The sequence below is a fragment of the Lolium perenne genome, chromosome 2 (genome assembly GCF_019359855.2).
Source record: "Lolium perenne isolate Kyuss_39 chromosome 2, Kyuss_2.0, whole genome shotgun sequence".
Classification (NCBI taxonomy): domain Eukaryota; kingdom Viridiplantae; phylum Streptophyta; class Magnoliopsida; order Poales; family Poaceae; genus Lolium; species Lolium perenne.
In genome coordinates this window covers 39,748,013-39,892,191 of record NC_067245.2, presented here as the reverse complement: position 1 = coordinate 39,892,191, position 144,179 = coordinate 39,748,013, and the positions used below count along the sequence as shown (strand labels likewise).

Below are 144,179 nucleotides of genomic sequence, written 5' to 3'. Positions count from 1 at the left end.
GTCTCATATTTTTGTATTACTTAGTACTTGGACTGTGGCCAAATTCGAAATCTCATTCCAGCGGCAAAACTTCCCGCCCGAAAAATACAAATATTTCACACGCTTCTAACTTCCCATTCTACCCTCGTAAAGATGACAACAATGTCCATGTATAAGTCGGTTGGTGGGGGGTCTACCCGTCATTTTTTCGATCACCACCTCCCTAGCTCCGGAAACCCCCCGAAAAAAAATTCATTTCCCTCACTCTCTCCTCTGAGACCACCCACCGGAACTTCCCAAGTCCCTCTCTCTCCCACCTCCATGGCCACCGCATCGGAACATCCCCGCCGGACTTCCCTGGCCTACCCGAGGCCTCGCGATCCTCGTCATCCGGCTGTCTGCCGGAGCCGCTTCATCGACGCCGTCATCAACCGGACCGGATCATCCCCGCCGAACCTCGAAACCATATACTCATCCGGCAGTCTACCATGATCGTTTCAGCTGCGGTATCGTCCACCCCACCGGAGCCGCTTCGCCGGATCCGTCGTCCACCGCATCGGATCTAGCTCACCGACACCACTGTGCATTAACCGGATCTGCTTCACCGGCGCCGTGCATGATCTAAACTCTTCTACTGTCGCTTTTCTATTGCTTGCCTGCAAGTTCTTGTTTAATCTTGGGGGAACTTTGTTTGTGCTAACGACGCGCCGTTACGTTTTTGCGGATGAGATGAGTAACCATGAAGTGTAATGGCCGTCTCTCCAACCCCAAGTAGCACATGTAGCGTACTTCATCACCGGATCTATCAACCCCGTGAAGATCTGCTGTGACTCCCACGAGTGCTTCTCCTAATGTACGTCCCTTGTATTAGCGCCATGTTCTGGGTTCAGAGGCTTGTTTGGCTGAAGCTCTTTTAGTGCATTCCTAGCGATGACCGTAACACCGTGCTATTTTCTACTTCATTGCTAACTTTAAGCGATTGAACATTTTGGTTTGCATTCCCTGCTCGTAGATGTAGCCATCATAACTTCTATCTTGCTCGATCGTTGTTACAAAAATTATAGGTATTATAGTAACATCCTGCTATTATTTAGTTCATGGCCAATTTTAAGTAATTGCACATGTTGGTTCGCATTCCCTGCTCTATAGCTTTTGGCATCGTAACTTCTATATTTGGTTTACATTCCCTGCTCGTAGATCTAGCCATCATAACTTTATCTTGCTCAGTAGTTGTTACAAAAATTATGGCCTGCTACTATGTTGTTTGTGCCAATTTTTTACTCCATGAACATGTTGGCTTGCATTCCCTGTACTACGGGTGATGCCATTGTTTTGTATCTAGTTCATTGTAAGCTAACAAAGTAAGGACTTAGTTTGGCATGCTATCACTCTGCTATCTAGCCTCGTAGTACAAATATACTTGTCATACTACTAGATAATAATTTTGCGTGCCATCTTGTTCTTCAAAAGCTGCATTATTGACTTGTTTCTCTCGACTTGGCATGACGCTCACATATGGAAAGCTGAACATATTGGTTTGCATTCCCTCTTATACAAGTTCACAGGTGATCCCACTATATTCGTATCCTGGTCCATCCTAAGCTCCAGCATTAACTATCCTCTATGTGTTGCTCATTACAAGTTTATATCCCGAAACATCTTGATTTGCATCCCCTTCACTATAAGTTCAGAGTATTATTTAGTTCACGGCCAAAATGAAGTAATTGCACTTGGCACATGTTGGTTCACATTCCCTCCTCTTTAGCTTTTGCCATCGTAACTTCTATTTTTGGTTTACATTCCTGCTTCGTAGATGTAGCCATCATAACTTCATCTTGCTCGATCGTTGTTACAAAATTTATAGCCTGCTACTATGTTGTTCATGCCAATTTTGTACTCCCGAACATGTTGGTTTGCATGGGACTCGACGGTAGTAAGTCTATTTGTTTCATTCTAACATGCTCATTATATTGGTACATTGGTATGTGGCATGCACTCTTTGTTTGCTTATTGTGCGCATTACAATGATCTTGTTATAACAACAAAATGATGAGTTCCAAATTCTTTGGCAAACAATATTGTAGTGTCTTTGCCTTTCCATTGTTCTTTGTCTTAACTTGTAATGTCTTTGTTTCAGATATAGGTCTTTGCATGGACAACTTAAAAGATTTTAGGATCCCTTCATTGTATTGCTAGGTTTAATTACCATTCAATTTCTCTGGGTTCTGTAATATTTTTTCAATGCCTTGCACTGATGTAATATTTAGTTAGTTTTTATAGTTCTTTCACGCATTTTTCTTTGGTGCTTGTGGTAAGTGAGGCTATCCGACAAATCAATGTTGCGTAAATATTCTCGGTAGCTAAATCACGAATTCCCATCCCTTAAACGGCCCAATTAAGCGAAATCACATATGTGCCGCCCGCAAAATCCTAAAGCGCCTATTACGCCGCATATAAACATCAACTAAATGGGCTGGCCCACTTACTTATTGGGCCAGCCCACTTGATTCTTGTGGACCCCACACTTTTATTGGGCCGGCCCACTTGCTTTAAGGTGGACCCCACCCACTACCGGGCCGGCCCACTAACTAGTTGGGCCAGCCCAATTGCTTTTGTGGTGGCCCCCACATACTAAATGGGCCTAGGCCCTTTAAGACGAAAGTGGGACCCACTGTGTTTTTGGCCGACCCACTATCTTGTTGGGCCGCCCACTTGCTATATGGTGGACCCCACATACTAAATGGGCGGACCCTTAACAGAAAGTGGGACCCACCTGTGTTTTTGGCCCGCCCACTAGCATGTTGGGCCGGCCCACTTGCTATATGGTGGACCCCACATACTAAATGGGCCGCCTTTAACAGAAATTGGGACCCACCGGTGTTTTGGCCCGCCCACTATCTTGGTGGGCCGGCCCACTTGCTATATGGTGGACCCCACATACTAAACGGGCCGGCCCTTTAACAGAAAGTGGGACCCACTCGTGTTTTTGGCCCGGCCCACTATCTTGTTGGGCCGCCCACTTGCTATATGGTGGACCCCACATACTAAATGGGTGGCCCTTTAACAGAAAGTGGGACCCACCGATGCTTTTGGCCCGGCCCACGGCTTGTTGGGCCGGCCCATTTGATCAAATGTGGACCCCACGTACTAAATGGGCCGGCCCGATAGCAGGAAAGTGGGACCCACATGCTAATTGGGCCGGCCCAATAACTTCTTGGGCCGGCCCAGTTGCCTTAATGTGGACCCCACTTTGTAAATGGGCCGGCCCGATACCAGGAAAGTGGGTCCCACATGTCTTGTGGGCCGGCCCTTTTGCCTGTTGACCGGTCAATCGAGTGCATTCGGCCCGGCCCACATGCTTAGTGGGCCGGCCCATTAAAGTTTTGACCAGTCAACCTTAGAGGTTAGGCCCGGCCCACGTAACTAATGGTCCAGCCCAGCTATATAGTTGACCGGTCAAACTAAGTCAGCTGGCCCGACCCGCAAACTTAATGGGCCGGCCCGCTTAAGACGTGGCAGGCCTCGTGTGGGCCTACCATCTACCACGGGGTTTCGGCCAGGTTAACGCCGTTAATCGCCGATTAACGGCGTCGCCACGTGTCGGTTGCATGACGTCGGCGATCAACGGGCTCCCGGAAACACTTGGGCAACGGTCCGATTTTCCGTGGCGGAAGGGCGCCCAAGCGCGACGGACCGAAAAAATCGTCGTAGGACTTTGCCTGACGCAGTTTCCACAACAGAACCCATATCGTCGGGTTAGGCCCATAGGCGATGAAAATACCCCTTAGCGGACGATTTTGAGACGTTGTCTATCAGAACTTTTCTTGTAGTGGGTGTCCACTAGTGAAAGTATAATCCCTAGGCCTTGTTCCTAAATACTGCTATCGCTGCTTGTTTACTGTTTTACTGCATCTGTACTGCCTGCAATATTACCACCATCAACCACACGCGAGTTGTAGCATCAAGCTATTTTCTGGTGCCGTTACTACTGCTCATATATATTCATACCACCTGTATTTCACTATCTCTTCGCCGAACTAGTGCACCTATACATCTGACAAGTGTATTAGGTGTGTTGGGGACACAAGAGACTTCTTGCTTTGTGGTTGCAGGGTTGCATGAGAGGGATATCTTTGACCTCTTCCTCCCTGAGTTCGATAAACCTTGGGTGATCCACTTAAGGGAAACTTGCTGCTGTTCTACAAACCTCTGCTCTTGGAGGCCCAACACTGTCTACAAGAATAGAAGCACCCGTAGACATCAATAGTCAAATCAAGTTGTAATGAAGGCTCAGTGAGGGGCATGGGATTACTCCCCCTATGTGAAAGCGCAAATGTCATGAGACCTCGAAGAGACATGCTTGGGTCCATATAATGACATAGGGTCTATTTATGTTGCACACATAGGTATGCATCATACCAAGACATGGTAGGATGGCTATCCCCATATGTGCTATGCCTCTAAGCTAGATAGCAAGATAAATGCAAGAATATAGTGCAAGAAGTTAATCAATCCAAGTTTTTAGGATCAAGAATACCAAGTTCTCCTCTCAAGTTAACAAAACGGGCTTCATCCAAAGGCTTAGTGAAAATATCCGCCAATTGGTAGGTTGTCCCCACATGAGTGAGATCAATATCCTTACTGGCAACATGATCACGTAGGAAGTGATGGCGAATGTCAATATGTTTGGTGCGACAATGTTGAACCGGGTTGTTGGCGATCTTAATTGCACTTTCATTGTCACAAAGAAGAGGCACCGTACCAAGAGACACACCATAGTCTTTCAAGGTTTGCTTCATCCATAACAATTGAGTGCAACAAGATGCCGCGGATATGTATTCGGCTTCGGCGGTGGATAGAGCGGTGGAGTTTTGTTTCTTGGATGACCAACTCACCAATGACCGGCCAATAAATTGGCAAGCCCCGAAGGTAGACTTCCGGTCAACCTTATCACCGGCCCAATCGGAATCCGAATAGCCAATGAGTTCAAAGGTTGACCCCTTTGGATACCATAGCCCGAGAGTAGGAGTGAGAACAAGGTATCTTAGAATCCGTTTGACCGCCATTAAATGGCTCTCCTTAGGAGCGGATTGAAAACGAGCACACATCCCTACACTTAGCATGATATCCGGCCTAGAGGCACAAAGGTAGAGCAAGGATCCTATCTTGGAGCGGTATACCTTTATGTCCACATCCTTCTCACCGTCACATGAGCCAAGTTGCCCCTTTACGGGCATGGGTGTCTTCATTGGGCTTGCATTGGTCATGTTGAATTTCTTGAGCATGTCCTTCACATACTTTTCTTGAGAGATGAAGGTGCCTTTTGCAAGTTGCCTCACTTGGAATCCTAGGAATAACTTCAACTCTCCCATCATGGACATCTCAAATTTCCTAGTCATCAATAGCTCAAAAGCTTTGTTATGATTGGGGTTAGTTCCACCAAAGATAATATCATCAACATATATTTGACATATAAATAGGCCACCCCCTTTAACCCGCTTGGTGAAAAGGGTGGAGTCGACCGTACCCATGCAAAACCCATCATGTAGTAAGAAATCCCTAAGGAACTCATACCAAGCACGTGGAGCTTGCTTGAGACCGTAGAGTGCCTTATGGAGTAAATACACGTGGTTGGGTCGGCATGGGTCTTCGAAACCCGGGGGTTGAGCCACATATGCGGTTTCTTTTAGGGGACCATTCAAAAGTGCACTTTTCACATCCATTTGATATAGTTTGAAATTGTGGAAAGATGCAAATGCAAGCAAAAGACGAATAGCTTCAAGACGGGCTACCGGCGCAAAGGTATCCTCAAAATCCATACCTTCTATTTGGGCAAACCCTTGCGCCACTAACCTTACTTTGTTTCGTATGACAATGCCATTCTCATCTTGCTTGTTCTTGAATACCCATTTGGTCCCAATAACATTGATGCGATGATCCTTGGGTCTCTCAACTAGAGACCATACTTCCTTACGAGTGAAACACTCCAATTCTTCTTGCATGGCAATTACCCAATCCGGATCAACCAAGGCTTCATGTACCTTGAATGGTTCAAAACTAGACACAAAAGCATGATGTTGACAATAAGTGATAAGTAATGCATGGTGTCTACGAGTTACCACTCCTCTTGAGATGCTACCAAGGACTTGATCCACTTTCATGTCACTTGCCCTTGTAGCGGCCTTGATCTTCCGAACGGTTCCTTCATGATCAATGAATTCATCTCTTGCTAGTGCTTGATCATGAGGGATCACTTGAGCTTGATCATGAGTTGAGGATGTTTCTTGATCATCATCATGGTCTTGCTCCGTGGAATGAGGGTTTTCTTCTTGTTCTTCGGAACGTGACTCATCTTGAGTAGAGGATGGTTATTGAGTTGCACTTGATGGTTCGGCTTGAGTTGAGCTAGGATCCACTTGGGCCGTGCTTGATACATCTACTCCATCATCTTGATCATCATTATGAACTTCCATGGGCCGGATGTGTCCAATGCCCATATGCTTGATGGCACTAGATGGATCATTATTATTACCTGCAACACATGGAACAACTTGCTCCACTTGGGAGCCATTATCCTCCAAGAACACCACATCACAAGATACTTCAATAGTCCCAGTGGACCGGTTGTAGTATCTATAGGCGTGAGAGTTCTCCGCATATCCAACAAATATACCCTCTATGGTTCTAGTTTCAAATTTACCGAGCTTTCCTTTGTTGTTCTTAACAAGACATTTGCATCCAAAGACACGAATGTACATGACATTAGGCTTGTTACCGGTAAGAAGCTCGTATGGAGTTTTGTTGTGGAGGGGACGGAGGAAGAGCCGATTGGAGTAGTGGACGACCGTAGAGATGGCTACTCCCCAAAAGTTGTGGGGTGAGTTGAATTCACTCAACATGGTTCTTGCCATCTCAATGATAGTCCGGTTCTTCCTTTCAACAACACCATTTTGTTGAGGGGTGTATGGCGCCGAAAACTCTTGCTTGATGCCCTCATCATCAACAAACTCTTGCATAGTGTAGTTCTTGAACTCGGTGCCATTGTCGGTCCTAATTGCATTGATCTCGGATTCACACATACGTTGAGCTTCCTTGGCGAAGGTGATGAACTCTCTGTGGGTCTCGTCCTTAGACTTATGGAGAAAGACCCAAGAGTATCTTGAGTAATCATCAACAATGACAAGTCCATACTTGCTCCCACCAAGAGTATCATAATGTGATGGCCCAAAGAGATCCAAATGAAGGAGCTCCAAGGGCCTAGATGTGGTAACGATACTCTTGATAGGATGTTTCTTCTTGAGTTGCTTTCCGGCTACACATGCACTGCAAACACAATCTTTCTCAAAAGAAATGTCGGTTAGTCCCACAATGTGCTCACCCTTTAGGAGTTGTTTAAGATTTCTCATGTTAACATGACCAAGGCGGCGATGCCACAACCAACCTTCGTCATGCTTGGCCGCCATTAGACATGTGGAGGGAGAGGAGCTCTCTTTCGAGAGGTCAACCGCGTAAAGGCTGTTCTCCACATATCCAACAAGGACCAATTTGAGATTGTCACTCCTAAAGACTTTCACACAATAATTAGTGAAATATGAATTGTAACCGGCATCGGCAAGATGATATATAGAAAGTAAGTTATAGCCAAGGGATTCAACAAGCATAACCGTCTCAAGGCACAAGTCCTTAGAGATTGCTACCTTGCCATACCCAAGTACCTTTCCCTTTGAGTTGTCACGAAAGGTGATGCTTGACTTCTTGTTGATATCTTCAATGAATTGATCAAGCACACCTCTTCCTCCGGTCATATGATTGGTGCATCCACTATCAAACACCCATTTTGGACCACCGGAGGAATACCCCTACAAAATCAAGTAGAGGATTCAGGAACCCATCGATTAATGGGTTCCTTTGCAATGGCAACAATATCTTTTGGTACCCAAATTGAGTACTCTCTATAAGCATAGCCATTAGGAGGGCCAACATAGTTAGCATAGACATCACCATAATAATCAACAAATAATGCATAGTGATCGTTTGGCCCCGTGCGGTCACCACTAGTGGCTTTGCCCTTTGAGGCTTTGCCAACATTAGTGACCTTCTTGTTCTTATCTTGAGCGGGTTTCTCCTTCTTGTAGTTGTTCTTCTTGTGAGACTTGGAAACATATCCAAGTCCAAACTTTTGATTGTTTGACCTTTGCTTACTCAAGAGGTCATCCAATCCCATCTTGTTCTTGGTGGTGGTGAACTTTGCAAGTTCCTTTGTTAACCTAACATTTTCCTCAAGAATAGATGCTTGCTCACAAAAAGATTCATTAGGATGATAGTCGAGACCATATTTGGTCACCAAGGATTCAAGATATGCATTGGTCTCAACATGCAAAGAGAGTTCCTCTTGTAAACGAACATGTTCCTCAACAAGTTTAGCATGCTCACTAGTAAAGGAAGTGGAGGAACAAGCAAGCTTTTCAAAAACAATGGGATCCTTCATTAATCCAAGAGCCTTTTTGTAGGTTTCTTAGAGCAGGTCATGGTTCTCTCCAAGTTTCTTGAGCTCAGCCTTAACAAGCTTGTTAGCTTTTTCAAGGTGGTAAAGATCCCTAGTGAGAGAAGCATGAGCAACTTCAAGCTCCTCCTTTGAGGCATTGAGCTCTTGAGTCAATGATTGAGCCCTAACAATAGTTTCTAGGTCCTTAACTTTATCAAGTTCATAAGTTTCAATTTGTTGCTTAAGGCCTTGAGATATGCACCTTTCGGTTTTTAGCTCTTGTCTTAGGAGATTGAATCTCCGTTCCTTCTCATTCAAATGATATTCTAACTCCTCAATGGACTCATCCTTTTCCTTGAGTGAGTCCATCAAGAAATCAAACTTGACAAGAGCTTCACCACGAAGGGTGCATCTAACATCATAGAGTTCCTTAAGCACAATTAATTCTTCTTGATTTTCGTTTTCATCATCAAGAACACTAGATAGGGAAGGTGGAGGTTCCATTACCTTGGTTTCCCTTGCCATAAGACAAGAGCCAACGATTGTAGAGGAGGGAGAGTCATCGGAGTCATCATCTTGAGTTGTTCTTGCCATGAAGGAAGAGCCAACATCATTCTCCGTGGAGTAATCCTCGGAGTAGTCATATGTGAAGAGTGACCCGGGCTTAGAGAAAGCCAAACCGGCCACTCCGGCCTCCTTCTCTTCATCTTCCTCTTCTTCATCGGACAAGTACTCGGCCCCAACAAAAGCTCTTCCCTTGTTCTTCTTGTATCGATCGTTGATTGGGTTTGGCTTCAATCTTGGCTTGATCCCTTTGATGAACTTTGGCTTGTCTACCCTTTTCTCATAAGGGCACTCATTTGCAAAGTGGCTATCTTCATCACAATTGTAGCAAGTTCTCTTCTTCTTCTTGTCATTGAGGAGCATTGGGAACTTTGCCTTGTACTTCTTAGCAAAGAAGGAAAAGTCGGTAGCAATGTCACTACTTGAAGTCATGTCTTCATCTTCTTCAATTTCATAGTCTTCTTTGCTTCCATGATCGGCCCTAGCTTTGAGAGCAAGGTTGTGTGACGCTTCATGGTTGTGTGAGGCTTCATCAACACGGTTCATTGCCATGAGCCTCTTTCCCGCTTTGGCCATGTTTTCATTGGCGGCCACATAGGAGACTAGATCATCGGAGTTGAGATCGGCACTCTTGGTCATGATTTGCAAGTTGAGTGCAAGGTTGGTGTCTTCTTGATTGATGGCAATCATAGCAATGACCTTGGACTTTATGAATGCTTCATTCATCTCGAAGCCGTCATTGTACTTCTCAACTCCAAGTCCCTTGACCCTTACTCTAAGAGCACCAAGCCTTGCATAAGCATCGGGCACGGATTCTCCTTCTCGAATCATGAATTGATGGGCCTCTTGTTTTGCGGTCTCATAAAGAGCTGATTGGATCAAATCGGTTCCCTCTTGGAGTACTATGATTCGATCCCACAACTCTTTAGCGGAGTCTATGTCATTGACTTGATCGAGGAGCTTGCGGTTGATGCCACTCCTAATCTTGTCACGTGCGGAGGCATTGAGTTGACGGTTGTAGAATTCGGTGGAGGTCAACCGAATGGGGTCTTGTGGCTCCCGGTATCCATGAACAATGATTTCCCATAACTCCACACCGCAGCTGCGAATATGAGATTCCGTAGAAGATTTCCAAAAAGGAAAGTGAGTTCCATCAAAATGGGGAACATTCCCACTATGGTTTATATGAGGCATGGGTGAAGTGTTTTTGGGATAGTCATGGTTGATTGTATGATAGCTCCCTAGGGAGGCCGAAGCCGTACTAGGAGGCCCACTAGTCAAGTTCTTAAGCATGGCAGACATCTCTGCCATTTGGCTTTGTAGTTCATCCTCCTTTTTCTTCTTCTCGGCATCATATGCCAAGAATCTAGATTTCATCTCTTTAACCGAAAGGTTAGAGTCTTCATCTAGACCCTCGAATAGTTTATCCATCTCACTCTTAAGGCGGTGAAGCCCTTAATAAGAGTCCAGGCTCTGATACCAATTGAAAGTATAGAGATGGTAAACCTAGAGGGGGGGTGAATAGGTTTCTACAGATTTTAATTCTTTCTTTGCAATATTAGGCTTTGCGGAATATAAAGGTGAGCCTAATGCAAACTAGGTGAAGCAACCTATATGAGTATACAACTAACTCGAGCACGAAGGCTCTCACAGGCAGTTAAATCACAAGTAAGGAGTTCGGTTAGAGATAACCGATAGCACGCGGAGACGAGGATGTATTCCCGTGTTCCCTTCCTTTGCAAGAAGGTACGTCACGTTTGGAGGGGTGGAGGTCCCACGAAGGATTCCCCACGCCACGAAGGCTCACCCTATTCTCCGGAGCCTATCTCACAAAGGAATAGCTCACTCACTTGTGGTAGACTTTGAGGTAGCCTCCAAACCTTCACAATCTTGCCCGGAGCAAATCCACAGCCCGGATGCTTCCGGACTCCTCTTGCCCACCTAGGGTTTCCAAGGAACCCTAGGAAGCAAGCTTCTCGATGAATACAAGGGGGAATGAGATTTGGCTTGGTAGAACAGTAGATCGGGTCCTCCTCTAACGTTTCCCCGGAGGGATTTGAGTTTGGGTGGAGGAGGAGGGAGATCTGAGGCTTTTGGTGTTTCTAGCAATGGAGTAAGAGAGAGAGCTCAAGAACAGCTTGTAGTGTAGTGCCTAACTATTCAGAGGTAGGAGAAGGACTATTTATAGTGTTCTTCGAAATATGGCCGTTGGTCACTTGCCACCTCATCTTTTCTCCCGACAAACCCGGTCAACCGGACCACTGACCGGATTGTCCGGTGCAGAGGCCGGTCGGACTGGGCCAGGGACCGGACCAGCCGGTCCAGACCGGATGGTAGACCGGACCCCGACCGGGGTCACTTTGCGACGTCCAGAAGCTCCTCCGGTTGGCGCCCGGTCGACCGGACCGCACGCCGGGCCCGCCGGTCTGGAGGCCGGCAGACCGGGCAGCAGACCGGATCACTTAGGCGCTCATTTGACGCCCGGTTGGCGCCCGGTTGACCGGGCCGCACGCCGGACTGGCCGGTTGGGGGGCCGGCTGACCGGGCGGCAAACCAGATTTCTGCTGTAGACCCCTTTTTTATTGTTGTTGAAGTGGGGGGTCTCCTTTAGCCTTCTTGTTCCTTTGATACACCATTTATGCCTCTTTTCCTAATACCTGAGATTATCCTTATAAACGTATTAGACCAAATACTCTAGCACGGTGTCATTGTTGCCAAAATAATGGATAAGGGTAAAATACCCTTACAAACGGCGACAGAGGCGCTGATGAAACACATCCACGAACTTCAGAATACCCGTGGCAAAGAGCTGTCGGGGATTCACATTACTGCGTACTTCCTCAGGATTAGGGTGCAGCCTCTTCAGGCTCGCAAAAACCCTCTCTGGATGTATGCTAGCGACAAAGACGTGGACCGCTTCTGCAAGGATTTGTCAGTAAAAGACCTGGAGAAGCTTGTTCGGATAATTTCTTCGCTAAGCAAGAAGGACACCATTCCATCCTCGTGTCGGGTGGAACCGTATAGCGGCACCAACGCCCTCCCCAAGGTAAGCTAGTTTTGTTCCCGATGAATTTTTAGCTTTGTCGGCTACTATATTGCGAGATTCAGTGGTGTAACTTGCCGTCGACATATCTTTTCCTTGTGCAGAAACATCAAGTTACATCCCTTCTACCTCCCCTTCCTTATAATGCAGGTAATCACGAGGCGCATTGATCGAGACTAATGCAGATCTACTTGTACCGTGGTCAATGCTAATAGTGACCCAACACACACGATGTTGATCAGCGTGAGTGCCTGCAAAAGGCAATCAGTGTGCACAGTATAGAGGGCAAGGCCTTCCTCTTCATGGTTCGACTTCTAGCGTGTTTGCATTACAGAGCCACACGTTCAACAAGCCAACACTCATAATCCCATTGGTGAAGTTGAAGGTACACACACCACCCAATCAGGACCGTTTCAGTGCAAGAGTCGTGTGTTAGAGTCTGTCCCAAGGTAGAACTACAAGACATGTTCTTTATGTATAGAGCAGACTCAGAGGCCCTGTACATGCACAACAAATGCTGAAGGTTAATTCTTAGCAACGCAAGAAGCCAAGAATGAGCAAAAAGATCAAATTATGACCAAAACTGGAATTCCACGTTAGAATTTGTTTTACCATGTCGGCTCCCTACAAAAGTGCGGTGACCCAGCATACCACTGCATGTTGTAGTATACAAGTCGTTGATATGATCTTTGTGAAGGGACTTCTTCACAATTTGCCATATCCCTCAGAGTGGTACAACAGAAACATTGCAGGTCATAACACTCCATATATTATTACAAACATGGTCTTAACAAGTTGGTATTCTCACAAGTCCTATGAGAACACCCTAAGATACTACTTAAGTACGATTACAACTCATAACCAAATATAAAGAGAGCTCAACAACTTATTTAGGTAAGTTCTACGTTGTTCGGCTCTATGATGCTAGGGTATATCACTACTCCTCTACCTCGGTGTCATCGGGTCCGTAGACTATCCCATAATCTACTCCTTCCACTCCGCCGGTAAGATCAGGTTCCTCGTAGACCAGCTCGTAGCTTCCTTCTGGTGCTCCATCGTTGATGGCCTCCACTTCCGGATCACAGTCTAGCAAGGGTGTCGAAAGAAAGTGAGTACAGAGGTACTCAGCAAGTTCTAAAAGAGTAAAAGGTGTTTGATGCACTAGCTACGACCATTGATCAGGAAATCGCATGTCAATGCATGTTTTGAAATCATTTCTTCAAAAGGTTGCTTTTATTATGAAAACTATGCCCGTCAGTCTTCACAGGTTGACTAGAACTTCGTGGAGTTCCTTTCCTACCGCGTTCGCAGTTCCCTTCCCGGAACAAGGAGTGACAGCCACAATTTGATACACTCTGCAGAGGTGCGTTACTTTTCCCACAAGAGATCCCATCCTTTTTGCCATCCGCAGGGACTTGCCCCCGTTCACACTTCCTTTGGTGTGAGGCCAGGTATAAAGATCCAAGCCCACACCGCCTTCTCCGCGACTGCAAACCCACCCTTTTGTCCGACCCTACACCCCCAGTAGACTTCTTCCGATAATACGGCTTTACTCACGGTGTACTCCGGACAATCCATCATAGACCGTAGAGCTATCATCACTAATGGATGGGGATTTAAAAGGCTATCCCAACCTACGGAAGTGCCTCCAACACCCCGCAGCTCTACCAGTCCGTTGGCGTGCAGAAGGGAAAAGATACGGCTGGCTTCCCCAGAGCCATTATAGATCTCATGGTTAACGCGATTTGTACGGCGCTAGAATCACTGGACGGCATTGGTAATTAATCCTAGGGTGATATAACCCATGCAATGGAACCTCCACCATATCAACACATACCATGGTTCCATTGCCAGCCACATAGTCATATTCATAGTTGGAAAGTAACATTTTATTTGCGATGCAGGAATGATAAGTATATAGCTTTGCAAAGTAGTAGAAAATAATCAAGTTGACATGAGCAAGGGTGAACTTGCCTGTGGACTGCGAGATAGTGCAGTTCAATGCAGTTGATGGAACCTGGACCTCGGGTTCTGTAAGAAGCATCATTGTCCGGTAAGGACAATGTTTTAAAAATCCAAATAATGCAATCATGGATGTATTATTTTATGTTGAATCCCTTTACCCCAATGATTTATTACAATTTAGGGTTGAGTTAAGATTTATGCCTTTGGCGGTAACTTGCAATTGATTTAAGGCATAAATCATTTTAATTCACATAAAGTAATATAATTCAAAGTAAAACTACTTTACTTGGTGTTTCATTATTCATTCCAAAAATGATTTGAAATAATAAAGTTGTCTCTATATTTTTGGCATAAAAAGAGAATAGAGTATTTTTCTTTGAAAAATACCTTTCTCAATAGAATTGACTTGGAATAATAGAATTTCCTTTTGAAATTTTTGAAAATAAGTATTTGAACTTATTTGAGATTTTTCCTTGAATTTTAAATACAAGGAAATAGTAGTTTGAAATTCCAAGTTATTATTTTAAATTCATCAAATTCATAATTTTGAATTTGTTTCTTAAATTCTATTTCATATTTTATTCTGGTTAAGATTTATTTTTATTTACTAATCCAATTTTTAATGGATTTTTAGAGTTGTATTTTATTTACTAAAAATTGGTGAAATTTTAGCCCTTTTCTAAATTGAGAAAAGACCAAAATACCCCTGGCCCCTATTGGGCCAGCCCACTAACTAAGGCCCATGGGACAGCCCACTAAGGCATGTCCCATAACGGGTCGGTGGCGCCGAAGCGGCCCACCTCGCTCACTCACTCGCCTCTCTCACTCGCTCGCCCTAACCCTAACCTCTCGCGACTCCCGTGGCGATGGCGTCGCCGCCATGGCCGCCGCCGCGCTCCGACCACCTCCTGGCCTCCCTATCGCCGCCACCACCCTGATCTGGACCGCCGCGAGACGATCTATCGATCTATCCGCGTGGTTTCTCCATTCTCTTCCTCTCCTGGCGAATCGCCTCCTCTCTGGATCCACTGGAGAATCGCCTCGGGCGATTTGGTGGTCTCCGGTGACCTCTCGTCCTCGCCGTCGACGTGCTCCCCCCTGAGACCGACCTGGTGCGGTGCTGCTTGCAGTACCAGTGTCGTTGTCTCCATGCCGTGCTGCTGTGGTGGTGTTCGCGCTCGTCGGCGTAACGGCGACGCCTACCCTGGGCTTTGCAGCTGCTATGGCCGCGCGAGCACTGCCTCGCCATGCCATAGCCTCTGCCACCAGGCGCATGTAAGTTTCTTCTCCTCCTCCTTCTCTTCTCCATGCCTGTGCGCCTCCCAAGCTACTGTGCTTCTTCTTCCTTCTATTCTACTGCTCTCTGGTGATCCTGTGATCACATAGAGCTTTGCCATGGCTGCCCAATTTGCTTGTGCTTCCATTTTCTGCAAACTATGGACAAATTACCAATTTCTGGTACTGGCCAGTGCTGCCTTGCTTGCTGTACATGCCATGTGTTGCTTATCTATTGATCCTAGCATGCTCTGATCTTCCTATGCTATGCTGTGCTTGCTTATGGGCTTGATATACCATGCTGTTCATGATTATGGGCTGGCTATGCTTATTGGCAATCTACACTTGCTTGTCTAGGTGTACTGCTGTGCATTTGTGACACTTGTGAATGTCAGTGATGTGTGTGAGGTGCTCTGTGCCTTCTATGTAAGCCATTGATCCATTGGATCAACCATTTCTTGCTAGCTGGCTTAACTGTGTGGCTTGACTTGATTCAATTGATCCACTTGATCAATTAAATGTCAGTGATTGGTTGCTGATTAATTCTGTGACTAAGTAAAGCATTTTCCTTGTTGATGCTGATGCTCAAGCATCACTATGCTACTGCATACATGTGCTGTTGCTTATTCTAGCTCACTGGACTTGATCCAGTGGCTATGATGCTGTGATTGTACTGTGTTGCCTTATAGTATGCTACTGTCAGTACATAGTATGGATCTGTGATAAATTCATGCTTGAATAAATTGATTTATGATGAACTGCTTATGCAGTGATGATTTAAATTATTTGCTTGTAAATGAATTTGTTGTTCATGATGATTTAACAAGCAAATGAATCTGAGTCCAATTCTGGATGATGATGTTCTATAGTTGGCTTTACTTTAACTGGTGCTAAGTGTGATGTGACCTCAGTAGCCTTGCTACTGATTGGTTGCTCACCTATTTGGTTGGATCTTGTGGCTACTCAACTTTGCTTGCATATTTGGGGATCATATTAACTATGAATGCAAATATGCTTTCCTGTGATGAAATCTAGGGTTTTACTGATGGTTATGTGCCTAGGATTTTCTGTGTAGTCTATATTAGCTGCTAATCATTGCAATACCTCTACTGGTGCTATCCGTGCATCAGATCTTGCTTCTGTGCATAAGATCTGTATCTGGATGGTTTCTATTTTGGTGGCTTTTTAGACTAGCAGTGATCCTTGGTGAAAACCAAGTGATGATTCACCCTGTTGAGCATCTGCTCAACCCCATGACTATGTCATGCATGCTTTATGGATCAGATCCATTGGATCTCTCCAGGAACTTGGTATACCTTGTTCCAGCTCCTAGAATGAAATGTTTTGTTGTTGCAGACTTGTGGTTTGTGCACAGCCCTTCACCTCTAGATCCTAGTTGATCTTCTAGGTCACCATGATTTCTGGTGGATGAGTGGTTGTGTGGTTTGGTTCTGTTCTTGAGCAAGAACTGGATGAACTCTGTGTTCTAGCTTCACTCTTACCTGGTGAATTATCCTATCTGGTCGACTGTCATGGTTCTAGGGTTTGTGTTCCTTTTATATGATCCCTACTTCTATTCTGGCCATGACACACATGCCTGGCTTGCTTTGTGACTCAGCTCTTGCATTGCCTTGCTGTGGCTTGCCCAGCACAAGCTCTCATATGCTGAAACTTGAGCCCACTGTGGCTGCTCAGTTTTGGTCCGCCTGATCCTATCTTGTGCTGTCCAGGTTTTGGACAAGCACAAGTGTGCAGTGACAGTGTTCACTGTCCAAACCGAATTTCTGTGATGTTTTTCACTCTGTCCAAACTGAATTTCTAACACTTAGTATCCTGGCTAGCACTTGTGATTTGTTTTGCAGGTTTTGAAGTTGAATATGACCAATAGATGTCCTTCAAGCATTTAGTCTAGGTTTTAGTTTAGGAAATCTTGTAATTTTCCTTTTTCATTTCTGTTTATTATTATACATCAATTCTTGTATCAAGAATATTGTAAAGACTATGTATTCTGTGTTGATGATCAATAAAGCTCAAGTTTTTGTTTATGAGCTTTTGATTTATGTAATATTTATATCCTTAATTTAATATTGTATTTGATATTCAATGTGTAATTCAAAGTCATTTGATTTCATAAGTTGTGTTTGAATTGTGAATTCATATTTATATTGTGTGATGCTTATTGTTAAATGTATTAACACTTGTCAAATGCAATCATTCCCCAAATCAATAAGATACAAAAGAGATCATGTCAAAATTTCCCTAACTCACATTGCCTAACCCTAATTGCAAAATGAGAGAGAACCTCGATCCCTCTTAGGTTTAGTTGCAATAAGGCGCGAAAATTCCCCCCGTTTTGTGATGAAATGCACATCCCATTTCTAAATCTACCCTTCGTTGTTCCTATGTTCTGGGTTATTACAGCCTCTCCCCCTTAACAGAAACTTTGTCCCGAAGTTAAGATTGGTACCTGAACATCTCGGGGTAAGACTTCCGGAGTTCTTCTTCCGTCTCCCAAGTTGCTTCTCGCTCAGGATGATGTTGCCATTGAAATTTGCAGTATTTGATTGCTCTGTTCCTTAACTTCTTCCATTGTACTTCTAGGATCTTTTCCGGTCTTTCCACATAAATTAGGTCAGATTGCAATTCTATTTCTTCATATGTGATAGGATCATCCGGTGCCTTCAAACACTTTCTGAGTTGGCATACATGAAATACATTGTGAACTTGACTTAGCTGCGCCGGTAATTCCAACTCAAAAGCTGTTCCTCGATTCTGACTGAGTATCTTAAATGGTCCTATATATCGAGGACTTAACTTTCCTTTCACTCCGAACCTTTTAAGTCCTTTCATTGGGCTAACCTTTAAATATACCATGTCACCCACTTTCGGTTCCCAATCTCTTCTTTTTAGGTCGGCATAACTCTTTTGACGGCTCTGAGCTATTTTGAGTCTATCCCGGATCACCTCGATGACTTCTTGTCTTTCCTTGATGTAGTCCGGTGTAAATTCCTTGTTCTCTCCGGTTTCAAACCAACAAATTGGTGATCGACACTTCCTTCCGTACAATGCTTCGTACGGTGCCATCTGGATGCTACTCTGATAACTATTGTTGTATGAGAATTCCGCCAAAGGTAAGTGGTCCTCCCATGAGCCTCCAAAGTTCAGAGCACAAGCTCTAAGCATGTCTTCAAGTATCTGATTGGTTCTCTCGGTTTGTCCTACGGTTTGTGGATGATATGCTATACTGAAATCCAACTTGGATCCCAAAGCTTCTTGGAGTTGTTTCCAAAACGCTGATGTGAAAATTGAACCTCTATCTGAGACTATTTTCTTTGGTACTCCATGCTTGCTAACAATCTCCTTCACATATATATCCACAAGCTTCTCTGCAGTATCCTTTGTATTTACGGCTATGAAATAAGCACTCTTGGTAAGTCTATCCACTATTACCCATATCATATCCTTCTTCTTACTAGTCATTGGTAGACCAGTAACAAAATCCATTCCGATTTCATCCCATTTCCACTCCGGTATCTCGAGTGGTTTGAGTAATCCCGCAGGACTCTGATGTTCAGCCTTCACTCGCTGACATGTATGGCATTCAGAGACATATTATGCTATCTCTCTTTTCATGTTGTTCCACCAGAACATCTCTTTCAAATCCATATACATCTTAGTACTTCCCGGATGTATTGAATAAGGGGTTTCATGTGCTTCTTTTAATATGATTGACTTCACTTCTGAATTATCTGGTACACATATCCTTTTCTGGAAGTATAGTGAATCAAACTCCCCTAGATGGAATTCCGATGGTCTTCCCTCTCCAATCCTTTTGATTTCTTCTTGGATGAACAAATCATCCGCTTGTTTCCGGATAATCTCATACTTCAAATCTGAGTACATCTCATCCATAATCCTCATGGTTTCTACACTTCCCTTAACATCACCTTGGATAAACAAAATCTGAGCATCCTCTAGCTCTTTTCGAAGTTCCTTTGGAATCTCCCATTCCGTAGGTTGATTTTCCGTACTCTTCCTGCTTAAGGCATCTGCTACTACATTAGCCTTGCCTGGTGTATAGTTGATTGTAAGGTCATAATCCTTAATCAACTCTAACCATCTCTTCTGTCTCGTGTTTAATTCCTTCTGAGTGAAGAAATATTTCAAACTTTTATGATCAGTGTATAACTCACACTTGGATCCATATAAAAATTGTCTCCAACTCTTCAAAGCATACACAACTGCCGCTAATTCTAGATCATGTACTGGGTAGTTGTGTTCATGTGGTTTCAACTGTCTTGATCCATAAGCTATTACCTTCCGATCTTGCATAAGAATGATGTCTACAGGAGCTTCTATTCTTGTAGACAGTGTTGGGCCTCCAAGAGCAGAGGTTTGTAGAACACCAGCAAGTTTCCCTTAAGTGGATCACCCAAGGTTTATCGAACTCAGGGAGGAAGAGGTCAAAGATATCCCTCTCATGCAACCCTGCAACCACAAAGCAAGAAGTCTCTTGTGTCCCCAACACACCTAATAGGTGCACTAGTTTGGCGAAGAGATAGTGAAATACAGGTGGTATGAATAAGTAGTAGTAGTAGCAACGGCGCCAGAAAAGTGCTTGCTGGCGTGTAGTTAATGGTGGTAATATTGCGGGCAGTAGAAACGCAGTAAAACAGTAAATAAGCAGCGATAGCAGTATTGGAAACAAGGCCTAGGGATCCTGCTTTCACTAGTGGACACTCTCAACAATGATCACATAATAGGACTACTCTACACCCTCTTGTTGGATGATGAACACCATTGTGTAGGATTACACGAACCCTCAATGCCAGAGTTAACAAGCTCCACAATATTCAATGTTCATATTTAAATAACCTTAGAGTGCAAGATAGATCAACACAAACCAAGTACTAACATAGCATGCACACTTCTACCATCACACTATGAAAGGAGGAATAGATCGCATCAATACCATCATAGTAATAGTTAACTTCATAATCTACAAGAGATCACAATCATAGCATATACCAAGTACTTCATGATGCACACACTGCCAACATTACATTATGGAGGAGGAATAGACTACTTTAATAACATCACTAGAGTAGCACATAGATGAATTGTGATACAAAACTCATATGAATCTCAATCATGTAAGGCAGCTCATGAGATCATTGTATTGAAGTACATAGGAGAGAGATGAACCACATAGCTACCGGTACAGCCCTTAGCCTCGATGGAGAACTACTCCCTCCTCATGGGAGACAGCAGCGGTGATGAAGATGGCGGTGGTGTCGATGGAGGAGCCTTCCGGGGGCACTTCCCCGTCCCGGCGGTGTGCCGGAACAGAGACTCCTGTCCCCCAGATCTTGGCTTCGCGATGGCGACGGCTCTGGAAGGTTTCTCGTACCGTGGCTTCTTTCGTCTCGAAGTTTTAGGTCTGGGACCTTTATATAGGCGAAGAGGCGGAGTCGGAGGGGCGACGAGGCGGTGAGGGGGTATGGCGGCGCGGCGCGGCCAGGGCTTGGGCCGCGCCAGCCACCCTCCTGGGGCCCCTGTGGCCCACCTCTGGTCCTTCCCGGGTGTTCTGGAAGCTTCGTGTATTTCTAAGATGCTGGGCGTTGATTTCGTTCGATTCCGAGAATATTTCCTTACTAGGATTTCTGAAACCAAAAACAGCAGAAAACAGCAACTGGCCCTTCGGCATCTCGTCAATAGGTTAGTTCCGGAAAACGCATAAATATGACATAAAGTGTGCATAAAACATGTAGATATCATCAATAATGTGGCATGGAACATAAGAAATTATCGATACGTCGGAGACGTATCAGCATCCCCAAGCTTAGTTTCTGCTCGTCCCGAGCAGGTAAACGATAACAAAGATAATTTCTGGAGTGACATGCCATCATAACCTTGATCATACTATTGTAAGCATATGTAATGAATGCAGCGATCAAAGCAATGGTAAATGACATGAGTAAACAACTGAATCATATAGCAAAGACTTTTCATGAATAGTACTTTCAAGACAAGCATCAACAAGTCTTGCATAAGAGTTAACTCATAAAGCAATAATTCAAAGTAAAGGCATTGAAGCAACACAAAGGAAGATTAAGTTTCAGCGGTTGCTTTCAACTTGTAACATGTATATCTCATGGATAGTTGTTAATGTAAAGTAATATAACAAGTGCAATATGCAAGTATGTAGGAATCAATGCACAGTTCACACAAGTGTTTGCTTCTAAGATGGAGAGAAATAGGTGAACTGACTCAACATAAAAGTAGAAGAAAGGCCCTTCGACGAGGGAAGCATTGATTGCTATATTTGTGCTAGAGCTTTGGTTTTGAAAACATATATAGAGAGCATTAAAAGTAAAGTTTTGAGAGGTGTTTGTTGTTGTCAACGAATGGTAGTGGGCACTCTAACCCCCTTGCCAGACAAACCTTCAAAGAGCGGCTCCCATTTTATTTTATTTTTGTGTGGCACTCCTTCCAACCTTTCTTTCACAAACCATGGCTAACCGAATCCTTCGGGTGCCTGCCAACAATCTCATACCATGAAGGAGTGCCTTTTTATTTTAGTTTTATTATGATGACACTCCTCCCCACCTTTGCTTTCTCAAGCCATGGCTAACCGAATCCTTCGGGTGCCGTCCAACAATCACATACCATGGAGGAGTGTCTATTTTTTTGTTAATTAATTTGGGACTGGGAATCCCATTGCCAGCTCTTTTTGCAAAATTATTGGATAAGCGGATGAAGCCACTAGTCCATTGGTGAAAGTTGCCCAACAAGATTGAAAGATAAACACCACATACTTCCTCATGAGCTATAAAACATTGACACAAATCAGAGGTAATAATTTTTGAATTGTTTAAAGGTAGCACTCAAGCAATTTACTTTGGAATGGCGGAGAAATACCATGTAGTAGGTAGGTATGGTGGACACAAATGGCATAGTGGTTGGCTCAAGTATTTTGGATGCATGAGAAGTATTCCCTCTCGATACAAGGTTTAGGCTAGCAAGGCTATTTGAAACAAACACAAGGATGAAGCGGTGCAGCAAAACTCACATAAAAGACATATTGTAAACATTATAAGACTCTACACCGTCTTCCTTGTTGTTCAAACTCAATACTAGAAATTATCTAGACCTTAGAGAGACCAATTATGCAAACCAACTTTTAGCATGCTCTATGTATTTCTTCATTAATAGGTGCAAAGTATATGATGCAAGAGCTTAAACATGAGCACAACAATTGCCAAGTATCACATTATCCAAGACATTATAGCAATTACTACATGTAGCATTTTCCGTATCCAACCATATAACAATTAACGAAGCAGTTTCAACCTTCGCCATGAAAATTAAAAGCTAAGAACACATGTGTTCCTATGAACCAGCGGAGCGTGTCTCTCTCCCACACAAGCATTTATTCAAACAAAAACAAAAACAAGAAACATACAAACAGACGCTCCAAGTAAAGTACATAAGATGTGACCGAATAAAAATATAGTTTCAGGAGAAGGAACCTGATAATTTTGTCGATGAAGAAGGGGATGCCTTGGGCATCCCCAATATTAGATGCTTGAGTCTTCTTGAAATATGCAGGGGTGAACCACCGGGGCATCCCCAAGCTTAGAGCTTTCACTCTTCTTGATCATATTGTATCATCCTCCTCTCTTGACCCTTGAAAACTTCCTCCACACCAAACTCAAAACAACTCATTAGAGGGTTAGTGCATAATCAAAAATTCACATGTTAAGAGGTGACACAATCATTTTTAACACTTCTGGACATTGCCCAAAGCTACTGGAAGTTAATGGAACAAAGAAATCCATCCCACATAGCAAAAGAAGCAATGCGAAATAAAAGGCAGAATCTGTCAAAACAGAACAGTCCGTAAAGACGAATTTTATTGAGGCACCATACTTGCTCAAATGAAAATTCTCAAATTGAATGAAAGTTGCGTACATATCTGAGGATCACTCACGTAAATTGGCATAATTTTCTGAGTTACCTACAGAGAATTTTGCCCAGATTCGTGACAGCAAAGAAATCTGTTTCTGCGCAGTAATCCAAATCTAGTATGAACCTTACTATTAACGACTTTACTTGGCACAAAAAAACACAAAACTAAGATAAGGAGAGGTTGCTACAGTAGTAAACAACTTCCAAGACACAAATATAAAACAAAGTACTGTAGCAAAATAACACATGGGTTATCTCCCAAGAAGTTCTTTCTTTATAGCCATTAAGATGGGCTCAGCAGTTTTAATGATGCACTCGCAAGAAATAGTATTTGAAGCAAAAGAGAGCATCAAGAGGCAAATTCAAAACAATTTTAAGCCTAACATGCTTCCTATGAAAAGGAATCTTGTAAATAAACAAGTTCAAGAAGCATAATGGAACAAGCATAGAAAGATAAAACAAGTGCAGCTTCAAGATTTTCAGCAAAAAGAGAGGTATTTTAGTAACATGAAAATTTCTACCATCATATTTTCCTCTCTCATAAAGATTTTCAGTAGCATCATGAGCAAACTCAACAATATAACTATCACATAAAGCATTCTTATCATGAGTCTCATGCATAAAATTATTACTCTCCACATAAGCATAATCAATTTTATTAGTTGTAGTGGGAGCAAATTCAACAAAGTAGCTATCATTATTATTCTCATCATCAAATGTAGGAGGCATATTGTATTCATAATCAAATTTACCCTCCATAACAGGTGGCACCAAAAGACTACTATCATTATAATCATCATAAATAGGAGGCAAAGTATCATCAAAGTAAATTTTATCCTCAATGCTCGGGGGACTAAAAAGATCATGCTCATCAAAACCAGCTTCCCCAAGCTTAGAATTTTCCATAGCATTAGCAACAATAGTGTTCAAAGCATTCATATTAATAACATTCCCATTAGCATGCATATAAAGTTCCATGGGTTTTTTTAATTCTCTCTTCAAACACATCATGTCCTAATTCAAGATAAAGTTCATAAAGATCTCTCATATTTTTGTTGTTTTCCATTATGCCTAACTAGTGTAAAACAAGAAACAAAAAGATGCAATTGCAGGATCTAAATGAAATAGCTTCGAGCACAAACACAATGGCGCCAGAAAAGTACTGTTACCTGGAACCGGAGTATGAGTGCCTTTTACCTTTCCTCCCCGGCAACGGCGCCAGAAAAGTGCTTGATGTCTACGGGAGCTTCTATTCTTGTAGACATTGTTGGGCCTCCAAGAGCAGAGGTTTGTAGATGTTGCGGTCAAAACCCACCGGCGGGCAGCGACGGGCAACACAGTAGAGCCGGGAACAACTTAGGGCTGCGGCTGGCCCTGGTCCCTCCGAGCGACGGCCCGCAAAGCCTCTGGTACACACGTCCGATGCTGATGCAAGGGCGTGCCACCTGACCTATACCTGGTCAGGAAGGTGATGGAGATGCCTCGCTTAGTTTCCTGCATGGCATACACGTAAACATTAAATACGCGCCGCGATCGGCGCTCTGGTTCTCCGGTGAATCGGCTCAAGGAGCCGATCCACCCATGATTCGTACGAGGTGCACGAATATATGGTGGTCCTGCTTGATCAAGATAAAGCTAATGCGATCTACGACGATTTAGGGTTTTCACCGCATAATCGGATCATCCTACTCACGATTGGGCCTCGCGGCCACGCACGGTGATCGTAAGCCGATCCTAGACAAGGCCTAAAAACCAACACGAGGTTGATCCCCGGAACATCCTGTCTAGGACTAGCAAACGTCACCCTACGTGCCGCTGGATCCTCCAACCCTTTGTAAGGCCTAACTATTGCAGATATTAAACTAATCCTTGAAGAACAAGGAGCAACCGTAACGGATCGGATCTACTAAATAATGATCAAGCGGGGTGCCGCCCCCACACCTAAGATAGGTGTGAGGGCGGCTAGATATGCAAGGGTTGCACTACGATAGCATATAATACGAAGAACAATGCTAACCCTAACATATCTAAGATAACTACGTTGCTCGCCATCAAAAAGGCTTCAGTACGAGCAACGCATGAACAACATGAAGCTTCTGCTGCCTAGATCGCAAGATGCGATCTAGGCAGCATGATGCTTACCGGTAGAAACCCTCGAGACGAAGGAGTTGGCGATGCGCCGAGATTGATTTGTTGGTTGAACGTTGGTTGTTGTTTATTCCATAAACCCTAGATACATATTTATAGTCCAGGGGACTTTCTAATTTAGGCGTGCACCTAACCGTGCACGGGTAAAACTCTATCTAAGATGCGATCTACTATATTACAGATACATGGGCAATCTAGCCCAACTTTGCATATAAGGCCGATTTACATATTTCTTCAGTATATAATCTTTAAACCCATCTTGATCGCGGCCCACCTCTGACTTGGTCAAATTCTGGTGATAACACATGCCCCCCTGGTTTTGGAATTGATAATTCCAAAATCACTCTGTTTTTTCTTCGTCGGGTCATGTCATGGCAGAGCGGAACCGTCGCAGCATTCTTCATCATGATGCCCTGTCTTCTCAACTATTCCGCATGATTTGACCGTTGTCTTTGGGCACCGCCTCCTCGGAAACTGCTGTGGCATTGAATTTCTACTATAGCCCCTTTATTTAACCGCTCTGAGCAGTTTGCCACTTCATCACCTTGCTCTGTTCTGGCCATCGGCACCCAAAAAACCCCCAATCTCCCATAGCCATGTCTTCCTCTTCTTCCTCTTCCACTTCGTCGGTCTTCTCTGACTCCTCCTCATCCCGCGAGCCGACGCCGGAGTGGGGCTCGTTGGCGGCGCACGACATTCTCGCCCCAACGACGTGGGACAAGGAGGAACACGATTCCTCCATCTGGTCTGAGGATGACAAATCCCTGACCGATGGAGAGGGCGACCTTCAATTCCTCGTCGAAGGGGAAGAGGAGGCGGAGAGCGAGGACGACCGCTTCTCCTGGGACGATTACACCTCCTCCGAGGAAGAGGCGGAGGAGGACGACGACGACGACTCCCTCGAAGGTTACCCACCAGCGAAGCGCCTCCGCACCTGGTGGGACGACGACAGCGATGACGACGATGAGGAAGATGAGGCTCCCGTAGAAGGCTACGGAAGCTCTGATGAGGAGCCTCTCGAGCCAGCCTGCGCCGGAGGCAGCGACGACGAGGGCAGCAACGGCCCCTAGATTAGGGATCAGTAGTAGTAGTTGGCTTTTGCCCTCCTCTTCCCTGAGCAATCGGCTCTTTCTTTGTAAGAAATCCCTCTATCAATGAAGAAAATATCCCTCCATTAATTTTGCTTCCTTGTCAACTTTGCCGATCGTCGAATGGAGCTGTCGTACAGAGAGCCGATAGCAGAACATCGGCTCGCATTGCGATCGGAGGCCAAGCTGTTGCTTAAACACGCAGTCCAACAGGCCTCAATAGGCCTAATTCTCGTCCAAACCATCGGATTGAACTCCTCAGTAACCCACTGGGAGATTCGTCTCACACATCATGATTTCTGGCCTGAACCGATTCCGTTAGCTTGCTAATTTGAGCTTATTCCTCTAGAGTCGATATCAGCGTATCGACTTTGTTATTCTGAAGTCGATGCCCGTGCATCGGCTGTTTCGCATACTGTTATCTCCGTATGTTTTCTCAAGTCGATGTCTGCGCGTCGGCTGTGATTTTTTATGTTTTTTTTTACTGGCCGATTAAAATCGGCCCCCATATCTTACTGCCCATCATCCCACATGCTTGGGAAATACTTCTTGAGGTGTTGACCATTGACAGCTACTGGGAACTTCTCGCCGTCCAACTCTTCCAACATGTATGCATTACCCTTCAAGACCTGGACAACTTTGTACGGACCGTGCCAATTAGGAGACCATTTGCCATATGCCTTGTCCCTGGTTCCTAACGGCAACACAGCTTCCCATACTAGATCACCAACTTGAAACTCCTTTGGTCTAACCTTCTTATTGTAAGCACGAGCCACCCTGGCTTTGTTCTCCTTAATCTTCTCCAATGACCAAAGCCTAAGTTCTGTTGCGTCCTCAATAGTGTCACTCATCAAGGCTGCATATTCTTCAGCTGTCAGATCATTCTGAAACGTGACACGTCTTGATCCAGCCGTAATTTCCCAAGGTAATACGGCTTCCTGTCCATAGACAAGCTGATACGGCGAAGTCTTTATAGCTCCATGGCACGACATGCGGTAGGCCCATAACGCTTCTGATAACTTCTCATGCCAATCCCTAGGGTTCTCGTCAATTTTCCTCTTGATCAGCTTGATTAGGCTCTGATTGGACGCTTCAGCTTGCCCATTAGCTTGAGCATAGTACGGAGATGATCGGATTAGTTTAATCCCCATGTCATCGCAGAACTTCCTGAATTCTTTAGAAACAAAGACCGAACCTCCATCGGTCGTGATAGTTTGGGGAATCCCGAACCTATGAATGACGTGTTCTTTCACAAACTTGATCACATCTTCTGATTTCACCTTCTTCATAGGGACGGCTTCCACCCACTTGGTGAAGTAATCTGTGATAACCAAAATCCATTCATGTTTTTTGCTCGATGCCGGATGGATTTTGCCGATCATATCCATGCCCCACCCCCGAAACGGCCAAGGCTTGATGATAGGGTTCATCGCTGATGCTGGCACCATCTGAATCTTCCCGAACATCTGGCACGCTTGGCACCCCTTGTAATAATTGAAGCAATCTTCAAGCATGGTGGGCCAATAAAACCCTGATCGCCTGATTAGCCACTTCATCTTATGAGCCGATTGATGAGTTCCACAGGCGCCTTCATGCACCTCATGTAAGAGCCGATTAGACTCAGTTGGTCCCAGGCACTTGAGTAGCAACCCTTCCAACGTCCTGTAGAACATGTCATCTCCTATGAGGACATACTTCATGGCTTTGTATCTTATCCGTTTAGGTGCCCCCCGAGCCAAATCTTTTAAGTAATTGAGGATTTCGGCTCTCCAATCATCCTGTTCCAGGAATTGTACCTGAACTTCCGACCCGTCAGCTATATCTATGAAGCCTGACGCCATTTGTGCGAGATTGTTGGCCTCGGTGTTTTGGGATCTTGGGACCCAATTAAAGTTGATGTACCGAAACTATGTCATCAACTCACGGCATTCCATCCAATATGGGAAAAGCGATTCACTCTCGCACTTATATTCATCCGTGAGCTGGTTAATCACCAACTTAGAGTCTCCAAAAAGCTCTACTGCTTCCGCCCCGGCTTCCAGTAGCAACTCCATTCCCTTACGTATTGCCTCATATTCTGCTACATTGTTGGTGCAAGGGGTAGATAATCTGATGGAGAAGGAGTATTCTGCCCCCCGAGGCGACACGAGCAGAATGCCGATGCCACAACCATCGTCGCAAGCCGATCCATCGAAGAACATAGCCCATGCACGTATAGATAGTGCTGCTATATTGGTACTGATCCGTTCAGCGATAAGATCGGCCAACGCTTGTCCCTTGACCGCTTTCGCAGGCTGATACCGGAGATCGAACTCTGACAACGCAAACATCCACTTACCAAGTCGGCCTTTCAAAACAGGGGCCGACAACATGTGCTTGACAACATCTGACTTGCATATGACGATGATCTCTGCCGTCAAAAGGATGTGATGAAGCTTGGTGCAGGTAAAGAATAGGCAGAGGCAAAGTTTCTCGACCTCAGGATATCTTGTCTCCGCGTCCAAAGATCCTTCTGGCTCGAGGTAGAAAACGACCTTTTCAACGCCCTCGTAGAGTTGCACCACTACCGAAGCGATGGATGTGTCGCCCATCGACAAGTAGATGTAGAACGGCTTTGTCTTCTTGGGGGCGGAACTAGCACGAGCGGTGTCGTCGGATACCGCTTAATCTCATCAAACGCTCGTTGTTCGTTCCGCCCCCTGAAACTCGTCGTCGTATTTAGTTTTCACCGGCGCCATGAACGGCTCGATTCGCCCGACAGATTAGAGATGAATCGTCGGACGAAATTGATCTTGCCGATGAGACGTTGGAGCTCCTTCTTCGTGGTTGGCGGCTGCATGGTACGCACCGCCTCCCGACTTTCGTGCCGATCTCAATTCCCCGTTCATGAACCAGAAAACCTAGGAATTGACCAGCCGTCACGCCAAAGGCACACTTCTTCGGATTCATTCTCAGTCCGAATTTCCGAGTTCGGTCTAGGACGCGCCGTAAATCATCCAAGTGTCCCGCCATGGAGACAGATTTGACTACCACGTCGTCGATATAGATCTCCACCAACTTACCGATCAGATCATGAAATATATAATTCATGGCTCGTTGGTACGTTGCACCAGCATTCTTCAACCCAAAGGTCATGACCACATATTCAAACAAGCCTACTGCCCCTGGCACTCTGAATGCGGTCTTGTGTATATCTTCCGGAGCCATGAAGATCTGGTTATAGCCGGCGTTGCCATCCATGAAGCTCAACACCTTGTGGCCAGCAGCGGCATTTATCAACGTTTACGCCACAGCATCGGATACTCGTCCTTTGGAGTGGCTCTATTGAGATCTCGGAAATCGATGGCCACACGCCATCGGCCGTCCTTCTTCTCTACAGAACAATACTCGGAGATCCACTCAAAGATACCTGCATGGCCTGATGAACCCGGCGGCCAACATTTTCTCGATCTCTTTCTTGACTTCTTCCAGAATTTCGGCCCTCATCTGACGTGCTCGTTGTTGGAACGGCCGAAATCCTTTCTTAAGGGGGAGCCGATGTTCAATGATGCTCCTATCCAACCCAGGCATCTCCGTGTAATCCCATGCAAAGCAATCTGGGTATTCCTTTAACAGAGCTATCATCTGTCCCCTGAGCTGTGGATCTAACTTCTTGCTGATAAAAGTCGGTCGCGGCTTATCCCCAGGACCAATGTCGACTTCCTCTAGCTCATCAGCCGATGAAACCCATACCCTAGCTTTCCGTCCCCTGTGAGGTCGACGCCACATACTGGGAGAGCAGGTGGTACGGATAATACGGGCCGATCGCTAGAATCGGCTTCCATCTTGATCATCACCAGGATCTTTTGGCAGTGTCGGGGCCGATCGCGTGGAGCAGCTTCTTCCTTATCTTCGCTATGAGAGCAGCTGCCCTCATCTCTACCCTCATCAGGGCGGTGCCCCAGTTCTACCATATTGATGTTGAACGAGTATCTTGGCTGGCACCTCCCAGGGTACGTGTCATTAACCCTGTCAACGGCGCATGACGGTGAATTAGGCACTTCTGGTGCCGCCAATGCGAATGACGACGGTGGACGGGACTGAAGTGGCACTTTTCCTTGGTAGGTCCCGAGAGCTGGTTCTAATAGAGAGTGCTGATACTTCATGACCTCCTTGATCATCCGAACGGCGACATGCTCCAAAGTATTCACCAGGCTCTCAGAATTGCGATGCAACGAGTGAGTCACCATGCCGCTAATCTCCTGGCGCAGGGCCCTGGTACGTTCTTCTGACGGGACGGATAGGTCCACTCCATCGAGCGCGCCTTCCGGTGAGAACCCCTTCCACCTGATGCCATGTGAACGGGTTCTGTGAAATGAGCCGATGAGATCGGCTTCGAGGATTGCTTTGGCCTCGTCATACTTTTTCTTGAGCTCGTCGGTCAGATCCTCGTACGTGACTGGAGTGCCGTCCGCCATCTCAGATGTAGATGGCGATGTGGTTGATGAAGAAGCTTGTCCCACCGGGCGTGCCAGAATGTGTTGCGGTCAAAACCCACCGGCGGGCAGCGACGGGCAACACAGTAGAGCCGGGAACAACTTAGGGATGCGGCTGGCCCTGGTCCCTCCGAGCGACGGCCCGCAAAGCCTCTGGTACACACGTCCGATGCTGATGCAAGGGCGTGCCACCGACCTATACCCGGTCGTGAAGGTGATGGAGATGCCTCGCTTAGTTTCCTCGCATGGCATACACGTAAACATTAAATACGAGCCTCGATCGGCTCTCGGGTTATCTGTGAATCGGCTCAAGGAGCCGATCCACCCATGATTCGTACGAGGTGCACGAATATATGGTGGTCCTGCTTGATCAAGATAAAGCTAATGCGATCTACGACGATTTAGGGTTTTCACCGCATAATCGGATCATCCTACTCACGATTGGGCCTCGCGGCCACGCACGGTGATCGTAAGCCGATCCTAGACAAGGCCTAAAAACCAACACGAGGTTGATCCCCGGAACATCCTATCTAGGACTAGCAAACGTCACCCTACGTGCCGCTGGATCCTCCAACCCTTTGTAAGGCCTAACTATTGCAGATATTAAACTAATCCTTGAAGAACAAGGAGCAACCGTAACGGATCGGATCTACTAAATAATGATCAAGCGGGGTGTCGCCCCCACACCTAAGATAGGTGTGAGGGCGGCTAGATATGCAAGGGTTGCACTACGATAGCATATAATACGAAGAACAATGCTAACCCTAACATATCTAAGATAACTACGTTGCTCGCCATCAAAAAGGCTTCAGTACGAGCAACGCATGAACAACATGAAGCTTCTGCTGCCTAGATCGCAAGATGCGATCTAGGCAGCATGATGCTTACCGGTAGAAACCCTCGAGACGAAGGAGTTGGCGATGCGCCGAGATTGATTTGTTGGTTGAACGTTGGTTGTTGTTTATTCCATAAACCCTAGATACATATTTATAGTCCAGGGGACTTTCTAATTTAGGCGTGCACCTAACCGTGCACGGGTAAAACTCTATCTAAGATGCGATCTACTATATTACAGATACATGGGCAATCTAGCCCAACTTTGCATATAAGGCCGATTTACGTATTTCTTCAGTATATAATCTTTAAACCCATCTTGATCGCGGCCCACCTCTGACTTGGTCAAATTCTGGTGATAACAGTAGAACAGCAGCAAGTTTCCCTTAAGTGGATCACCCAAGGTTTATCGAACTCAGGGAGGAAGAGGTCAAAGATATCCCTCTCATGCAACCCTGCAACCACAAAGCAAGAAGTCTCTTGTGTCCCCAACACACCTAATAGGTGCACTAGTTCGGCGAAGAGATAGTGAAATACAGGTGGTATGAATAAGTAGTAGTAGTAGCAACGGCGCCAGAAAAGTGCTTGCTGGCGTGTAGTTAATGGTGGTAATATTGCGGGCAGTAGAAACGCAGTAAAACAGTAAACAAGCAGCGATAGCAGTATTGGAAACAAGGCCTAGGGATCCTGCTTTCACTAGTGGACACTCTCAACAATGATCACATAATAGGACTACTCTACACCCTCTTGTTGGATGATGAACACCATTGTGTAGGATTACACGAACCCTCAATGCCGGAGTTAACAAGCTCCACAATGTTCAATGTTCATATTTAAATAACCTTAGAGTGCAAGATAGATCAACACAACCAAACCAAAGTACTAACATAGCATGCACACTTCTACCATCACACTATGAAAGGAGGAATAGATCACATCAATACCATCATAGTAATAGTTAACTTCATAATCTAAAAGAGATCACAATCATAGCATATACCAAGTACTTCATGATGCACACACTGCCAACATTACATCATGGAGGAGGAATAGACTACTTTAATAACATCACTAGAGTAGCACATAGATGAATTGTGATACAAAACTCATATGAATCTCAATCATTTAAGGCAGCTCATGAGATCATTGTATTGAAGTACATAGGAGAGAGATGAACCACATAGCTACCGGTACAGCCCTTAGCCTCGATGGAGAACCACTCCCTCCTCATGGGAGACAGCAGCGGTGATGAAGATGGCGGTGGTGTCGATGGAGGAGCCTTCCGGGGGCACTTCCCCGTCCCGGCGGCGTGCCGGAACAGAGACTCCTGTCCCCCAGATCTTGGCTTCGCGATGGCGACGGCTCTGGAAGGTTTCTCGTACTGTGGCTTTTTTCGTCTCGAAGTTTTAGGTCTGGGACCTTTATATAGGCGAAGAGGCGGAGTCGGAGGGGCGATGAGGCGGTGAGGGGGTATGGCGGCGCGGCCAGGGCTTGGGCCGCGCCAGCCACCCTCCTGGGGCCCCTGTGGCCCACCTCTGGTCCTTCCCGGGTGTTCTGGAAGCTTCGTGTATTTCTAAGATGCTGGGCGTTGATTTCGTCCGATTCCGAGAATATTTCCTTACTAGGATTTCTGAAACCAAAAACAGCAGAAAACAACAACTGGCCCTTCGGCATCTCGTCAATAGGTTAGTTCCGGAAAACGCATAAATATGACATAAAGTGTGCATAAAACATGTAGATATCATCAATAATGTGGCATGGAACATAAGAAATTATCGATACGTCGAAGACGTATCAAAGAACACATCCAAGTCCATTCTTGGAAGCATCACAATACACCGTATAATCCTTTCCAGGTCCAGGAACTGCTAATACCGGTGCTGTGGTTAACTTGTCTTTGAGTGTTTAGAAGCTAGCTTCACACTCATCCGTCCACTCAAATGGAGTATTTTTCTTGAGTAACTTGGTCATTGGTCCTGCAATCTTCGAAAATCCCTCTATGAATCTCCGATAATAGCCTGCCATACCAAGGAATCCTCGTATCTCCTTAGCATTTTTGGGTGATTTCCATTCCAATACTGACTGAACCTTGCTTGGATTCACCGCTATGCCTTCTTTGGTTATGGCATGTCCAAGAAACTCAACACTATCTAACCAAAATTTGTACTTGCTGAACTTTGCATATAGCTGATGTTCTCTCAAAATTTGCAGAACTATCTTTAAATGCTTGGCATGTTCTTCTTTATCTTTGGAATAGATTAGAATATCATCTATGAACACTATCACAAACTTGTCCAAGTACTTCATGAATATCGTGTTCATCAAATTCATGAAAATTGCTGGTGCATTTGTTAGTCCAAATGGTACAACCAAGTATTCATGGTGTCCATACCTTGATACGAACGCTGTTTTTGGCACATCCTCCTTCTTGATCTTGATTTGATGATATCCTGACCTTAGATCTATCTTCGAGAAGACTCCAGCTCCTTGAACTTGATCAAAAAGGTCTTGTATTCTAGGTAAAGGATACTTGTTCTTGATAGTTACATTGTTCAGATTTCTGTAATCTCCACACATTCTCTTTCCTCCATCTCCTTTATCCACAAAAATAACTGGTGTACCCCATGGTGACACACTTTATTGAATGAATCCTTTCTGTTCTAACTCATCTATCTGAGCTTTCAGTTCCACTAATTCCTTTGGTCCCATCTTATATGGTGGTTGAGCTATTGGTGCTGTGCCTGAAATCAGATCGATTGTGAACTCTATCTCCCTATCGGGTGGCATGCCCGGTAATTCCTTAGGGAATACATCTTGAAACTCATTTACTACCGGTATATCCTCAATCCTTACCTCCTTCAGACTATTGAGTTCCAATCCTACCTCCAACTCACTGTATCTGTCTCCTTGGAAAACTATTCGGCCTCCAATGGAGTTGCGAAGTGATACTGTTTTGTCTCCACAGTTAATCACCGCTCCATTCTCTGTTAACCAGTCCATCCCTAGGATGACAGATATGTCCTTCATGGGAATAATGAATAGGTCCGCGAAATACATACAGTCACATATGGTTATGACTTGTGCTTCTTTCACGTGGGTTACTAAGATCGCCCCCCCCCCCCCCCCCGCGGATAGAACAATTATAGGGGTTTCTAACTCAGAACATCTAAGCCCGAATTTTTCCACGAACTCCAATGCAAGAAATGATGCGGTTGCTCCAGTATCAAATAATACTTTGCCAGGATGAGTAAGAATGCTTAGCGTACCTAAGACTGTTTGATCCGACTCTTCCGCTTGCTCCAAAGATGTGCAATTCAGCTTTCCATAAGGCTTTCCCCTCTTGTTGTTGTTGTTGTTGTTGTTGTTGTTGTTGCGGTTGTTGCGGTTGTTGTTGTTGTTGTTGTTGTTGTTGTTGTTGTTGTTGTTTCTACCTCGTCCTCCTGAGCTCTGTCCGCTCCAAGACGCCTTGTTTGGACAATCCGGCTTGATGTGTCCATCCTTCCCACAACCATAGCAAATGATTCTGGGTTTCTGACAATCCTTTTGCATATGACCTCTCAGGCCACAATTGTTGCAGATGATCTGATTGATTGGGTTCGGACTCTGACCTCCCCGGTTGTATTGACTACCAGTAGTAGGTCGAAATCGGGGTTTGAAACTCCGATCAGGTGTTGGTTTACTAATTGGGTACTTTCTTGGCTCGATACGAGCCCTCTTCCTCCTATCCTCCTGGACTTGCCGGTAATCATCCTCGAAAGTGATTGCCGAGTCAATCAGTTCCTGGAATTCGGCAGTCCGTGCCAACCTCAGTTGCATATTCATGTATGGATTCATGCCTTTCATGAACCGCATCTTTCTCTTCTCCTCCGTATCAACATCCTCAGGTGCATACCTGGATAGCCTGTTGAAATCCCGAACATACTGCATAATGGGTGCAGTGTTCTGACGCAGTTCGTCAAACTCCCTCTTCTTCAGCTCCACCACGCTCTCCGGAACATGGGCATCCCAGAACTTCTTCTTGAACTCCTCCCAGGTGAACACCTTATCTGGAGGGTGTACTGCTACAAGATTCTCCCACCATGATGTTGCTGGTCCTGACAACAGATAAGTAGTATATCTAATCTTCTCCTCATCGTTGCAACCAACGGTCTTCAACTTCCGTTCCGTATCCATGAGCCAATCTTCAGCGTCCATTGGTTCTGGAGCTGACGTAAAAGGTATTGGTCTTGCATTTTGGAAGTCTGATAGAGTTACTCCCTTTCCTTCATTACCCTTATCATTAATGACGTGGGTAAAGAAATCTTGCATGTTCTTGCTTTGACTTTCCTGGTAACGCCTCCTGTCTTCCTCCATTGCTCTCATATACTGTTGGAAGTCTGGGTGCATCATTGGGTGTGGTGGTGGTGCATTCTCTGCTCTAGCTGCTGCATCTGCCTCCTCCTTTTCTCTCGCCTCCCGCTCTCTGCGAGCCTCTTCGGTTTCTACTAACGCCATGTTCCCCCTAGTCCTGTAACAAAGAGCGATTACTCATAATTACACCATGCAAATGTTTTCTGAGCTCAACTCATTGCCCAGAACTAGTCACACAATGAAATCAAGAAGCAAATACAAAACAAACATTTATTATGCATATACTTTGTATAATACATAACACACACACACATTTATATTACATGTGGTATATATAAACCACTTATTTGGCTCAAAGCCCAAGCCAACGGAAATTTTAAAATACGTTCTATTACAATACCACCTAGATTACTTATTCTTCCTTGGAGCTCTACTCCTCGTCATCATAACTCGCCTCCGCATACATCCCTGGGGTCCATCCGGTACAGCGGTTTGTCTTCCGAACACCGTCCGGAATGAAGGTCCTTCCAGTAGGTATGTAGTCTGAATCGGACGAAGTGCCGAGACAGAGATCTGTCATGCCAAAGTAACTGGATAAAGACTCATATGTATCCCAAGTGGGATACAGCTCACCTTCTTCTGCCATCCATGGAGGATTCCTACTCACTTGACCTCTCATCTTCTTCTTCTTCTTCTTCTTCTTCTTCTTCTTCTTCTTCTTCTTCTTCTTTTTCTTGGTTCCAGAACTCTCACCTACAACGTACTGGGATGTTTTGGGTAATCCCATCTCCAAATCTAAAGAAATGGAGTTGGTGTCTTTCTCTTCCTGTCCAAAGCTTTGGTTAACGTTCTGGTTAACCGCGCCTCCTTCATCCTCTGTATCACAAGTGATGGGTTCTCCTTCATCCCCATATGGTTCCCCGAAACGCCAACCAGTCGAATTCTCGATTGGTGACTCCGAGCAGTTTAGGTTCCTGGAATCATCTCCCCCATATCCAGACTCATACGATGCTGACACATGCAGATAGTGTGGGACAAAGTTGGGTGTGAGTGGATCTTTATGGGACAACTGGTCGCTCAAATCTACATAGCTATCTAAGCTAAAGAAAGGTGTAGTGTGTTGTGGTTGTGCCCTCAGATCATGCATCCGAGTTTGGACTTTATCAGGGTCCGTGAACTCAGTTAGCATGTGCTCAATCTCACCCCTCATCTTCATGTGTAAAAGGTACATCGTGGTCAATAAAGACTTACAGCTATCCATGTGATGTGTTGCAGCTTCAGGGCTTCTGTGTGCTAATACCAGATGATTCAGAGTGGGATCCTCATCTTCCTCGGCATGAGGTATATGAGAATACTCTGAACATAGCAGCTCTAGTGACTTGTGTTGCCTTATCTCAAGGATTGCCTTGAATAGGGCCATGTGATATGCTGTGGTGATGGTTTTGGCTTCTCCGTATGGCATTATACGACTAATCAGCAGTTGTGTCGGTAGTTGGACCGATACTCTGCACTTGGCTAGGATTTCCCCATCGTAATAGGTATACTTGATAACAGGTATCCGTGGGTCACAATGGAGTTCCTTCAGCATCCCACGCAGGAGATCTGTGATTTGTCCATCATAATCACCGAGCCATCCTTCAACTTTCCTCAAAGTCCTCTTAGGAAAAGTATTCGCCATTATGGCTGTATACAAAAGCAGAATATTAGTAGTGATAATGCATCATAATAGCTATAATAAAGAATTATCGCACTAAAATATATGGTTTTGCTATTCTCATGTGAATAATCACCATATTTCTAGAGAATCCTTTACTATTTCTACTAGACTCCTACAGGTTTCTTCCCTATACTAGGTTTTTCCAACCTAAGGCCGCAACATTTGCTCTGATACTAGCTGCGGTGACCCAGCATACCACTGCATGTTGTAGTATACAAGTCGTTGATATGATCTTTGTGAAGGGACTTCTTCACAATTTTCCATATCCCTCAGAGTGGTACAACAGAAACATTGCAGGTCATAACACTCCATATATTATTACAAACATGGTCTTAACAAGTTGGTATTCTCACATGTCCTATGAGAACACCCTAAGATACTACTTAAGTACGATTACAACTCATAACCAAATATAAAGAGAGCTCAACAACTTATTTAGGTAAGTTCTACGTTGCTCCGCTCTATGATGCTAGGGTATATCACTACTCCTCTACCTCGGTGTCATCGGGTCCGTAGACTATCCCATAATCTACTCCTTCCACTCCGCCGGTAAGATCATGTTCCTCGTAGACCAGCTCATAGCTTCCTTCTGGTGCTCCATCGTTGATGGCCTCCACTTCCGGATCATAGTCTAGCAAGGGTGTCGAAAGAAAGTGAGTACAGAGGTACTCAGCAAGTTCTAAAAGAGTAAAAGGTGTTTGATGCACTAGCTACGACCATTGATCAGGAAATCGCAGGTCAATGCATGTTTTGAAATCATTTCTTCAAAAGGTTGCTTTTATTATGAAAACTATGCCCGTCAGTCTTCACAGGTTGACTAGAACTTCGTGGAGTTCCTTTCCTGCCGCGTTCGCAGTTCCCTTCCCGGAACAAGGAGTGATAGCCACAATTTGATACACTCTGCAGAGGTGCGTTACTTTTCCCACAAGAGATCCCATCCTTTTTGCCATCCGCAGGGACTTGCCCCCGTTCACACTTCCTTTGGTGTGAGGCCAGGTATAAAGATCCAAGCCCACACCGCCTTCTCCGCGACTGCAAACCCACCCTTTTGTCCGACCCTACACCCCCAGTAGACTTCTTCCGATAATACGGATTTACTCACGGTGTACTCCGGACAATCCATCATAGACCGTAGAGCTATCATCACTAATGGATGGGGATTTAAAAGGCTATCCCAACCTACGGAAGTGCCTCCAACACCCCGCAGCTCTACCAGTCCGTTGGCGTGCAGAAGGGAAAAGATACGGCTGGCTTCCCCAGAGCCATTATAGATCTCATGGTTAACGCGATTTGTACGGCGCTAGAATCACTGGACGGCATTGGTAATTAATCCTAGGGTGATATAACCCATGCAATGGAACCTCCACCATATCAACACATACCATGGTTCCATTGCCAGCCACATAGTCATATTCATAGTTGGAAAGTAACATTTTATTTGCGATGCAGGAATGATAAGTATATAGCTTTGCAAAGTAGTAGAAAATAATCAAGTTGACATGAGCAAGGGTGAACTTGCCTGTGGACTGCGAGATAGTGCAGTTCAATGCAGTTGATGGAACCTGGACCTCGGGTTCTGTAAGAAGCATCATTGTCCGGTAAGGACAATGTTTTAAAAATCCAAATAATGCAATCATGGATGTATTATTTTATGTTGAATCCCTTTACCCCAATGAGTTATTACAATTTAGGGTTGAGTTAAGATTTATGCCTTTGGCAGTAACTTGCAATTGATTTAAGGTATAAACCATTTTAATTCACATAAAGTAATATAATTCAAAGTAAAACTACTTTACTTGGTGTTTCATTATTCATTCCAAAAATGATTTGAAATAATAAAGTTGTCTCTATATTTTTGGAATAAAAAGAGAATAGAGTATTTTTCTTTGAAAAATACCTTTCTCAATAGAATTGACTTGGAATAATAGAATTTCCTTTTGAAATTTTTGAAAATAAGTATTTGAACTTATTTGAGATTTTTCCTTGAATTTTAAATACAAGGAAATAGTAGTTTGAAATTCCAAGTTATTATTTTAAATTCATCAAATTCATAATTTTGAATTTGTTTCTTAAATTCTATTTCATATTTTATTCTGGTTAAGATTTATTTTTCATTTACTAATCCAATTTTTAATGGATTTTTAGAGTTGTATTTTATTTACTAAAAAATGGTGAAATTCTGGCCATGTTCTAAATTGTGAAAAGACCAAAATACCCCCCTGGCCCCTATTGGGCCAGCCCACTAACTAAGTCCCATGGGACAGCCCACTAAGGCATGTCCCATAACGGGTCGGTGGCGCCGAAGCGGCCCACCTCGCTCACTCACTCGTCTCTCTCACTCGCTCGCCCTAACCCTAACCTCTCGCGACTCCCGTGGCGATGGCGTCGCCGCCATGGCCGCCGTCGCGCTCCGGCCACCTCCTGGCCTCCCTATCGCCGCCACCTACCTGATCTGGACCGCCGTGAGACGATCTATCAATCTGTCCGCGTGGTTTCTCCAATCTCTTCCTCTCCTGGCGAATCGCCTCCTCTCTGGATCCACTGGAGAATCGCCTCGGGCGATTTGGTGGTCTCCGGCGACCTCTCGTCCTCGTCGTCGACGTGCGCCCCCCTGAGACCGACCTGGTGCGGTGCTGCTTGCAGTACCAGTGTTGTTGTCTCCATGACGTGCTGCTGTGGTGGTGTTCGCGCTCGTCGGCGTAACGCCGACGCCTACCCTGGGCTTTGCAGCTGCTATGGCCGTGCGAGCACTGCCTCGCCATGCCATAGCCTCTGCCACCAGGCGCATGTAAGTTTCTTCTCCTCCTCCTTCTCTTCTCCATGCCTGTGCGCCTCCCAAGCTACTGTGCTTCTTCTTCCTTCTATTCTACTGCTCTCTGGTGATCCTGTGATCACACAGAGCTTTGCCATGGCTGCCCAATTTGCTTGTGCTTCCATTTTCTGCAAACTATGGTCAAATTACCAATTTCTGGTACTTGCCAGTGCTGCCTTGCTTGCTGTACATGCCATGTGTTGCTTATCTATTGATCCTAGCATGCTCTGATCTTCCTATGCTATGCTGTGCTTGCTTATGGGCTTGATATACCATGCTGTTCATGCTTATGGGCTGGCTATGCTTACTGGCAATCTACACTTGCTTATCTAGGTGTACTGTTGTGCATTTGTGACACTTGTGAATGTCAGTGATGTGTGTGAGGTGCTCTGTGCCTTCTGTGTAAGCCATTGATCCATTGGATCAACCATTTCTTGCTGGCTGGCTTAACTGTGTGGCTTGACTTGATTCAATTGATCCACTTGATCAATTAAATGTCAGTGATTGGTTGCTGATTAATTCTGTGACTAAGTAAAGCATTTTCCTTGTTGATGCTGATGCTCAAGCATCACTATGCTACTGCATACATGTGCTGTTGCTTATTCTAGCTCACTGGACTTGATCCAGTGGCTATGATGCAGTGATTGTACTGTGTTGCCTTATAGTATGCTACTGTCAGTACATAGTATGGATCTGTGATAAATTCATGCTTGAATAAATTGATTTATGATGAACTGCTTATGCAGTGATGATTTAAATTATTTGCTTGTAAATGAATTTGTTGTTCATGATGATTTAACAAGCAAATGAATCTGAGTCCAATTCTGGATGATGATGTTCTATAGTTGGCTTTACTTTAACTGGTGCTAAGTGTGATGTGACCTCAGTAGCCTTGCTACTGATTGGTTGCTCACCTATTTGGTTGGATCTTGTGGCTACTCAACTTTGCTTGCATATTTGGGGATCATACTAACTATGAATGCCAATATGCTTGCCTGTGATAAAATCTAGGGTTTTACTGATGGTTATGTGCCTAGGATTTTCTGTGTAGTTTATATTAGCTGCTAATCATTGCAATACCTCTACTGGTGCTATCTGTGCATCAGATCTTACTTCTGTGCATAAGATCTGTATCTGGATGGTTTCTATTTTGGTGGCTTTTTAGACTAGCAGTGATCCTTGGTGAAAACCAAGTGATGATTCACCCTGTTGAGCATCTGCTCAACCCCATGACTATGTCATGCATGCTTTATGGATCAGATCCATTGGATCTCTCCAGGAACTTGGTATACCTTGTTCCAGCTCCTAGAATGAAATGTTTTGTTGTTGCAGACTTGTGGTTTGTGCACAGCCCTTCACCTTAAGATCCTGGTTGATCTTCTAGGTCACCATGATTTCTGGTGGATGAGTGGTTGTGTGGTTTGGTTCTGTTCTTGAGCAAGAACTGGATGAACTCTGTGTTCTAGCTTCACTCTTACCTGGTGAATTATCCTATCTGGTCGACTGTCATGGTTCTGTGTTCCTTTTATATGATCCCTACTTCTATTCTGGCCATGACACACATGCCTGGCTTGCTTTGTGACTCAGCTCTTGCATTGCCTTGCTGTGGCTTGCCCAGCACAAGCTCTCATATGCTGAAACTTGAGCCCACTGTGGCTGCTCGCCTTTGGTTCCTTTCGATCCTATCTTGTGCTGTCCAGGTTTTGGACAAGCACAAGTGTGCAGTGACAGTGTTCACTGTCCAAACTGAATTTCTGTGATGTTTTTCACTCTGTCCAAACCGAATTTCTAACACTTAGTATCCTGGCTAGCACTTGTGATTTGTTTTGCAGGTTTTGAAGTTGAATATGACCAGAAGATGTCCTTCAAGCATTTAGTCTAGGTTTTAGTTTAGGAAAATCTTGTAATTTTCCTTTTTCATTTCTGTTTATTATTATACATCAATTCTTGTATCAAGAATATTGTAAAGACTATGTATTCTGTGTTGATGATCAATAAAGCTCAAGTTTTTGTTTATGAGCTTTTGATTTATGTAATATTTATATCCTGAACTAAATATTGTATTTGATATTCAATGTGTAATTCAAAGTCATTTGATTTCATAAGTTGTGTTTGAATTGTGAATTCATATTTATATTGTGTGATGCTTATTGTTAAATGTATTAACACTTGTCAAATGCAATCATTCCCCAAATCAATAAGATACAAAAGAGATCATGTCGAAATTTCCCTAACTCACATTGCCTAACCCTAATTGCAAAATGAGAGAGAACCTCGATCCCTCTTAGGTTTAGTTGCAATAAGGCGCGAAAATTCCACCCGTTTTGTGATGAAATGCACATCCCATTTCTAAATCTACCCTTCGTTGTTCCTATGTTCTGGGTTATTACAAAAAGTCTGAAGAATAGCAGTGTTCAAGAGTTCAGGTAATTCAGAGTTAGGGGACTTGGTCGGTTGGGTATTGTGGGCAAAGAAATCCGTGATTTGATCCTCGTCGATGTTCTTCCAGTTGCGGCCAAACCTAAAATCTCCGAGAATCAATCAGGTAGTTTAGTGACTGCAGATTATTCAGGGGCAGAGTAGAATACATCACATCTCAGTGGCATGTCATTGCAGTGACCCGAGGAGGGCGTCAAGGAAGCGCGCTCGTTCTCCAATGGGCAGTACGTCTCGCTCAGCCTTTGGAGCGTGGGAGCGGGCGGGCATCTCCTCCCTGCGCTCCTGCCGGTGTCGCTGAGGAACGCACCGTCGTCGGAGGCTCAGAACGCAGGTGGAGGGTGACCATGCCGCGTCGGGGGCCCGCGAAGTCTTTGGGCGTCAAACGCATCGCCGAGGAGGAGGTTGAAGGCGGCATCGGACGGACCAACAAAGCCTAGGACGAAAGCCGTGTCGTCCCTCGCGCCGCACGAGGTCGACCTTCGCGTGGAGATGGCCGTGGAGCGTGTTCTTGCGGCCACTGCACCATGCCGATCTGAAAAACCAACATGGCAATAAAAATGTCAGATCGCGATGTGTGTACTGTGGAAAAACGGGAGAAGAATCTGAGACGGCTCCTCCTCGCCATGGATGGATTGGTGTGCTACGGCTGGACTAGGCCGGAGTGGGGACTGATGGCGGTGTCGCGGACGGCGCGGACGCGGGGGAATAGGGGCCGTCATCGTTGCCCTGGAGGAATCGATGGTGCATCCGCCGATCCCCCCCTCGTCGATCTCCGCGACAGAATTAGAGAAGGAACTGGCGCGGTAACGAGAGCTCCAGTGGCGTTGGAGGATGAGGTGGCATTGTGGCATCGAACGCCACACCGGAGTTCGGCGGTCGCGCAGTTGGACGTTCCTCCGCACGAGCCCAGCGGCGCCTCGGCGGCGTGCTCCAGATTTTGAGAGAGGGGAGCGAAGACAGAGGCGTGGTGTACGGGGATAAGGATGCGAGGGGCTAAAATGCAAAAAGCAAATGACGAAGGCGGACGAAAGGGAGTGATACGACGAAACGTATTGTCGTAGTACGAAGCCTAGTCAGAATAAGGAACATGTTCCTCTTTTTTAAGTAGTGTAGATTAATATACTCTTAATACCGTAGACAAGTTTGCTAGGCATGAGGCGACTCCAGTTGAGTACCTGTCAACATGTCGAAGTCACTCAATTGTGGGGTTAAACCTAGAAGATTTTACCAGGTTTACTAAAATTTCCTGTATCAAGTTACTAGAGGATTGATTCAAGTAGATGACAAATGCCTCATCCATTGCATTTCGAGAGAAAGAACAAGAATCCAGAGGTGTAAACGATGCCCCCTCACGGAGCCTTCCTAGCCTATCCACGATAGGAAACCTGGCGCGCGATGCTTGGGCGTTTCCCTAGCTACCTCTCCTCAGCTGTTGGTCCACCTGGCGTCACATGGTTGGCTCAAGAGGAGGGAAAAAATGCGGGTCTCCCGTCGTCTCCCCCATTGGTTCCTCTCCCCAATCCCCTCCTCGTTCCTCTGTCTCCCCCAAATCCTCTGTATCCTCGTCCAAATCCCGTCGGCCGCCACAGGGTCTCACACTCCGTCGTCGTCCTCCACACCAACGGTCGCCTCGCCGGGCGAGCAGCAACAAGACGCCATGGGGCGAGCTGTTGACGCGCGGGGGAGAAGCCCATGAGAGGGTACTCGAGGTAGTCCACCTCCTCCAGGGTGTAGCACGCGGTGGCCTCCACGAATCACACTCCCTCGCCGGTACAGTCCACCACGAGCTCGCCGACGTCGGACAGCACGAGAAGGACGGCGATGGGATAGTAGCTCACCAGCTTGGCAGCCAGATCCCGCTCAATGTCCTCGACCGGGGATTCGGCGGCGTCGTCTCCTGCAGCGCGGCCCTTGAAGACGTGGAGGGACTCTATGAGGGCGCGCTGCATCGGGATAGCGCCGTAGCGGTCGAGCCAGGAGAGCGGGAGCTCGCCGCTGGGCGTGTACGTTGAAGGGGCCTGCCGCGCCCGCTCCAGCAGTCCTTATGGTGGTGTTTGTGGTGGGCGGATATCTGGTTATTGTGTTGGGGTACTCGCTGGCTAGCTCACCTGGGGAAAGGAAGGTGTGACCCTTGTTGGTTTTTTATACAAAGTCCTGTGAATTGCAGTGTGATAAGTCTTTACAAGTTGTTGCTGATGACATGGAATTGCAGAGAATCAGCTGAGTGGCTATAGGGTGGGCAGGCCGGAGCTGGTTTGTTGAAGAAGAGCCGACATGGAATTTAAGAAGAGAGCAGCTATTACATCATTTTTCTAATCTTCAGCCCAAGGTCAAGATTCATCTCTCCATCTTTTCCGACTACAATCAACTTAAGATCTTGGTGATGGCTTGTCAATCCATGGCTGCCTTGTCCTAGGCAAGAAGCATGCACCGTTCCTGTCATGACCTTCCTTCGTGCAGAGTCCTCTTCATGGTTCTTGCATCCCATGCAGGTACAAGTACAACTCGCCCTCCCATCTTACCTTCTACTTTCTTTACACAGATTGGTGGCGGTTCTTAATTTTGATTGGTCTTGTTTGGATTTATACAGATGATAGGACCTGCCGTGAGGGCGTAGCTAGGGTTCAAGTGAGTTGGTGGCCTGCACGACACCACCACCCTCGAAGTTGCAGTTGCTTGGTTTTGCTGTTGTGCCGAATCAAGTGGCAGATGGGCACCATCATCCTCTTTCAGGCAAAGATCAACATGCTCTTTCCTTTTGGTTTGTTCTCCCAGTTTAGATATATGTTGTCCGCATACATATGTTGTTCCAATGGCTTGAAGAGGCGTGTATGGCTAACCAGCGAGATGTCTGTCCATGCATGATGTCATTTTGCTCTGATGAAGCTGCTCTTCCCCTAAGGTGAGTGAGATCAGTATAAAGTACCAACAATAAAAATGCGCAATTTGAGTGCCTTTCAATAATGCCATGTTGTCTGTAAATTTTGGTAAAATCAGAACATACGCACAATTATATCATGTATAAAGCCGCTTGACCAAATTTAAGGCAGCCACTTAGAGTTCCAGCTATTTATTTATCTAATTAGATGAACAAGATCTGTCGTGACCTATGGTTACACATTTGTCATTGTTTTAAATAGTTTCAGTTGTAACAATTCCCTTGGTGATGTATTTCAATCTTTCTAAATTTTTTGTTTGGTCTTCTCTGAAATTTCCCATGCAGAGTGTCAGTAATGATGGGCTTGGGGAAGCTACAGAAGCCATAAACAGAACACTTACTGATTCGGAGATCACTATCGTCGGAGACAGTGGAACAAATAGAATCACCTCCTCTTCCGATGCTGGTAAAACCATTTTGACAATCAAATTCATAATCGGCGTTTCTGCTGATCAAGTTAATCATATTTCCTCTATGGTTGATTGTATTATGCAGATGCTAAAAAAAGGTGACCAGAGAACCATGTCTACAGGAATATGGAAGAGAAATTAACATATGAGGTACTATCATATCTTGACCCCAATATATATATGTATACCAGGTTGTGCTAGAATGACTTCTTTGAACTGAGTACTCAAACTGCCTTTTTTTTCTGCAACCATGTAATGTGGTTTCAACTGAACAAAATAGACTCTTCCTTGGCTTCACTTACACCGCCTTCACATGCCTTGAAAATTTCTGAAATACAGAGTCCACCAGTCATCTTAGTTAGTAGTGAAGTACCATATAAATAAGCACTGATCAGATGTATATACCTATCCACTCTACACTACATATTTAATTGGCTATGGCCAGTTAAGGCTTTCCCTATCTTTTAGTTAAGTATGTAAGATTTATTGTTTGTCCAATTCATTTGTCTTTGAAAACACATGATCTGCCATTTTCAACTACAAAATGATCATCAGAGTGAGCTCATCTGGAAGGTGGGTTCGCTACATTTCTGTTCTTATCTTGGATTAGCTTTAAAATATAGAAGATTATCCTGCATACTAAGAAATATTCCTATATGGTTACCCTAAAGCCAGTATTTACTTCGTATCTGGTAATTCATTACGATTTTGATGTTTTTTCTTGGGTCATGATCTAAATTAAGTTTTGGTTTAGTTCTCCATTTTACCATTATGTTGAGATCAACAAGCTATTGGTACGGTTAGGCTCTCAGTGCTTCTTTTTTTGCCTTGACTTCTGTTTCTTTGGATTCGGATGAACGCTGTAGAATACCACAAAAGACATCTGCAGTAAAATCTTCTGTTGATGATTTTTCAGGTTAAGTTTTCTATTAAAATCAATTGGTTTCTACCTTATAATTACTGCATATTGATCTATTACCTTTTATTCCTTTTTACATCAGAATATACTCCATCTGAGTCTGATTCTATGGCGTTGGATAATGTTCCTATGCGCTCAAAGGATTATGTATTATCAGGGCAACACCATCTTACAGAAAACGAGAGTTGACGATCTTTAAATTTTGTTTTTTTGTCCTCAAAGAAGAAAGTAGAAACATATCAACGCTCTCTTGAAGGTAGGAAGACATGAATGAGGCTTTTGTTGTTATTTCGTATTTGGTTTTGTATAAAATAAATTGCTAAGCTCCATAATCCGTGAGGTATGCTTCCTATTTTACTTACTCTGTTTGGCGTTCCTTGCAGATGGCTCCATTCTGGTGCTTTCTTCTTCAAATGTGAGTTCCATGTCATAGCTTCACTTTATCACACTTACCTTATATCCTTGTTTTAACAGTAATACCAATGTACACTGCTGCAGTTTTGTGAAACAAATCAAGCGACTGTGAATGATTTTTTTAGCTTGATTTCTCGCATTCTATAATGTGACATGATGGTATTGAAGATGCAGAAGAGGAGGACTTAGTTTCACATGGTGTTATGAGTTATGACACTAATCGAGCCAGCGAGCAGCACTCTTAAGAATTATATTTGTGTTCATCGCTTTTCAGAAAAGCTACATGTTTATTGATGTCATGCCTGCAAAATATTCACTTGACAAACAAATGCTGATTTTTAGGCTCTGAACTGACATTGACATGCGGGAACTAGGATTTGAGCTCATACATGGTTAAGAACTCAGTAAATAATTAGATGCCCTTATAGATTTTTTTGACTAATATTTCTTCACCTTAGTTACAGTTTTTTTGTTTCTATTGTGGTTGTTCCAGCTGTTTTATGTAGCTTTGACATATTGATGGTCACTTGCAGAACATCTACACTCTGGTAGTTGTTAAGTAATGTTTGTCTCTCATTTACTATAGATCCCACAACTTAGTTTAAGGGAATGATGGGTGAAGGTGGAGGAGTTGATGAAGACAATACTAAATCCTATAGGGCAAGGATTATTTTTTCACTGGCCAAGGACAAGCTAAGATGGCTCCAAGGTCATATGAGAAGCGCAGTTTGTTTCTGTAGATTGTGTGATTTCTCTTTTACTTTCGTTGATGTCTAACTTGATGAGCTGGTGAAACAAATTCGTTGCTAATTTACGAATTTCTCTTTGATTTACCAAAAACCTAATTTGATTTTCGTTGCTCTTACTATATGAGCTATTGAGCTGGAGAAAATCACACAGAGGTGCTTAAGAAATATATGCCATCTAACTTTATGTCTTTGATTTTCATTGTTTCAGGTTGAGGGCTGCTACGGGCCGTTGCGACTCTTTGTCTTATACATAGTTGTCTTTCTTAGATTTGTTCGCTTTACACCACCCTGTATCTATCCATCCTCTATGCATTATGTTCATTCACACATTTATATGCTCTATTTTGAATCAACTAGACATATGCACATTTTCACCGATTCGATCTTGACGTGTTAGTTATGAAGAGTTACTTTGTTCAATCTAAATATCCTCTTGCATTTTGTGTAGCGATGACAAGACTGTTATCGTCTGATCTGTCAAGAGAGACTTGCTCCAGGAATCACCACCTTGGATTGCGTCTAAAGGTGTGCTTGGGGTGCTACCTCCGGTTGAGTTTGAAGAGGTGATTCTTTTTTGCACATTAAACACGCGCGTGATAGAATATAATTTCAGTGCAATACAATGTTCATGGTCAAATGATATTCGGTATGAAACAAGATGGTAAGAAAAATTTAGAAGCTTTTGTATAATGTAAAAATATCACATGACAGGAAATGAGAAGCTTTTGTATAATCTACAAATATCACTTGGCAGGTCAGATAAATATCACTTTGCAAATTTGATTCCCAATGGAGAAACCAAATATGCATGAAGCAAAGATTAAGGAGAAATGTCAGATAAATATCACTTTGCAAATTTGATTCCCAATGGAGAAACCAAATATGTATGAAGCAAAGATTAAGGAGAAATCGAGGACAACATAAGCCACTTCTGTATAACAACTGAATAGCTGGTTATATATAAGTTGTCGTACTCAAACGATGATTTAGTATTGGTTTCTACCTCACTCTATAAGCTTAATAGAAAGTGTTTGACATAATATTCGTCGGTGCTAAAGAAGGGCCACGTGCCAAGGTGTGACCCTAAATGTAATAGAGCCCGCTATCATAGTAGAAAAGCATAAGACACGATGATTCTATCCATGTATCTGTCTATGGTATTGCTCACCTATTTAGTACACTTGCTTTGCTGCTATGTTTATAGTTTCGTTTGATTTATCCTGATTAACCTACTAGCATCGTTTTGTGAAACCTAAAAAATTTAGTTTCATATTGGTAGTTAATTTTTATCGCTGTTAGACAAAATATACATTGGCACGAGCTCCACGGGACCGTGCGCCAAGGCGCACATCTAAATCTAGTGCAATTGTAATTTACCTCGGCTAAACTAAGCCATGGATGCATATGCAAAACCATACCAATGTGGCCTCGTAGAATTGTGTTAATATTGATGTTATATGAAATATGTGGATTCTATCGTTACTACTTATGCTGTTAGGCCATAGTTTTCATCTCTGGTGAAATGTTGCCTGCCAGTTTTGAAAATATCATTTTCATACGAGTAGGAGCAGCAATGAAATTCTAGGTTCTTATCGGAAAACTATCTAGGTCCGCTTGCGGCTTGCACATCTAAGAACCTCATCAGGCAAGGATCCTGTAGGTCAACATAGCATGAAGTGAACATCCAAACACAAGCAAAAGAGAAGGGACGAAAGCAACATGTGCCACTCAAGCGTGTTAGCTGTTAGGTACGTGGTACAGAAAGCAACACAACCTTTGATAGGCTATAAACGTCGGTAGAATTTAAGGCGGTTTGGACTTTGAGTGGATATCTAGTCCTCTCCGCGGTCGGTCGGGAGGTATTCTGGTAGGAGTAAGATCAGATACCATGGAAGTTCTAGCAAGTTCGAGTGGAGATTATCATATTAAGATCCATATTCGGAACATAGCTGACAATTTTCATTGGAGTCTAGTTTCTATTTATGGGGCTGCTCAGGATGAATTTAAGGCTGACTTTCTGCGTGAGCTGGTAAACCTAGCAAAAGATAATCCACATCCAATTTTAATTGGGGGAGACTTCAATTTGCTTAGGTTTCGCCACGAGAAAAGTAAAGGCCGGTTCGACGATCATTGGCCCTTCATTTTCAACGCTGTTATTGACAGCCTTGATCCGAAGGAAGTCGAGATGATTGGGAGACAATTCACTTGGGCAAATAGTCTCCCTAACCCCACGTTTGAAAAACTTGATAGAGCTCTTATGGATGTTGAATGGGAATCTAAATTCCCTATGGTATCTGTAAGGGCTCTTGAGCGATTCGAACGTCTTTCTGATCATGCACCCATACTTTTAACCACTGGAGCATCCAGACCGCCAATTAACCACCATTTCAAATTAGAATTGGGTTGGTTACAGCGGGAAGGCTTCCATGAGATGGTCAAAAATGTATGGAGTAGACCTGTACGAGCGTCCTCTCCGATAATAAGGTGGAACAAAAAGATGCGTTTGTTACGCAGTCACCTTACTGGATGGGCACGTCAGATAACGGGCATTCTTAAAAAAGAAAAGCTAAGGTTGTCAACCATTATTGATGGTTTAGAAGCTTTGGCTGAGATGAGGCCTCTTTCTACGCAAGATATTGAACTCAAAAATCAATCAAATGCTGAGATTGCGAGATTACTCCGCGAGGAGGAAATCAAATGGTACCAAAGGTCTAAAAGCCAGTTTATCCTTGAAGGAGATTCGAATACAAGGTACTTTCATAGCATTGCCAATGGCAGGCATAGGAAGAAACGTATCCATACTCTCATTCAGGATGAAGGTATCATTGAAGGTCAGGAACATCTTAAGGCTTATATTACCGGTTATTATAAAGATCTGTTTGGAGCTCCAGAGGAAGGATCCTTCTCTTTGGATGAATCCCGAACAAATGATATACCCCATGTGTCTATGGAGGAGAATAACCTTCTTACTACTCAATACTCTGAAGAGGAGGTAAGAAGGGCCGTTTTCCAAATGGAACACAACAAAGCTCCAGGTCCGGATGGTTTCCCAGCTGAATTCTATCAAATCTTTTGGGACACTATTAAATCGGACCTTCTTGCTTTATTCAGCTGTCTTCACGACGGACAACTAGAGTTATTTCGTCTAAATTTTGGAGAGATAATTTTGTTACCGAAAGTTAATGAGGCGGAAAGGATACAACAATACAGACCCATATGCCTTCTTAATGTCAGTTTCAAAATCTTCACGAAAGTGGCCACTATTAGACTAAACTCAGTTGCGGATCATGTAGTTCGACCTTCTCAGACTGCTTTTATGCAAGGGAGAAACATCCTGGATGGGGTGGTCACCTTGCACGAAACGGTCCATGAATTACATACCAAAAAGTTGAATGGGGTTATTTTAAAGCTTGATTTTGAGAAAGCATATGATAAAGTGAAATGGTCTTTTCTCGACCAGACACTCCGTATGAAAGGCTTCTCTGTTGAATGGCGTGCTTTGATTAATTCCTTTGTGTCTGGGGGTAGTGTAGCCATCAAAGTCAATGACGATGTTGGAAAATACTTTCAAACACTAAAAGGTCTTAGACAGGGTGATCCCTTATCACCAATGCTATTTAATATAGTAGCTGATATGTTTGCCATTATGATTGAACGTGCTAAGATGGATGGCCTGATTGAAGGGGTAGTCCCACATCTTGTGGATGGGGGACTTTCTATTCTTCAATACGCCGACGATACAATTCTTTTCATGGAACACGACCTTGTGAAAGCCACAAACCTGAAATTGATTATTTCGGCGTTTGAGAAATTATCAGGTCTAAAAATTAACTTCCATAAAAGTGAATTGTTTTGTTTCGGTGAGGCACAGGATGAAGTCCACGCTTACACCGAGTTGTTCGGTTGTGGGCAGGGCCAGTTTCCAATGAGGTATTTGGGTATTCCGGTTCATTTTCGGAGACTGACGATTGCCGAATGGAAATTAGTCGAGGAAAGACTTCAGAAACGTCTTAGCAGTTGGAAAGGCAAGCTATTATCCATTGGAGGAAGATTGATTCTAATTAATTCGGTACTAACGAATTTGGTACTGCATATGGTTTCATTCTTCCTCTTGCCGAAAGGAGTCTTACAAAAACTGGACTACTACCGGTCAAGATTCTTTTGGCAAGGAGATAACGAGAAGAAGAAATATCGATTGACAAAATGGAGTGTTGTTTGCTGTCCTAAAGACCAAGGAGGGCTAGGTATTCACGACCTAGAGGTCAAGAATACTGCTCTCCTAGGTAAGTGGTTGTTCAGGCTGCTTACGGAGGAAGGGACCTGGCAAACAATGCTTAAAAGGAAATATATTGGCACAAAAGCATTATCACAGGTTACTTGGAAACCAGGTGATTCTCATTTTTGGGCTGGGCTAATGGCAACGAAGAATCATTTCTTCCGTCATGGTACATTTTCCATTAAGGATGGTTCGGAAATTCGTTTCTGGGAGGATAGGTGGCTTGATGGCACACCCCTCCAAGAACAATATCCCGCTTTGTATTCTATAATGCGTTACAAAAGTGAGACCATCGCTAAGGTGATGGACAATTCTCCTCCAAATGTAACGTTCCGTAGGGATTTGTCAGGACAGAGGTTGTTGGACTGGAACGCCTTACTTCAACGTTTGGCGAATGTTCATCTACAACCTGGTCATGACGAATTTCGTTGGAATCTACATGAGAATGGTAAATTTTCGGTAGCTTCCATGTACAATGCACTTATTCATCCGGATTTACCAATCGATACACCTAATAACAATAAACTTTGGAAGTTGAAAATCCCTTTGCGGATAAAGGTATTTGGATGGTACCTCCGAAAAGGCGTTATTCTCACCAAAGATAATCTAGCTAAGCGGAATTGGCAAGAGAGTAAACAATGTGCTTTCTGTCACCAGGAGGAGACAATAAAGCACTTGTTTTTCCATTGCAGGTTCGCTAGGTCTATATGGTCAGTCATCCAGTTAGCTTCGAGCTTGTATCAGCCACGTAGTGTTACCAATATCTTCGGGAATTGGCTAAATGGCATTGATCCTAGGTTCAAGAAGCATATTAGGGTGGGAGCGATTGCCATTATTTGGTCGCTTTGACTATGTAGAAATGATAAATTGTTTAATGGTACTAATTCTTCTCTGTTGCAGGTTATATACCGGTGTACCAACACCCTCCGCTTATGGTCGTCGCTCCAGCGTGTGGAACATCGAGACCTGTTTACGGAGGTCTGTTTACGGTTGGAAGCTACGGCGAGGGATACTTTTTCCCTACATGGATGGCAGCATAATCTAAGGATCGAAGCTCCTCCAGTTTAGGCGTATTTACAATTTCTCAATATGATATGTAATCTCGCCTTTTTTTGGTGTCAAGACTAAACAACGGCTGTGTGCATCTTAGATATGCAGAGGTCGGGTGTAATGGCTTAAAACTCTTAAGTAATAAAGCGCCCCTTATCGAAAAAAATAAACGTCGGTAGAGAAATCTAGGAAGAAGAAGAAGGTTCGAACTGAAAAGCAACAACAATAGTGGCAGTAGTGCATTAGTCACCTACCTTTCAGAAGATATGCTAATTTTCTGTCAAATATCAGCAGTTGTGCCTCCTCTTTGTTGTGCACAGACTAATATGTATTGAGATGGTTTTTGGTGCATGAGAGAACAATGATAGTTCTTCCTTATTGTCTTGTTAGTTCTTTCCACGATATTGATCAGGTTTTTAGCCTTTCTGAATGCATCCAAGCTGGTCTTATTCGACTCAAAAGCCAAACAGGAATTTCTTCTTTTTGAAGAATTTAGTTTCTTCATCTAGAGAAAATGCATTTGAATGGATTTAATTTAAGTACTTGAATCATCAAGTTTAACACACAACACCAGCTGGGATGCATTTAGAAAGGTTAAAACCTTAACCAATATATATTCCGTCGCAACGCACGAGCATTTAACTAGTTATTCGTAACATGGCCATCACATCACTCCATCAGCTCGGACGGTCGGTTACTTAAGAAAAAGATGGACACCAAAGGCGATCCTTTATTTTACCTGCATGGTCGAGCAGTTTTTTTCGAAAAAGCTGGTTCTGGATTCCAATAAGTACCGTAATTCATGTCAGGGCCACTCAAGCCTGTGAAATTTCCTTGAAGATAGCCAGAACTCGCTTGCTTGTCATATATCCTTTCTACAATCTTCACTTGCTAGACGATTCACCTGTCATCATACAGCACAAAATATACTCAAACAGCATACGTACTCGTCACGATCTCTCGGTCTGAACTCTAAGCTAGGGAGGTTACCATCTAACAGTAACATGTGTACAAATTTTCAAGCACAAATGCAGCTTTCGGGACTGAATAATATGGCTCATTTCCTGTAAAAAAAACCATGGCCCGAATCAGTCATTGCCTTCTGCCACCACAACACTATGAGCTTGGGCTACACGATACACCTGTCATATAAAGTATACTCAAACAGCATACACATCACGAAGGATGACCATTTCTCTCCCTTCCGTACAAGGAACTCCCGAGATCATTAGTCTGCATCGGCTCGGATAATGCAATATAAAAGAGTAGGTTGTAGACTTGAACAAGCAAAAGGAAACCCTATTTCATGAAAGCTAACCATGAGATTACTCACTTTCGAAGTCACGATGCATTGCTATCCACAAAGCAGTACATTTTAGGCACCGATCTTGACCTGAAGTTTTTTTCCATCTTTTTTTTTTGAGGCCAAAGAATTATAAAAATTCGGATGTATCTAAATACTTACATTCTACACCTGGGCATTCCTCAGGTTGGGCCGGTCAGGCCTGAAAAAGCCCGACCTAAAATTCCTAGGCCCGACCCGACCGACCTTCGGGCTTAGAAATTAGGCCCGAATCTGGCTCGAACTGCCAAAATCCCATCCCGGACTGACAAGCCCGACCCGAACTAGGCTTAAATTGTGTTTCCTGCAAGCTCGGCCCGGCCCGATGTTGGGGCTTCAAAATCAGGCCCAAACCTAGCCCAACGTGCAAGCCCGACCCAGCCCATGCCCAGTTGTACTTACATCTAAATTTAGATAAAATCTCTGACATATTTCATGAGACCTAGGGAGTATATTAAGATCGGCCCTTACAAAACCATTCTTAAATAAAAATAAAATTACACATAAATGCCTAGGGGGAAACACCATCTTCCTCTACACTCACGGATTGTGCGCCATGAGCAAAGCTCTATGGTGCCTCCGGAATTCTGAACCACGTCGGAGCAAGGAAAACATTGTTGGTGCGACAACGAGAAGTCGTCGATCAGGCTGTAGCCAGAAGACGCCGGCAAAATTAATCTAATCTAAGAAACAAATCGTCATCCTAGAGAAGAATGCGACGAAGAGGAATAGAGGACCACCCAAGATCTGGCCAGATAGATCCATGGAGACCGTACCGGATCTCATTAACACTGCGATAAAGCCGAAGCTGACTGAACCTCGCCAGTCCGAGAAGAAACCGATGAACCGAAATGAGTAGACTACTTGCAAAACACGAAAATCACAATTAGATCCACCACTCCAAAGGAGCAACGGCCCCTCCTCAACACTGCCAACGAGAGCGTCGCCGACGAGGATGAGGTGGACGAAGAGTTGGGGAAACCTTATTTTTGTTACACAAAGTGTCACCATCACCACCATAGTGGCGATGATAGTTGACCAAACCCTAACTTCAAAGACCTAACTATAGCACAAACCGAAGGTTCAGGGTCCCCACCCCCTCCCATGGCAGGTTCCTCATGTAGAGGGGGTGGCACATGTCGATTTGCCGGACGGGGACATGGAAGATGGAGATCATATGCGGTCTAGGTGGCGGCTCGACTTAACTCGAAGTTGAGGTGCCAATGTTAAAGTTATTGTATATGTTTGCATGCTACGACAACGACTTTTGACAAAGTTTCCATAATAGACGAAGTAGCGGAAACATCCGCCGGAACGTCGGCTTGTGCTTCCATAAACCCCAAAATCTCAAAACAATGTAAACCCCCCAAAGAGGTAGCCTAACAATACTCTTCCTCTCTCTCTCCCCCCTTCCTCTCCCCCTCCCCATCTCCCTCCCTCCCTCATATGATGTGTCCTGGGCCCATTGTGCCTTTGTGGCACCGACAAGGCCCATGACTACAACAAACGACCAAACTCCTTCTCATATTAGAACCACTCGATGTGTCTCATCTTCACCGTCTCCTCCAATGGTGCGATGAACCATAAATTCGAATGCATTTAATCTTCATGATACCAAGTTGTTTGACTTGCATGTATGTCGAGATTTTTTATGATATTGAAGTTCAAGTTACACTTTTCACCAAACAGAACTTCCTTTTGTTTTTCCGAAATCAAATTGCACAAAAGATGCAACATGGGAATATTGGATAAGAAAGTCCATAGAAATAATTATCCATGGGACGGACGACTAGGAATAACAAATGCGAAGAAATCCTGTCCTTCTAACGTGGTTTCACGTAAGGCACGTATAGATCATTGTGTTCACGGTCACACCACAATTAATTTCCAATATGCACAAGTTATTGTTTCTCGCTTATCAAGCAACCTCTTTTCTATATATTTACTTCTCGAAACACGGTTTTTATCCTGCTATATTAATATAGCAATTACACGATATAATTACGAGTCACGAAACAAAAGAAAATGCTAGGGCAGCAGCAAACACACGTCCAAAATAAAAAAGAAAAAAATGGAGATAGATACGGATTGACTAAACGGCGGTGACAGCCACCCTTGGGCCCTCCGTAGAAGTACCACCATGCTCCTAGCACCGGATCATCACACACCAAGTATCACCTTCAAGAAGGAAAGAAACCGTTACTGCCTGGATCAGAAGGTCCTATGGTTCCCCTTGGTACACAAAGGGAAGTGGATGAAGGGTAGCCATGATGCCCTCTAGGAAGGAACGATGCCACCCGCGGGTGGCACCGTGTCGGTGTCGGGCGAGCCAACAAGGATTTCTCCCGAAAAAACCCCAATCCACAACCCATGGGAGATCCGTCACACCGAAGCCCCATGAGGACTCAGCCTTGACACCACCGAACTCGCCGCCCGCAAACATGCACTACTACGGTCACAAAGCCACCATTATCGTTCCACCGCGGTTAACGTCACGAGGCATGTAAGGTAGATGCGAGAAGTAGCTTGAAATGGGGCTAGTGGTATGTAGCACGGCCGTGCGGGAGGGAACTACCTCCACTGCCATGGCGGTAATCGATCGGACGTAGCCACCGTCACACCAGTCTCAATTAGGTCCAGTCGAGCCCAACAAGCCCGTAAAGCCCCATGTGGAGGCAAATCACTCCCAAGAGAGTCCGACCAGGCCAGGACGGGCTAGTACAGACCGCCGCCACGCTGCAACAGACCGGCTGCCGGCGCCGCAAACCCCAACACAAGCCATCACGCCTCCACCTATAGATCAAGCGGAGAAAGGGGAGACCCGCCCCAACCTAGATTGGGACCATAAGGGCCTATATCTGGGCCGAACGGGCTTAGTCGGCGCCACCCGTGCGCCGCCCTGCGCCGCTCTGCAACACCCTGGCCGACCGCTCGGCCGTTACCGAACCTCCGCCGCCTTGGGTACACCCCCGCCAGCATGGGGACATGGGCCTCGCTCCTCGTGGGCGGGTCGAAGCCGGTCCGCCGCCGCTTGTACCGCACACGCTTTGCCCGAAGGGAGTCGACGGTGGGGGGAGAGGAGGGAAGGAGGTCCTGCGCGCGAGTTTTTTTTTTTAGATTCACATGGAGACAACCTCCCCAGTTTCATTTATAGCATAAACAAAACCAATGTTCAGGGAACCGAATTCAAACCATAACACTGGGACGCTCGAACAAAGCCACAACTTTGAACCAGAGCGACAAGTTCCCATCCACGGAACCAAAACAGCTCAGCTCAGCTCAGCGCCAGCAAAGCACCCCAACTTCCTAGTCATCAACTATGTAAAAACCACCACCTACATTACACCATCATCCTCACCACAAGCACAAAAAAAACTAGCAAAACTATTTCTTTCTTTTGGAACCGATCATCACAGCAGACGTGGACCGACGCGTGTTCCTCTGCGCGCGAGGGTTGGCCGTTGCCCGCTGCCGCCCGTGGGGAATGGAGCGAGCGAATCGTTCTTTTCCTGTAGCAATCCAATTTCTCCAAAACTCTTGGATATCTAAATATCTTTACGCCTGATTATATCCTATAAATACACGTTCAGCTTTTGACTTTGGGGAGGGGTAGCTAGCTGGCTTCATAGAGGATCGAGTATATCAGCTAATGGAAGAAGGAGCACCAGCGTCCACAAGCCAGACGACAGAGGCAGCACCGGCGAGCACCCCGGCTACAGCGGGCAGCATGGCGAACACGGCGTTTAAGAGCCTTGGCGACGTGCTCATGGTGCTGCCGACGTCCACGGTTATCGTGTACGAGGTGCTGAACCCGATCGTGACCAACACCGGCGTGTGCAGCGTGGCGAACAAGGTTGTCACGGCGGTGCTCCTCTCGCTCTGCGCCTTCTCGTGCGCCTTCTCGGCCTTCACCGACAGCTACATCGGCGCCGACGGCAAGGTCAGGTATGGCATCGCGACGGTCAGGGGTCTCGTGCCGATCAGCGGCGGCGACGACACTGACGGCGAGGGGAGGGACTTCTCCAAGTACAGGCTGCGGCTTGCAGACTTCGCGCACGCCCTCTTCTCGGTGATAGTGTTCGCGGCCGTGGCGCTGCTGGCCGACGCCAACACAGTGGCGTGCTTCTACCCACGGCTCATGGCGCAGCAGAAGGCGCTGGTCACGGCGCTGCCCGTCGTCATCGGCGCCCTCGCCAGCGGGTTCTTCGTCGTCTTCCCCTCCACGCGCCACGGGATCGGGTACCCGCCGATGAAGCCTGCCGCAACCGCGCTGGCGTCGCAGTAGCTAGGCCGGTGGTGACCTCGATGGCGATGCGCTGCCGTGCCGTGTGGTATGTTTGTCTGTGTTTTGTACAGCGCGTGCACCTGTGCGTGTAAATGTGCCGTTCGATCTGCTTGCATCTGTTATGGATTTGTTGTCAATATTTTCTGGATGAATAGTTGATCTTTGTTGACTTTGTTTGATTGGTATCGTGATGTTCAATTCTTCATGTCAAAGCTACTGTGCACCGTTAAACTTGCTTGCGCGTCTAGTTTTAGTCCCATGTTTGAATTTCCCATGTCTCTTATTCGAGAAGGGAAAGGATCTCACAGTCTCTGCATTCTCAGATAGACACAACCATAGTTTTTATTAGAAAATTACTAGCTCAGCGTTCAAGTGTATGCTGCTCATCATTTTTCAAAGGGCTGTACGTATTCTTTTTTGGACAAAAGATCCTCATTTATGACATTAGAAACAATCTCAGAAAACGGCTGCATAAATTGATCAAACCAACACAAAAACCAAATCTATCATAGACATATTCCAGAGATACAGTTTTTTCATATAAAATCTTGGGATCCGGAGATGTTGTCTCGAGACTTGTCAAATCACCTCCATGGAGTTTAAAATACCATGGGATTAAGCGTATGCCTTGCACGCACCCGTTGCATGTTAATATATAGCGACAGGTTTGATCTTCTGGAGATATTCCTTGACCGTAAGATAGTTATACAAGGTACAGACCAAACCCTATCAGGTTACAACAACTCACGTACGCACGACTACATCGTTTAAAATGGAGAAGGATGACAATGATCTGGAAGGATTGAGTCCTAACTCTTGATTTTTTTTTAGATAAAGGGAATATATCAATATTAAAAGATACCAATTACATCTAGCCTCTGCAACAATGCCCCACCCTAATGGCAGTACGGATGCACACAGCCAAAAAAGAGTAAAAAAACTAAGAAATAAAAGTCCCGATACAGCATTCTAGACCTAGCAACAGCAATACAACCACCACCGTGACAACACATGAAGTACAGACTCTCCAAAAGCGACACATCCAAGAAGGAAACAGTGCACCAGCGTCGTCGTCGCCCGATAAAAGGTCTTAGGTTTTTACCCTGAAGATAGTCCTCACTCTCAAAACAATGCCTCCAACAAGAACATTGCTAGGCACAACCAGGTAAGGCCAGACCTTGGATTTTCACCCTGAGAGGTAAGACTCTGAACTTCTCCTGTGCTGCCGCCCCCACATGCATACCACTGCTGCAGAGCCCGGAAAGCCAAGCAGACTCCTCAGCATCACGGAGACTCGAACCTCCTTTAGCCAGTCCACCAATCCGGCCTTCATGATGTTCCTTCTTCTGACTTCACCATGGACCAAAAAGTCACCTGATATCAACACAGAATAGAGCTTCGGTCGGAATAAAAATATGGGCGCGCGCGATCGAATACCACCCGATCCAGCAAACTGCAGGCAAAAGATGCACTGGACATCCGGAAGATCTTCATCCTCGCATGCGAGAAACCCGAGGACCACCACCAAAAACAAAGCAAGATCAGCAGCCCCCACGCCGCCAATCCCTCCTGCCAGATCACCAAGGAAGAGGACAGCGACGCAGATCATGCGTACCGCCGCCGAACCGTTACCGAGGGCGGAGGCCGCCACCGCTCCACCGAATCCTCCATGGCTACCGACGGAGAGCCTCAGGCCCCGGCCAAGTAGTCCTAAATCTTGATGTAGGAGGAGAAGGGTCTTCGCAATTAGATCTCCAAGGATGAAGAAGATACTCCTAGCATAGATGGTCCGAGGGAGAAGATATCACGGTTGGGTTGAAGGAAGAACCTAGCAAGAAAAAATAAAGGGCACATGCACATCTACTTTACAGAAGAAAAAAGCCTCATGGAGGCAAGCCATCGCCAACCCATGCGCATTTGGTAAAACAAGTCTGTTGCTTCACTGCATGAGGTGCTTGAATGCAGAAATCATGGGAAAGTTCAATGACTTGGGTTCTCAAATTTGATGCATGTTCGGAGAATTGAGTGAGCCACAACATTATCAAGATGTTGGTAGCTGGATTAAGTAAAGAAGCTCTCCTCCCTGCCCTATCCTCAGCGAGTCTCCGGTGGCCTTGTGGTCTTGGAGATGTGGTGAACCATGGCTTCCCGCCGGCGAGAGGGTTCATGTTCTTTGTTTAGCTTGTTTTTAAGTGTCTTTTTTGCGATGGTGAGGCAGTTTCTTCAACCTAAAGTTAAAATAAAGTCACCTACCCTCGCTCCGGTGGTGCGTCTATGCCTAGGTGTGGGGGAGGGGTGGAGTCATTTGCCCGAGGATCTCCTAGTATTTGGCCGGTTTTCGTGTTCGTTGTTGTGCTTTCAGGTCAGTCACTTCTCTAGTTGTCATCATTGGCGATGAATGCTATTGTGGTGCGTTGGTTCTTTGGAAACTTTGCGCGATGATTTTCCATTTGTCTACTACAACAAGCTCTACTACGACCAGCATTGCTCGACTCTGGTGATGGAAGGGCAAGAACAACGATACATATTCAACTTGCTCTAGTATTTGTAGTCGTCGCTAGGCTATACAAGTAACTATTTGTAATTTATATTGTTTTAAATAGTGATTTTACTATTTTTGATAAATATTATTACATTGATAATATTTTCGCCAACCCCCCCCCCCCCCCCCCCCCGCCTCGATAAATATTCCTCGTCAACATCAGCACCGAAAGAAGAACCTTAAAGCATGGTTCGTGGAACCTACGAAGCTTGTTCAAAGCTTGGGGAGGTTTACCAAGTATGTCATTTGTTTTTCCTTTTTATTACACTTCAAAAGTTATTTTTAGCACCATGTTTGCTTTCTTTATTTTTTCTGACAATCAATACCATACATATTTATAATCGCAAATAGTACATGGTAGAGATACATAAGTTGTCTTCAGCGATTACAGAATAAAATATAAAAGAAACAAGCAAATCATCGAGGTCTTCGAACTATTTCTTCTTTCATGACACAATCTTCTAATTTTCTAAAGGTACCTTAATATAGACACCAAACCGCAAACATGTAAATACCAACAAAGGTTTTCTCATAATTTTAATTTGAGTTGTAGTGCGAAGGCTATGTGCACACGTGCATTCATTAAATTAGTCAATCAACATCGGGAAGAGTACCAACACCAATATGACATGGAAAAGCAACCAACCATCTTGGTTGATGTCGCTACGGAGTCGAGAGTACGAATCGCCATTGTCGGGGACATAGCAGCTGAGACAAATATTGTGAGGAGAATCCTCCTTGCAGAAACCATGAAAAATGATACAAAAACTATCTGGCAAAGCAAGATCTTAAGGACCATTAGATAAAAAATTAATCTCCCAGTACCACCATTGACGTCAGGAATGAGATTTCTTCGCCTAACGAAGGATCGAAGATGACTTATTATAGATGTTGCAATCTCCATTGTCATGGAGGTGACAAAGAAGATGCTACCAAAATCCTAACACAATCAATTGGAAACATTACTTGTATTAAAAAATCCACATATAGATTGGGTTGCTGACAGCTCCTGACATCGGCAATGCCGGCCAAAGGAGGAAAACCGATCTAAGGAGGCGTAGGTGGAGGGGCAGCTAGGTTAGGAAGATGGGTGGCTGTCTTTCGTTCTTGCCTTTGTTAAGTTTTCTTTCTTTACTTGGTATCACTTATGGCGAAAATGTACAATGTAATATGATTTAGGACGATCTATGTTATTTATTTTTAGAGTAGTAATTATTTATAGCTTATTTATCTCTAATAGGTGTTGTACTCGTCTTATTTAGTGCTACACAATTTGAGTATTTTCAGTTCGAGTAGAATGTTACCATGAAGGCTTGACAAAATCTTACACTTCGATATTGATGGACGAGGCACCCGGTCCAGACTTTAAATATGTAGGAGATAAATGATCAAGCAAGGGAGAAATAGATGGTTTAATGTCCGTTGCCGCGAAAGAGCAAAAAATGTTGACTTCAAAAATAGAAAACATAAATTGTTCACTACTTGGTGAGCCCTAATTAAGCGATCATTAAAATTGCAGAGGCAAAAAACTTTGCTTGCATCATGGTCATAGGGTAAATTTAGATAAAAATGGTAGATGTATCCTAAATAATAGCGGTTAATTCACCCACACTCAAAGATGATTCACACGCACATACTCCCAGATCATGAGTTAAATTCATGCACTTTGGAGTAGATGATATTATTTGAAATGACAACTATTATCACTGTGGTCATGGATTAAATTCAGAGCAAAGCATGGTAGCAACATCATATATACTCATAAGACCTTGATGGAGATGGAGGAGATCATCCGCGCTTTCCTATGGAAGGGGAGGAAAGATGTGCATGGAGGTCACAGTCTAGTGGTGTGGCGCAAAGTTTTCATGCCCAAGGAGCTAGGAGGGCTTGGCATCCCTAGCCCACGTTTGATGAATATGGCACTACACGCGGGCCGATGGTTGTGGCTCAGTCGAGTAGGTGATTCCAAGCCGCGGAAGGAGCTCGACATTCAGGTCCCTCTAATGGCTAGGCATCTTTTTGGTGCCACGACATTGTCGACCCTGGTGGATGGAGCGACCACTTTATTTTGGACAGACAAGTGGTGATGGTTGGAAGGCCTCTCTCCCAACCTAAATGCGCTTGCAGTCAGGGAGCTTCTGGATGTGGCCGGCCATTTTATGGGGAACCACATTGACGGTTGGAGTGGACTATGTTCTTAGGTGGAACTGGGAGGAAAACAGTGCCTATTTCACACAGTCCTGCTATGCGACTATGTTCCAAGGTAGAGTCGCGATGATAGGAGCCCTTTAGATTTGGCACTCCCGAGCTCTGCCGAACTGTAAGGTCTTCCTATGGCTAACAGTGAGGAACATATGTTGGGCAAACAACAGAGTGAGTTGGTATGGATACCACATCTCGTCGCATGTCCCTTTTGCGACCAGGGCGACGAGACATTGGATCACTAGCCGATGGGGTGCGTGCTCTCTCGCGAGGTCTAGGCAACCTACGTGTGATGGTTGAACAAGATACACTGGATATTGGCGCAGGATATGATTTTCTAGATTGGTTACATGACATGAGAGGGGGATCTGGATGAGACCGGGACCTCTAGACATGAGTGACACTAATTTGTTGGAGCTTGTAGCCGCACCGAAACGATGTAGTGTTTGAGGGAGCTAAACACTCGTCGGATGAGATCATTCGGAGAATCTCCACGGAGGCTGCTTTGTGGCTCTTAACAGGGTTGTTTAGGGTGCCCTATCTGAGATGTACATGTGGAGTATTAGGGAGTAGTTGGCTAGAGTGTGTGCGCTGCCCTAGTGGTAGCGGGGACTCGCTAATGGCGTCTGTGCCATAAACATGTTGTAATTTAGCCTCTTTGCCCTTCTTATCTGAAAATGATACGTCTCTCCATGTTTGAAAAAGAGACGTTGAGAAAGCTTAGAAATCTATACATGTTAGTAAATCAAAACTTCTCTAAGTGCGGTCTATCTCAACATGCAAGCTATCCACATCGTTTAATACTTTAGTCACTCAATTTTCCATATCATTCGACCAACATTTATTACTTATTATCTGTTTCTACATGCAAGACATTCAGATCATTTATTTTAGCCAACAAATTGTCCACGTCATCTTATTTTGTGCGTTTGATTAATGAGGTAAGATCGCACCATACCGCTATGTAATTACACATAAAAAAACATGTGCGAGTTTGACCAAGTGAAAATTTTGCAATTATTCTCAGTGATAAAACCATATAGCTGTTATTTCAAATCATGTCTTTTGCTATGCGTAACCGCTCAGGAAGTTTAAAACTGACAATGCGCATGACATCTTCACGCAAGCCACACATATCATCCATTTTTTCAGCCCACCCATTTCACCTTATCTACACCAATCAGGTACACCAATGAACCAAAACGAACTTTAGATAAATTTTCAAATACACATATTGTCCACGTCTATATTTTTCCATCTCAACTACTAGGACCAACAAACTGTTGCATTTTTTTGTAAATAACTTAAAGTTTCATGCATTTCATTAGATTTCTTAAAGAGATATCATTCTAGCACATCACAATAATACCCCCTCCGATTTTTTCATGAAGGTTGCAACTTTTATGGGAGAGAGAGAGTACATCACATTCTCCGAGCCAAATCTTCTACTACCTGTGTGATACAAGTGGTCCGCTATCATCAAGTTAGTTTACATTTTGGACTAAAGAGCGTAGAGGGTATCCTAACCGTGGACCACTTGCATTTATACTAACTTTTTCATAAAATTATTCCGAAATTTTATCCAAATTTAGATGTATCTTTTCTTTGCGAAACAAATTTAGATGTATCCAGATACTATTCAATATATAAATTTAGATAAATCTTCGACATTCTTTTATAGACGGAGGAAGTACATTCGTTTATCTTTTGTTTTACAAGCAGATTCTAATATTTACGTTCGTAGTCACACATATTTCGTCCGTCCCTCCAAAAGTGTCTCAACTTTGCCAAAATTTCGATGTATATAGAGTAGAAGAAAATCTAAAAAAGAAAGTTTTATTTTTCTAAAAAAGAAAGTTTAAGAAGGGCCATCCCATTCCCAGAAGTGCCAACGGCCCAGATGGCCCTGGAAGCTCCGCCCCACACCACTCGCATCGCATTCGTTGTTTAGCTCAAAGAATAAGTTTTGCATTTCACTTTACCACGCGAGCCACGAGCAGAGCAGGTGGAGAGAGAGAGATAAACCGCTCCAATAAATCTCCACTCCACTTCTGCTTCCGATCTGAACCCTCGCCTCCCTCCTCGCTCGCCGCCGGCCGCCGCTACCGGAGGAGCAGCTGCACACGGCCGCGATGCGCGGGCTAGGGCTGCTGCCGCTGCTGCTGCTGGCGCTGGCGGCGGCGGAGGTGGACGCGCGGTTCGTGGTGGAGAAGAACAGCCTGATGGTCACCTCCCCCACGGCGCTGAGGGGGCGGCGCGACAGCGCCATAGGGAACTTCGGCATCCCGCAGTACGGCGGGAGCATGGCCGGCGCCGTCGTCTACCCCAGGGGCAACTCGGACGCCTGCGACGCCTTCGGCGGCGGCGGCAGCAAGGAGCAGCTCTTCCGCACCAAGCCCGGCGCGCTCCCCAGCTTCCTCCTGATAGACCGCGGACGTGAGTGCTGGTGCCTTCTCCCGATTTTAATCTCTCGAAACCTTGCTCAGCGGATTTGCCCTCTTGTGTAGTTCGCCCGCGGGTTTGGGGGATTTTTCGCTTATTTATTTGCTGTGATAGCTATTGCAGTGTATACAAGCTTGTGGGGCGTTGATTAGAGCTGATTTTTCACTTAGTTAATTTTGTGGGGCTGTACTGGCTGCTTCTGTCTGTCGCATATCTATTATCTAGTAAGTAGTAGTCGGCGAGGTTAAGACTAGACAAAAGTGTATACTACTGCCGCCATGTTTAATGGAAAGACGGGGAGACAAATTAAGCTCAGAGAGAGATGGTTCAAGTCAGCATCATGCATATGAAATTAACTGCAGGAGAAAAAAAAATATAGCAATGATGGGGGTATCTGTTTTGTTTTGTAGCTTGAGTGCTTGATATGTAATAAGATAAAATAGAGAGGCTTTGGATCCAATTGCTACATGGCGATTATTCTGACAATGGAGGTTAAATTTATCATCAATAGCACGTAATTGAAATATGGGCAGCCTGAAGGTACACAATATTTCACAGATAAGATAGAATTTATAGTTGTTTCCAGATGCAGAGGAAAGTAATATGGAATAAAATCAGGACAGATCTAGCCGCTGGTTACTGATGGCAGCAGCTGATTCATGTGCATTGCCCTGTTCCTGCACAACCTTTTATCAATCTCGATAAAAGAGCAAACAATTAGTAATTCACCCAAATGGAGATAAAAATGGCATGCCTGTTTTATTTTGGTTTGAGTGCTAGTGTTACCTTCTGATTCAGGTAGATCAGTTCTGAATACCAAATTTCTCCTCTTGGGCATTCCATCGAATAGGTATGGTGCGACAGTCGGATGTATTAAAGGAATCCTTAAATCAGTGGCTATACTATACAATAATATAAACAGTGTAAAAGGACCAATTAGGTAGCAGCGAGACATCGGTGATCGATCACCTCTCCAATGTAAGCCAATATCTTGATGTTGGCCCAAATATGCCTAGAGCTGACAACACATGAAGAGATTGATGTCAAATCAATAGAAAATGTACTGGTTCAACACATAGAGAACATTTAGAGTTGAGGTGAACACTGAATTAGCAATTTACTGTGAGAAAATGTTCCAGCCGCTAACTATGAGGAAAAACCGCACACGGCATGGCCATCTTTCATCTTAGGAATTGTTCACTTTTCTGATAACCAAAGATGAAAACCTAACGAATCAGAAACCTGTCTCCGGGGTTGACCAGGAGCACCGCCACGGCAGCAGTGTCGCCCAGGTAGTTGGTAGTGAAGGGTTGTAGACAGGCAGGAGCTGCCAATATCCAGTCCAGGGGCAGTGCAACCACATGCTGATGTGGATGTTCAATGCAATGGGAGGTTAATGGCTTGACCTCTGAGCTTGGAGAAGTTAGAGTGGAAGTTGATACGCTGGGCAACGTGACCCTCGGTATGCAGAATGGGAAGGCGGAGGGAGGGTGATGGAGGAGGAGAGATGGGAGGTAGAGCTAAGGCGTTTGGGGACATGGAGGTCCCTGGCCCTCTAAACTGCCTCGCCATTACATCTTACCTGCACGGATGAGTTGGAGTGCGGAACGACTACTGGTACTGGTGGATTGGTCGGGAAGTTGAGGGTAATCATGCCTAGTGCAGGAAAGGAGAAGTGGAAGGGACAGGGAAAGGGAGGTACCGGGGGAACGCGACAGTGGATGGTATAAGGTGTGACTAAATCAATGACTTGGCTTGCTGTGTAGTGAGGAAAATAAGTTTAGTGGGGACCAATCTCTTAGCTATATAGGATAACAAACCCTTTTGTCGGGGTTTCAATATTCGTTACTGAGAGAATAGGCTGATATACACATTTGGTTGTGAATAAGGGCCTGTTGTGTATTGCTTGTAAATTTGCAAGGAAAATTTGTTGTCAGGTAAGATAATCAAATCGATGTGGTAAACTGTAAATGTTGACTTGGCTATTTTTTTAATTAATTTTGTCAACAGAGGGTTATGTACCTGTGTGTGTTTATTGCTTGTTATAATTGATAAGATCTTGGTATACTTCAATTCTTTACATGTGACAATTATCCATCTTTAGAGTATAGACATTTTAAATGAAAAAAAATTCTTTGTACCACACAAAGGCGTCTAGTTCTGGAAAGTACCACTGGATTCATTTGCTTCATTTTGGTACCATTGAAATTCTCACTTATGCGCAAGAGCCGTAAGATGTGGTACTTTTTTTTTTCCTACATCAGAGTTTCACTTATTTCATTTGAATGCTTGACCTATTTTCTGTTTCTAACAACCAAATATGCCAAGATTGGATATCTTTAGAGTACGTTGTAATGTTCATCAAGTTTGGCTACTCAAGTAACTTTAAAAAGACTAATATTGTTTTCTCCATGCAATGTTATCTAGATTGCCTGTTTGCCAAGAAGGTCTGGAATGCACAAAATGCTGGTGCTTCGGCAGTGCTTGTAGTTGATGACAAGGATGAACCACTAATAACTATGGATTTACCTCGGGAAGATGATGAGGCTGCAAAATATATACAGAACATAACTATTCCTTCTGCTTTAATTGATAAAAAGTTCGGTGAACAATTGAAGAAGGCTGTTAAAGATGGTGAAATGGTAAATGTGAATCTTGACTGGAGGGAGGCTGTCCCACATCCTGATGACCGGGTTGAGTATGAGTTGTGGACAAATAGCAATGATGAATGTGGGCCCAAGTGTGATATGCTCATGCATTTTCTGAAGGAATTTAAAGGAGCTGCACAACTACTTGAAAAAGGTGGTTATAGTCAGTTCACACCCCATTATATTACTTGGTACTGCCCTCAAGCATTTGTGGTCAGCAAACAATGCAATTCCCAATGTATAAACCATGGAAGGTACTGCGCACCTGATCCAGAACAAGATTTTAGTACTGGCTATGAAGGAAAAGATGTTGTTGTAGAGAATTTGCGACAGCTTTGTGTGTTCAATGTTGCAAAAGAGATTAAAAAACCATGGATCTGGTGGGATTATGTGACTGATTTTCACATAAGGTGCCCAATGAAGGACAAGAAGTACAATAAGAAGTGTGCAGAGACAGTCATAAAATCACTAGGTTGGTTCCTCTTTTCCTTCTGAGACTTACCTTCACCTAAGCATGTTTATTTGTAATAGGTATACTTTTTTAATTATAATTAATTAACATACTACATTTTTAAGGAACACGTATAAGTTCTTATGCATTTGAATTAAAAAAAAGTATGCACATAACTTTTTAGCAATGTAGCATTGTATGCCACTAAAATGGCATCACCAATTCAGCATAAATGTAACAACTATAATGATTTTACACTTAAACAGGTTTAGATGTGAAGAAGGTTGATAAGTGCATGGGAGATCCAAATGCTGATTCTGACCACTTCTTGCTTAAAATGGAGCAGGATGCCCAGGTGAACTGAGCTTATGATGAATTGGTTATGTGAAATTTGTAAATAAAACTGATGCTCTGCAGACTATTAACAATAAAAAAAATCACCTTTAATGCTATTTTCGTATTTTGGTGTTTAATATGATATATGATGTTATATAGATTGGGAAAGGATCAAGAGGAGATGTTACCATATTACCTACTCTTGTTGTGAACAATCGACAATATCGAGGTAATGTTCCACAAGGTCCCATGTGAGTCTGTAACCAAATTGCATCTGCTCTAATTTATTTAAACCTCTTGATTAACAGGAAAACTAGAAAGGAAAGCTGTCCTCAAAGCTCTTTGTGCTGGCTTTGAGGAAACTACTGAGCCAAATGTTTGTCTTAGTGATGGTAAAAGAACAATAAGTTACAGTCTTTCCTACGCTGTACTTGTTTTTTTAAATATAAACTGCTAATTCTTGAGTTGTTTTAACACAGACATGGAAACTAACGAGTGTCTGAGTGACAATGGAGGTTGCTGGCAAGACAAAGCTGCTAATGTAACAGCTTGTAGGGTATGTATGAATATGTTGATGATTTTCACTGGACATCATGTTCTTAACACTTCTCTGTGTTTTCTTACTTTGCTGTTGTCAACACTTGTTCAGGACACTTTTCGTGGGAGAGTTTGTGAATGCCCAACATTCAATGGTGTGCAATTCAAAGGAGATGGCTACAGCAACTGTGAACGTAATTTCCTTTGGTCTTCATGCTTTTGTTGTGACTTCTATAAGCTTAGCAGTATTACTTCGTGGCTATGTTTACAGCTTCCTTGCATGGATGGATGCTGAAACAATTTGCATCTGGTCTGTAATTTACAAGTCGTTGTTGACACTACTTGCGTCAGTTAGGGGCTAATAGTGAAACCATGATTGATCATCATTTTACTGGTTAGTAAGTCCCACTTGCTTATACTGATTTAAGAGAAACATGTTCAGTACTTTTTATTTATATGTAGGCTAGTGTGTCTCTTAAAGCATTATGAAGCAGGTAAACCATTGCAGATGTGAAACTGCGCTGCTATGTTATCATGCTCCATTTTTTTGTTTGTTTCTGTATGTTGTGGGGTCGCATTGGGGGCATGTCACGGGTTGGGGGAGGATTGGATCGTAGGTTGTAGTTGTGATCGGTGGGAGGCTTAGGGCGATAATCCCGTCGGCCTATGGTTGGAGAAGGAGGTGAGGATAGGCGCCTAGGCGCAGGGAGCAAGAGGTGAGAGATTGGATTAATTTTGCTTGTTCCTTGAAACGCATAGGGATGGCTTTATATATTAGCCAATTACAGAATTTGCATCTAACTCAACTCTAGTTTAGGTAATTGGCAGGGTAACCTTCTTCGGGACTAAACCTTTCCAATTATACCTAAACTCTACTAACTTAAACTAGGAGGACTCTAAGAGGCCGCAGGGCCCTTGCCCTTGCGACGGCTGTAGGCTTGACCCCACATGACATCTCCCCCTCCATTCGAAACAAACTTGTCCTCAAGTCGAATTACGAATAGCGCTCCCTAAATGTGGTGACATCCTCCCAAGACGCCGCAGACGCAGCCGGCCTTCCCATTGAATGAGCACCTGCTGCTGGACTCCACGAGCAATCCGCGCACGCAATGCTTGTACTGGAGTCGGATGAACGCGTCCCTGAAATAGCGGAGGAAGCTGTGGAGGACCTGTCGGAGGCGGACCATGGTACTTCTTGAGGACCCCAACATGAAACACGTTATGAATGCGGGCACGAGGCGGTAACTCCAGACGATATGCCACCGAATCAATCTGAGCGAGGATCTTGAAAGGCCCAAAATACTTGGGTGCCAATTTGCCTTTTGCTCCCGCTCCCAAGAACGCCGCTGGCCGGTGCTGCAGACGAAGCCAAACCCACTCGCCCACATCAAAGGCAATAGCCCTATGCTTGACATCATGAAAGTGTTTGTACTGCTGAGCTGCTTGAAGGAGACGGTCACGGACATCCAGCAAGAACTGGTCGCGGTCCAGAATTTGTCGCTCCACCGCCTGATACGAATCTCGCCTGGAGTATAATCACGAAGAGACGGAGGGTCACGGCCATACACAATCCTAAAAGGTGTATCCTTCAGCGCCGAATGATAGGAAGTGTTGTAGCAAGACTCAGCCCATGGTAACCACCGAAGCCATCGAAGCGAGGCCTATCCCCGCAATGCATCTAAGGTACATAGTGATGACCTTATTCACCGCCTCAGATCGGCCGTCCGATCGTGGATGGAATGCGGAACTCATGTGTAAGCGTGTACCCGCAGCCGCAAATAAAGCTTTCCAAAATCCCGAAGTGAATACCACATCTCTATCCGAAACAATTGATGTAGGAAAACCGTGAAGACGAACAATATGGGAGAAAAACTCCTTAGCAACCGTCTCAGCAGTATATGGATGTGCCAAAGGAATAAAATGGGCATACTTGGAGAAACGATCCACCACTATAAGGATGACACTCTTACCGTCCACCTTAGGTAATGCCTCAATAAAATCCATGGAGATGTCTTCCCAGGCACGAGATGCTACTGTCAATGGCTGTAAGAGTCCAGCGGGATGAAGCTGCTCTGTCTTATTGCGTTGACAAACTGTACAAGCACGAATATACTGCTGCAGGGCGGACCGTGCTTGTGGCAAATGAAAATCCCGGCGAAGGCGATGCAAAGACTTCTGGATACCTTCATGACCATCATCGTGAGCTGCCGCCAAGACCTCCCCGACAAGCGGCGACGAGGGAGGCACATAAGCCCGTTGCTAGAACGTAACAATGCCGTCGACCAATGCCCAAGGCTGTCCCAACTCGCCTGACTCAAGCTGTTCCCGAAAGGCGACCAATGCCGGGTCTGTGTGCGTGGTCTGACGGAGAGCCTCAAATAGATCAAAAGAAGTCCCTGTGATAGCGCATGTATGGCTGGTAGCAACCTCACGGCGAGAAAGAGCGTCAGCGACAATGTTCTGTCGTCCTGGTTTATACTCTACTTAAAGTCAAAGCCCAAAAGCTTGCCAACCCAATTATGTCATGAATTGTGGCCGTGCACTGTCCAAAGAAAATTTGAGGTCAGAATGATCGGTTTTGACAATGAAAGCACGACCCCGCAGATAAGAGCGCCAATGACGGACGGCTTGTACAAGCCCTATGAGTTCCCTCTCATATGCAGCTAAAGTAACATGTCGTGGAGCGATGGGTTTGTCAAGTAGGCAATTGGCCCTTCTCCTTGATGCATCACGGCACCAAAACCAGATCCAGCAGGCATCACATTCCACAATGAACGGAGCTGTAAAATCGGCAACCGAAGAACCGGTGCAAGAGTGAGTGCAACCTTAAGGGCCTCAAATGCGGTCGCCGCTGGTCGATCCGAGAGAAATCCATCCTTCTTCGCAGAGCGGTGAGGGCGCCGCAATGGTGCCGAACCCCTTAATGAACTTGCGGTAGTATCCCGCCAAACCCAAGAATCCCCTCACGGCTCGAATCGTACGGGGTGCCGGCCTGATCGACCACGGCGAGGACCTTATCGCTGTCCATGGCCACTCCTTCCGCAGAGATGACGTGTCCCAGATAGGCCATAGATTGCTCCCCAAAAGAGCACTTGGAGCGCTTGAGATACAACTGATGTGTGCGCATAGCCTCCCAAGACGAGCTTGACATGGCGAAGGTGGTCCGACCACGAGGAACTGTATATCAAAATGTCGTCAAAGAAAACCAGAACAAATCGACGAAGGAAAGGTCCAAGTACATCGTTCATCAGTGCTTGGAAGGTCGCCGGCGCATTGGTTAACCCAAATGCCATCACCACGAACTCAAAAAGGCCCTCATGAGTGCGGAACGCCGTTTTGTGGATGTCTTCCGGGGCCATTCGAACTTGATGGTAGCCTGATCGTAGGTCCAGCTTCGTGAAAAATCGGGCGCCTTTCAGCTCATCTAGCAGCTCATCCACAACTGGAATAGGGAACTTGTCCTTGATGGTGACCATGTTGAGACCACGAAAATCGATACAAAAACGCCATGTACCATCATGCTTGCGTACCAGGAGCACAGGTGACGAGAACGCCGACGAGCTTTGGCGGATAAGGCCCCGAGCAAGCATCTCTGCACATTGACGTTCCAGTTCATCCTTCTGAATAGCCGGGTAGCGGTAGGGCCGGATGGTGACGGGCTGCGTCCCAGGAATAAGGTGAATATGATGGTCATGAGCGCGTGGCGGCGGTAGACCCTGGGGCTCGGCGAAGACGTCCGAGAACGCGGCCAGGAGGCTGTCGAGAAGAGCTCTGCCCTCGCAGACATGTAGGTGTGCGAGCCGGCTCGAAGAACCCTGCACTGCCCACTCCACCCGATGGTCCGTGTGCCAAAACGACATCCACTGAGTGGTGAAATCCCACACAATGGGTCCGAGCGTCTTGAGAAAACGTGTACCAAGCACAACGTCAAACCCGCCCAATGGAATGGCGTGCAAGTCGACCAAAAAATTCTCCGTGTCAATCGTGATCGCTGCCTGCTTGAGTAGTCCACGGCAAGTAACCCGGTCCCCATTAGCGGCGATCAGAGGAGAAGGGCAACCCCACAACAGTGGCCAACTCCTCGTGAATGAAGTTATGCATACTACCAGAATCCAGCAGGGCAACCATGTCACGATCCCCGATACGGATAGCAACCTGCATGGTATCGCTGGTGGGAATTCCAGTGACAGCGAGAAGTGAAATTTTGGCCTCCTCATGTGCATCTGCTAAGGGCTCCTCCTCGTCATCAGCGGACTGTATGTAGAACAGCCGTTTGCAGCGATGTCCCCGCACAAACTTCTCGTCGAATTGAAACACAGGTTCTTGGCACGGCGGTCATCCATCTCAAACAGGGTGAGCTTTTTGAAAACGAGTGCTGGTGCTGACCCGGCTGAATCTTGGGCTGCTGGAGTGGGGCTGGCTGCGGTCCTGGACGGGCGGATTGGCCGAGTCGCAGTTGTGGCGGCTCCAGTAACAATGTTCAGGTGCTCGAAGGATATGGCCAAGTCCATCGCGGCGTCGAGCGTAGCAGGTTTCAGCATCTCCACTTGCGTCTTAATGGGCTCCCCCAAATTATTGGTGAATATATCCCGCTCCTCGGCGTCGGCGGTCGGCGATTGGCTGGATCCGTGAGAGATTTTCGAGGAAGCGCTTGGAGTAATCCGCGATAGTGCTAGTACGGCGTGTCGAGATCAGCCCACCGAAGGGGTTGGCGCGCGTCGGTGGTCCGAAGTGGTTGGATGGTCTGAAACTCGCCCCAAGACGGTCGCTGACCCAGTTTTGCCTCGAGGTGGCCGTACCATAAGGCGGCGACGTCGGTGAGGTGGTACGAAGCCAACCAGGTCTTATCGGATTCCTGCGTTCGCTGACTGAGGAAGAAGAGGTTGCAGCGCGTCAACCATGGTCGTGGGTCGCTTGCCCCATCAAAGAGGGGAAAGTCAATTTTGTAGAGGCGGGGGGCGCGATCAGATGCGTCCGCCATGGCCGGCGGTACACCAACCCTGGCCGTAGACGTTGGCGCCTGCATGAGCCCTAGGCCGCCAAGTTGGGGCGCGCCCTTCCCTTCAAGGCGAAGGAGAGCGAGATTGTGGGCACGTTGCTGCTGAACTGTATCCGCGATATCGCCCTGGAACTTTTGGAGCATCTTGGCGATGGACTTGAGGGTGGCGCGGTCCTCCGCACGTTCAACCCTTGCTTGGTGATTTTCATCGGCGAGGCTGGTGAGGGTGGCGAGCACAGATTGGTGATCCTCCTGCTGTTTGGCGATGATCTCGGCTAGGGTTTGCGGAGGTGGCGGCGGAGGCTCCATGGCAGCCGCCGGGATCGAAGATGAATCTGATACCAAGTTGTCACGGGTTGGGGGAGGATTGGATCGTAGGTTGTAGTTGTGATCGGTGGGAGGCTTAGGGCGATAATCCCGTCGGCCTATGGTTGGAGAAGGAGGTGAGGATAGGCGCCTAGGCGCAGGGAGCAAGAGGTGAGAGATTGGATTAATTCTGCTTGTTCCTTGAAACACATAGGGATGGCTTTATATATTAGCCAATTACAGAATTTGCATCTAACTCTAACTCTAGTTTAGGTAATTGGCAGGGTAACCTTCTTCGGGACTAAACCTTTCCAATTATACCTAAACTCTACTAACTTAAACTAGGAGGACTCTAAGAGGCCGCAGGGCCCTTGCCCTTGCGACGGCTGTAGGCTTGGCCCCACATGACAGGGCATCACAAAATACTAGAGGAGGTGCGATGGAGAACTTGGATAGTGACAGGGAGTTGGTGCAGCCCCATAGGACTTTTTTGTTGTGGCAACTCAAGAGAGTGCCAATGGTTTGCAGTGACAGTAGACCTCCATAGGCTGCTGTTAGGAAGTACGAAAGAGGTTTAGGAAATCAAGAGTGTGGTCCACATGACCACATGGCAATATGAGTTACATAGTTTAATTACGTTCAGCTGGCCAACATTTTGTGTTAGAATAGAAGAGGCGTGATGGAGAACTTGGATAGTGACAGGGAGTTGGTGCAGCTCCATAGGACTCTTTTGTAGTGGCAAAACAAGAGAGTGCCAATGGTTTGCCGAGACAGTAGATCTCTGTAGGCTGCAGTTAGGAAGTATGAAAGAGGTCTAGGAAATCAAGAGTATGGTCCACATGGTAATATGAATTCCATAGTTTAATTAAGTTCAGCTGGCCAGCATTTTGTGTTAGAATAGAAGGTTAGTATAATAGTCCGTACTCTAGAATATATTGAGCAGCTGGGTATTACAACATTTTTATATATACTTCTTCACAGTTGCTTCCCTTACCCAATCTAGCTTCTCTACTATCTCGCCCTTGGTGATACTGGTAGCTCTGGGCTATGATGATCTTACAAGAAAACATGGGGAGAAAATGTAGAAATCAATCTTGTCTGCTTCGTACAAGCAAACAAGTGCCATTAAAAAAGTAAAGGAAGAATTGGAAAATCTCTTGCCATCTGTAACATAAGTATTGTACGAACAAGATAAAACAATAACCACTACAACTTGTGAAGCAAATAAGGACACATCAGATCAGTATTATCGATGCATGTATAATGTGGAGGAAAGAGTCCCATGTAATTAAATAAGATGAAACAGCAAAGAGGTGAAAGGAAGAAGGGTGCATTTTACATTACTAAGGATGTGATTGACTGATTGCAACCATTGAGTCCACTTGCTAGCTTCATTTTCTTCAAGTTTAAAGCATATAAATTTGCATGGTGATGCCATGCTAAAAAAAGTGATATAAATAGCCCTATTAAGACTATTTTTTAAAATAAAAACAAGAGCGGCTGGGCTGGTGCTGTAGCTTTTTCTTAATCAAGTAGAGACCTAATGCAGCACCACCATTCTTGATGGGCTAGGTGCAACTTGTCGACGCCTGGTTCTCTAAGACCCCAAAACATCATTTACTATTATTTAATGGACATACTGTATGTTTGTATGTTTTACAGTGTTGTACTAGTTATCTTCTAATTATCAGGGTAGTAAGCAATAAATGATTAAGCAGTTAAACGTTCATGATTGTTGTTTTAGGGTCAATCTTTCAGAATTAGCTGTAGCCTGTACAGTAATGTTGACTAACGCTACACACCTTAGAATTGCACTGTTTGTTTTGATTTGCATGATTATTTGACTGACTAAAAACTGCAGAAGTCTTTCTTTGCAATCAATGATCTCAATGAGAGAAGTGGATACTGAATAACTATTTTATATACAGCTGCTGGACCAGGAAAATGCTTGATAAACCATGGTGGGTGTTGGCATGAAACTCGCAATGGAAAAACATTCTCTGCTTGTCAGGTATGTTTAGGCATCTAACAGAGTACATGTAAAAACATGTATTTAATCTGATAGGTTATCGCATACTCAGTTTTTTTTTATATATTCCAGCAATCAGGAAATGGAGAGTGCAAGTGTCCAGCTGGTTTCCGTGGGGATGGTGTTAAAAAATGTCATGGTACTGTTAGCCTCAGCCCACCTTTCCCACCTGCATCTCAGAATAAGTGGTGCTCTACCAATGGGCCCATAAATGGATGAGAAGTACAAATTTACGTTGCACTACTTGTCTTCTCTATGAATTTGTTGTCACAATAATCTCTCCTTTTCCTCGCAGAAATAACCAATTTTTTTATTCTCTGACAAAAACAAGTCTTTCTTGCAGTTCACTGTCCTACCAGCCTAATACATAAAACTAGGTCACACATACTCGGAAGATGGATGTTTGGCATGACTATTTATTTGATTATTAATGTTCTGCTAAAACATATATTTTGTGACATAGGCAGGAAAAAATTAGTGCAATCAGCCGATACAGCAGTTCTTAAACAGTAGCTTACTTTTCATGTACCTCTGCAGACATTGATGAGTGCAAGGAGAAAAAAGCTTGCCAGTGTCCTGATTGCAGCTGCAGAGATACATGGGGTAGCTATGAATGTACTTGCAGTGGAGACCTTCTGTACATCAAGGAGCATGACACTTGCATAAGTATTTTTTTACACTTCGATTACATATGTTATGTCTATTTTCTTTTATGTATATATCACTTAATCGCTTTGTATGGTTAATATGTAGGTAAGACAGCAGTTCAGGCTAAAGCAGCATGGGCTGCCGTGTGGGGCATCTTGGTAGCGTTGGCTGTTTTGGCAGCAGGAAGCTATGTGGTATACAAATACAGATTAAGGGTAAGCTAACTGATGTAGAATATTATCTTCAATCATGTAGTTTTCATTCATGCACCTAGTTAATGGATGAAATGTTCTGCTATCTCGAATGGTTTGTTTGGGATGTCTATTTTTTTTTCGCGAAAACGCAAAAGACTTGCGTTTTGATGCATTGATAGAAAAGAAGGTTTATATGTACATGCCCCCCGTGGGGGGCCAGCACTCCGCACTACAACTCAACCCAAGAAAAAGAGACCCTATTCTAGGGGAGAAGAAGGCGAACACCCCGGGCTCCTGCGTCCGCCCATTGCCGCGCCTCAGTCCTGATGTCGTCGAATAAGGATGGCACCGAGGGCTGTGCATTGTCGAAGATCACAGCGTTCCGATGCTTCCAGATTCACCACGCCGTGAGCATGATGATCGACGAGGTACCTTTGCGCAGCTGGCGAGGGGTAGTACGCACAGCCAGCGACCACCACTCGCAAAGTCGCCCTCCGAAGGAGGTCCCGAGGTGGATCGAATCCACGAGAGGACCTCAAACCAGATCGTCTTGGAGAATGAGCACCCTGTGAGAAGGTGCGTCATGGTCTCCTCAGCATGGTCGCAGAGTGGGCATCTGGGCGCATGCGGAAGGCCCCGACGCGCCAGCTTCTCACCCGTCCAGCACCTGTCCAGACAGGCCAGCCAAATGAAGAACTTCACCCTCGGAGGCGCCCAGGACTTCCAGTTTAGCTCCCAAGATGCTGAGGTGATGGCTCCCTGAAAGAGGGCCTCATAGCAGGAATGGGAGGTATACTGGCTATCAGCCGTCCATCGCCAGGTCATCCTATCATCTCCCGCTGAAAGCTGGAATTCCCGAAGCCTGCCCCATAGCTGCACGTACTGCCACATTGCGAGGGCATTTGGTGCCCCTGCAATGTCGGGGATCCAAGCATTTGGGATGTCTATTTATTAGTTCAATGTAGAATTCTTGCGTGCTGTAAATGGTTGCTATGCTATCCCTTGTTCTATCAGTCTCGTGGTCTTCTGGACCTCCGCTGTTACATGTTAAGACATTCAGTGCCTCGTGGAACAGTATCTGCTACGTAGCACATGAACAGCAGCGACAAGCCACTAGGGTCATTGAAAGCTCATTCAGAGATTTATGTCAATTAGCAATCATGTAATGCTTGTTAAATCTAAAAGATGGAAACGTGTCATGTTCTGTCAGCTACAAAGTTCTTCCAGGGAAAAGAGCTGTAAAAGAAATGATAGCCAACCATACTTACTTTGTAAATCATATTATATAGTTTATGATTAGCATGCTCTCTGTTTTATAAAATTTATTCAGCCAGTCGATTGGATATAGTTGATTCACTATGTCTATCAGTGAATTAAATAGATGCTTCACTTGTCCCACCTAAAGTAATTCCTTATTGATTATGTAACTAGTTTGGCCATGCTTGTTCCTTCTTGATTATGTAACTAGTTTGGCCATGCTTGTGACGAACAGCTAGATTGGGAATTCAAGTTCTATCTTAATTTCTGTTGCCACAAATACACGGTTTCTTCTCCTTATCCACACATATCTATTAATTCTTCATGTTGTTTTTCTTTTTCTTTCAGTCATACATGGACTCCGAGATCAGAGCTATCATGGCACAGTACATGCCACTGGACAGTCAAGGAGAGGTCACAAATCATTCACAAGAAGATCATCCATAGAAGCGTGATCTGCTTGCGCACATCGTTGAACCTGTACGACTGACAGGCAGAAACGCGAAGCTCGAGCTGCGAGATACTATATAGAGATGTATTCGGAGGTGAATGGCAGCTAGATTTCAGAGTTGGCATGAATTGTGTGCCTACTCATTTATCTGGAGCACTTTCACCATATGTTTCGCGGTAAGCTCCGTTTATATAGGTGCACCTCTGTAGGACTGTAGGCTATGGATGTTTTGGTGCGGTCTGTGCGATTGTAACATACGATTAGCTAATGTAATTACCTTAAAGGAACCATTTGACAGTGCCTGTGGAATGTGGCATCTGCTCTATGTATGACGTGGGTGCTTAGGTCCCTTGGAACTCCTGGAATAAATAACCGAAGGTGGTCATGCATCCGTTGCACTGTGAACCCTGATTGTTTCTGTTGGCGTTCTGGTGAACTTGATGACGCCCCCATCTATGGTTAAGACATGTCCTTGGCAGGGGCAGCTAATTCACTGTCAGACGAGCGTTGATTCTGATCACCTGTTTTGTGTTTGCACTTTTGGGTTGTCCGAAATATTGATGCTGGCCCGGGCCAGATTGCGTCCCCTGGCCCTCTGCTTTAGTATTTGAGAAAGATAATTCTTGGACTTGCATTTTCTTCCAGTTTGTGTTGGCGCTGTTATTACTTGTGGGTGCGAGTGCTTAGAAGTATATTTTGATTGAGGAGGGACCGAAAGAAAAAAAAAATGCTCCATGAGCCTGCATATTTCTTTGTAATGTTAAGCAATGATTTTGTCCTGATTGTACTACAAAAAAAAAAGATTTTGTCCTGATCTATCAAGAATCCAACTTAAGTTGCCGAGATCATGTCAACATCCTGGGACCAACGGTTGCATCTAATTATCCAGCATCATCTCATTTCGTCCGCATTTCTTTTTTTCATACAGGTGATCTGCACCCTTCAGATGCAAGGGCCACAATGCCCGGCCATGCACGTTTGTGATCTGCAGTTGGGAAGTTTTCATGGTGGTTAAGATATCATCATATAATCATACGGTCTGGACCGTGTGTCCATGCATGGTACTGCTGGGAATAGCCCTGTATACATCGGCCGGTACGGTGGACCGTATCAATCCAGTAGTTGTGAGCCATCAGCATCAGACATAATACTCCGTACCTCGCAACAGTGGAGCATATCTGTTGGGTTTTCTCTTTGTCATCTTAACGAAAGAACATAATGGGTCCATTGGTTCTATCCAGAAAAATGTCTGGTCAAGCTAATTGATGATGATGGTGACAGCGCTCTTACAGGAAACAGAGCAGGCTGGTCGTGTTCCCTCAAAACAAGGGTGAGATGCAGGTACTCTGTAGTACTGAAGCTGCAACCATTTGTTTAGCTTCAGATCTTTCAGGCTCATGTATATTTTGTTGGACGATCCTTATTTAATCCACTTCATCATTTCTATAATGTTCCACACAGAGCATTAGTTACAGGAGCTGCCTGTCCATATCACTTCTCTTTTACGGCAGTCTGTTTCAGTTAACAATTTGGGCAACAGCGACCGGCCACCTGAAGCCATCCTGAAGGTAATAAAGGCCCAAGGCAATAACCAGCAGAATGCAAGGAAGCCATACCAAAACTACATTGCTTCCACATCTTGGTTACTTATACATCACATTCTTCAGTCCCACTTCAACCACTAGCCGTATACACAATTGAAAGCAACCCGCATGGCCTCTAAAAAGAACGAAAAAAGAGAGAGAATCACAGAAAAGGACTCCTAACTGAAACACAAAATATCATTTTGCTGTCCCTATTCCTTTTCTTGAGCCCTTCTTGCTCATCTTGATTACCCTCTGTTTCCGACTCCCGGCTAGCTCTTCGGCTTCTTTGGTGTCCGATATTGCAACGTCAACCTTAACGACGTGGTGATCCGAGATCTCTTTGGAGGAGACGACCGTGTAGGATCTCGGCTGGCACAAACTTGCACGTCCCTTCCACATGTGGAGTTTCAGTCCCCTAAAAAAAGTGGAGTTTCAGTGTAAGGTTCAGTGCCAAAGTAGTAAACGGCAGACAGAACATTACGTGAGAAATGTGACTTGTCTCTGACCTTGCCCTTTGGCCACGACCACTACGAGTCTACGGCCAGCATTCCACCGCGAAATCTTTGGCGTCGACGTACTCCTTGTCCTGAGGTACTTCATCACCTATACCTTCAGTGTCGGTTTGCCGATCTCCTCGTAGTACTGCAGTCTGCAGAGAAATCAGCGTTAGAATTGCGCACAAATTTCTTATGGATTCAGCCTTACAGAAGAAAAATATACTGTAGTACAGGTACCTTGACGATGTCTGCCCATCTTTCGGCGGAGTAGTCGGTGCCGTCGAGGGCGTTGAGTCCGCCGGCGACGATGTGCGGCCGTGCGGGCCATCATCCTCCAGCTCCTGTCCAGGTCCTCCAAGTGAGTGCAGTGGAAGTTCACCTCCCCCGTCCTCGTGGCTCTGATCCCTGCACCGCAATGCAGTCTCACGATCACCGATACAGCCACATCAGGGCCATAATTTTGTTTCTTCGTCACGGCAATCATGGAGACAGTGATCGGAATTGTACACGTTCTGCTATCAGAACCGACCGGTATATGTCATCTTGGAGATTTTGCGACCACGATGTCGCCAAAACGGAATGGAACGCCTTGCAATAAAGGCATCTCCAACGGACCCATGTATTTCGGACGCTCAAAAGTGGTCGCGAGAGTCCGTTTACGCGCGCCGCGGACATATTTTGTCCGCGCGTCATCTGCGTCTGGATGTGTTCCCACCGGGCGACCCATTTTTAGATTTGCAACATATTTGAAAGCATAAAAAGTAGTACATTTAAAGGCATAAAAACTATACAAAGTAGTTCTAGAAGTCTAGACTACTTGTTGCCTAACGGGCCGACCCCGTTGTTGCTATGCTCCCTCGCCTGCTTCTCCGCCGCCTCCCGTGCGGCTGCTAGGGCTCGGTGCACCGCCGCGTCCTCTAGCAAGCACTGCCGCAGCCTCGCGGTGGCAGCGTCGTCCTTGAGCGTCTCGAAGGACTCGACTATAGCCCTCTGCTCTGCCGTCCTCTCCTCCTGGGTAGGCGCATCTGGGTCATCGGAAGACCATGATATGTCGGAGTCGGAGCCTCTGCGGCTGCGGTGGCCGCCACCCTGCGTTGTTCCAGCTCGGCGTCGACCACCGCATGGGCCGCCCGCTCCTCCTCTGCTTCCTCCTCCGCGAGAGCCAGGGCCTCGGCGTCCCTCACAGGGTCGAGGAGGTCGTCGGTGCTGTCGTCGTTGTCGAACTCCTGGTCGGAGCTCGAGGCCGGGAGGAGGTGGAGAGCGAGGTGGAGGTGGAGGCGCGGCAGCCTGGCCGCGGCCGGCGCTGCTCATGGTGGCTCCGGTGGAGGCTGAGCGGCAGCGGCGCTACGATGGAGGTTATGCGGCGGCTAGGGATTAGTGGGGAGGAGATGAGATGCTCACGCCCCTGTTTATATAGGTCGGAGGCAAGGCGACGGCCGCGCCACGCGTGGCATCACCATTACTACGTGCGCAGAGGTAGGCGGGGCCACACGCCACGCGATGCATCACCATTTACGCGGCCGCAGACTGCCGAAGCGACGCCTCGGCGCCAGTACTGGCGGAGAAGACGCATCGACGCTGGGTCACTGCCAGGCGGGCCAGACGAAACGTCCGCAAGACGCGAGCGGACACTTTGCGCGTCCGCGCAGATGCATCCGAGGCGCATATTTGGGCCAGGTTTGCGTCGCCGCGGCCGGCCCGATCACTTTGCGTGCCCCGCTGGAGGTGGTACTAAACGCAATTTTCGGCTCGACGGACGCTTAGCATCCGTTTGCGTCGCGCCGTTGAAGATGTCCTAGCTCTCTTCCGGTTCTGGTTCACATGCATGGCCGGGCTAGGAGCTACTGTCCATTTGACCGCATTATATTTATGTAGCTCGCAGTTATTGTTAAATCTTTCTCCAGCAAAATTGTCCACAAAGTTCTTATAGTATTGAGAGACTTCACATATAAATTTATCGATATAATACTTTTTGAAAGACCATTAGAAGGAACAACACTTCATATAATATGGCTTCTTAAGATTACCAATCAAATCTGTTGGTATGCTAGATACCAATTTTAGCTTCACCCTTTAAGATATACATAAAATAATTTCTCTTTGACTTCATCATGAGAAATACCGTAGAATTTAAATAAAGTACACCTTGATGTAGGCCTCTCACTTCAATCACCTGAAAGCAGATCTTTCATAATATCTTCTACGACACTAGGAGGAACGGAAAACGAATCATCTAACTCAGGTGGTTTTTTGGGTCCTTTACCAAATACATATAGCTTAAAAGTGAGGAACTAATGACTTGAGCAGAGCCATAGCAACTAAAACAAATAAAACAAAACTGAAAAAGAGTAAAAATAGCTTTAATGTAACCTTATCAAACTAGCTTACCGAAAGCACTACGCTTTACACTAACATCATCAAAATAGTTTTTGATAACCCATAAGTTCAGAGGATCAATTATAGTACCTTTAGAATTTAGATAAGTAATGAGTGCCAAACCAACGAAGAGCTGAAATAATTAGTTTAGAATTTTAGCAAAAGAAAACAATAAAAAAATGCAAATGATTTCGTATTTTGGTGTATAATTAAGGTGCAAAAAAGTAAAACACCAGAAAGTTTACAAAGTAACTAACTCTTTTCAGAGAAAATCCAACCCTCTATGTAGCAAGAGGATTAGTTTTGTGTGCACTTATGGGAGACAAACGTTTCTAAGAACTGCATGAATTTATGTAGCACATAGATTTCTAGATAAACATTGTGAATATCTTGTCAAATTTTATTCCTAATGAATGGAGGCTGAGATAGATGCAGACATACATACGAGAAAAATGGGGAGTTAATCACAACATTGAAACATGGAAATTATCAGTGGCTTATGGATTACACAATCTGAAAAAATAATGTCACCACAAAACAATCTCGATAAGCCAACTATAATCATGCACAAGACACAACAAGTATGTTCTAGGGTTCCGATCTGCGCAAACTACAAGGGGGGGTATGTCGATCTCAAAGATGGTTATGGTGTTGACGATGCCGATAGTGAACGTGCCGATGGAGATGCTCCCCTTATGCCTAGGAGGAGTTGGTGTTGATGATGGCTTTGATTCCTCCTTGGCGGGGGCTGTGGGACAGCAGGATCTGCCCTCTTCCATGGAAGAAGATGACTTTCACCTCCTTCTCCGGCTTAGAAAAATCATGTAAATTATGTCACAAGTTTTTCTTCGTGATGGAGAGGTACTCAAAAGGAGGAGGCGATGCGATGCTCGAGGAGGCTAGGGACCACCATGGTGAGCTTGGCCTTGTGGTCTCCCTACTCCTCGTAGCTTGTGTCGTGGGCCTCCAACGCTGCTTATCTTAATCTTGATAATAAAGAACTGTTGCGGTCAGAAACCCACCGGCGAGCAGCGACGGGCAACACAGGAGAGCCGGGAGCAACTTAGGGCTGCGGCTGGCCCTGGTCCCTCCGAGCGACGGCCCGCAAAGACTCCGGCACGCACGTCCGATGCTGATGCAAGGGCGTGCCACCTGACCTATACCTGGTCAGGAAGGTGATGGAGATGCCTCGCTTAGTTTCCTGCATGGCATACACGTAAACATTAAATACGAGCCTCGATCGGCTCTCAGGTTGTCCTGTGAATCGGCTCAAAGAGCCGATCCACCCATGATTCGCACGAGGTGTACGAATATATGGTGGTCCTACTTGATCAAGATAAAGCTAAAGCAATCTACTACGATTTAGGGTTTTCACCGCATAATCGGAACATCCTACTCACGATTGGGCCTCGCGGCCACGCACGGTGATCGTAAGCCGATCCTAGACAGGGCCTAAAAACCAACATGAGGTTGATCCCCGGAACATCCTGTCTAGGGCTAGCAAACTACACCCTACGCGCCGCTGGATCCTCCAACCCTTTGTAAGGCCTAACTATTGCAGATATTAAACTAATCCTTGAAGAACAAGGAGCAACCGTAACGGATCGGATCTACTAAATGATAATCAAGCGGGGTGCCGCCCCTACACCTAGGATAGGTGTAAGGGCGGCTAGATGTATAAGGGTTGCACTACGACAACATATGATACAAAGAACAATGCTAACCCTAACACATCTAAGATAACTACGTTGCTCGCCATCAAAAAGGCTTCAGTACGAGCAACGCATGGCAACGAATAAACTTGTACTGCCTAGATCGCAAGATGCGATCTAGGCAGCATGATGCTTACCCGGAAGAAACCCTCGAGACGAAGGAGTTGGCGATGCGCCTAGATTGATTTGTGGTGAACGATGGTTGTTGTTTATTTCATAAACCCTAGATACATATTTATAGTCCAGGGGACTTTCTAATTTAGGCGTGCACCTAACCGTGCACGGGTTAAACTCTATCTTTTAATCTAAGATGCGATCTACTATATTACAGATACACGGGCAATCTAGCCCAAACTTTGCATATAAGGCCGATTCACGTATATTCTTCCATGTATATTCTTCAAGCCCATCTTGATCGCGGCCCACCTCTGACTCGGTCAAATTCTGGTGATAACACATGCCCCCCTGGTTTTGGAATTGATAATTCCAAAATCACTCTGCTTTTTCTTCGTCGGGTCATGTCGTGGCAGAACCGTCGCAGTATCCTTCATCATGATGCCTTGCCTTCTCAACTTCTCCGCGTGACCTGGCAGTTTTTTTTTTAGGCACCACTTCCTCGGAAACTGCTGTGGCATTGAATTTCCACTATATCCCCTTTTATTTAACCGCTCCAAACAGTTTACTTCCGCATCCCCTTCGCATTAGCACTCCAAAAGCCCTCCTGCGCCACCATGTCTTCTTCCTCCTCTGCTTCATCGGACCTTTCCAGCCAATCCTCCTCTTCTCGCGAGCCGACGCGGCGCATAACCCGGAGGAGGTCCATGCGGCGAACACCCGCCGCGCCATCGAGGCCGGGGAGGAATCCAGCCATGATTTCTCCGTCTGGTCTGAGGACGACAAGTCCTTGACCGACGGGGAGAGTGACCTCCGCTTCCTCGCCGACGGGGAAACGGAGGAGGAGAGCGATGACGATCGCTTCTCCTGTGACGACTTCACCTCTCCCGAGGAGGAGGAGGAGGAGGAGAAGGAGGAGGAGGAGGAGGAGGAGGATGACACCTCCTCCGACGAGCCACCGGCCAAACGCTTTTGTCCCTGGCCGGGGAACCTCAGCGACTTCGACAGCGAAGACGACGACGCTGACGAAGAGGATGAGGACAATGAAGGCCCGGTTGGCGGCCGCTGGAGCAGCGACGACGAGCCCGCCGGGAGTAGCGCCGATAGCGGCGACGACGGCGACGACGAGGGCAGCGACGGCCCATAGATAGGACCATTAGCATAGGATCAGTAGTAGTAGACGGGGCAATGTATCCCCTAGTACTTCCTTTTGAGAGCAATCAGCTCTTTATGTAAGAAATCTTGCTTATCAATGAAGAATTTCCCCAATTTGATTTTGCCGATTTCCCTTAGCCGATTTCCCCTCATACTGATTTTGTCGATTTGTCCCCTTAGCCAATGCTTAATGAGCCGATAGCAACGCATCGGTCCTTTCACGATAATCTGCGAGACAGGCCAATTCAATCATCCCTCCAAGTTAGCCAGCTCCGCCGATGACGATAGCACTTGGTACAGCCGATCGCAGCAGGCCGGCGATTTGGTCTTGAGCATGCGTCTTTAAGAGAGAGCCCTGGAACTATTGCTGAATCATCTTGGATGCTGAAACTGATAACTCCGTAACAAGAGCACCACTCTTCAGAACAGTTGCGATGTAGAGCCAGCCGATTCCAACAAAATCGGCTCCCCAGAGCAAAGAACCTTTCGGGCGAGTTGCCCCCCGAGCCTCATCCAAGGCGAGAACAGTAACGAATCAGCCAAATGTGTCACCATCGGCCTCCAAGTTATAATGCAGAACCAGCCGATTCCAACAAAATCGGCTCTCCAGAGCAAAGATATTTCAGGGTGAGCTGCCCCCCCGAGCCTCTTTAGCTCCCATCAAAACGTGGCAGGAAAGCTTACGCCCAAAGAACCGACGCACTGAAAGGGTTCGGAAAGATCAGCAAATCCGTTCCTTGAACTAAGAAGCCTCAAATATAATGGCCTTCCGACTCCTCCTAGTTCAATCCTTCGCGCCTTGCTGATCAGATCGGCTCATCATCTTTGGCAGACTGATGCAACTTCCGGTGAGGATGTTTTGAATTTCTGATGCCCTCCAAGACTCTGGACGTAACAACCTCTGAAAGTGACATCGACCAAGCCGCCACCTTGGTCCACGCCAGGCAAAAAACGCCATAGCCGCTTGATTCGTCATCGGCTGTGCTCATGCTCCTAGGATAGGTATGCTCCCTTTGTTGGACTCACCCTTAACCTGATCTGCATGCTTACACTGGCACTGCTGAACTTGAAGACTTGCAGAAGGAGTTGGAGGTCTTGAGAAGGAATTCATCCAGTAGAGCCTCTCCTTGTAACTCAACAACTGCTCCATCGGACTTCTGCTTATATCAGCTGTACCTCTTGAGTCGATGGCCATGCATCGGCTTTCTATTCTAAAGTCGATGTCTGTGCATCGGCTGTATACCCACTATGAGTATATTTTTTTTTACTGGCCGATTTTTTCTATCGGCCCCCAATATTTCACTGCACACATGTCCATCTGCACATGTTCATCTGATTATATGCCCCCCCCGAGCCGAATCTGTCAGGGAACTGCAGATATCGGCTCTGTAGTTAACCAAGGCACATGTATTTGCACGTCGGCTCCGGTAGGACTAATGTTGATTTTTCCTAACTCATCAGTCGACGTAAAACCACTGCCCAGTAGATCGATGTTGAACACAAGCAGAACATGTGGTGAGGATAATTTTGGCCGATTGCTGGAATCGGCCTCCATATTGATCGAAGCGCTCAATGAAGGTTTTGTAATGTTCCTTCATAGATCTTTGGGGCCGATCCCCAGGATCGGCCTCGCCACGTTTGCTCATCGGTTTGTTCTTGCTACATAGTCAGGCCAGTGGATAAGACCAGCCTAACCCTGCCCTTCGTCACGTCGATGCGCTCGCAGTCGTCCAAATTGATACCTGAGAGTGGCTCTTGGCCTGCTGTTTCCCAAGCGTTCATGCCAGCCGTTGAAATCTCGGCTGAGTCATCGGCCTGGACGACCTCTACCTCATCTCCATCCCACTGTATTACGCATTGGTGCATCGTGGAGGGAATGCAACAGTTGGCGTGGATCCAATCTCTTCCTAGCAGAACAGCATAGGTGCTCTTGCTATCGACGATGAAGAACGTTGTAGGGATAGTTTTCCTTCCTACGGTCAGATCCACGTTCAGAACACCTTGTGCGTCAGACGCTTGGCCGTTGAAATCGCTCAATGTCACGTTGGTCTTGATCAGATCCGAGCTAGAGCGTCCCAACCGACGTAACATAGAGTATGGCATAATGTTGACTGCCGCTCCGGTGTCCACCAGCATCTTGTTGACAGGCCTCCCATCGATATAACCTCGCAAGTACAGGGCCTTCAGATGTCTGTAGCTTCTTTCTCGTGGCTTCTCAAAGATAACCGGCCGTGGGCCGCAGTCAAGTTGTGCCTCAGGTGCCTCGTCTAATCCTGGAGCACTGAACTCCGAAGGGAGGATGAACACCATGTTTGTGCCAGCCGATGTTTCATCATCGGCTTTCCTTTGCTTGGGGCGCCACTCCATTTTTTGTGGTCGACCCTCTTCATCCAGGGTTCGCTGGATCTTCGCGGCCAGATCAGGCCGCGCCTTCCTTAGTGTGTGCAGGTATAACCTTTCGGCTTCCTCCAAGCCGCGCAGTCGCTGAACCCTACGCTTTTGGGAACGGCTGAGTCCATCAGGGCACCACCTTGGCCGGTGGTACCTGATACGTCTCCAACGTATCGATAATTTCTTATGTTCTATGCCACATTATTGATGTTATCTACATGTTTTATGCACTGTTGGGGGGATAACCCCCGGTATGCCAAAGGCATGCCAAACCGGATGGTTTGAGCCATCGAGATACCGGTTTAAAGTTCTTGCCGGAAGCCTAGTAGGAATCCGGAAGAGCAAGGCTAAGCCGGTATCCCCAAAGGGGTATGCCGGGACCCGGTATAAAAGATACCGGAAAGGAGAGCCTGTCGGCAGGACTGGTCAAAGATTCTCTTCAGAGCAAGAAGACAAGGATGAGCTAAGCCAAGTAACTTTATTCAGAGCCCTGGCGCCAAAGAGAGAGGTGACGGAGAAAGAAGCCGGGGGACGTCAGCTTCTATGATAGAAGAAGGCCCCGGTGTCATCTATGATTAAAGTAGCTTTGTACGAGAGCGCTAAAGTAGCTTTGTACAAGAACTCAGAAAGTAGTTTGTCCAGTCAAAGATGCCATTAGGGTTTCTTGCAGTGTAAGCCACCCTTTCCCCTATATAAGGAGAGGGGGCAGCCCATCTTCACGGGCAAGTATGTACGCGTGTATGCAGGAAGGCAGAGCCTGTAACTTGTGTGAATCTATGAACATGGTGATCTAGAGGGAGTTCTTCCTTGTGTCTTTCTTCTTCAACCTCTGGCCTTGGCCAAGTTCTTGAGGAAACCATCCGGAATCTCTTCCCACCTGATCGCAAACCCTCCCCCGAATCCTCTTGCGTCCATTCGGCCCCAATCTAAGCCATCCTATGGCATCTGCTCGTTCACCACGACGACAGTTGGCGCCCACCGTGGGGCATGAAGTGGCGCTTGATGGAGTTCACATTCGGGCGGGCGTTCTCGAGATCTCCGGCGAGCGTACGGTGTCCGCGTTGGTGCAGAGCATCTACGCCATGGACTTCATCAACGACAACGCGGGCTGCTTCGCCAACGGCGGCGTCTTCCCCAAGAACGGCCGCATCATCGAGTTCGGCAGCCATCGCGTCTACTTCGGCACCGTCCCGTGCGCCAGCGCCTCTCGCCGGTGCTGGTGGCATCGGACCCGCCAAGATGGCTCTGTGCTGGCCGCGCCGCCGGCAGCGTCGAGGTAATGATGACCGGTGTGGCTGGTGCAGAAAGGAGGTTGCGGCTGAAGGTGCCGGTCGCGCGGTTTCGACCCGTGCGGCTAAGCCACCGCTGGAGCGCGGCGCAGGCGCAGCGGGAGCATCATCCGCGCCACCGGAGACACCGCTCCAGGCGGCGATGAACGTCCTCGCCACCCCCATCTCTCATTTAATCGATCGGGCAGCGTATCAGGCGGAGCTGGAGGCGCTGCTCCAGATGATGCTGGAGAGCGGCAAGGACATCGTCAGGGCGCAGCGCGAGCTGAACCTAACCGTACGTGAGTATAACGCTGCCCATGGCTTTGCTTCGTTAGCGCGCATGCTGCTAGGATGCCGGAAAACCGGCTAAAAGCTCGCAACCTAGATCAAGATTTGCGCAAAGAGATTCTTACCGGCAAGAGCGCCTCTGCATCTGTTAGCATCGTGGAAAAGCCTAAGTATAGCAGCCCGGATAAAACTATAAAAGCTGCTAAGGCCGCTGTAGAGCTGTGCGAGTCGCTTTCGGAGAGGCTTTGGTAAAGCAACAGGAGCGTGTTAGAGAGCTGCTGGAAACCATTGAGCAGCAAAATGCTGAGCAGCTGGCTAAGCCGAACAAGGCAGCGGCCTCAAAATCCGCGCGTTCAACAAAGAATGCCGGTAGCGAATCCCATGGGCAGGCTTCGTCCCCCATCCGGATAGAAGGAGAGAAAAAGAAGTGAATGCGCAGCAGATGATCGTGTACGATCCGGTTCTTGCCGGAAAGCAACAAGCCGGGCAACACGATGCCGGTAGAAAAAGCCAAGGGGCAGAGCGAGGCTACGCCGTAGGCTATGCCGGAAACAATCATACCGGTAGATATGAGACCGGGCAAAACTATCGAGCTGCAAGGGCAGCGTACGAGGAGGAGGAAATAGATCCCCCAAGGTATCGGCAGGCAAGGGCCGCGGTACCGGAATGTCACGATGAAGCCGATTCCACGAGACCGGCAGCATACCGAACCCATTGGGAGAACGCCTGGAGAGAGATACTTACCGGAACGGGATGCGAGGCACCGTCTGGATAGAGTATACTTGTCGAAATGATCGAGGAGGAAGGTCCTCCAGGTCCAAAGTGTTTTGGCCCAAGGATCATGAAAGAAAAACCACCAGTTCGCAACTTTATGTTGCCCCGTGACACAAAGACGTATGACGGCACCACGAAGCCGGAAGATTGGCTCGCGGATTACGTGACCGCGGTATACGTTGCGGCGGTGGAGGAACCGTAGCAGGAGGAGGAAACCGGCGTTGGGCCGTGAGGATCATACCATCGTTTTGGTTGGACCGGCAAGAATCAAGCTAAACAACTTGCCGGCCTGAATAATAAAAGTCTGGCTGGATTTTGAGGAGGCCTTTGTGAGCAATTTCAGCAGAACCTATCATAGGCCAAACAGGCCGCAGCAACTTGCTCTGTGCGTGCAGCGCCCGAATGAAACAGACCGGGATTATCTAGCCCGGTGGAACACCACTTGGACCTCCTGTGAGGGGGGGATCGAGGCACTCTCCATGGCGGGGTTTAGCCGTGGATGCCGCAGAGGTTCCCCGTAGTGGCAAATGTTGCAGCGCAACATGCCGACAACGTTGGCGGAGATGATACGTGTGGCGGATAGCTATGCGTTGGGAGACCCAACGCAACCGGCCGTGCAACCGAGCCGGAACAGCTGCGCCACGAACAACACCGGACAACCGGAATAACAAAAGAAGGGAAGATTTTCTCGGATCGAAGGTACGGTCCGCAGCAAGTTGCCGCGTGCAGAAAACTTTGAGGCCAGCGACAAATGAGAGGCAAAAACCGGATCGCAGCCATGGGCAGGTCCTAAGAAACAATGGGTGGAAAAGAAACCCTGGGTCCGTAAGAAGAACTGCAAGAACCCGCGAAATACACCATGGAAGCTGCCATGGATCAACCTTGCCGGTGGCACACGCCGAATCCGGCACATCCGTCAAACCATCGACGAAGGATTGTACCTGGACCAAGTACTTGATGCAAAAAGGAACAAGAAAGATGCGCGGCCACCGCAAGACATGCCGCGGCAGCAACAACAGCTACCGCCACCACCACCACTTACCGGCAAACGCCTTACCGGTGCAGCCAAACCGGCAGCGAAGACCAGCAAGTTAACCGGTGGAGCAAAATGATAACCAGCCACCTCCACCGGCACCTTTAGGCCGGAATGTTTACGAAGATCCGCATCTGTGCTGTGTTGTCTTTGTCACCGAGCCAACAGACCGGCAAAGTGTACACCGGCGCTCCATGGAGGTCAATGCTTTGTGATGCCGGCAGTTCCCAAGTACATGATGTGGTCCAATCGGAAATTACCTGGTCATCCAAGGATCACCCAAAGATCATGCCGAACTGGTGGATATGCTCTTTTTGTGGACCCGATCATGAAAGGGCCGCAAACTCGAGTGAAGTTCAGCAAGGTGCTGATAGACAATGGCAGTAGCATCAACATCATGTACAAGCACACCATGCAAACGCTGGGCATAACAGAAAACATGCTTCAGCCAACGCGCACAACGTTCCATGGGATCGTCCCTGGCTTGTCCTGTGCCCCGATAGGAAAAGTTCGGGTGGACGTGGCATTTGGAGGACGTGACAATTGCCGGGTGGAAAATCTGGAGTTTGAGGTGGTGGATCCGGACAGTCCCTACCATGCATTCTTTGGGAGACCGGCGTTGGCTGCTTTCATGGCCACCACTCATACGGCTTACCTCAAGATGAAGATGCCGGCACCTCGTGGGCCATTGATCGTGGTGGGAAACTATAAGATCTCACTGAAATCGCATCTGCCGGATCAAACCTAGCAGAATCGCTGGTGATCGCGGAGGAAAAGAAAAGAATGCGTACAGCTGTTGCGCTGGCTCAATCCTCACAAATGAGTTTGGCGGCAATGAGTGAAAACATGGGCACACCGGCATTCAAGCCAACCAATGAAACAAAGAACATTGTGCTGGATCCGGCTTACCCGGAGCGCACCGTTCGTATCGGCGCCGCCTTGATCAAGCATAGGAAAGCGCGCTCGTCAGCTTCCTCCGTGAGAAGCGGAATATCGTTGCCTGGTCAATCGATGATTTGGTAGGTGTTCCGAGGGAGCTGGCTGAGCACTCTCTAAACGTCCGGAAAGATGCCAAGCCGGTGCGGCAACCATCGCGTCGGTTCGCCGAAGACAGAAGAAAGATCATAGGAGAAGAAGTAACCAAGCTGCTTGTTGCCGGATTCATTGTGGAGGTCACGCACACGCAGTGGCTGGCCAATCCGGTAATGGTTGAAAAGAAGAAAGATGAGAACCTGGAGGCAAAAGCTCCGAAGGTGTGGCGCATGTGCATCGACTACACCAACCTGAACAAGGCTTGCCCAAGAGATCCTTTTCCTTTGCCACGAATCGATCAAGTGATTGATTCAACTGATGGGTGTGAGTTGTTGTCCTTCCTGGATGCCTATTCCGGTTTCCACCAAATTCCCTTAAAAAGGAAGATCAAATAAAAGCTGCGTTCATTACCCCGCACGGGGCTTATTGCTATGTCACTATGCCTTTTGGGTTGCGCAACGCTGGTGCAACGTACCCACTGTATGCAAAAATGCTTGTTTGATCAAATTGGAAAAAATGTGCAAGTCTATGTGGATGACATCGTGATAAAAACTAAGGTAAAAAACACTTTAATCGATGACATCCGGCAAACATTCGATAACCTAAGGCGGTTCCGGATGAAACTCAATCCGGCAAAATGTACCGGTGGTGTCCCCGCCGCAAGCTGCTCGGTTTCCTGGTTTCAAGCCGGGGCATAGAGGTTAATCCGGTAAAGATCCGGGCGATAGAAAGAATGGCTATCCCTCGAGAGTTAAAAGATGTGCAAAAGTTTACCGGAAGCTTGGCATCGCTGAGCCGGTTTGTAAGCAGGTTGGGAGAAAAAGCTCTGCCACTCTATGCTCTCATGAAGAAATCTGACACGTTCGTCTGGACCCCTCAGTGCACGCAGCGTTTAAGGAGCTAAAAACGATGCTAGCCACAGCACTCCATACCGGCTTCACCTCTAGAAAGGGAGCCTATGCTGTTATACATAGCAGCAACAAACCGGGTTGTGAGTGTAGTGGTTGTGGTTGAAAGAGAAGAGGAAGAAAAAACCGTCCAGAGGCCGGTATACTACTTGAGCGAGGTGCTCTCCCTCTCAAAACAAAACTACCCTCACTTCCAGAAAATGACTTATGGCGTGTACATGGCCGCCACAAAACTCAAGCACTACTTTGAGGAGCACCCCATGAAGGTGGTGAGTGAAGCACCAATTTCCGACATCATGTGCAACAAAGATGCCAGCGTCGGATTGCAAAATGGGCGATCCAGATATCACCGTACGTGCCGGTATATGAAAGAAGAGATGCCATAAAATCACAGGCTTTGGCTGATTTCCTTGTTGATTGGGCGGAGATACAATACAAACCGCCAGATCAGAGGATAGAATACTGGAAGATGCACTTTGATGGATCTAAGCTCAAGGAAGGTCTAGGTGCTGGTGTGGTGCTTACTTCACCAAAAGGAGACCACCTCCGGTATGTTTTGCAAGTACATTTCAGGGCATCGAACAATGTCGCTGAATATGAAGCTTTGATCCATGGGCTTAAGGTCGCAAAAGAGATCGGTGCACACCGGATCATTTGCTATGGCGATTCAGACCTTGTGGTACAGCAGTGCTCAGGAGATTGGGATGCAAAAGACGCCAACATGGCCTCGTACCGGTTTCACGTGCAAAAGATTGCCGGATTCTTTGAAGGATGTGAGTTTCACCATGTGCCGCGAGCAGAAAATGAAGCCGCGGATGCTTTGTCCAAGTTGGGCTCATCTAGGCAAGAAATTCCTCCTGGAATAGCTTTGGCTCACCTAAGAGTGCCATCGATCAAGCCGAGCCCGGAATCAGAATCAATTTTTGTACCAGAGTCACACGTAGTACCCATGGATATCGATGAAGGGAACCCGGGGACTGCTCCGGCAAGCTCGGGGACTGCTCCGGTAGGCTCGGGGACTGCTGTACCCATACCGGAAGAAACGATGCTGGTAGATAGCATGGAGATAGATGCACCGGTGTTTTTGGTTCGAGAAATACCATCATGGGTTAAACCTATTAAGGAATTCCTGATCAGCGGCACCTTGCCGGCTGACGAAAATGAATCAAGGAGGATACAAAGAAGGTCCAAAGCTTACACATTCATCAATGGTGAGGTGTACAAAAGAAGCGTTACCGGTGTCCTTCAAAGGTGTGTGGAACCGGAGGAAGGAAAAGAAATGCTTGAGGAAATTCACCAAGGAGAATGTGGGCATCATGCTTCATCAAGGGCTTTGGTAGCAAAAGTATTCCGGCATGGGTTCTATTGGCCCACTGCTTTGGAGGACGCTGAGGATTTGGTAAGAAAATGCAACGGCTGCCAGAGGTACGCCAAGCAAAACCATACCCCAAAGATCCGGTTTAAAGACAATACCGCTAACATGGCCATTCGCTGTTTGGTGCCTTGACATGGTTGGACCATTCAAAACTGCAAGAAGCAGCATGACTCACATCTTGGTCATGGTGGATAAGTTCACCAAGTGGCTGGAAGTAAAACCTATCGCAAAGTGTGATGGGCATACAGCTGTGAAATTCTTGAAAGATGTCATTTTGCGGTATGGATACCCGCACAAGATCATCACCGATAACGGAACCAACTTTGCTCAAGGTGAGTTCAAAAGGTTCTGTGAAGAAAAGAACATCCGGTTGGATTTGTGCTCGATGGCACATCCACGTGGCAATGGCCAACTAGAAAGAATGAATGCCTTGGTGCTTTCCGGTATCAAGCCTAGACTCATTGATGCGGTGGAAAAGTCACCGGGATGTTGGCTCGATGAGCTAGCATCAGTACTGTGGAGTATAAGAACAAGTCCAATCCGGTCTACCTGTTACACTGCCTTCTTCATGGTTTATGTAGCAGAAGCGGTGATACCAACCGATATCATCCATGATTCCGCACGGGTACAGCTCTATACTGAGCAAGAGGTCAAAGAGGCCAGAGAAAACGATGTGGACTTGCTAGAAGAAGCAAGAGAGCTGGCTTTGGCAAGAACAGCCATTTACCAGCAAAACCTAAGACGCTATCATAACCGGAAGGTTAACCCAAGAGTTTTCCGGGAAGGAGATCTTGTACTTCGCCTGGTGCAGCGCACTGAAGGCCGGCATAAGCTTTTGCCACCGTGGGAAGGTCCCTTCATTGTAAGCAAGGTGCTTCACAATGATGCATACTACTTGATAGATGCACAGGAATGGAAGAAAGGAAAGGCGGACAGGTCCGGCGAGGAGAGCAAGCGTCCATGGAACGTAGCTCTGTTGCGTCCTTTCTACTCTTGAAGTGGTGGTGTAAGAAGTTCCTTTTTGTACCTTATATGCTATGAATAAAAGATGCCGGAACCTTGAGTGAATCTCGGGGACTACCCCAACTTAAGTTGCATGTAACTTGTCTATTTTTTTCAGTTTACCGGTTGCTTATTGAATGTTTTTTCTTTCCGGTTTAGTAGTGTGCTAAATCATACCGGAGTCTTCGACTCTGCTGCTGTCCGCAAACCGGCTTCATGGCAAGCAAGATAAACCGGTAGGGGATAAGCACATGAACTGCGAAAAGGGAGAGCAGGAAAGAACAATCTGAAAAATTTAATTAACCCCGGTTAAACCGGTTTTTTGCAAAATTTCAAAGTTATTTCTAAGTTCAAGAAGATGCTTGTTTGGTGAAAGAACCTTGTGCTCATACGCCAAAGAACGCCCCGAGAGAAGCGCACAGAGCCAAGGCAAAAGAACCAAGTATGCATCAAATTGGATGCGGAAGCAATTGTGACATCTTTGCAGTGCTGGATAAAAGCGGAACCAAAAGCAAAATATGCTAAGGCAAACTCATAAGTACTTAGCTACCGGTATAACTTACCGGCAGGAAATGTTGTAGCACAACCACAGGCAAACTTAAGTTTTACATCATAAGCCCCGGCATTCCGGGGCAGAATTTAACAGATATTGCCCAGGACCTCTTCTTCGGCTTCACCCTCCTCCTCGTCGAGATAATCCGTGACGCCAGGAGGGGGAGGGATGAAGGTGCGCATGTCGGCATACTCCGCGATGCGGTACGCGCGATCCTGCCGCTTGGCGGAGAGGATCGGGTCCAGATCCGTTTCTGCGCCTTCGCGCACGCCGCAAGGGCGTCCGAGATTGAGCTCGGGTACCGGGAGCAGGCGACGCGGAGGGCGGAGTCCGCTCCAGCGCGGGCAGCAGAGCACTGCCACTCGCGGATCCTCCTGCCGGCACCTTTCAGACGGTCGTTGATGAGGGAGAAGGTGTCCGGCACCTCCTCGCCAGGCCATAAAGTCCTGTATAGCTGGGTAGCTACATCAGGGATGTCCGAAAGATTGCGGTCTATGCAGCGCATATGGGACACCCGCGCGTTAAGCGCGACCAGATGGTCCTTGGGCGTCCATGGCACGGTAAGATCCGCTTGGCCTTTGTCCTTGCGCTGCGCGTCGACCTTCTTGACGGCATACCTCTGCGAGTCCGGAAAGAGGCCTGTGCAAAGAAAGAAAAAGCTTAAGGAAAAGAGTCCGGAAGAAAAAGAGACCGGAAGAAAAAGAGACCGGAGAGAAAAGAATCCGGAAGAAGAGAGACCGGACGGAAAGATAGCGGAAACAAAAATGGGGTCGAAGGAAAAAAGGCTCGTATGCAGTAGTCAAAGTGTAAAAGAAAACAACTTACGGAGGGCAAGTGTGTCGGTCTGCAGGATCAGCTGATCGCACTCCTTGTGCCCCTCCTCCAGCCGCGCGGCCTTCTCATCGGCACCCTTCCGGCCTTGGTCATCTCCTCCGGCTACGCCCGCAACACCACGGTGGCATTGCAGGCATTCTCCGAGCCTCGTCCAACTTGGCCGCTGCGGTCACTTCAGCGGCCTTGAGGGCCTTGGCGTGGTCAAGCCCCACTGAATCAATCGAGACTTGAGCTCCTGGTAGCTGGTCTTGAGGGCGTTTAGCTCCTCCTGGTGCTGCCGGCTGAGCTCATCCTTCTCCCCTGTAACCGGAAAAATGAGTGTTAGCAAGGTTACACTAGTAAAACTGAAAAGAAACCAAGTTCAAAGGAGAAAGGAAAAAATAGTACGTTGGGCCGTGGCGAGCTGCTCCTTGAGAGCATCGATGGAAGCTTCCGGGATCACTGTTGAACAGAAATTGTAAGTGTCACAAGGAAAAAAGGTTTCCGGTAGCAAAGATGCCGGTAGAATAAAAAACTCACCTTGGCACTTGTCGTGTGCCTCAGCGAGCTCCCGGTGCTCCCATAAAAGCTCCTCGAAGAGGGCCTTCCGAGTGTCAGCGGTGACCTGTTCAAGAAAAAGAAGAAATGAGTTAAGTTTTGCGCTAAGAACAAAGTTCTTAACCCGAAACTCGGGGACTGGCAGCGCCGGTTTTCCGCGTTTTTAAGATAAAGTTTTGCGCTAAGAACAAAGTTCTTAACCCGAAACTCGGGGACTGGCAGTGCCGGTTTTGCGCGTTTCTAAAGTAAATTATGTGTTAAGGAGAAGATGTTTAACCCGAAACTCGGGGACTGGCAGTGCCGGTTTCACGCTAGAAACTTAAGTTAAGTTTTGCGCTAAGAGCTGCGCTCTCACCACAAAACTCGGGGACTGGGAAGATAGACAAGAGAGAAACCGGCATGAAACTAAGGAAAAGATAAAGCAGAACCGGAAACAAAGAAACCGGCAAAGGTTGAAAGTTAATAGAACATACCGTCAGATTGTTCGTGGAATCGTACCACGCGCTGTCAAGCTCTTTTACGGCAGCCCGGAGCCGCATGAAGTGCTCCTCAGAACACCGATCCCCGACAGGATCAGGTGCCGGCAGCCGATCCTTGCCCATGCCGCGGGTCGCCGGAGTGATGTCCGCGGCGTTCCACTTTTGGGCATACGGCAGGAGGTGCCCCAGGTCCCGGCCTTGGCGCTGGAACTCCGTAATACGGCCGAGGAGGCCGGTGGCCTTCATGCTGGCGCTTTTGGCAGCCTTGGAGACGTGCAGCACCAAGGGCTGCTGGCCGCCCGAAGGGGCGCTGGAGGCCGTCGCCTTCCCCTTGATGAGCTTGGAGGGCTTGGGCGGCGGCGCGGTAGAAGAGGCCCCGGAAGTCTTAGCCGGCGGCGCGCCAGGAGCGGCCTTGGAGGGCTGGGCGCGAGGAGTCTCAGGCGGAGGCATGAGGATGGTGCGTGGAGAAGGGGGAGCGCTAGGAGCGTCACCCGTCTTGGAGCCTTCCGGCGCGGAAGATTCAGGCGCGGAAGTTGTCTTTTCGAGGACAGGAGGAGCAAAAGGCTCCGCCCGCCCGGCAGCTTCTTCTTCTCCGGCGCCGGTGTTGCTGGCGCCGGTGTCTTGGTGTTCCGGGAGGAAGGAAAGATCCTCCTCCGTGCGGTGATCTGACAGTGAAGGGGCCGCACGCCCCGAATTTGTTGTGCCCCCCGAAAGGGAGGCAGAGGTGTTGCCGGCACCAGATGGTGCCGGGCTTGAACGAGGAGGAGGGGTTGAGGTCCTTGCGGATCCCTCAGAGCCCGATGGCCTTGGGCCAAGCTTGAGAGCGGGGCTGAGAAAAAGAAAAAAGACAAGTGGTTGAGAAGAAGCAACCGGAAAAAGAACTTAGCAAAAAAGGAGGCAAGCCGGAAAATGAAATTACCCGGAAGCGGTTGGCATCGCTTTGCGCCCGTAGCGGCGCACGCCCACTTCTTTCTCCCCCACGGGCTCCGTCCGGAAGCGCTTGGAGGGAGGAGCATGGCTGGAGCCGGCAGTAGATGCCGGCTGCTTGTTCTTCGGCCCTGGGCCATGAGTTTGTCCACAAACTCGGTGCCGGCCTCGGCGCGCAGGGCGGCACGCGCTCGTGGATCTGTGAGTTGGATATGGCTAAGAAGCAATTCGCAAGAAAGCGATAATGGCAAAGTATAAGAAGCCGGAAAAGAAAATACCTCGAGCACAACCAGCTCCTCCGGATTTCCGGTGGGCTCCGGCGGGTCCCGGCCAAGGCGCGCAGCCGGAGTCTTCCCCATCTTCAGATCCTTCCAAAAGATGTAGGGATCCGGGTCGAAGGAGTCAAAGGCACGCTTCCGGAGAGGTCCTCGCGGCTCTGCCTGGATAGAGGGGAAGCGGTCCCTGGCCTGAAACAAGGTAAAAAAGATGGTTAGCAAAAGCAGAAACTAAACGGCAAAGACAACCCCAAATTGCGCAATCTCTTACTGCTTGGGTCGGACGGTTAGAGAAACTGAGGGGAAGGAGGCCCCATTCCCACGCAAAAGGCATAGCAGTTTGACAAATCTGCTTGGCCTTGAGAACAACGTCTTTCTTCTTGAGAGCGCGGCCTGTGATCTTGGTAGGATCGCACAGGCCATACATCTCGCTCATCCTATGTGCGCGGCGCTTCGGAGGAAGCACCCGGCGCGATATGAAAGTCCTGATGATATCGTCGTAACAGATGTTGGTCTCCTTCTTCCGAGAGGCCAAGAAACGCACTACCCGGTTGGTTTCGGCGTGTTCCGTCCTTGGGTTATAGCTCCAGTTGGTTCTACTGGGGGGCCCCGCTTGATATGGAGGAAGATTGATGCGATCAGCGCGGCCGGTGTTCTTCACGTAAAAGAAAGTTCCTTGCCAGGTGCGGCAAGACTCGAGGCCGGAAAGCTTAAGAAAAGTGCTCCCTTGGCGGGAGCCGACGATGCAGGAGCCGCACTGCACGGGCGGCTTAGGCTTGGGGATCTCCTTGCCCTGGACGGAGTTGATCCGCAGGTTGAAGAAACGGGCAAACGTCTCACGAGTGGGACGAATGCCGATGTAAGCCTCCATGAAGGTGGCATAACAAGAAAGATAGAAAAGGGCGTTGCCGGGGAAGGTGGTGAGGTTGGAGATCGTAGAAATCCAGGAAATCCCGGAAAAAGTAGAGGCAGGAAGGCCGAAGCCGCGCTCAAAGTGAGCGAGAAAAACAACAGGCTCCTAGTCTTCCGGATCCGGTTCGATCTCGTTATCCGGAATCCGGCAGGCAACTCCTTCCGGAATCCTCCGAGACCGGTACAGCCAATCGATCTCAAACTCAGTAACGTAGGAGCCCATCCAGGCTCCGCGGGTGGTTGGGGAAGGCTCCTCGCCGGAAGATTGGCTGGAGCTGCTAGAGGCTTGACCAGAGCCACTGGCCTCTTGGCTACCGGAAGCTTGGCTAAAGCTACCGGATTCTAGGTGGCCGCCGGACTCTTGGGGGTCACCGGATTCCTGCTGGTTGCCGGAATCGGTTTCCATTGGATCTGAGGCCGTAGATTCACCGGGAGAAGGTCTACGGCGCTGGAGAGAGAGAGAAGAAGAGGATGCAGAGGAAGATCCCTCGTCAGACATCGCAAGGATGGGCGGAGAAACAGGAATCCCAAACTTCAACCCCGTGTGAAGATCTACGAGTAAGAAGAAAACCAAAGAAAAAGAGCAAATAAGAACACCAAAGGCTCAAGATCTGGAAAGCAAGCGAACGGCGAGTAAAGCGAAATTGATACCAACCTTGAGCGGCGCGGACGCTGAGGGGAGTGTTTGCTGGCGGTGGAGCGGCTCTGCGGTCGCCGGCGAGCTCCGTCGATGGCGAAACGGAAAAGCTCGCGAAGAAGCGCAAATGCGGCGGACGCGAGGAAGGTGCTGCCAAAGAACTCCGCACGGCGAAGTTCGGCGGAGGGGCGGCGTAAGTTCGCCGGGCGCCGGAGCTTGAACGGACGACGGCGGACGGAGAGCGGCGGAGGCGCAGAGGCGTGGAGCTCTGTGCGCGAAGGAGGAGAATGCGAAGAAGATGAAGGGGACCGGGCAGTTGTGCTTATATAAGAGAGAGAAAGTGGGCAGCGAACCGCTGGGCCGCGGCGGTTCGCCTCGCGGCCCGCGACGGTTCGCACCTTGGGCCGCCACGTGGCGAACGGATACACGCGCGAAAACGGAAGCCACACGGAGGCGCACGCGGGATCCCGAAGAGGTAGTGGGATCCGCTGCGGTGCATTAAATGCGTGCGCGGGAGTCGAAACGATGTGACAGCGGACACTGGCGCGTCAGTTACAGTGCGCGTGTCACTGACAGGCGCGGGGCCCGATATATTCTCGACTTCGCCGAGGAAGGAGCAAAGACACGTGGTGCCGGAAAAAAGAGATGCCGGAACGAGCCTTGCAAAGAGAAGAAAAGGAACAAGGGTAAAGGTGCCGGAACTAAGCTCAAGAGATGAGTGACTAAACCGGTATCTTAGAAAGATGAAAACCTGGCATGGTCTGTAGGATAGAATCCTCCAGGCTATACCAGCTTCGGGGACTAATGTTGGGGGGATAACCCCCGGTATGCCAAAGGCATGCCAAACCGGATGGTTTGAGCCATCGAGATACCGGTTTAATGTTCTTGCCGGAAGCCTAGTAGGAATCCGGAAGAGCAAGGCTAAGCCGGTATCCCCAAAGGGGTATGCCGGGACCCGGTATAAAAGATACCGGAAAGGAGAGCCTGTCGGCAGGACTGGTCAAAGATTCTCTTCAGAGCAAGAAGACAAGGATGAGCTAAGCCAAGTAACTTTATTCAGAGCCCTGGCGCCAAAGAGAGAGGTGACGGAGAAAGAAGCCGGGGGACGTCAGCTTCTATGATAAAAGAAGGCCCCGGTGTCATCTATGATTAAAGTAGCTTTGTACAGTAGCCAGTTAAAGTAGCTTTGTACAGTAACTCTGTAAAGTAGTTTGTCCAGTCAAAGATGCCATTAGGGTTTCTTGCAGTGTAAGCCACCCTTTCCCCTATATAAGGAGAGGGGGCAGCCCATCTTCACGGGCAAGTATGTACGCGTGTATGCAGGAAGGCAGAGCCTGTAACTTGTGTGAATCTATGAACATGGTGATCTAGAGGGAGTTCTTCCTTGTGTCTTTCTTCTTCAACCTCTGGCCTTGGCCAAGTTCTTGAGGAAACCATCCGGAATCTCTTCCCACCTGATCGCAAACCCTCCCCCGAATCCTCTTGCGTCCATTCGGCCCCAATCTAAGCCATCCTATGGCATCTGCTCGTTCACCACGACGACATGCACACTTTATGTCATATTCGTGCATTTTCTGGAACTAACCTATTAACAAGATGCCGAAGTGCCAGTTGCTGTTTTCTGCTGTTTTTGGTTTCAGAAATCCTAGTAACGAAATATTCTCGGAATTGGACGAAATCAACGCCCAGGGTCCTATTTTGCCACGAAGCTTCCAGAAGACCGAAGAGTCAACGAAGTGGGGCCACGAGGCGGCCAAACCCTAGGGCGGCGCGGCCTGGCCCCTGGCCGCGCGGCGCTATGGTGTGGGCCCCCCGTGCCGCCTCTTGACTTGCCCTTCCGCCTACTTAAAGCCTCCGTGACGAAACCCCCAGTACCGAGAGCCACGATACGGAAAACCTTACTGAGACGCCGCCACCGCCGATCCCATCTCGGGGGATCCAGGAGATCGCCTCCGGCACCCTGCCGGAGAGGGGAATCATCTCCCGGAGGACTCTACGCCGCCATGGTCGCCTCCGGAGTGATGTGTGAGTAGTCTACCCCTGGACTATGGGTCCATAGCTGTAGCTAGATGGTTGTCTTCTCCCCATTGTGCTATCATTGTCGGATCTTGTGAGCTGCCTAACATGATCAAGATCATCTATCTGTAATTCTATATGTTGCGTTTGTTGGGATCCGATGAATAGAGAATACTTGTTATGTTGATTATCAAAGTTATATCTACGTGTTGTTTATGATCTTGCATGCTTTCCGTTACTAGTAGATGCTCTGGCCAAGTAGATGCTTGTAACTCCAAGAGGGAGTACTTATGCTCGATAGTGGGTTCATGCCTGCATTGACACCTGGGACAGTGACAGAAAGTTCTAAGGTTGTGTTGTGCTGTTGCCACTAGGGATAAAACATTGATGCTATGTCTAAGGATGTAGTTGTTGATTACATTACGCACCATACTTAATGCAATTGTCTGTTGCTTTGCAACTTAATACCTGGAGGGGTTCGGATGATAACCTGAAGGTGGACTTTTTAGGCATAGATGCAGTTGGATGGCGGTCTATGTACTTTGTCGTAATGCCCAATTAAATCTCACTATACTCATCATGATATGTATGTGCATGGTCATGCTCTCTTTATTTGTCAATTGCCCAACTGTAATTTGTTCACCCAACATGCTGTTCGTCTTATGGGAGAGACACCTCTAGTGAACTGTGGACCCCGGTCCAATTCTCTTTACTGAAATACAATCTACTGCAATACTTGTTCTACTGTTTTCTGCAAACAATCATCTTCCACACAATACGGTTAATCCTTTGTTACAGCAAGCCGGTGAGATTGACAACCTCACTGTTTCGTTGGGGCAAAGTACTTTGGTTGTGTTGTGCAGGTTCCACGTTGGCGCCGGAATCCCTGGTGTTGCGCCGCACTACATCCCGCCGCCATCAACCTTCAACGTGCTTCTTGGCTCCTCCTGGTTCGATAAACCTTGGTTTCTTTCTGAGGGAAAACTTGCTGCTGTGCGCATCATACCTTCCTCTTGGGGTTCCCAACGAACGTGTGAATTACACGCCATCAAGCATATTTTCTGGCGCCGTTGCCGGGGAGATCAAGACACGCTGCAAGGGGAGTCTCCACTTCTCAATCTCTTTACTTTGTTTTTGTCTTGCTTAGTTTTATTTACTACTTTGTTTGCTGCACTAAATCAAAATACAAAAAAATTAGTTGCTAGTTTTACTTTATTTGCTATCTTGTTTGCTATATCAAAAACACAAAAAAATTAGTTACTTGCATTTACTTTACTTATTTCATCATGTTCCCTTTTAATTTTACCACGAAAGACATACCGGTAGGACGTGGGTCTATAATTGGGAGAAATAATATAGAAGAATTCTTCAACCATGTTAGTACCGTTGACGATTTTGAGGATAGACACTTGGTAGACCTTGCCCCTACCTATGAAATTGCTGCTGCTGCTTTAGTTCGCATGTTGGAAACTAAATTTGTTAATCTCAATCCTATAATCCAACACATGTTTCTCACACTTGGTGATATGGAAGAAGGGGAAAAGAAAGATTTTGTTTTAGAAACCCTTCTTAGAGAATTTGGTGGAATAGCAAGAGAAGCTAGAAAAGTTTTCACTAAATTTAATATGCTTGGTTCTTACACCAATTTTGTTAGTCTCCTTGAAAAGATGGATATGGATAGAATAAAGTACACTAATAATATTAATGATGGAGGGGAGATCAAAGCACCAATACCATGTAAACTCTTAGCTATGAATGATGCACTAGAAAATATCTATGCTTGGCTTGTTCCTGAAAATTTGTTTGATGAGAGTAGCACGCCTAAGACTAATGAAAAGGGAGATGCTAAAACTTATGTATCTAATATACTATGCCTGGTTGAGAAAATTCCACACCCCGCTGAGAATGCACCACCCTCTGATAATACTTGATACACACTTTCTGCGCCTAGCTGAAAGGCGTTAAAGAAAAGCGCTTATGGGAGACAACCCATGTTTTTACCTACAATACTTTGTTTTTATTTTATGTCTTGGAAGTTGTTTACTACTGTAGCAACCTCTCCTTATCTTAGTTTAGTGTTTTATTGTGCCAAGTAAAGTCGTTGATAGAAAAGTAAGTACTAGATTTGGATTACTGCGCAGTTCCAGATTTCTTTGCTGTCACGAATCTGGGTCTACCTCCCTGTAGGTAGCTCAGAAAATTAAGCCAATTTACGTGCATGATCCTCAGATATGTACGCAACTTTCATTCAATTTGAGCATTTTCATTTGAGCAAGTCTGTGCCATTTTAAAATTCGTTAATACGAACTGTTCTGTTTTGACAGATTCTGCCTTTTATTTCGCATTGCCTTTTTTGCTATGTTGGATGAATTTCTTTGATCCACTAATGTCCAGTAGCATTATGCAATGTCCAGAAGTGTTAAGAACGATTGTGTCACCTCTGAATATGTCAACTTATATTGTGCACTAACCCTCTAATGAGTTGTTTCGAGTTTGGTGTGGAGGAAGTTTTCAAGGATCAAGAGAGGAGTATGATGCAACATGATCAAGGAGAGTGAAAGCTCTAAGCTTGGGGATGCCCCGGTGGTTCACCCCTGCATATATTAAGAAGACTCAAGCGTCTAAGCTTGGGGATGCCCAAGGCATCCCCTTCTTCATCGACAACATTATCAGGTTCCTCCCCTGAAACTATATTTTTATTCCATTACATCTTATGTGCTTTTTCTTGGAGCGTCGGTTTGTTTTTGTTTTTTTTGTTTTGTTTGAATAAAATGGATCCTAGCATTCACTTTATGGGAGAGAGACACACTCCGCTGTAGCATATGGACAAGTATGTCCTTGGTTTCTACTCATAGTATTCATGGCGAAGTTTCTCCTTCGTTAAATTGTTATATGGTTGGAATTGGAAAATGATACATGTAGTAATTGCTATAAATGTCTTGGGTAATGTGATACTTGGCAATTGTTGTGCTCATGATTAAGCTCTTGCATCATATGCTTTGCACCCATTAATGAAGAAATACATAGAGCATGCTAAAATTTGGTTTGCATATTTGGTTTCTCTAAGGTCTAGATAATTTCTAGTATTGAGTTTGAACAACAAGGAAGACGATGTAGAGTCTTATAATGTTTACAATATGTCTTTTATGTGAGTTTTGCTGCACCGGTTCATCCTTGTGTTTGTTTCAAATAAGCCTTGCTAGCCTAAACCTTGTATCGAGAGGGAATACTTCTCATGCATCCAAATCCTTGAGCCAAACAACACTATGCCATTTGTGTCCACCATACCTACCTACTACATGGTATTTTCCGCCATTCCAAAGTAAATTGCTTGAGTGCTACCTTTAAAATTCCATCATTCACCTTTGCAATATATAGCTCATGGGACAAATAGCTTAAAAACTATTGTGGTATTGAATATGTAATTATGCACTTTATCTCTTATTAAGTTGCTTGTTGTGCGATAACCATGTTCACTGGGGACGCCATCAACTATTCATTGTTGAATTTCATGTGAGTTGCTATGCATGTCCGTCTTGTTTGAAGTAAGAGCGATCTACCACCTTATGGTTAAGCATGCATATTGTTAGAGAAGAACATTGGGCCGCTAACTAAAGCCATGATCCATGGTGGAAGTTTCAGTTTTGGACAAATATCCTCAATCTCAAATGAGAAAATTATTAATTGTTGTTACATGCTTATGCATAAAAGAGGAGTCCATTATCTGTTGTCTATGTTGTCCCGGTATGGATGTCTAAGTTGAAGAATAATCAATAGCGAGAAATCCAATGCGAGCTTTCTCCTTAGACCTTTGTACAGGCGGCATAGAGGTACCCCTTTGTGACACTTGGTTAAAACAGTGCATTGTGATGATCCGGTAGTCCAAGCTAATTAGGACAAGGTGTGGGCACTATTAGTACACTATGCATGAGGCTTGCAACTTATAAGATATAATTTACATGATGCATATGCTTTATTACTACCGTTGACAAAATTGTTTCATGTTTTCAAAATCAAAGCTCTAGCACAAATATAGCAATCGATGCTTTTCCTCTATGGAGGACCATTCTTTTACTTTCAATGTTGAGTCAGTTCACCTATTTCTCTCCACCTCAAGAAGCAAACACTTGTGTGAACTGTGCATTGATTCCTACATACTTGCTTATTGCACTTATTATATTACTCTATGTTGACAATATCCATGAGATATACATGTTACAAGTTGAAAGCAACCGCTGAAACTTAATCTTCTTTTGTGTTGCTTCAATGCTTTTACTTTGAATTATTGCTTTATGAGTTAACTCTTATGCAAGACTTATTGATGCTTGTCTTGAAGTGCTATTCATGAAAAGTCTTTGCTATATGATTCACTTGTTTACTCATGTCATATACATTGTTTTGATCGCTGCATTCACTACATATGCTTTACAAATAGTATGATCAAGATTATGATGGCATGTCACTCCAGAAATTATCTGTGTTATCGTTTTACCTGCTCGGGACGAGCAGAACTAAGCTTGGGGATGCTGATACGTCTCCAACGTATCGATAATTTCTTATGTTCTATGCCACATTATTGATGTTATCTACATGTTTTATGCACACTTTATGTCATATTCGTGCATTTTCTGGAACTAACCTATTAACAAGATGCCGAAGTGCCGATTCTTTGTTTCTGCTGTTTTTGGTTTCAGAAATCCTAGTAACGAAATATTCTCGGAATTGGACGAAATCAACGCCCAGGGTCCTATTTTGCCACGAAGCTTCCAGAAGACCGAAGAGTCAACGAAGTGGGGCCACGAGGCGGCCAAACCCTAGGGCGGCGCGGCCTGGCCCCTGGCCGCGCGGCCCTATGGTGTGGGCCCCCCGTGCCGCCTCTTGACTTGCCCTTCCGCCTACTTAAAGCCTCCGTGACGAAACCCCCAGTACCGAGAGCCACGATACGGAAAACCTTACTGAGACGCCGCCACCGCCGATCCCATCTCGGGGATCCAGAGATCGCCTCCGGCACCCTGCCGAGAGGGGAATCATCTCCCGGGAGGACTCTACGCCGCCATGGTCGCCTCCGGAGTGATGTGTGAGTAGTCTACCCCTGGACTATGGGTCCATAGCTGTAGCTAGATGGTTGTCTTCTCCCCATTGTGCTATCATTGTCGGATCTTGTGAGCTGCCTAACATGATCAAGATCATCTATCTGTAATTCTATATGTTGCGTTTGTTGGGATCCGATGAATAGAGAATACTTGTTATGTTGATTATCAAAGTTATATCTACGTGTTGTTTATGATCTTGCATGCTTTCCGTTACTAGTAGATGCTCTGGCCAAGTAGATGCTTGTAACTCCAAGAGGGAGTACTTATGCTCGATAGTGGGTTCATGCCTGCATTGACACACAGGACAGTGACAAAGTTCTAAGGTTGTGTTGTGCTGTTGCCACTAGGGATAAAACATTGATGCTATGTCTAAGGATGTAGTTGTTGATTACATTACGCACCATACTTAATGCAATTGTCTGTTGCTTTGCAACTTAATACTGGAGGGGGTTCGGATGATAACCTGAAGGTGGACTTTTTAGGCATAGATGCAGTTGGATGGCGGTCTATGTACTTTGTCGTAATGCCCAATTAAATCTCACTATACTCATCATGATATGTATGTGCATGGTCATGCTCTCTTTATTTGTCCATTGCCCAACTGTAATTTGTTCACCCAACATGCTGTTCGTCTTATGGGAGAGACACCTCTAGTGAACTGTGGACCCCGGTCCAATTCTCTTTACTGAAATACCATCTACTGCAATACTTGTTCTACTGTTTTCTGCAAACAATCATCTTCCACACAATACGGTTAATCCTTTGTTACGACAAGCCGGTGAGATTGACAACCTCACTGTTTCGTTGGGGCAAAGTACTTTGGTTGTGTTGTGCAGGTTCCACGTTGGCGCCGGAATCCCTGGTGTTGCGCCGCACTACATCCCGCCGCCATCAACCTTCAACGTGCTTCTTGGCTCCTCCTGGTTCGATAAACCTTGGTTTCTTTCTGAGGGAAAACTTGCTGCTGTGCGCATCATACCTTCCTCTTGGGGTTCCCAACGAACGTGTGAATTACACGCCATCAAGCATATTTTCTGGCGCCGTTGCCGGGGAGATCAAGACACGCTGCAAGGGGAGTCTCCACTTCTCAATCTCTTTACTTTGTTTTTGTCTTGCTTAGTTTTATTTACTACTTTGTTTGCTGCACTAAATCAAAATACAAAAAAATTAGTTGCTAGTTTTACTTTATTTGCTATCTTGTTTGCTATATCAAAAACACACAAAAAATTAGTTACTTGCATTTACTTTACTTATTTCATCATGTTCCCTTTTAATTTTACCACGAAAGACATACCGGTAGGACGTGGGTCTATAATTGGGAGAAATAATATAGAAGAATTCTTCAACCATGTTAGTACCGTTGACGATTTTGAGGATAGACACTTGGTAGACCTTGCCCCTACCTATGAAATTGCTGCTGCTGCTTTAGTTCGCATGTTGGAAACTAAATTTGTTAATCTCAATCCTATAATCCAACACATGTTTCTCACACTTGGTGATATGGAAGAAGGGGAAAAGAAAGATTTTGTTTTAGAAACCCTTCTTAGAGAATTTGGTGGAATAGCAAGAGAAGCTAGAAAAGTTTTCACTAAATTTAATATGCTTGGTTCTTACACCAATTTTGTTAGTCTCCTTGAAAAGATGGATATGGATAGAATAAAGTACACTAATAATATTAATGATGGAGGGGAGATCAAAGCACCAATACCATGTAAACTCTTAGCTATGAATGATGCACTAGAAAATATCAATGCTTGGCTTGTTCCTGAAAATTTGTTTGATGAGAGTAGCACGCCTAAGACTAATGAAAAGGGAGATGCTAAAACTTATGTATCTAATATACTATGCCTGGTTGAGAAAATTCCACACCCCGCTGAGAATGCACCACCCTCTGATAATACTTGATACACACTTTCTGCGCCTAGCTGAAAGGCGTTAAAGAAAAGCGCTTATGGGAGACAACCCATGTTTTTACCTACAGTACTTTGTTTTTATTTTGTGTCTTGGAAGTTGTTTACTACTGTAGCAACCTCTCCTTATCTTAGTTTAGTGTTTTATTGTGCCAAGTAAAGTCGTTGATAGAAAAGTAAGTACTAGATTTGGATTACTGCGCAGTTCCAGATTTCTTTGCTGTCACGAATCTGGGTCTACCTCCCTGTAGGTAGCTCAGAAAATTAAGCCAATTTACGTGGATCTGCTGACGCCACACCCTGCAGTCGTTGGTGGTATGGGAGAACGAGTTATGCCATTTGCAGAATGGCTTTCCGTTCAGCTCCTGTATCGTGGGGATTTTGAGGCCTTCGGGTAACTTCAACTGCTTCTCCTTGAGTAGGAGGTCGAAGATTTGCTCAGTTTTAGTCATGTCAAAATCGAACCCTCTGGGCGGACCTGGTGGCTTCACCCATTTGCAGGACACGGGGGTTGCCCCCCGAGTCCACTCAGCCACTGCTACCTCTTGATCTCCCGCAGAACCTTCGTCGTCATCTGCCTCAACCAGGACTACCGCACGCTTGAATTTGTCCTGGTACAAGTCCGGGTGGCGCTGTTCATATGCTGACAGTTTCTGAACCATGTGCGCCAGTGAAGGGTAGTCTGCTTGGGAGGCCATGTCCTTGATTGGTGATGCAAGGCCCACCACTGCCAACTCGACTGCTTTTTTTCAGTAACACGAGCCGAATAACATCGGTTCCTTAGATTTCTGAAGCGCTGGATGTATTCTGCCACAGTTTCTCCACGCTTCTGACGTATTTGTGCCAGATCAGCAAGGCCAGACTCGGAAGCCTCTGAGTGATACTGCATGTGGAACTGTTCTTCCAACTGCTTCCAAGTCCGGATCGAGTCTGGTGGCAATGAAGTGTACCACCCGAAAGCCGATCCCGTGAGGGACTGTGCGAAGAACCTCACGCGTAGTGGATCCGACGCTGAGGCCGTTCCTAGCTGTGCCAAATATCGGCTCACATGCTCGATGGAGCCGGAACCATCTGATCCATTGAACTTGGAGAAATCAGGGAGCCGATATTTGGGTGGTAGCGGGATCAACTCGTACTCGTTGGGGTACGGCTTGGAATAGCCGATTGTCCTCCTTTTCGGCACCATGCCGAACTGGTCTCTCAGTATGGTACTGATTTGATCCGCGGTGCTGGCTGCAGGAGTCGAACTCTGAAGATTCGCCGGAGTGGCATACTTAGCCAGCCATGCTTGCTTTTCCATCTCTGAGCCAACTGCAGGAGCTGAGCTCTGGAGGTTTGTTGGAGTGGCGTACTTAGCTAGCCACGTCTGCTTCTCAAGATCTGTCGCTGACGTTCCTCCTGCTTTTCCAGAAGTCCCTGCTATTGCGGCCTGGTTTGTGAGCGCCCAGTTACCGCAGTCTGGCACGTATGTGCACGTGTATCCGTGAGGGATCTCCTTAGGCGCCTCGTGCAAGAACTGGTAGTCACTAGGGTCACCACCGATCTTGTAGACGACGAATGCCGGTGAATTCGGCACTTCTGGTGCTGCCAACGCGAATGGCAGCGGTGGACGGGACTGGAGTGGCATCTCTCCTTGGTATGTCCCGAGAGCTGGTCCTGACGGAGAGTACTGGTGCCTCATGATTTCCTGGATCACCCGAAGAGCAAAACGCTCCAAAGTGTTCACCAGGTTCTCAGAGTGGCGGTGCAGCGAGTGAGCCACCATGTAGTTAATCTCCTGACGCAGGGACCTGGTGCGTTCTTCTGATGGGGCGGATAGGTCTATTCCATCGAGCGCACCTACAGGCGAGAACCCTTTCCACCTGATGCCATGTGAGCGGGTTCTGTGAAAGGAGCCGATGAGGTCGGCTTCGAGGATCGCTTTGACCTCGTCATACTTCTTCTTGAGCTCCTCGGTCAGATCCTCGTACGTGACTGGGGTGCCGTCCGCCATCTCAGATGTAGATGGCGATGTGGTTGATGTAGAAGATTGTCCCACCGGGCGTGCCAGAATGTGTTGCGGTCAGAAACCCACCGGCGAGCAGCGACGGGCAACACAGGAGAGCCGGGAGCAACTTAGGGCTGCGGCTGGCCCTGGTCCCTCCGAGCGACGGCCCGCAAAGACTCCGGCACGCACATCCGATGCTGATGCAAGGGCGTGCCACCTGACCTATACCTGGTCAGGAAGGTGATGGAGATGCCTCGCTTAGTTTCCTGCATGGCATACACGTAAACATTAAATACGAGCCTCGATCGGCTCTCAGGTTGTCCTGTGAATCGGCTCAAAGAGCCGATCCACCCATGATTCGCACGAGGTGTACGAATATATGGTGGTCCTGCTTGATCAAGATAAAGCTAAAGCAATCTACTACGATTTAGGGTTTTCACCGCATAATCGGAACATCCTACTCACGATTGGGCCTCGCGGCCACACACGGTGATCGTAAGCCGATCCTAGACAGGGCCTAAAAACCAACACGAGGTTGATCCCCGGAACATCCTGTCTAGGGCTAGCAAACTACACCCTACGCGCCGCTGGATCCTCCAACCCTTTGTAAGGCCTAACTATTGCAGATATTAAACTAATCCTTGAAGAACAAGGAGCAACCGTAACGGATCGGATCTACTAAATGATAATCAAGCGGGGTGCCGCCCCTACACCTAGGATAGGTGTAAGGGCGGCTAGATGTATAAGGGTTGCACTACGACAGCATATGATACGAAGAACAATGCTAACCCTAACACATCTAAGATAACTACGTTGCTCGCCATAAAAAAGGCTTCAGTACGAGCAACGCATGGCAACGAATAAACTTGTACTGCCTAGATCGGCATGATGCTTACCCGGAAGAAACCCTCGAGGCGAAGGAGTTGGCGATGCGCCTAGATTGATTTGTGGTGAACGATGGTTGTTGTTTATTTCATAAACCCTAGATACATATTTATAGTCCAGGGGACTTTCTAATTTAGGCGTGCACCTAACCGTGCACGGGTTAAACTCTATCTTTTAATCTAAGATGCGATCTACTATATTACAGATACACGGGCAATCTAGCCCAAACTTTGCATATAAGGCCGATTCACGTATATTCTTCCATGTATATTCTTCAAGCCCATCTTGATCGCGGCCCACCTCTGACTCGGTCAAATTCTGGTGATAACAAGAACTTGCAATGATTTTTTCTCGAACTAATTGAGGTTCATAAAGTCTATGAAATAGAAAAATACGAAAATGAAGGTTATTTTTCCTCTAAGAATTAAATATCAAAGCACGTGGACTTTGGAAGAAAATCTCGCGAATATCTAAACAAGGGAACACAAAATCGGTGCAAATAACATCCTAAACTTCAACAATATGATTGATAGCGGTTAATAGCAACGCCAAAAAGAATCTTGATACGTTGGGACTCCAAGTGCAAAGTGTTGTATCAAGGGAGTATCTTTCCCACAAGGGTGACTCGAGGGTTTATATCAAACTCTCGGGGAACTGGATGGAAGAGTATTCTCTTCTCTCTTCTTCAAGCAATCCTGCAAGTAAAGTAAATGCCTTTTGTCCCCAACTCCACCATGTGGTTGTCAAGCACAAGGTTTCGCGTAAGTAAATAACACAAGTAGTAATAAAATAAGTAGAAACTAAACTAGATAAAATAACTAAGTAAAAATTGTAGAGAGATTGATTGTTTTTTGTGTTTTGGATGCAAATAAGAAAATTAATTATTTTTTGTATTTTTGAATTAAAATAGTGAAGCAAATAGAAAACAATGTAAAAACAATATATATGTGTTTTTCTTATGATAAAAAGTGGACCGGAGTTCATGGGTTCACTTGACTACTCTCTTGTAAAGTTGTGGTGGACAACAAACAATTCATCAATGAGATATGAAGGTACAAACAATATTATATGTAAGATTAGAATTAACATGGGGCATCACGTCCTAACGTAGAGATGATGCAACACGCTCCTCTTATGCTCCACAAGAAATAAACTTCATCAATCTTGTATTTAGAATTAACAGAGCATAGCAATAAGTACTTTGACATGAAGTTTGAATGTCAAATATGCTACCTTGAACAGACAAGGTCATCATTGTTGTCACATGATGAACATAGCACATGCATTCACTTTATCCCTAGTGAGGTAGCAAAAGAAAGACATAGCCATAATAGATCATGGACATATTGTCACTATCCAATCACTAAAATCATGCTACTCCAACTAACACACACATCACCCCACACACGCTCTTGCATAGATGTTGAATCAGAACATAAACTTAAGAACATGATACATAATATGCATCTATCAATACATCTCCCAATATAATAAGATCAGATCTCATAAAACAATACAGAGTATCATAGAACAAGGATCCACAACATAGGTATTACAAATATGGCCATAATCATGATAGGCAGCTCATATGGCACTAAGTACTATGAAGAACATGAGAGAAATAGATCAAGCTACTGTCACAAACCCGTAGTCCAGAGGTGGAGTACTCCCTCTTGGTCATGGTGATGATGATGAAGACGTTGGAGAAGGTGGAGATCCCTCCAGCGGTGATCCTGACGGAGTTTCCCCTCCACTCTTCTATGCAGCAGCCTCCGTTGTTTCTGTCTTTCTGCAGCGCTCCCCCCCCCCCCCCCGAGAAATCTTTGGTGCCATATATATAGTGGTTTTTAGGGGAAAAAAATACGTCGGTTCACGAAAGAATTAGGGCAAACGGGCGATCGACGACTGAACAGAGGTGGGTGGCGCGGCCAGCCATCCAGGCCGTGCCACCTGCGCGCTTTCGGCCCTCGGGCCTCTACAAGTGTGCTTCTAGGGCCCATGTTGTTCCTCCCGATGAAAAAATGATGCTTCAAAAATCTCAGGTCAATTTGACTCTGTATAGGCTACCGAAAGTGAAAAATACGTGAAACATGGTTTTCGTGTTCTGCAGAGTTATAAACCAAATAAAAGGGATCATTGGTAAATCACCATAAATCAATGTAAAACATGGTATTATCATCATATATGTTGCAAATATGTGGGAATTCATACGATAAAAAATAAAGTTCATGTATGCATTTTACATACATCAATGATCTAATAATGATGATATAAAATGCACATATCAGTAGTCTTGTCCACCAATTCTAGCTTGTGATAACCCGTGATAGGAGCTTGGACTTTAAGACGTTGGTATGTCCTCTAGTGTCTGGCTAGCGAGGGAAGCCAGCGAGGGAGCACCCGCTAGCTCTAGCCGGCATGCTCAAAGTTTGTTGTTTTGTTGGTATTGGGTATCCGATGAACTAGTCACACAATGCTAATAAGTGTACGCCTCCAGTCTGCCACACTATAGCTTCTGCGTTCCTTGTTAGTCGTTGCGATATGTCGACTCACCTGTAAAAAAATACATATCCTTTTGGGATACACCTTCCAAAAAAATTGCTTAGGATGCCCCATACTTTTACCAGTGCAACTTGTAGTACAAATAAAATACATGTCAACTAGATTTCCATTTTTTTGCAAAATACATTACAGACGCATATGCTCACAAATACATACATACACTCATCCTTATGGACACACGCACGCACACCCTACCTAAGAGCACCTTTGGGAGACTAAATCCAAGAAACTAATCCGGCGGATCTTAAGATAGGAAAACTCACCACAAAGGCCTCATTATAAATGAAAACGCCGCCTCTCACTGAAAGAGTATTCCATATTCTTTATTTTAGAAAGTTCCATGAGGATTTGTATAGATAAGATAAGTGCAAGTGGCCGTATCAAACAGTTAAATCATATTTACATAGAAGTAGCCAAAATTATTTATTCGTTGATGATTGCTATTAGCGATCGTATTTGAATACCAAATACACATCATGGACACATTGCCATCTCATTATTGTTTTCACACATTACATGTGTTCCAGTGAATAAGACTTTTAAAAAAATGGAACTACGTAAAGTTTGACCAAGTTTTTAGAATAAATGATTAATATGTACAATTGATGGCTGTGAAATACGCCACTTTTTCTCGCGTTTAAACCCTTAGCTAAGTCAAAAAAAAAATTGACTAAGTTTACCTCTCAACTTGCCACTAATGAATAATTAATACAAAGATGTGCAATCTCTTCTATTTTTAGATGATGTGCAGGAGCTCACGTCATAATGACAAATGAACTTGCAATTACTGAAGGAAATCACGTGAGGAGCATGACAAAGTTGACTACGCTCGAAGAGGCAATTCAAGGGACTTTAACGTTATTAAACACAATCCCCTTAAAAGTAAACTAGAAAGGTCCGGTAAACAGAAAATAAAATAAACTAGCAAATCTTGTAGACGTTTTCTTTACACCATTTTTGCAGTGCTTCCCAAGGTTCGATTGAACCTAGGTCTACTAGGGAAAAAGCTTATCATACTAAAATCCACCGGATCAAAGGTATCAACAACCAAATATTAAAATCGTTAGACACATCATAAAATATATTTTTATATAATATCAGAGTTATTGATACTTTTTTTAAAGGTTGGTTGAACTTTACTTAGCTTGACTTTTTTAAAAATGCCTTATTCATTAAAACATGGAAGTATAACTTGCAAGACTTATTTGACCACGGAAATAGGAGTAAAGAATCATGCCAAACTTAAATTTATTGTTTGGAAGTTATATAAAGATGTTTACATAATTGTATACTAAAACCCTCTATTAAGATATTTGTTGGATCATATACTTTATACATCTCTATCATATATATCTATACATTGTGTATTTTATACAGTTATTAGAAATTAACTAACGAGACAAGAATGATACAAAATATATTTTTAATCTAGCAAAATTAAAATATATATTTCAACTATTTTCCTTAATTATGACTATATTAACTTAGAGAATGCTCCAACTAACATTTAGCAAATTTCTATGTTGTCAATAGTGCTAAATAAGAAATAAAAATTGCAACCATTAAGACTATATGTGCTAATTACAAATATAAAAGTTTAATATAAATTATATTATTATTAATTTGCCCCGATTCTTAGTTTTGTTTGGACCTGTCTTGGCCACTGACTTTCACAACTATCTCGTGTGCTGCTCCCTCCCACTAGGATTATACGTCGACTTTGTCAAGCTCTGCATCAACGACTCCACCAAGTTTGTTCTGATGTACGACAGCTTGCCAACAAACTTATCTACCTTCAGCAGCATGAGCATTGTGCAGTAGATTTGATGTTTCCATGATATCATATGGGTTTTCTGATGTGTAGTTTGTTGGGGCATGTCTCAATGCTCCTTTTGATATAGGTTTTTTAATGTAAATAAAAAAACCGATAAAAAGAAACATTGTTTTGTTACATTATAATAGTGAAGTCTTATTTTGGAATGAAGGATATTTATTTAAGACGCTCTCTTAGGGTTAATGGTCAATACATGTCCAGCTTCCTTGTTGCTGGAAAACTTTCGTTTTTGCAAACAAACGTGCTGCATATGGGTTATTGTTTTGTGTTCTATGCCTATTTTTTTTTTACCATGTGTGTGTTCTATGCCTTGAAACTAAATTTGTTTGTCCATTTTTTTTTAAATGGAGGCAAAATCTTTGCCTCATCTCATTAATAATGAAAATCATGTAACAAGGGTTTGGCAACAAGCCGATAGTACCTAACCCTACTCTCGTGGCATCAAAAATCCTAGGTCTTTCTCCCTGGCAAACCCTCGAAGGGCTTCCTCTTGCTTAAGTTTACAAAAAGTGACCTCCGGCAAGGAGGACACTCTTAAAAAACTCTAGGATTCCCCTTATTCCATAGCTCCCAAGAGATGAGCATGAGGGAGGATAAGAGTGCCTTGCCCTGAAGGTTGCCCGCCACACTCCACCAGTCATGCACCATCGCTAGAAGAGGCCAATCTTCGACCTTGAGCTCCGGCATCCCCAACCATCCACTAACCATTTCTCATACCCTATTGGCATAGCATCACTTGAAGAGGGTGTGGGCTTCTGTTTTCGTCTCTCGCTTGCATAGCTGGCAAAGGCCACAGTTTGGCCACCCTCGACAATGCATGCTACCTGCAATCCGGACTCTATTTTCTATAGTATTGTGGTAAGCTATGATGGATCATTGTTTTGAAGTTTAAATGTCGTGTGTTCAAGAGTGTTATGATGGAGAAATGAACCAAAGGAGAAAAAAAAGAACATCCTACATATTAGCCTGTATGTTTCTTTATTATGTTAGACACTGATTTTCTCCTGATTAAATGTTCAGGAGTGTTATGCCTTACCCTTTGGTTGCAGGAATGTCAGATAAAACAGTTCTTGTAACGATTTTTTGTCCATGCAATTTATCCCTTCCTCTTAGTCTAGCCTATTTACCCCAGGCACTATCGGGTTTAACTATCAATACATGTTCAGCTTCATTGGACAGTGCTAATATTTCCGAGACCGGCAATTGTCCCATGCACCATTCCATTGGCTTTTTTTCGATAAAGAGAATATATTAATATCAAGAAGATACCAATTACACCCAGCCTCTGCAACAACGCACCACCCTAATGGCACTACGGATGCACACAGCCAAAATAAATGAAAAGAAAACTAAGAAACAAAAGTCCCGCTACAGTATCTCGGGTCTAACAACAGCAGTACATCCACCGCCAAGACAACACATGCATTACAGACTCTCCAAAAAACGACGCCTCCAAGAAGGGAACAGTGCTCAAACACCATCGTCGCCCGATCAAAGATCTTAGGTTTTCAACCTGAAGATAGTCCCCGCTCTCAAAACAATGCCTCCACCAAGGCCATTGACAGGTACAACCAGTTAAGGCCAGACCTTGGGTTTTCACCCTGAAAGGTAAGACTCTGCGCTTCACATGTGTTGTCGCCCCCACTTTCATACCGCTGCTGTGAAGCCCGGAACACCAAGCCAGTCTCTCAACAACGCGGAGACTTGAACCTCCCTTAGCTAGTCCTCCCCTCCGGCCTTCATGAAATTCTCTTCTTCCGACTTTCATCATGGATCCATAGTCACTTGATGTCAACACAGAAAAAGAGCTTCGCGTCGCTCCCTCCAGAACCAATCGGTCGGAAAAAAGCATGGGTGCGCACGACCGAATACCTCCGATCCAGCAAACTCCAGGCAAAGCACTGTTACATTCGCCGGCGGAGCCTTCCGGAACTCAACCCTCCGGCCAGATCACGAGTCCAGGCCTCCGGTAGGTCCTCCTCTTCACGCAAGAGAGGCCCTAGGACCGCCGCCTTTATACAGGTCGGACCCCCACGTCGGCGACCATCCCGGGCTGGCCAATCCAGCCCTCCACCGGTGACACCATCACCTCCATCTCGCCGCCGGATCGCGGTGATAGATCAAAAGATCCACCACCACCAACCGCAGGCCGACCCTCTCCGGCGCAGAAGAGAGCCACCTCCTCCGTCGAACCCAAGGCTGCTGCCCCGGGCGCCCTCGTGACGTGGAAGAAGCCCGAAATCACCTCCACGGTCGACTAGAGGTGGGGGAAGGGCATGGCGCAGACCGAGGGCCTGGCCGCCGCCCACCACCAGCCCCTGCCGGTGTGCTGCGGATGGAAGCCTACGGGAGGGGAGGGGGGACCGCAGCGCAAGAGCCGCCGCCGCCCCATCACCATCCGCGCTGGCCGCCGCCGCGAGCGTCGAGGAAGGGAGAGCCCGTCCGCCGTCCCCCACGCCGGCGAGGAAAGGCCCCCGCCGCCGCCACGCCCCGTGGGTCTTTGCCCCGGCGGCGCTACCGGCGGCGGCGGCGGTTAGGGTTGGGGAGGGGTCGGGCTCCAAGGGGGTAGTCCGGCTGTATGTCAAAGAGCTGATTTGTGTTTTAATGTATGTGACCAAACCGAAACACAATGTTTTTCAATGAAACTTGGTGTAACAGTGTGGTAAGAATCTCAAAGCCATGACCTCCCGTGCATGGGACGAACACATTTCTCTAATATTTCCTCCATGATGCGATTTGACTATTGTGGACTAAACAAAAAACCAAAATGTTCTTCTTCCTGGTTGCTGGAAATACATGTTCAGCTTCCTTGAGTAATAAACATATTTGAAAACAGGGGGTTTGGAAGGGGATTTTTTTGTGATCTGTGCCTTGAAACTAAATCTGTTCCTCCATTTTCAGTAGTACTCTGGTTAATACTATGGAAATACCGGTTGGAATGTTTAAATGCTTGTGTGTGTTCAGGAGTGTTTGGGTAGAGAAATGAACCCAAAAAAATGCTCACATGCATGTTTGTTTCTTTGTAATGTTACAGAAAAAAATTGTCCTGATCTTTTCTGAAATCTGAGTTAGTTCGCTTAGATCACATCAACATCCGGGGCCAACGGTTGCATCTAATTAGCCAGCATCGTCTCATGATTCTCATCTCGTCTTGGCATATAGGTAAAGCCGCATGCATCCATTGATGCATAGGCTAAGACCTTCCCCTTTTGAAAAAAAAAAAAACGTGGCATACAGGATACATGTGATCTCACCGTTCAGATGCATCTAAGGGCATGTACAACAGTTTAGACACCTACCGTCTGCACTACTCTTCCACGTCATATCTAGATAGCTCAAAGAGAGTTGCTACAATGGGGTGTCTGTATAGATTGTCTACAGACTTGGTACGTAGTTACAACGGCAAGTAAATTTCATCAAAACGGCCCATGCTTTTGCACGGAAAGAAAGTGTCTGTGAGCCCACGACTTGGGGACACCCTCGTACAATGGGAGGAAGGCCGTCGGTAGGCTCCGAGTTTCACGGGAATCGACTGTCGCTAATTCTACCGACGGACCCGTCCGTTTTATCGTTAGTTTTTTGACACGTCATCAAAATTCTTAGGTGGCACATCTTATAGACGGCTGAGTGTATACCACTGTACATGCCCTAATTAGCCATGCACGTTCGTGGTCTGCAGTTGGGCAGTTTTCATGGTAGTTCGGGTACCATCATATGATCATAGGTCTGGACCGTGTGTCTATGTATGGTACTGCAGGATACAGCTCCTGTATACATCAGCCGGTACGCTGGACCGTATCAATCCAGTAGTTGTGAGTCGTCAGCATCAGACATAATACCTCGCAGCAGTAGAGCATATCTGTTGGGTTTTCTCTTGTTTTATTATATCTTAACCAAAGAACAGAATGAGTCCATTGGACGTATCCAGAAAAATGTCTTAAGATCAAGCTAATTGATGACGATGGAGACAACGATCTTATAGGAAACAAAGCAGGTTGGTCGTGTTTCCTCAAAACATAAAGGTGATACTCTGTAGTACTGAAGCTGAAGCCTTTTGTTTTGCTTTAGATTCTTCAGGCTCATGTATATTTTGTTGGACGATCCCTATTTAATCCACTTCATTTTTGTAGAATATATTCCATAAAGGGTATAAGTTACAGGAGCTGCCTATCCTGTTCCATATCACTTCTCTTTTACGTCAGTTGTTTCACTTAACAATTTGGGCAACAGAGACTACCCACCCGAAACCATCCTGAACGTAAAAAAGACCCAAGGCAGTAACCAGCAGAATGCATGGAAGCCATACCAAAAAATACATTGCTTCCCCCTCTTGGTTACTTATACATCACATTCTTCAGTCCCACTTCAACCACTAGCCAGCCGTATACACAATTGAAAGCAACCAACAATCACCTCTACCAACAACGGCGAAAGAACTGAAAAAAGAGAGAAAAAACGTAGAAAATGACTGCAACAAATATCATTTCGCCGCCCATATCCCTTTTTTTGAGCCCTTCTTGCTCATCTTTACTACCCTCTGTTTCCGAGTCCCGGTGGCCTGCTCGTCGGCTTCTCTAGTGTCCGATATCGTGACGTCGACCCTAACAATGTGGTGATCCGAGGTCCCTTTGGAGGAGACGACGGTGTAGGATCCCGGCACGAACTTGTAGGGAGAGTTGGGCGACGCCAGTATGTAGTCCACCCTCGTGCCGTACTTGCAGGTCCCTTGCACATCTGTGATTTCAGCGTAAGGTTCAGTATCAATATATACAGAAGTAAACGGAGAAGATGACAGAACGAAGATCCGTTGATGCCAAATTATGTGAGAAGTGTGACTTGTCTCCTACCTTGCCCTTTGGCGACGACCACCACGGCCTCGCATTCCCCCGCGAAATCCTTGGCGTCGACGTACTGCTTCCCCTTGAGATACTTCATCACCTCCACCTTCGGCGTCGGCTTGCCAATCTCCTCGTAGTACTGAAACCAAACCAGCGTCAGGATCGCACACGAACTTCTTACGTTTTCAGATTACAGAAGAAAAGAAAAATGCAGTAGGTACCTTGACGATGTCTTGCCATCTTTCGTCGGAGTAGTCGGTGCCGTCGAGGGCGTTGAGGCCGCCGGCGAGGATGTGGGGGCCGTCGACGGAGCGGAGCATGGCGTTGAGCTGCTTCATCCTCCAGCTCTCGTCCAGGTGGTCAAGGTGCGTGCAGTGGAAGTTCACCTCCCCTACCTTCGGCACCTCGATCGTGGCTCGCAGCACGTTCCTGCACCACAATTGCAGAAGTTTCACGATCATGGACACAGCCACATCAGGGCCATAATTTTGTTTCTTCATCACGGCAGTCATGGAGATAGCGATCAGAATTATACACGCTCTGCTAATCAGATCGACCGGTATGTGTCATCTTGGAGATTTTCGTCACTAACAGAACGGAACGGCCCTGCAATAACTATCTCCCGGTTCTGGTTCCTTGCATTGCATGGCCGGGCCAGGAGGAGTTGCTGTCCATCTGATCCGAACCAACCGTCGCCCCCAGCGTGTGTCACGGCCAGAAAGGCCTTCCCCATCTACTATACATACAGTACAGGTACAGCACACAGCACGGCATACAGTAGTGTATATGGCAATGTCGATCCACACTGCTTTGAACTTGCTTGATTTATAACAGGCAGTAAATTAATTATCAGTCCATTAAGAACTAACTTAAAATTTATTAAGGTGACATAATTAAACCTCAAGTGCAACTCTTGTCGTTAACTCATAATTAGACCGGACTATCACAAATCACAAAACAATTAAACGGTCTGGGACATTCTTCTCGTCATCGCCCCCGCATTCCTTTCCTAGGTGGCTCAAGGCGGAACCCTAATCTTTGTCGGCCGCCGCCCTCCCTCCCCCACAGGGACGAAGACAAGGGGGGCGTAGCCCCCCCCCCCCCCATGCTCATGATTTTCCTTTGAACACAAGCAAGCCATGTCAGCTTCTTATTTGTGTGATTTTAGCTAGTTCTACCCTCCTCATACTAAGATTGACCCCTTATACTTCATTCCTGGCACCGTCCCTGCTCCCCCACCACCACGTTACCGATCGGATGAAGCCGCCATCGGGCTTGCAGAGAGGCCAAGTTCTCGTGTGGCAGCGCGCCTCTTTGGGCAGAACAACGTTGTTACCTTGTTGAAGGTGTCATCGTTCTAAATATCCTGCCTCTTGCCTAGATGTTCCGGGCGATGCCCTGCATGACTGGATCTGACTCTCCTAGATCGAACGGTACCGACAGTTTTGGGTGTCGTACTCCCTCATGGGTTAATCATTTTCGAACACGCGTTAGCTAGAAGGGACTATGGGTGAAGCAGTGTTGCATCTATCGTATCGACGAAGGCAAATCTCGACGGCGTGGTGTTGGGGGAGGGGGTGTCGTCTCGGCATTGGACCCGTGATGATGGACACGCGCGAGGTGGTGGAGCTATTTGGCATCGTGTCAGCGTCGATGGTAGACTGGCGAGGGTCCTCGCTTCGATCTATACCATAGAGATTGTTTGACAGAAGATGACCGAGGCAAGTTTCAGAGTCTATAACCTATTAGTATGATCTTGCATGATACCACATATATGTTACCAACCACTATAAAGGTATAATGTAGATTAGCAACATACACATGTTACTAACTTGCCGGTACGACTAGTCCTAAAGCTACACGAAGGAATAGAGGAGTCGGTTGTTTTGCCTGCCCTTGGATTGTGGACGACGATGCGATGTGACAATGGAGCAGCTAGCTTCACCTAATCCATCCATGGTTTATGCACGCTCGTACTAGGAGTAGTAGTACTTCACTAAACTAAACAAGGGGTTAGTTACGCATCAAGGGTGTGCCCTACTTACTCGCTAAGCATCTTGCTGCTTGTCGGACGTGTATGTACCGGTGGGTCTAGGTTGACTCGACCAGTACTGGCGGCAGGTAAAGGACGGCCGGTGCCTACTACTAGCACTTTGGGCTCAAAACACGGGTCAGCCGGAGTAAACAATTGTTGAAGCTCCTGATTAGAGAAAGAAGAAGCTCAAGGGCTTCCTCCAGAACATGCCATGGCAGTGGCAGGACATGCTTCGGATCGTACGAAAGAAAATGAAACGAATTTGATTGTGTCCACGCGGTAATTAGATAAGAATCGCTGCAATTATGCAAAATCTAACCCCACATTTCCTCGCGCGCGCGTGCGACGGGCGGTACCTCTGGCCCAACAATAATGCACGGGCGGAACAGCACGACGGCGCACCGGCCGCCGTCGATGCCAAAACGAGCAGATGCTACGAGGAGAAAAGACACGGGCTACACGGCCGCACAGCCACAGCTGTACGTCGACGGGCATCTGTCCGGCACAGGAAGAATGGCCACCGCCACGAGCTCCGGTCGGGAGAGAGGACGTACGGCGCAGTAACGCTCCACTGTTGTTCCAGAGCGGAACATTCACTCGGATCACGGCCCGACCTGACACTGCCCCATCGAGCTGGATGGAATGTAGTAGAAACAGGAAACTGACTGCGAGAAGAAGAAGAAGAAGAAGAAGACTGGTCGGCGAGCGTACGTACCGGACGTCGGACTGGTCGGCGACGCGGAGCGCCTTCCAGCGCGTGATGGGCCAGCGGGAGAGCACGGCGTTGCCGTACTCGGGCGCCCAGCTCTCCGCGAACACGTACCGCATCCCCAGCGCGGCCGCCAGCTCCGACAGCGGCCGCATCCCGCGCTCCTCCTCGGCCCGCACGTTCTGCAGCCCGATGATGTCGGCGCCCGTCTCCCGCAGCACCTCCTCCACGCTCCGCCGCCTGCTCGCGTCCAGGCCACCGGTCAACGACGGCTGCTGCTTGTTGAGCGGCGGCTTCTTCGCGGCTCTCGGGCTGCTCGTGCCCCCGAGCCGGCCGCTCCGGTCCAGGGAGATCTCGTTGTCCTGCAGGTTGATCGACACCCGCGCCTTGCTCGGCGTCCGCGACAGCAGGCTCGCCTGCGCCTTCAGAATCCCCTTCGGCCGCGGCCGCGCGCCCGTGGCGCCGGTGCTGTTGCTCCGCCGCGCCGCCTCGCGCTCCCCTCCCGCGGTCGCTTCCGGGGTGGCGGCCACGGCGGGCGCCATGGAGAACAGCGCCGCGTTGAACGTCGCCACGCGGATGGTCACCGCCTGCCTTCCACCCTCGCCGGCCGGCGTCGACCCGTCGGCTACGCTACGCGGCGTGCTGGCCTTGCCGCTGCCCATCCGCCGCACGCGCACGGTGACGCGCGCCTTGGACGACGCCGGCGCCGCCTCGGCAGCACCGCCGTGCCGCCGCCTGCGCGGGCGCGGGTGCAGCGCGCGGAACCCGGCGAGGACGCGGCGCAGCATGTGCCTCAGCGCGGCCACGAGCATTCCACGTCGACGGCGCCTATCCTCGCCGTCGCCGGTGCAAGAAAGCTGGCGCGCCTTTTTCCTTTGCTTGCGTGCGCCAGCGCCCGGTGTCGTGTTCGCGAGAGCGCGCAAAAGCTTTGGCTTAGCGTAATATACTAGTGCTGCTGCTCCTTCACTTCGGCCGCCCAGGCCAACGTCGACACGGGAAGGCGAAGGCGACGGCGACGGCTTCGCTCTGCTTCGGCCCCGGACCCCGGAGGATTTTTGTACTGGTCGACCGTAGGCTAGGAGTAGCTAGCTTGGACACACGTCAAAACGGGTCGCGTAATCGTACGTGCTCACAAGCGAGATCGCAGCGTCGTCGTTTTCCTGTACCTGTGTAGTATTGTACAGCCAGTGTACACCTACCCTCTTCTCCAAGGTATCTTCTTCTTCCTCTGCCCAATCGCAGTGGAGTAGTGGTAGAGACATATAGTTGTGTATTCGTATTTGGCACTTCCTACGGTTCAAATTACTCATGGCAGATTTAAGAAACCCTGGTAGATTGTAGGTAATATTTTGCATAAATTTCTGATAACTATTATGGATCAGCGAAAATAGTCTATGATGAGTAATCCATCATTGTACCTTATTTCTAGGAGATTTGCTAGTTCTTAGCTAGCTAAGAACTAAATTCGTACTCAGTCAAGTTTTACATCATTCGATTTACTTCGTGATTCGTGCTAGTCATTAGTTGTAACATGAGTTGCAATTAAGATTTGATGACACCATTTAACTGAGAACGAAACTAGTTCTCGGTCGATCCAAATATTGGACTTAGGGAACCGTTTCGAGGGGGGTAGATCGTACCCCTTTTGTCCCTCTCTCTGTGACGGCATGGGGAACCCTATTTCTAGCATATCCTTCTACGCCTCCAAGTATTGGACTTAGGGAACCGTTTCGAGGGGGGAGTGGATCGTACCCCTTTTGTCCCTCTCTCTGTGACGGCATGGGGGACCCTATTTCTAGCATATCCTTCTACGCCTCCAAGTATTGGACTTAGGGAACCGTTTCGAGGGAGGAGTGGATCGTACCCCTTTGTCCCTCTCTCTGTGACGGCATGGGGAACCCCTCCCCCCTCCCGGCCCCTCACCACATCCCGGCGCCTCCTCCCCCATCTCCTTTTTTGCTTGGGGAGGCCCTGAATAATTCGGATCTTGTGGGGGCGGGAGTTCATTGCCAATTTCGCTAGCTGCCCCTGGCGCAGCGAATGCCAGCGGGTCTTGCGTGAGCGGTAGCGGGCTCTACGTTGCATCTCCGTCCCATACATCATATCGCCCCCTCGGATGCCTCCTTCGGCGACTCGTGGATGCATCAAGACGTTTGGGACTCGTAATCGTCTATGGGTATGGGTTAGCATGTTTGGATGCAACATGTTTGACCAGATCAAATCGGTGTTGTGGTGTATCATCGCCTTTGCCTGAAGATCTTGCTTCTAGCTGAGTAGACGGTGGCGGCATCGCCTGCAGTGCTGCATATGGGTGTGGTCATAGCCGCCACCTCCACCTCGCCTTCCTGGTGCAAGGGAGGAAACTGTTTTGAGGGAGGAGCAGATTGTACCCCTTCATCCTTTACGTCCCTCTCTCTGAGATGACACTGGGACCCCTCATTGTGCTCCCATGGTTGTCAATGCGTACGTGAGGCAACCGCCGCTACGATTACCATACGGTGATTTTTTTAGTGGTTTTGTTTAAAGAGATCGGCAAGGCCTAAAGGAAAATGCCGAAACTATGCAAGCATCGACTATGAGTGGAATGATCGGTTTTTAATGTTATTTTTTCTCCATTATCTCTTGGCAATATATTTCTCCACTATCTCTTGACAATACTTGCGTGTGAGGGTCAATACAACATCCACCCTATTACTCAAACATCGTACTCTTTCAAGTAGGACGCGGACAAGTACCAATCGATCGAGTTAAAGAAATAAGGTCATGAAGTTTATCCAATTCATATTGCTTTTCTAGGAGTACTTAGGAAAAATGACACGTTGTCTTGTATACTACAAGTAGTATGGCGCACCACATGGGACACGTCATCCACTCATCCCGGAAGAAGAAGCAGAGGCCTACATACAGTTTCAGGGTCGCCGATGGACAGCGGTGGCGGCCCCCGCTGCCGGCTCTTTCCGGCGACTCCAACCACCTCCACGGGCCAAGAAATCAATGTCAACTCACAACCCAATCCACCCTTCTCTTCTCACAAGCGATGCGTTGCAATGTCCATGCTACACGAATCAAGAGCTGTAGGTACGCATGAATTATACTGTCGTTGATTCGGCCAGGTCGACGAGGACGTACGAACGTATCAGTAATCTAAGTGATCCGTGTGGTGAAGCGGTTAGCGATGTGACGCCGATCGATGCTGGCTACAAGGTAGTGGTGGTTGATGTCATGACGTACGTGAGAGGATTAGTTAAGTATAGCTGATTTCTGCATTTGTACACTTCTGCTCACAGCCTCTCGGTCTAAGCGTGGAACACCCATGCCTATGTTTAGGGCATCTCTAACCGATCTCTTACAATTTTCTTCTCTATATGGCTTCTTATACTGTTAACTTCTTATATTTCAATATTTGGTCCAATAAAAAGTGGTTCCTAGACAATTCACTACAATTAACTCTTGCTAAAACAATCCGTGCATACAAATCAATAGCAATCCATAGCATAGTCATACAAATCAATAGCATATAGTCTCATAGTGCATAAGAATCTATAGCATGGATCATAATTAAAACAAATCAATATCATAGATTATATAGTGCTTTATCTTCTTCACTTGATCAAACCTAGCCAGCATTGGAACGCATGACAAGAATGTGCCACTGCCACCTATTTAAGAGTGATGAAGCTGCTGATCTAGTTTCTCCACTTGTGTTGGACTTGTTAAAATGCTCATAAATTTGTTGCCAAAATTCATTGGAAGGTTGCTTTCCACTCTGAGAGTACAATGCCTCTTCAAGAACTTGATCATTCCATGCGAAATACAATGCATTATCCTCATCTTTTGTACATCTTCACGGAAATATGAATTTAAAATTAAATTGTGAACATACCGACACATATCTCCTACCTCATACATGTAAGAAAAAGGGCAAATGAATACCTTATTGGCATGGATGCATCCTCGGGATGAGAAGGGGAGGGTGTTGCCGCCGCCGACTTCGGCGCTCCTACGACTGCGAGAGCTAGCATGGAGACATGTTCCATCTCCATGGACGCGCCTGACTCAACGACGATAGATTGAACGGTGGCGTCAACTTAGGCCGCACGACATCTGTGGCGGGTCGGCCAGGGGGTGACGGGGCCGCGAGATGGCTGGGAGTGAATGTAGGGTGTCGGAGGAGGTCGCCGGTTGGAGTTTTTAGCAACAAAATTGGCATGCATGGCGGCTCGATTCCAACAACGTCAGCCTCCGACAAGCGAGTCGGAATGGGGAAGGAGGGCGGTGGAGGCTGCTGGTTTCAACGAAGGCTAACGGGGGTTGTCGGAGACGATGCTGACGACTTGCGGTGCGGGTGGGGGATATTATGGGCGGCCAGGCGGGGGTTGGGTGGCCTTGTTTTTTTCTAGAGAGACTGTGACCGGGTATATTTTGGTGTCGGCCGACACGAGTTTTACTCCTCTTACACCTTTTGAGGGTTCGGCTAAGTGCGATTCAAAGGAGTAAAACAGACATTATACTGTATCGGTTAGACATATATACCGTTACTCAAGTGGAATTCTGCCGTGTTTAGGGTTGACCACTTTGACCTCACCTGCCCCCGGTTTCAGTTGGAAGCAGCCGCGGCATGCTTCTTGTCTGCTCGCGAGCAACTTTGCATGGGCGGCGGTAGGTGTAACCGCGTTGTGTGCCGCCCCCGATCTTTCCCGGAGGAAAGCATCCTGCATTCCCGGTTAGCTTTGTGCCGTTGCAAATGCAGCAGGTCCAGCCTCGTTGTCACGCACTCCAATCCTGGACTATAAGTCATACACTACAACACTGTCTTTCTTGCTTGCTTGAAGTGAAACCTTCCGAAATTTCCAAAAGAACACATCAGGCCATACAAGCATCAACCGCGAGCCTCGCGAAGGGAGACGGAAATACTGCAAAACACCGGCTCCATCACTTTCTAAAGGAAAGCGTGTAGACGACACGGCTTTGTCTCCTTCGCAGACACATTCAGAATCAAAATAAGCCCATCTCGACTCTCGAGTGCTCCTTCCAATCATGGCGCCCTGAGCTAAGCCTTCCTTTCACAGCATGCAGCTTCCACGCCACCCGCAAAAGCGAAATCTACTGCACTGCTGCTAGTAGTAGTAGCAGGTAGGTCTGAACGAGACCTGATCGAACGCATGATCGATGTCGATCGATTCAACCAGGAAAAGCTCGTTCACGGGCGAGATCGGAGAGGGAAAAGCGGGAAAGGATCGATGGATCGTCATGGCGATATGATGCATGACTGCGTGTGCGGACACGGGGAAGAAGACAGGGCAGGTCGTGGCGCCGATAGGGATCCATCGATATTGGACGATCGGGCACGTGAAGAAGCACCTAAAAGCTGAGCAAATTTGCTTTCGCTCGCGCCCTGCCCGGGCATGGTGCCCCCACCGCCAGACCGCCGACGCCGGCGTCGCAGAAGATCGCACCAGCGGCAACCACCGCTCGATGATCGGCCGGGGCCGGCGGCGCATGTAATCTTTCAGATGTTGAACTGTGTGTGCTCGTGAAGTTTCTGACTCCCGGTTTCAATTATCGATGTGGATTTGGTCTGTCGTGTCAGAGATTCAGAGGATAGTTCTGAACATGGCAGCTAGTGAGGAGAGCCTTCCTGTGTGCTATGATTGCCCTGGTGATCGGCTCTTCGATCTTGGACGTCGTACGTCGCAGCAGCACGATTCAGAGTTCAGGGTGCTTTTTTGGCTAACAGGCAGCTAGTATCATTCATTTGCTCATCTGAATCGTGCCATAATAATTTCGGAATCATATAGGAGTAGTATAGTACTAGCAGCTCATGAGACAGGCTAGAGCTGACATATGCATGCAGCATGGTGCTGTGCTATGTGCCAAATCAGGGTCTACCCAACTTTGGCGATTAATTTCGTAGATCAGTGTGGGGCTATTTACCTTGCAGAGTACCACCTGGTTCATTGTCACAGGCTTGATTGGATTTGCTAATAGGTGCTCCTATAAGAAAAAAAAAGCAATACGAAAGACTTAGTATTTTGGGCTGTGCAAAATTCACAAATCCTTGGATCTGAATAAGGGAACAGTAGAGATTTTGAAACCTCCAAAATCTGTCAGAATTTGTCATTTTTCTGTAGCCTCGCATATGATGTATTCATCCTAAGATTTTGCACAGTGGTAGAGTACATCATTTCCTACACCAAGAATTTTTTTTAGAATTTTTTGGAACTTCAAAATGTTGAATTTGAATTTTGTAAAAACAAGAAAACCATGTAGCTCAGGCTACATTCGGACTTTCCGGGTGAAATGAGTATTTTCTTTTCTATCCATGCCCTACCCACATATTTGGATGACGGGTACCAAATGGTACGTAGGTTTACCTGATTGGCACCCACCCAACGAAGTAGCCAAGCTTACTCGGATTCTCAGCTTACTCCTCCAACCACATGGAGGAGTTCAGCTGCAAAACCATCATGGACGCCGTCGCAGCCTCAAGCCCTCAACATCCCCAACATGGTCCCTTATCACCACATCGCATCCTCCAAGTTATGCCCTAGTTTATAACTAAGTAATGAGCGAGATAGAGTGGCATGGTTGTCAACTAAATCTGGGGTTTTATCGCAAAAAAACTAAATCTGGGGTTTTTCTAGTCACGTTTTTAGTAGCTAAACAAGTAAAATTTTCCTTACAGAGTTACGTGAGCCCTCAAGCTTCCTTTGAGGATCAAAGTTTTTTTTGTTTGTTTGTTGGTGATTAGAAATAGGATTTTGACCAAGGAAAATCGTATGAAAAAATGATGGAGAAAAGTGGAACTGTGTGAGTTTTATGATGATCCTGAGATTGGGCCGTCTGGGGTGGAGCTACACCTCGGACAACTAGGGTCATGGCCCGAGGCGCATCAACTTATATAGATTTATGACTTGGCCCAACTTCTCACGTGGAATGAAATGAGTGCACACGAACCTCGGCTCCCTCGCTCGTTGTGGCAGCACGTGCACTGCCACATGCCCACGACATTTCGTCGGTGCGCCTCGGCGACACTAGCTTGCCGCCCCTAGCCCGCACCCTAGAGGCTAACCGGACGACTTCCAGACATCACTATACTAGACTTGGGGGGGCATCCTTGCCCACCACGGTGCCGCCCAGCTTAGTTGGTGGCTTGTTGTGCTGCCGGCTGACGCACCCTCCATGCAACCGCCTGCTGGTGCCACCCGAGAGCTTATGTGGTGGGGCTCCACCTCTCCTAGTCCAGGGCTTCAATGCGTGTCTGCCCATAATGTGGGTTTGCTTTCATTATTCCACACCAATATTGTTCCGAATTGAACAGATTTATAGATTTAATAAATTTTGTAATTGATTTTGTGTTTCACATATAATATTAAGATATGTACCTTAACACCCTCCCAATCGGTAAATTCCCAAACCGAAGAAACTGTCCAAACCATATGTAGTTTGTTGGATTGTTAACAATTGAGTTCAAATTATATGTTCATCTTCGCAATCGTACTAAATTCATGTGCTATTCCATGTGTTTTTAGTAGCTTTTGCACTTTCTGGCCCGAGGTTTTCTCGAACCCATTTGCTAGTTCTAGGTTGATTGAGAGTTAAGTTAGTTGTAGATTAACCCTACGGCCGTTAGATTATCACTGTGATTCGTGAACATGAGAAGTGTACATATGTGTGCAATTGTATATGAGTGTGCAATTACACATTTTTCTCAGTCACATGAATCACACATAAATTGAATGATTGAAAATTAAGTTAGAGTAGTTTTAAATTGACCGAACTAGCCGTGTCCTTTCTCAAATCCTGGCTCGGTGGCTCTCGGGGACTGTCTGGGCACCTTCCCTCGGGGCATGAGCAATGGTGGCATACACAACTAGCTGCTTCATGTAAAAAAGTTGTAAGAAACAACATGGTGAATTTTATCTCTCCAATGGAAGCTACAACTTTAGTCAGAAAAAAGAGAAAAGGGACCCCACAAATATGACACTATGTATCTCTTTCTCTCTCCAAAAAGCATGCTTTTAGGGCTTAAGATCCCACTTCTTGAAGAGGAGGCTACTTCCTCATCCGAACCTACTTTGGACCACCCGAACCTAACTAAAGGTGTGAAGCAACACCTCTAGGGCAGTGCATTGGACATGCCCTTCAAGAAAAAAAAAAAGAACTTTCTTCAACCCGCCGAATTACAAAAAACCACAATAGACCGACCGGACCGAAGAAAAAGCCAATTGTCGTATCCTTCTTCTGCCCACCGAGCTCGGCGAGCCGCTTAACCCAGCTCCGATCTCCTCCCCAATTCAAACCCCCTCCTCCCTCCACTCACGCCGGCGACGAGCGCCGCCGGCTAGGGTTCCGTGGTGCCCCGAGCGGCGGGCCCGATGGAGGCATCCGGGTTCGGCCGCGACGCCGGGCCCCTCAACCGCGCCCCGGGCTCCGCGCCCCTCGCATTCGGCGCCGGCGCAGCAACCGCCCCTCCTCCCGCGGCGCCGCCTGCCCCCGTCCAGTTCCCCTCGGCTCGCCCGGCCGCCCCTTTCGTGCGCCCCTCCCCGACCTTCCCGAGCGCGCGCCCCCAGCTCGCCGCGGCGGCCGCCAGCTCTCGCCCTAGAGCTGCTACCGCGCCCATCCCCATACCGTCATCCTCCGCGCGCCCGGTGGCAGCTGCTCCCGCCGCCTCCGGTTCGGCGCGGTTCCCGACCCCTGTTCGTGCCGTCGATCCAGGCGCGGCTGCCGCTACTGCTCGCCTCGCTGCACGCCATCTCCAGCCCCAGCCGAGGTCAGAGTTTAGAGCTCCCGACCTCCCACCCCACCCTAAGTGGTTTCCGTATATTTTAGGTTTCTGTATTTGCTGTACTGTTGCCCCAAAGTGACTTTAACTTTAAGCATACCCATGTAGTAGCTTCAGAGTTTGAAGGGCAGAGTGTTCGCGTTGTGTGGAGCTATGTTCCTTCCACTCGCAGTAGTTTCCATAGAGTAATGATATCCCCATGCTTGCCAACATTTGACTATTAGCGGGTCATATCACTCTAGTGATCTAGTTTCTACAATACGGCTTAGTCCCAGTTGATCGTTGCAGATCGTGGCATGGCACAGAGCAACCATGTAGCTAAACCAGGGTACTCCCTCTGTCCGGGATTATAAGCCGGCACGTATCCCTAGGTCGTAAATTTAACAAACGTACAAGGTGTATATTTCAAATTATATATCATTAGAAAGTTTAGACGTTCTACTCTATAATGATATAATTTCTGTTTTATATACAATTCATGTTGCGTTGGTCAAATTGACGACCTAGGTAGTACAAGTGATTGATATAAATCTGGGTACAGCTATAGTTGCATGTTTTTGTTATAGAAAAAACACATCTATAGTTGCATCTTTTGAGGCGAAGCCAAAATAAGTGATGAGAAGGGTTCCTTACTGCTAGGATGCTAGATTAAGTTTTCATTTTTTGGTGGTTATAAACTTAAACCCATCCCATATGGTTGCAGTTGCAAACTTGCAGTATCCATGCTATGTTATTGACAGAACATTTTCGTGTTCATATTCAGACTAGCTGCACCATCCGTAAGCAGGCCCATGCAAACTGTTACTTCCTCAAGGAGCAGGTCCCCGCCACTTTTATCAAATCAGCGTTCGGACTTTACTGCAGAAAATGATAATGGTATGGGACAAAGAAGGTAAAACTGCTTCGTGAACTGTGATGTATCTCCCGTCAAGCTACCGAATTCTCAACAGACGTCCAATATTATTATTCCGTTATCTTTTACATGATGTGAATAATTTGTGTATAGGAGGTATAGCTCGTCATTAGGCACAATCCTCCTTTGACATCATCCAAATAATGTAGCTCAAAGAAATTGGGATAACCCGTGTACGGTCAGTACCATGCAATCTTGTGAAAGTTGTCCAATGAACCAAATATTCTTCACATTTCTGCTGAACTCTATGCTGTTGCTTGGAAGTCATTTTGCCAGAAGAACAGTACATTCTAATCAAAGTAGGTTCTTATATATGAAAAATGGTGCATATCATTATATCTGTTGTTAGGATATGCAACATGGTGTATAGTCCATCTTTGCCCTCGCATGCTTGACATGTCGTTCTTTCTCTGGAGCACCCTACGTGGGTGGACATATGGTTGCGTAGCTCTGGATAAGATTTTTCTGTTGGGCGTGAGCTCAGTTGGGGTCTTCAAGGAGCTTGCAACTATAGCCTTGTGGGTAGTTGGGTACAGCTATCAGGTTTTAAGACCTAACATGTCTTCCATTGATAGGTTGGTAAACTATGCAGATCCATTGTTTGAAAATGGAAGTGCGCAACCCACAGTGCAAATGAGGATGCAACCTCCAGATATTGGAAAAACAGCAAGATCACCACCATTAGACATGACCAGGCAGTTTAGAACTTCATCAAGCTTTCAAAATTATCCTCCTGTTCAGCATCCTGAGCCTCGTGATCATGTGCAGAGGTGAGTTCTTAAGTTTTTATGCCTTGCTGCAAATTATCTCATAAAAGAGTGTAGTGCTGGTTACTTAGCTAGTAATTACTATTTTCAGTACTAAATGTCACTGGTCATGCTGCTTAACTCCATGTTATTGCTAATATTTCAGGCCGAATCTATCACCTTCCAAGTTTGGAATCCAGAATCAGTCTCCTTTTCATGATGCACGTGGAGCTTCCTCTCCTCTTCTGAATAGCAATTTAGTTCCTTGTAGTGGGAGGCCCCGTCCTGTCCTAGGAACTGCATCTTCTAATTATGATAAGTCAACACAACCAGTTATGGCACAACAAGAGATGAGCGATCATATGCGACACCAAAGGTGCTGTCGGCTAGAACTGTTAGGAACTGCCAACTTGTTGATCTAGTGATCTGAACATCATTCTTTTTGTGATTCTGTTTTAGCATTTTTGTTGTGTGCATCATTAGTATTCAGCAAACATAGTCTTTATTTCAGTGTCTTTCAAGCTGTATTAAAGTTTGTACTAGATATATGTGGTATATATTACAAGGGAGAACCTTCTGATGCTGGTAGGTTCGCACGCAGCAACCATTCAAAAAAGAAAAAAATACACGTGCTAAAACCAGCTTTCGCGCTGTACTGCAATACTCAGTGAATTTTAAGTAAAATAGCCTATTACCCAGATCACTGTAATCATTGCTTTATGCCATCTATTGTCCGCCCTTGCTCCTGTTGGTGCTTGTGTGTTTATGGCTTTCTAATGTCTTTTTCTTTTATCCTTCTCTTGTAGAGTTTCTGCTCCATTTCAAAGTCGAACAGTCGATCATAACATTTCAAAAAGGTCTAGGTCACCTACTTTATCCTATGAAGATGTTGATGGTGCTGAAGCTCGTCATGGTACTGGTGCAAATGCTAGAAGGTACCACTATCTACGGATTGTGATTTCCTTATTGTGTTCCTGTTTTTTACTTTGCTCAATAGATATATATGTGCTCTCCAAAGCGCTTGAACACCTTACAACATATATTGATCTTATAAATCTTTATATATAAATGGGCAATGTGTCTGCTGCTTTGATGTTTTTTTACATATCCTGGAGAAAGTTAAATAATCATGAGCATCCATTGGAAAATTATTTCACTAGGGAATGGGAAAAATGCTGGCTAATAATCATTTTGGGCACGGATTACCAAGAAACACATTACACACGTGCTTAATGTGTTTTCCTTTCTTGGTCGGTGTATTTCTTTTCTGCACACTTTTTTTTTTTTGGAAAATTCACTTTGCTTGTAGCTTTTAGTCTTGCTAATGGAGTACTAAGCAACTGGTGTTTTGTTCAAGTTCCTTAATGCAGAATTCCCTCAACAGTATGTACTAACCTCCCGTTCTAATTCTTCTGTTTTTTTTTCTTCGTTTGAAAAATGACTTGTTTTGGGTGAAATGTGAGTTGTAAAATTCTTATTTACTCTTTATCCACTAATTTTATTGGTTGGAGTAAGATAGTGAATATTTTCTTGGTTGTCACATGGTTAACACTAGTTCTAGTAGTCTGAAATCTGGTAACCTGATGTACTGTGGACTTTTGACTAATGCAGAAAGTGTTTTCCTCATGTTTCCTTTACAGACTGATAGACTATACGGATACTTTGGTTGATGATGCAAGTATTGAAACTTCAAAAAGGATGAGAGCTCCTTCATCTGAATTCAGGAACATGCTCAAATCTCCATCTTCGGATATTAGAGACAACATTAGGTCAGCACCTGCAGGATTTGGCACTAATGGTGCAGCCCAGAATTTTCGTTCACAGGCTGATAACCAGCGGTAAATTCTTTGAGTTTGTTTTGTTGAATTTCAGTTTTGCTTATTATGTTAGTTGTGATAAGAGATGCAGCAACGCAGTTGAAAATGAATTATAACCAGTAAGAGCACAATCTACTACACCTATCATATTTATGCCTAGGAGTGGCAGTTAAATTGACCCGTTACTGTGCCTGCTGGTTCGTAACTCCTGGTATTGTTGCTGTTATTATAGGCCTAATGCATCCATTCCTAAGGTTGGAGGTCAAATACAATCTCGCATTGGTGATGTGCATTCACCACCGTACCAGGTGTTTAGACCTTCAGATACTTATTCAAATGAACATAGCACACCAGCATTTTCTCCACCAAAGCCTTCAATTCTCAGTTCTAGCAGAATCAGTGCGGCTCCTTCGGATGTTAGTGACGATGCTATCCCTTCAACTGAACTTGAGAGGTGCTTATGGTAGCTTCATCATATATTCTTTTCAAATATATTGCTTGTTCTCATTGACTCATGTAACATTTTCTGTAGAGAAAAGCAGGCAAAAGCCAAGCGTTTGGCTCGTTTCAATGTCGAATTAAGCAGGCCAGTAGAACATACCAATGATCTTGCCAAAGGAGACAAACAGAAACAAACCTCTTCAGTGGGTAAAGCTCCTGTCATATCAAATGATAGTAATTTGGTTGACATGGACTCCCCAGAGTTGGCTGCAATTCTTGGGCTTTGCTCTGATATGTGTCCAGGTGATTCCTGCTCTAGATAATATCACATTTTGTGCATTCTCTACTCCTCTTCAGTGAATTTCTTAAACATGATACTTACAAATGTGTATTTGGTTTGTTTCTAGAGCCCGAAAGGGCGGAGCGAGAGAGAAAGGGAGATCTTGATAGGTACGAGAGGTTAGGTGGAGACAGAAACCAAACAACCGAGCTTCTTGCTGTTAAAAAGGTAGATAATGTTTACCTTATATCCTGCCAGCACGACAGGATTCTATCTGAATTTATCTTTCATCACCTATAACAGGAAGCATGATGGAAGTTATTATTATCTGATTGATACAGTATACTAGGACTGCTGAAAGAGATGCAGACTTGATCAGGCCTCTGCCAGTTCTGCAGAAGACCATGTCATACCTTCTCAATTTGCTAGATCACACATACGATGACAGTTTCTTGGGCTTATACAACTTCTTGTGGGATAGGATGCGGGCGATAAGAATGGATCTTCGAATGCAACATTTCTTCAATCGAGAGTGTATTTCTATGCTTGAGCAAATGGTAAATTGCATTTACTTTTCTTTCATTGGACACCCTTTACTTCCCAGATGAAACTATTTCCCAGAGTTTCATCGAGTTTCATCGTGGATCAATCTTTTCTTTTCTTGACCAGATAAGGCTTCACGTTGTAGCAATGCACGAGTTATGTGAGTACAGCAAGGGAGAAGGTTTTTCAGAGGGTTTTGATGCACATCTCAACATTGAGCAGATGAACAAAACATCAGTTGAGCTATTTCAAATGTATGATGACCACAGGAGAAAGGGTGTACTCTTCGCAACAGAAAATGAATTCCGGGGTTATTATGCACTGCTCAAGTTAGACAAACATCCTGGTTACAAGGTGAGGTGAATTGAGTAGTCTTGTTGTTTTCAACTGTCTTGCTGACTTCTACATACATCTGGTTTAGGTTGAACCTTCTGAGCTGTCTCTGGACCTTGCTAAGATGTCTCGTGAAGTTAGATGCAGTCCAGACGTTTTGTTTGCAAGAGAAGTTGCCAGGTAGTTACACCATCTGCCATAATTTGAAATTTCTGGCTTGTACTGACTTACTTTGACTTAACACCAACTTTTGTAATGCAATTCAGAGCGTGCAGAATGGGAAACTATATTGCCTTCTTTCGGCTTGCAAGGAAAGCAACATATCTGCAAGCTTGTTTGATGCATGCTCACTTTGCAAAGGTATACTAGTTTGTAGGTGAAAGGCTGTTCATTTTATAGCATCTTTGTACTGTAATCATTTGTTCCAAATATGCCCATACTTCTAGTTCTCCATTGTGCATTTGTGCTGGCAAGAGTGTAATATAAGTAGCCTTGCAAGTTGTAAGAATAAAATGTGTCATCAGAATTCAGAACTGACAGTTTCGTTGTAGTTAGTACAATAAAAGGTGTGGTAGTATAAACTTATTAATTTTTGTCATGATTCTATTCTATTGCACGCTGATTCAATGCTAAGCTAGCTAGGGGAAGCTGTGGGATCAATCAACTCTTTTTTCTTAATGAACATTACTTTGCTACAGCTTGCCTGAGTCCACATAAGGCCTTGTTCGGTACTAGAGGTTTTGTGGGGATTAGCGGGGATAGTCCCCAAAGGGATTGGGTGAAACCTCTACCTTCACTCAATCCACTCAAATTCCCATAACACCCCAATCCCTAATCCAGTAGGTAGGGGTAGTGTATTGGGTATTGGGGAAAATACATTAGAATTTGGGGACAAGTGGGGAAAAGTTGGGAGTAAACTAGGCCAATACACTAGAACTAAACATGCTTTTAGAAATAAGTGGAGTTTTGGAGTTTGGTGGGGAAATAATTCCCACAAATCCCTAAAAATAACTTGTACCAAACAAGGCCTAAGTGTATGAAAACGGCGCAGTAATAACTAATAATTGACCCCATAGGGAAAAATTTATGTATCCACCACAGTTTCACAGTGACTGGCCCTCCCTGGCCAGTATTGCACTTCTTTGCAGATTTAAGGTGTGCTGTAGTAGCTGAAGTATTTAATGTTATGACAAGCCACCAGTCAGCTCTTCTGGAAACAATGGTTGATATGAACATAAGGTATTAGACGGGGATAGACTGACTTAAATTTCCGGATGCTGTTGGACGCAGGCTTCCACTAGCCCATTTGGCCGCGCCGCGAAAAAACTGATTGGTGGCGTTTGTGGACTACCTGCATTACATATACGGGCCTTGCAAATAATTTGCAGGTAGCCTGCTTGGCCCGCCTAGCCCGCACCGCAATACGAGAAGGTCTTACGTCTTCACGTTTCACCGCACCCTTATCTCCTGCGTCGCCGGTCCTGTCCGACGGCAGGCGGCCGTCATCGAGGAAGAAGAACGGCGACAGGTCCTCCGAGCCAAGATCCATGCCCAGCACGCCCTGGCGACGCAGCGCACTCCCGTCGGCCATGGGCAGCGGCGCGCGCGCCGCCCGTGGCATGTGCGGATCGTACTCGACGGGGTCAAGGCATGAGCCCATGCCGCCGGCGTCGAAAACAGCCTTGCGGCAGTACTCGAAGGGGACGCCGGGAGGCAGGCCGGTTGAAAGGACGAAGTGGGTGAGGACGAGGGGCGGGCGGAGGCCGTGGTACGCGAGGCGGCCGTCGAACTTGAGCATCAGGTTCGTGTGGCCCTGCGCTGGCAGCGGCACCAGCACAAAGAGGACATGTGCGCCGCCGTGCTCTCTGTGAGTCCCTGGAGGACCTGGTGCATCTCCATGTCTCGCTTTGCTTGGCTTTCAGATGGTCTTGCAAGTAGCAGCTAACACGCGTGCGGACGCAGGAACCTGCGAAACCTGCACATGTCCGCGTAATGTGTCCGCAGGCACCTGCTTGCCCTGCGTTTTGCGCTGGCGGCTCGCGCAGACAAAGCGGGCTCTTCGGTGGACTTGTCCACCTGCATCCAGACTTAAATTGGGATGACAGAACTATAGGGGTTTAGGGATAGCAAATGGACGTGTGCGAGATCCATTTCTTGCTTGATCTGAAAGATTATAATGTTGCGACTTAACTTCACCCTTAATGCTTGGATTCTATCTTGGAAAAGAATTAAACTCTTACTTTTTCCCTCTTTCCTTCTTACTCTCCTGACTTACTGATGCACCTTCCTTTCCTACTAATGGATAAACATACATGCTGAACTTCCTAATAACTACCATTTCGCTGGATCTCTACTTGCCCCATCCGTACTCTCGAACATCAACAAGGCCATTGCTTTGCCACAGCTGTTTTCTTGGCATTGTCGATCCAAGACTTGCCGTGTGTGTTGTGAGATCAGAATGGAACCACGGGTCAGATCAGGATGTCCTTATGTTGCTGCTGTCTGTTGCTTGTTTGCCAAGCCACCAGGAGCTTCCACGACATTCTGCTTGTGCTATGGAATGCCCTCATCAGTCATCACCATCAACTACCGTTGGATGTTTGCTGATTCTCCCAAAATGCGACATTGGCGTTGCGCTCTTTGGTCGCTGGGGTCACCAAGCATTTCATCCGTAGCTGCTTGGGCTCCTGCAGCTCGAGGAGTACCTGCGTTTACGGGAAGACTGAGAGATGTCGTTGCATTGTGTTCAGATCAACCAAAGGCATAATTAAGTATCTCTTGCCTAATGAAATCTAGTGTGAGTTTTGGTCACTTCTTCCATACCACGATCCTCTTCAAGTAGTCTTATTCTGCCCCTTTAGGAATTGTGGATATTGCCTGTTCGACCATAGACCATAGTTCTGCTCCTATACTGTATGAGGGTGTCCATTTTCAGATATACTCTGTAGTTCTGTGTATAGGATAATCGTTTTGGTCTAGTTGGCTAATTGTTCTTCACACTTTTGTAAAGCTTAACACACATTTCTTCTACCCAGGTAAGAAGGCAAGCGCTGGCTTCCTTGCACAGTGGTCTGCAGATTGGCCAAGGCATCCCTATTTCACATGTTGTGGAGTGGCTTGCAATGGAGGTAGGTGTTCTCTTACTTGAACAGTTATTTATTCATTATGAGAAAAAAGATATCATCCCGTGCCTTGCTTTATTCAGGACGAGGAC

General features: G+C 46.2%; 5 protein-coding genes, 1 long non-coding RNA gene and 1 pseudogene across 15 annotated transcripts in view; 4 read left to right on the top strand and 3 right to left on the bottom strand.

The window, feature by feature from the left end:
* Positions 1-44,610: 44,610 nt before the first annotated feature.
* LOC127331876 (uncharacterized) lies at positions 44,611-54,123 on the top strand. Of its 8 annotated transcripts, none has more exons than XR_007870073.2 (10): positions 44,611-45,267; positions 45,358-45,474; positions 45,562-45,637; positions 45,736-46,047; positions 46,369-46,489; positions 46,579-46,643; positions 47,360-47,409; positions 47,495-47,668; positions 47,796-49,236; positions 49,330-50,057. It is a non-coding gene; the product is annotated as an uncharacterized lncRNA (long non-coding RNA). The 8 variants fall into 8 exon arrangements; XR_007870076.2 differs by having other exon boundaries at positions 45,358-45,637; positions 47,796-47,827; positions 48,413-49,236; XR_007870077.2 differs by having other exon boundaries at positions 45,358-45,637; positions 47,796-48,535; positions 48,784-49,236.
* A 4,732-nt stretch (positions 54,124-58,855) lies between these two features.
* LOC127331875 (protein DMP2) lies at positions 58,856-59,740 on the top strand. The gene has a single exon (XM_051358099.2). The coding sequence runs from the start codon at positions 58,893-58,895 to the stop codon at positions 59,526-59,528; it is 636 nt and encodes a 211-aa protein (XP_051214059.1). The 5' UTR covers positions 58,856-58,892; the 3' UTR covers positions 59,529-59,740.
* A 6,508-nt stretch (positions 59,741-66,248) lies between these two features.
* Positions 66,249-80,961, top strand: LOC127331874 (vacuolar-sorting receptor 1). The gene is made up of 12 exons (XM_051358098.1): positions 66,249-66,708; positions 69,142-69,834; positions 70,080-70,168; positions 70,309-70,378; positions 70,458-70,541; positions 70,629-70,705; positions 70,799-70,880; positions 77,920-78,002; positions 78,093-78,159; positions 78,558-78,686; positions 78,774-78,883; positions 80,468-80,961. The coding sequence occupies exons 1-12, from the start codon at positions 66,405-66,407 to the stop codon at positions 80,564-80,566; spliced, it is 1,887 nt and encodes a 628-aa protein (XP_051214058.1). The 5' UTR covers positions 66,249-66,404; the 3' UTR covers positions 80,567-80,961.
* Positions 80,962-82,298: 1,337 nt separating this feature from the next.
* On the bottom strand, positions 82,299-83,163 carry LOC127329890 (uncharacterized; annotated as a pseudogene).
* A 303-nt stretch (positions 83,164-83,466) lies between these two features.
* On the bottom strand, positions 83,467-100,733 carry LOC139835458 (uncharacterized). The gene is made up of 8 exons (XM_071825311.1): positions 100,482-100,733; positions 99,991-100,075; positions 99,859-99,912; positions 99,679-99,771; positions 99,463-99,573; positions 98,897-99,276; positions 83,742-83,879; positions 83,467-83,664 (listed from the first exon to the last, which is right to left on the bottom strand). Exons 1-8 carry the CDS (start codon positions 100,731-100,733, stop codon positions 83,467-83,469), a joined length of 1,311 nt encoding a protein of 436 aa, XP_071681412.1.
* A 23,082-nt stretch (positions 100,734-123,815) lies between these two features.
* On the bottom strand, positions 123,816-128,066 carry LOC127331873 (uncharacterized). The gene is made up of 4 exons (XM_051358097.2): positions 127,114-128,066; positions 124,585-124,792; positions 124,373-124,502; positions 123,816-124,259 (listed from the first exon to the last, which is right to left on the bottom strand). Exons 1-4 carry the CDS (start codon positions 127,917-127,919, stop codon positions 124,006-124,008), a joined length of 1,398 nt encoding a protein of 465 aa, XP_051214057.1. The 5' UTR covers positions 127,920-128,066; the 3' UTR covers positions 123,816-124,005.
* A 7,314-nt stretch (positions 128,067-135,380) lies between these two features.
* The window catches only part of LOC127331872 (SAC3 family protein B), a 12,007-nt gene continuing 3,208 nt past the window's right edge, over positions 135,381-144,179 (top strand). The window contains exons 1-15 of one of the 3 annotated variants that reach the window (XM_051358094.2): positions 135,381-135,880; positions 136,656-136,768; positions 137,398-137,575; positions 137,718-137,927; positions 138,358-138,486; positions 139,192-139,389; positions 139,601-139,822; positions 139,901-140,112; positions 140,217-140,317; positions 140,431-140,646; positions 140,759-140,986; positions 141,054-141,145; positions 141,232-141,325; positions 144,001-144,093; positions 144,171-144,179. The exon at positions 144,171-144,179 is cut by the window's right edge and continues 977 nt beyond it. In XM_051358094.2, coding sequence (XP_051214054.1) covers positions 135,486-135,880; positions 136,656-136,768; positions 137,398-137,575; positions 137,718-137,927; positions 138,358-138,486; positions 139,192-139,389; positions 139,601-139,822; positions 139,901-140,112; positions 140,217-140,317; positions 140,431-140,646; positions 140,759-140,986; positions 141,054-141,145; positions 141,232-141,325; positions 144,001-144,093; positions 144,171-144,179 — 2,490 coding nt within the window. In that variant the 5' untranslated portion in view covers positions 135,381-135,485. Of the gene's footprint in view, positions 135,881-136,655; positions 136,785-137,380; positions 137,576-137,717; positions 137,928-138,357; positions 138,487-139,191; positions 139,390-139,600; positions 139,823-139,900; positions 140,113-140,216; positions 140,318-140,430; positions 140,647-140,758; positions 140,987-141,053; positions 141,146-141,231; positions 141,326-144,000; positions 144,094-144,170 lie in introns of those variants that run through there. The other 2 variants (XM_051358093.2, XM_051358096.2) reach the window with 2 other exon arrangements.

Coding starts and splice junctions, on each gene's coding strand:
- LOC127331875 (XM_051358099.2), top strand. CDS start 58,893: ATGGAAGAAGGAGCACCAGCGTCCACAAGCCAGACGACAGAGGCAGCA.
- LOC139835458 (XM_071825311.1), bottom strand. CDS start 100,733: ATGAAGGCCACCGGCCTCCTCGGCCGTATTACGGAGTTCCAGCGCCAA. Junction 83,880..98,896: donor CCCTTGCGGCGTGCGCGAAG/GCGCAGAAACGG, acceptor AGCTCCGACCAG/GAGTTCGACAACGACGACAG. Junction 83,665..83,741: donor CCGAGCTGGAACAACGCAGG/GTGGCGGCCACC, acceptor GCGCCTACCCAG/GAGGAGAGGACGGCAGAGCA.
- LOC127331873 (XM_051358097.2), bottom strand. CDS start 127,919: ATGCTCGTGGCCGCGCTGAGGCACATGCTGCGCCGCGTCCTCGCCGGG. Junction 124,503..124,584: donor GATGGCAAGACATCGTCAAG/GTACCTACTGCA, acceptor GTTTGGTTTCAG/TACTACGAGGAGATTGGCAA. Junction 124,260..124,372: donor GGTCGTCGCCAAAGGGCAAG/GTAGGAGACAAG, acceptor CTGAAATCACAG/ATGTGCAAGGGACCTGCAAG.
- LOC127331874 (XM_051358098.1), top strand. CDS start 66,405: ATGCGCGGGCTAGGGCTGCTGCCGCTGCTGCTGCTGGCGCTGGCGGCG. Junction 78,160..78,557: donor TGGTGTTAAAAAATGTCATG/GTACTGTTAGCC, acceptor GTACCTCTGCAG/ACATTGATGAGTGCAAGGAG. Junction 78,687..78,773: donor GGAGCATGACACTTGCATAA/GTATTTTTTTAC, acceptor GTTAATATGTAG/GTAAGACAGCAGTTCAGGCT.